The 144179-nt window shown below is 46.7% G+C and overlaps 1 protein-coding gene and 1 long non-coding RNA gene across 2 annotated transcripts; one reads left to right on the plus strand and one right to left on the minus strand.

Annotated features, from left to right (window-relative positions):
• Window positions 1-3814: 3814 nt before the first annotated feature.
• Fam78b (family with sequence similarity 78 member B) lies at window positions 3815-95486 on the minus strand. The gene is made up of 3 exons (XM_028864363.2): window positions 94467-95486; window positions 16010-16944; window positions 3815-6895 (listed from the first exon to the last, which is right to left on the minus strand). Exons 1-2 carry the CDS (start codon window positions 94727-94729, stop codon window positions 16422-16424), a joined length of 786 nt encoding a protein of 261 aa, XP_028720196.1. The 5' UTR covers window positions 94730-95486; the 3' UTR covers window positions 3815-6895; window positions 16010-16421.
• Window positions 95487-119641: 24155 nt separating this feature from the next.
• On the plus strand, window positions 119642-124302 carry LOC114689919. The gene is made up of 3 exons (XR_003733995.2): window positions 119642-119960; window positions 120131-120411; window positions 123891-124302. It is a non-coding gene; the product is annotated as an uncharacterized LOC114689919 (long non-coding RNA).
• The last annotated feature ends 19877 nt before the right edge of the window (window positions 124303-144179 follow it).

Raw genomic sequence — 144179 nt, forward strand, 5'->3', positions numbered from 1 at the left:
CTGCCCTTTCTTCCCTTCCCATACTTTCTAGTATATACTTTTCTTATTGTATCGATTTTCTTTTTCTTTCCACTAGAAAGGAGGTTCTCAGAGGGATACATTCTGTCTATTTACATGGCAGTCTTATAGAAAGGGGGTCCTTTCACTCTGCACATCACACCAGGAGTCCTTAATTATGCAAATGTAGGACCCCTTGGAGAAGGAGAGCATGTGGGGTGTGGAAGAACGGGATTAATTTGCCAAGGGAACCTGGGGTGCTCTGGGAGTCAAGGAATGCCAGCTCAATTCATCTTCCCAAGGTTTGAAGTTGGGCTGGACATTAGAGTCTCCCAGGGGCCTGGATGTGGGCTCAGAGCTTAGGAAATATGGTGAGGTCATTGTGTGGGGGAGGGGAAGGGCTCAAGCTTTTGACTTGATGAAATGAAGTCCTGGTCCTCTTTACATCCTTGTGCTGGCCTAGTGGCATGCTCAACCAGTGTCCTGGGCATCCTGACTGCCATGAACTGCTGTCCTGCTTCAGGCAGGGGGCAGGGAAGGTACAGGGTTAGAAGGAACAGTTGGCCAGGTCCTATGCTTTCTGCTTGTCACTTTTCTTTCTCGAGACAGGCTTAAGGATTTTGGGGGTTTAGGGGGGAAAGGTGCTGGGTGGGTAAAGCAGGTTCAGAAAGGGATTGATTGTTGTGTTTTCTGCTATAAGAAGGTAAAAGGGTTTCAGTAACTAATATGTAACATACTTTATGTGACCGTATTTGTAGCTCAAGATATGTAGATACAGCTCATGCTATGGCACTCCCTCGTGTAGAGTATTCTCTCTTTGAGTTTCCAAGTGTCTTCTTTCAATATACGACAGTTTAGTGCCTTGAAAATCAGAAACATCCATGTTCCTTCTCCCAAGTCATCACAGAGTTCAACACAAAGCTTTCCAGTTCTTGTAAAATAGGGGAACAGATACAACTCATCTTTTCAGTTTGCCTCAACTGTTGGTACATTCTCTGACCCTCACTCCTACAGCAGAGCTTTGTATACACATATGTAGTTCTGCAGTGGGATTCGTAATGGCTGGATCACCGTTGCTTAAAATGAATGAACGAAGAAAAAGTACAAATGCCCTTTAAAATCTGTGTGTGTGTGTGTGTGTGTGTGTGTGTGTGTGTGTGTGTTTGTGTTTGTGTTTGTGTTGGTGCCAAAAATTGAACCTAGGGCCTTATACTTACCTAGCAAGTGTCCTTTCATGGGTGGTATACTTCAGATCATGCTTTATGATAGGAATGAGTCAGAATTCCCTTTGCCAAATAGTCTGTGGAACTACTTTCTGCAGAGTTGAGCATGTGCTGCTCTGCTGACTTGGGAGGGTGGGGCTATCTTAAAAATACAAATGCTTAGTGAGGGAGTAGAGGCTTACCCTTTAATCACATGACTTGGGAGGCAGAGAGAGGCCGGCCTCGGGGCTCTGAGTTTGAGGCCAGCCTGTTGTACAGGTCTACAGAGTGAGTTCCAGGACAGTCAGGGCTGCATCGAGAAACCCTGTCTTGATGACCCCCACCACCAAGAAAGAGTACAAATGTTTAAAAACTACCCCCTCATCCATTTGAGTTCATGATTTGTGTCTGATAGGCATGATAGAGGTTAGTGGAAACTATTATCTTCCTCTCTGTATCTGCATCTCTTTGCTATTTTGATGCACATAAAGGAGGGTTGAGGGAGGGAGATAAGGAGGGAAGGAGGGAGGGAGGAAGGGAGGGAGGGAGGGAGGGAGAGAGAGAGAGAGAGAGAGAGAGAGAGAGAGAGAGAGAGAGAGAGAGAATGAATATTAGTTACTGACTCTCAGTCTTCTTAAAACTGCTGGCCCCGGAGAAAGGTCATACCTCTTGTGGAAAATAACCATGACAGATCTGACTGAATGAGAGGACAGCAATCAGCGATGACACCAGCCACTTAGCAGCCAGCAGTGCAGGGACACGGTGCAGGTGGTGGGGAGAGGCAGAAGAGAGGCCTGGTAGAGCTAGGGGCTGAAGTTCCTTCCCAACTACACTGACTTCTCAGGATCCAAGTGCACGTCAGGGCCTCACTCCCAACTCTGCCCATCCCACTCTTGCTTAGAGGATGTCTGACCTTTTAAAAATTCAACTCTCAGAGACAGCAGGCAACGGTGCAGAAAGTTAACTGCCTGGACAAACTCAATCGCTCCAAAATAACCAGGTTTGGGTTCACTCCTTGGGTGGCAGAGGTTCAGCTAAATAAAGTGTGTGTGTGTGTGTGTGTGTGTGTGTGTGTGTGTGTGTGTGTGTGTGTGAGAGAGAGAGAGAGAGAGAGAGAGAGAGAGAGAGAGAGAGAGAGAGAGAGAGACAGAGAGAGACAGAGAGAGAGACAGAGAGAGACAGAGAGACAGAGAGAGGCTGACCAAGGGTTCTCCAAGAAGGAGTGGTATTGAGGAAGAGGTGAAAGGGCGAGGTTTAGCCTCTGCATTTCTGGGCTATTCTTCCAACTTCTCCAGAGACCATGATAGTGAGTGGTATGGACTGATTGTATGCTCTCCTCCCCAAATTTATATGCTTAAATCCTAACCCCTAAGGTGATGATGTTAGAGATGGGGCTTTGAGGGGTGATTAAGTCATAATAATGGAGTACTTGTGATCTGAATTAGTGTCCTTATGAAGAGGCCTGAAGGAGCATGTTCATGCTTACGTGTGAACACAGGAGAAGGCTGTCCATGAACCAGAAACTAGGTCCTCAGCAGACCCTAAGTGTGCGGGGAACTTGATCTTGGACTTTTCAACCTCTAGGACTGTGAGAAATAAATTGTTTTGTATGTGATAAGCCACCTAGTTAGTGGCATTTTGTTGGTTATGGCAGCCTCAGCAGATGAAGATCAATCGTATATCACCAGGGAGAAGGGGGAATCTCTTTCTTTTCTTTGCTCACAATGTCTGTGTTTATTTCTCATTGTAAAACTGCTCAATGAGTGGAATCTGGTTGCAGTATGTGGCCTTCATCGGCAGAGCTTTATGAAATGTACAAAATCTGACTTTGTGCCTGTCCTCTATACATCCCAGAGCTTGTATGTGCCTGGAGCCTTCCCTTTTGTGAAAAACCAGACACTAAATAATAAACAAAAAAGATTTATTTTATTTACGGGTAAGTGTATCTGATGGGTGATGGTGCTCTGCATGCTGTGAATGTGTTGTTCCTAATTGATTGATAAATAAAATGCGGATTGGCCAGTAGCCAGGCAGGAAGTATAGGAGGGATAAATGGACAAGGAGAATTCTGGGAAGAGGAAGGCTGAGTCAGGAGTCACCAACCTGACACAGAGGAAGCAAGATGTGAAGGCAAAACTGAAAAAAGATACCAAGCCATGCGGCTAAACATAAATAAGAATTATGGATTAATTTAAGTATAAGAGCTAGTCAATAATAAGCCTGAGCTAATAGCCAAGCAATTTTAATTAATATAAGCTTCTGAGTGATTATTTTGTAAGCAGCTACAGGGCCTGTGGGGCTAGGCAGGACCAGAGAAAACTTCAGCTACATGTATCTCCCTCCCTCTCCCGGCGACCTCTCTCCCCCTCCCTTTCTGTGCATGTGTGTGCATACATGTGTGCCTGCGTGCCTGTAAAGGTCTGAAAATGGTGTCAGAGCCCCTAGAGCTCGAGCTACAGGTAGCTGTGGACCATCTAACATGGGTGCTGGTAACTGAACTCTGGTCCCCTTGAAGAGCAGCAAGTGCTCTCAACCCCTGAGCCATCTCCCCAGCCCTTGAATCCCCACCTCCTTAGTGATACATCTTTAAGGACCGAATTAAAGAGAAAGTATGCTTGTTGTCATTGTTGAATACATACTGTATTTAACTTTTTTAAATCCCAGAGAAGTGAAATGCAACATCCATTTGAGTTTATGTAACATCCAAAGACTGACAACTCAGAATTTCCTAATTAAAGTCATTTTTTAAGGCACTCTGCAGAGCCAGCTTTCATCTCTTCCTTTGTGGCATTATTCTTCAAACTGTAGCAGAATACCTGGCTTCTCTGTCTTCGGTGACACACATACATGCTCATGCTCTTAGCCTCCACTTCTGTCCTTGACAACACCAAAAACAACACGATTTTAAGGGAGGAAAAATACATTTGGGGGGAAGCAAGGAGAGAGCAAAGAGGACATGTACACATAAATTAACTGATAGGCCAGTAGCTGAAAAGAGAAGGAGCAGAAAGGAAATGGAACAGGGTGGGGTAGACCAGATGGCTGGTGGCCGGTGAAAAAATAGGCTGCATTTCCCAATGAGGTTTAAATTAATTTAGCTGGTTCCTTTTTAATTTTTTTTTAATTTTTAAAGATGGGGCAAATGCAAGGGAGGTATTTCAAAATTATGGGATGTGGATGTAGGTAAGTGTGCTTGCTCATGCTCATGTACTTATGAGCCGACTTCAGAGATACGTATGGGGGAGGGGAGGCTCTAAAATGCCCTCCTGAGAAAAAAATAATCTCTCTTACTGGCCCACTTCTGCACCTGAAATTCCCAGCATTCAAGCTATTCCTTCAGATTAAGGCATCGTCTATAGCCCCAATTAAAAGGTAAATGTCACCTAAGAAGTGTAACACTCAACACTTTAGCACCCACTGACTGAACTGTTGCCTATCAGAGAGCAGGACCCTGAGAGATGGGACGTGGTGCAGGACAGTCTGATTAAATGGGGCAAGAAGGCATGGTGCTATGAATGCAGGAGAAGTCTACTTGCTCTGGGAATCTGCTTAGATGCTGGAGGGGGGTGGGTAGGAAAATGAACTTTTACTATGCTGGGGTACTGTATTGTGCATACAACATACACACTCTCTCTAACACATCCAGCAGTTCCTAGACATTACATCATTATGCAGGGAGCACTACTCTGGAGTTCACTTGGGCCCTTAAGGAAAGGGACACAGTGAGTCCACTGAGTGCAAGACAGCACAAGTTCTTGATCGTTTTCAGGTCAAGGTCTATACTGTAAAGTTGAAGTTCAGCATCTCCATAGATGCATGTTTAGATGAAGGCAGTACACACACACACACACACACACCCCTTCACTTATATTCATTGTTTGAGAACTTGTTTGTCAGCATGAGGGGTGAGAAGTCTCCTCTAGTCATCTGTGATCTGGATGCCAGAGTGGGGGTTGCTGTCAGGTCATTGGGTAAAGGACTGTTTGGGGGACAGTCCTTTCCTGTTATGGATGACCCTTTCCTGTTACCAGTGGGCCCTCAGGTAATTCACGTTGCACTGCAGAAACAACAACCCTTGGGTTATAAAGACTGAAATGAGCTTTGCCTTAAAATTAGGATGCTGAGACGGGAATGGCCATGTAACCTCCAAACTCTTGGAGGGAGGCATGTGTGGGGGTGGTGCAGATGGAGGGTGAACGTGGGCAAGGGACAAGCTTTTGCTTCTAGAGAGGCAAGTGCAGGCATCAGCTTCAGGAGTCACTCTTAGGACCGATCACCTCTTTGGATCTGCTCAGGTTGATGGTGCCAATGGAGGAAGGTTTAGTGAGGAAAAGGGATTGGAGGAATGGGGACTCCAGAAGAAGCTTGTGAACCAAAGGAAGAAGGGATCTTGGAGGTGGATGGGGATGTAGAGGGTTTTTTTTTTTTTTCCTTTTTTATCAACTGCATTTACAAGTTAGAATCCTCCAGGTTACTAAAAAGACCTCCACTGCCAACCCTTTGGAGATTATGCTATGGATACACTGAGATGGAAACCAGGCATGTGGTTTCAAGCTCCTGACATTGATTCTAATGTGCATCTGGTGCCAAGCATTCTGCCCTAGAGCAGAATGAGAAGTCCAGTCTTAACAGTCGGGCTGGAGTCAGTTGGTCGGTCTTGCACGAGTTTGTGAAGGTGTGGAAGAGAAAATAGTGCAAAAGCATGGGTTGGAAGACCCCAGGTTTCTGCCTGGGTACTGGGCCTGTGCTGATTTGTGTGGCTGGTAGCTTCTGATCCCATTTCTGGTTGAAAATCTGGCTGGGGTGGAAGTATTAGGGACTAGGGAGAAGAATTTCCCTCTTTTTTTTTTTTTGTGGCTTCAAAGAGGAATCATTTACTGTGCTCTGTGGGGGCCAACAAGACAAATTTCGGGCTGATGTTTGAAAGATGGAAGTAGATTTTCTGATGTATAATAAATACAGATTCCATAAATAAATAAATAACAGACAAACAAACAAATAAATAATTGGTGAGAATGCCAATAAATAAAACAATCAATAAAACAACATATACACTTTTGCCCTGGTGGGGGAAGTTCTGCTCTCACTCCACTGATCCTGGTGATATAAATGCTGCTCTTGGTCATCTGAGGACACCAAGCCTGTCCATGGTAGGGCAAACCGTTGTCTTCCAAAGACCTCAGAGAAACCTCAGGGGATGGTTGCCATTGGCTATCCACATAGAGAAGAGAGAGGAGAAGGGGAGATATATATTCTCCATTTCCCACCCGAAAGTGTGGGGTGAGGCAGGCTTGGGAGTCAGGGCTGGACCATGAGGGGTCTCTTCAGTCCAGGATGACCAGCCTTGTCCTTGGGAGGCTTCATGTGGAGGGAGGGAATGAGCTGGAGGTGTGGGTGAACTCAATCTTTCCACACACGGAAGGTGCTGCAGGCACAACGTTCGCTTCAACAAAGCTCCCCCGTGAGCCAACCAGCTGGCCTGGCTGGACACACGCGCGCATGCGCGGTGGTGCTAGGAGGTACTGGTCACGATGGGAGGGTGGCGTGGAGACAGGCAAGATGGCACTCTTTTAAAATAGGAAATCAGCTGTCCAGGGCGTCAGCTCCTAGAGCCACCAGCCAGCGCTCATATCCTCCTCCTCAGTGTCTTGCCGTGCGGTTCTGCTTGCTGGGCTTGCTTTGTCCTACTAGGAGACCTGCATGTGGACACGGAAACACGCAAACAGTGTGCATTAAGACGGTGGCCACCGAAACACCGTTCCTTAAAAGCAGATGTTCACAATTCAAGCTTCGTAAGTAGATTTTCAAAGGGCTAATAGCTTAAATTTTGTGCAAAGGTTTGAGCATCTTGTACATTTCTCTACAAAGGAGGTTGGTAACTCTCATCTCTTTTTTTAAAAGATTAAAAACTAAAACAATATGAAGGGATTTCAAATCATTTGTGTTTGGTTCATTAGGAAAGCACAAAAGGATGCTACAGAAATGGGTGGAAATTCACACACTGCTCCTTAGTGTTCCTGGCACGGAGATTTGCAGGAACTGGACTTCCTGGAGGCTCTGATGTAACCAGGATTTCTGTCATTGACCCATGCCAATATTGCCAAAGCATCCTTCTTTACTGTGTCTATATCATTCAACTTGAAGCTGTCAGTCAAATTTCCTTTAGGAAGAAAATACACAGCAGGATTTTTTTTTTTTTTTTTTTTTTTTTTTTTGTGGGCACTTGTATATACTGCTTTATGTAACAGCTGAAGTCCTAAGGAAGTGGGTGAACCCAATTTTAAAAATAAAACAAAAAGCATTTTTGAATGCATGAAGGGAGTGATTCTGAGATAAAATTAAATGTTGTGAATCATTTTCTTTCCTGGATGTTTTGTTTGGTGTGTGTGTATGTGTGTGTGTGTGTGTGTGTGTGTGTACATGTACATGTGTGGGAGTGCATATGTTTATGTATGTGAGTATGTGTGTTGTATATGTGTGGATGCATGTGCATGTGTGTATGTGTATGCATGTTAAGTGTAGAGGCTGGAGGTCTATTTTGAGTGTCTTTCTCAGTAGTCCTACACCTTTTTTTTTTTCCTTTGGTTTTTCAAGACAGGGTTTATCCTTGTAACAGTCCTGGCTGTTCTGGATCTTGCTCTGTAGACCAGACTAGCCTTGAACTCACAGAGATCTGCCTGCCTCTGCCTCCTGGGTGCTGGGATTAAAGGCTTGCACCACCATCGCCTGGCTTACATCTTATTTTTTTGAGACAGAATCTCTCTCTGAGCCTGGAGCTTACTGGTCTGACTAAACTAGTCAGCAAGCTAGTCAGTGATCTTCCTGTCTGCCATGCCCCTACAACACTGGGGTAATAGATGCATGCTGTCATATCTGGGTTTTAGGTGGGTGTTTGGGACCTGATATTAAGTCCTTATGCTTGTGCGGCAAGTGCAGTACCCAGTGGGCATCTCCCCAGCCACTCGTCTAGACTGTGTATGCTGGACTTGCTTCCAGTATTGCTGTAGCAAAATGTCTTTATGATTTCATATTAAGTAACATCAGTGCCTTTTCTGATTTTATATATATATATATATATATATATATATATATATATATATATATATATATTACACACACACACACACACACACACACACACACACACACACACACACACACACACGGCTTCAGTTTTAGGAGGAAAAATCCAAAACGTTTATGTAGATGGTTAAATAAACTTGTCTTGATGCTCTGAAATTAGAAGATAAACCCATTTCACATACAAGCAGGGACTTGGCCGATGATATGTTTTAGAAAACATCCCTCTGTCAACCCTGTTCACCAGAATAGCAGACATACTCTTTGGCATCTGTAAATGCCAGGTCCCATTTCTGCAGGATTGTGATTAGTCAGAATGGGTCAGAGGTCCTGATTGTGTCAGGCTCTGCCAGCCCTTGATACCTGGCATGGCACAGAAGAACAAGTGTGGTGAGAGAGCGGAGGAAGCTGGGGACAAGGTCAGCATATGTGAACAGAGGCCTAGGCTGAACTCATAGTCTCCTTGATGTTCATTTCACAGAGCGCATCACACAGATGCTCATGAACAAAAGTCACATCACTAAGAAGACTGTCTTATATTTTTGGTTGTGAGCCTAGCCTTTAACAGCTGAGCCATATCTCCAGCCCCTAAGAAGACTGTCTTAATAATCATGTTCTATATTATTTATTGATATCAGTCCTTATATCATTAGTATATTAATTCTATTATATGTGTTATATAATAGCAATGCTTTAGACAGCATAATTTTCATATAGAAAATATTTTCACTGTGTGGCTTACTTTTGTCTATTAGTTTTCCTAAGGCAAGACACAAGCAACCCAGAACTATCTATTAAGTGTGCTCTCCTAAGCTTAAACACTTTATAGAGTGCATATGGCACTGAGAAGGGGGCCTCCTTCTTGTGTTACAGATAAATAAGTGAAGGTCAGTATGACATCAATACAAAATCAGGCCTCAGGAACTCAGTCCCCTGTATCAATGAATAACATGTTTGCTATAGAGAGAGTTGGGTAGAAATATCTACTTTACTAAAGGCAAAAAGACAAGATCATTTTTTTTTCCTGTAGAAAGCTCATAATTAAACTGACTTTAAAGCTGTTTATTCTTTTACACAAAACGTCCTGTTTCCCTTTTCATGAATGTACTCAGAGAAGGAATCCTTTGATTTTGTTAGTGGCTCTTGGGACTAGGAATTTTTTGACTGTTTTAAGAAGATCCATGGAATTCTTTTTTATTTTATTTTCTTGAGACAGGGTTTGGTTTCTCTGTGTAGCTTTGAAGCCTGTCCTGGAACTCACTCTGTAGATCAGGATGGCCTTGAGCTCAAGAGGTCTGCCTGCTTCTGGCCCCTGAGTGCTGGGATTAAAGGCGTGCACCACTACCACCTGGCAAGATCCATGGAATTCTTTAGGTGAGAAAGTCCTTAGTTTTCTGGTGTGTGTGCCTGTGTGCATGTACACTCACATATACAAGCATAAGGAGGTGGGTGTGGAAGTCTCTCTATCTCCATTCATCTGATATGCATGTGCATAGCCTTTTTTCTCTAATTAATTAGAAGTAATAGCTTTCTATAGTTTCTGGTATGTGAAGGAGTGAAGTGGGAAATAATTGAATTGGTTGTCTTGCTTCCAAAACCCAGTTTAATGAAATAGTTCTCAGCCTGAAGTGCACGTACTATCTTTCCTGCTATTTTTACAATTAACATTTCATTGGATCATGTCTGTGTGGAATGTTCTAATTGGTTTTTAGGGTGGGGGCAAAGGGGCTTTAGCAGATGGGGAGATAACTCAAGTGCTGGAGTGTGTACTGATGGGGCCACAGGGTATCTGTGCCTTTCTTTAAAACAGTGTGCTTGAGATGTCTTGTCCTGTCACTTTATCTACCCTTAGGGAATAGACAGGGGTCATACCAGTCCCTCTAAGGAGGTAGACTGGTTGATGCATCCATTGAGTAGAGAGATGACTCTTGAGACACTTTGCAAGGTCCTGGGCTACCTCACAATGTATGACCCAATGGGAAAACGAGTGCCTCCTACACCTTCCTATGAACACTGTCCCACTGAGGGCAAGGATTCTGTTTTGCCCAGTAGGTAGGAGATACTTGTAGAAAGACTTGCTAGAAGAATGAGCATTTGGAGACCTCCTATGACACCTTCCCTGCTTTGCTCTTCTGTGTGAAGAGCAGAGAATTAGAGGTAGATGTGACGTGGGACAGAGAGGAAGTGGGCCAGCCAGGCACCAAGGCAGACACCACGAAGGCTTGCTCTAACAGAGACATGCAAGTGCACAGGCCCACGAGTGAGCACCTTCTGAAATTCTAGATGTCCTAGTGCCTTGCTTAGCTCACCTTCACCCTGGGCCTGGCAACTAGCAAAACATCCTGCCCTCCTTTTTATCTCCTCCTTGCACCAGTAATGCTGGCCCTCAGCCAGCCCTCCGCTGGCCCCAGATTCAATGACACTACCATTTAAACATCTTACAGCACTGTCCGTATCCCTCACAATCCCGCGTGGCACCGGGCCCTGCTTGTGTCTTGGTCCTTTCTTCTGCACTGTGCAGTTGGTGACACATGTATCTTCCCTACCTGGGGATTTCTGAACCAGCACTCAGCTGTTTTAGAGATCAACCCACATTTTCTAGGTAAGCTGAAGACAAATGTGGGCCTGAAGGCCGAAGAGGCTCCTTGCTTGGCCACGTATCCTGCTGCCTCGAGGCCTGGGTCCATATTTGTCTTGGAAAGAAGAGTTGGGTAGGTTCTCTCAAGGGAGCTTCCTTCAGCTCAGCTGGGAGAAAGGAATGATTTGAGGCATGGGCCAGGGATTGAGGCGGGCTCAAAGAAAATTATGCAGCTGGTCCAAGAGAGACCATAGAGAAAGGGGTTACTATAGGCAGATGCAGAGAGAAGCCACAACCACTCATACTTTCACCACTGTGAGATAGCCTGGGGTTTGTTGTGTGTGTACAGGGAGAGGGGAAGTACCTCCACCATTGTGAGATAGCCTGGGGTTTGTTGTGTGTGTACAGGGAGAGGGGAAGTGCTTCCTCATTTTATCTACTTTAAGATGACAGATCTTGCAAACTATAAGGTCTTAGCCAAAACTGTAGGGATAGACAGGCCAGTAGAGACCCACACAAAGATTTGAATATATATTTAAATATATGTATTTCCCCCTCTGTGTCTCCTACGTGAGCACAAAATGAGGGAAATGCAGCTGTTCTGGGATGCCTTTTGTGGCCATTTCAACCCAGCAAGTTGTGCTGGGACTTTCCATCTGGCCCTGTCCTGACACGTAGCCACTTGTCCTCTCCTAAAGGCCTCTTGGAATTTTAGCTACCTACAGGATTGTGTGGCATTCTCCTGTTTTTCTTTTCTGCCTCTGCCTGGGTATAGGCCTCTCTCAACCAAGTGGCTAATGCTGAAGAAAAGTGGAGAGATCCCCAACCTTCTCAGAGATCAGGCCTTACTTCATGGGGACTGAAAGAGGTTTTGGATTTCCAAGTTGGTGGATCCTGAAGGTCCACTAACCAGCTCCAGCCCAGTGTGTCTACTGATCCGACTATGTTTTATGTCAGGCAATGCTTAGTTGGGATATTCTGGAGTGTGTCAGAGATCATGCCAATGTCTACTAAGCTAGCGATTGGCTCTGTTATAGGAAAGCGTATGGTTGACCTGGGGATCCATGACACCACATCTCCCCACGGGAATCTCTCTAGAAGTACTTGGGAATAGTCAGATAACCTTGGCTGTCACTGAACTAACTGGCAGCTCTCTGGGAAGCCATCCATAGGGAGATGTCCTACCAGGGAAATGGGGACCAGATGTACTCAAGATCTCAAAAGAAATTAATGGCAGTAAGACTCTGGGGTAAAAATATCTGTGTGCTTGCTCACTGAGCTTTTTCACTCAGCTCCTGTTCTATCTAAGGATCATTTGGGCTTAATTATAGAGTTCAGGCATTCATTGGGCTTTTTGATTAATTTTCTTTTCAGCCTGGAAAGTGTGTGAGTGTGGTAGGTCTTTGTCCGCGCGCGTATGTGCATGCATGTATGTGTGCACGTGCGTGCGTTTCTATCTTTCTTTGCAACTCAGTTGGGAGCTGGCTCTAGCGATGTTTAATTGTGCCCTCCGCTCTTAACAAGAACGTTCCATGTGCCAAGAAGGCCTTGGAAAGCCATTGTTTCCGCTGCCTCCGCCCCACGGGCTGCTCCTGCGCGTGCATTGAGGGACTGCGGGTGGCAGGGCAGTGCTCAGCTGGGACCTCAGCTGTAGGATGCTTGCTTCCTGCCTGTCTTTGTACTTGTGGTGTTTAAGGGATTCAGAGACCAGGGAAACAGCTTTCCTACTCCATTAATTACAAGTGACAGCCACCTCCCCCACACCACCGTCCCTGACAGGCATTTTTCTGGGCCAACCTCCCTGGGGATTACAAGGCTCTTTGAGGAAGAAAACAGCTTTCATTCCCTCATTTTTAATGACTCCACTTGGTAGGTGGGGGGGACTACATGACTGTGTAGGTGACAGTGACCTGCCTTCTCCTTTCCTTTTTCTCCTTTGTGCTAAGGGGTAAACTAAGGGATAGCACCATGCAGAGGGAGAAAATGGGAGTTTGAGCCAAAAGACCCAGTTTGAATCCCGTCTCTTGTCATTTTTCCTGTCTGTGTGCCTGTGGGTACATCATTTAACCTCTTTGGTCTCCATCTGCTATTTGTAAAATGCGGACAATAACACCACCACCACCACCACCACCATCAAATGACACTTCTTAGAAGATGCACTGTGGACAAGAAAATGCAATGTGGAAACTTTTATAAAACCTTTAGGAATCATTGCTGCTTTATTTTACTATGCAGAGTTGTTTCTTAGACCGTGCTTTTGGCCTTTGAGGTATTCGTTGTGGGGCAGGGGGGAGGGAGAGAGATCCAAAATGATTCATTAGGAGGAAGGCAGAAAGGGGACCAGCCTGCAGCCTTCCATGTGTTGTGGACTACAGCAATGACCTGAGGATGTGGTAAGCATGTGGCAGAGAACAAAGATTAAGGGTTCAATATCAAAACAGCTGTCACAGAAAGCAATCTGGAATATTCATTTTTTGACATTATAATGAAAAGGGTTCTGGACCTAATTGTTTCTAATTTCTAGGCTAATTGATTTGAGGGTGAATGATTCTGGGACAATGACAGTGTTTCTAGCTGGAGACACGGGAAGACCCCAGGTCTCAGGTAATGTGCCTGTGTTGTAAGCTGAGGTCTGGGAGACTCAGGCCTGTGCTGATTAGGTTTGTGATCCTGAATAGATGACCTAATTTAAATGGGCCTCAATTTCCTTGGAGATCACAGACTAGAAGATCTCAAAGGTGACCTCATTTAAGGACTCAAGATCTGATGAAATGTTCTTTCAGATACAAGAGTTTAAAACTGTTGTACCACTAAGAAACTATGAACCTATACAGAATCCAAATACAGTTTAGAGACCACCCAACTCACACCAAAGTCTCAGAATGAGCCCCTTTGAAACTGATGTTGTCTGGTGTCAGACCACCTACTCTCAAGGGAATGCAGGCTGATGGGGAGATGCACGTGACCCCAACAGAGAGGGTTGGTTAATTCTCTCCTGTAAGAGAGCCATTTGCTTGGCAATATCCTGACTAAGCTAAAAGGCAATGATCCACAGATAGCAAGAAAGGGGGTCATATCCTTGTAAAACAATGATAACTTTGACATCATTGGCTATTGGGCAATTGCGTGTTCTGCCAGATTGACTTCAGAACCGAGAGAGAATTTACAGAAGTAACAAATGACAATGGTAATGCATATTTGCATAGTGCTTTTACCTTTTATAAGTCCTTTGCCATATATTTTTTCTCAATTTTTATTACATCATTCCCCAGGAAACCGTCTGGGGGTAATTTATTTTAAAAATCTGAAGTGATTCTTTTTAAGGAGGAATAAGTCTAGGTAAGCATGCTGCACCCTGCTTTATAAGTCTAGACAGGTCTTTGAAAAGCTATATTTTATGTAAATATAATTGTGTGAGTCATATCTTAATGTGCTAGGGACATTTAAAGAGTGAAACCTGGCATAGGATTTTTAATATAAACTCTTTCTTATTCATCTTTTGTTATAATTTTAGATGTAAAAGAAAATCAGGTTTTCTTAAAGTGGGGCGGCAGCATGGCTTGGATTCAAGATCAGCATCCACTGCCCCAAATCTCATAAAAGTGGCACCTAATTCAATGAGGTAGAGGTTGGGGCTTCTCATGTCAGCATGGAAAATAAGCAGCTTTACTCTTCAGCCTGTAGCTCTCTGAGGTCAGCTTTGCCATAAAAAAGTAGGGAGGAATGAGAAACGGACAGAGAAATCCCAAAGTAACAGCCGAATCATTCCTAAATAGAGTCTTTGCAACTCGCCGATGGGCATTCATGTGCTGTTATAAATTACTTGTCACCAACAACTAGTCTAGGAGAGAGAAGCTGATGGTTGGGATGCGAAGCTAGCGCTATATAATTCTGAGTAGCATCCTCTGGGACCAGAGCACCAAAGAAATGAGACTACAGTGCACTTTAAACAAAAGCAATGAACAAGCCCTCCTGATTCACAGTCTCTGTCCCCAAACTCTGGTAGGTTTAGAGTCAATGACAGGATCTGTATAATGTCTCTAGACTTAGGATCTCTTACCTCTGAAATTAGGATTGCAGAATTGACTTATTCAATGTACAACACTGTGAGAATTCTGTAGTTTGTTCTCACGGGGAGTTTCTGAACTAAGAAGGCTCTATCTCACAACCTGCACTATTGAGAATAACACAGAAAGCTCTTTTTTGGGGGGTGGGGCCATGATTTGGGCTGAAAGGGTTGGAAATCTTACCATTGTAAATACTAGAAACTCTTTAGAAAGTTGTACACTGTTGGACTAAAGGAAATTTGGCTTCCCACCTTTATTGGTTGGATCTCAGCAACACAAGTTTGCTGAAGGAAAGTGCCCAGATTTTCACTAAAGAAGCACGAAACATTTCCTTCCTACAGCGGGACAAGCAGTTAAAGTTGAGTTTTTGTAAGTATAACTGAAGCTAACCTATGCGGACTTACAGTGTATGTACTATGTGTGTTTAAAGGCCATAGATAAATGTTCAGGCACTACTGGTGAGGCGTGTTGTTATTATCTCTGAATACTGGTATGTGAGAAGACATGTGCGTGTACAGACATGTGCACATCCTGTGCCCAAACAACTCAGAGACTAAAACTTGAGGGTATTGTTCTCCTTTGTTGAGATGTTCCCCAAACCCTACATAAACGTGAGGCTATCCATCTTTGTAAATTGAGGGCTGGTGAGGAATCTGTAGCCGTAAACGAAGTCACAGATCGAGTCACTAAAAACTCAGGAGGGACGCAGTGCCATAGTTACTACAGAAAACAGGAACTACATATGCACCACTGTGACTAACAACACGTAGGATGAACCATCTCTTTGGACAGAGGTGAGTGGATGGAGGCAGCGGGTCTCCACTAGGGCGGCTGACATCAGCACTTTGGACAGCTCCCAGGGAGCGCTCACTCAAACAGCGCAAGGGGCACACACTACCATTTCAGTTTCTTAAGTGTTCCTCTCATTCGAGGGAATGTGTTGACAATCTGATCAACTGATATTTGATATTAATTTGTAGCAACTTCTTCTCCCCATCACCCAATATCTTTCACCCAATTCCCCAACATCCTCCAGTCACACACGGGGAGGGGGCGCGCGGGGGGGGGGGGGCTGTCTTACGAACACCTGGTGTGGATGTTTCCACTCGTGCTTCTAATTGGTTGGGAAGCAGCATCCGCCACAGGCACTGTTTAGTCTCATTTACATCCCCTGCATCTCACAGGAAAGAAATGGTCAATAGTTCAAATAAAAGAATCATCCCGGTCAGCTGCAAAATATGGCTACTTGCATGGGAATCACAGCAAGTCTGTCAAATCAGTGATTTCTTTATTCCTAAGAGGAAGGGGCTTTTTTCCTAGGGGTTATGGTTCTCCCACCCAAGGAGCAGCTGTACTCTTCACAAGTAGCTGCAGAGGCTGGCAAACCAAGAGGTCTGCTTTGGCTCAGAAACTCAGTTTGGCTCCTGCCCCCTCCCTGGCAACCCCACTGCGTGCCTCAGTGGCAACGTGTTCCACACACAGTCGGGCAGTCTGCTTCTATTTAGGAGGTATCACAACCAGCGGCGGCCCCCGCTTGGGCCTCCACATGAGGACCTGGGCATCGTTGGCATTGGGCTTCACTAGTGCGTTAGGGGGGATGGGTTCCATCCGGCTCAGAATCCGGGGCTGCTCCTGCTGAGTCCTGCCCACTAGCCGGGCTCGCTGACCCAACAGCTGAAGGGGGTCCACTTCTATGTCCACTCTCATCCTCCACTTGATGGTCTGCAGGATGATCTTCTCCTTCGTGGTGGCGTTCATGGCCACCAGCCAGGTGGTGAAACTTTGGTCCCTCTTGATTCTTGTGAGAAGCGGCACGTTGCTGTCGCTCACTGGCACCGCCCATGTCACGCTGGGGTAGAAGTTATCATTCATGCTGACGGAGAACCTGGAGATCTTGTTGGTGGGGCCAACCAGGGTCACAGTCTCTGTGGTGTTCCCGTACCAGGGGTAGCTCACCCCATCCGAGTCACTGATGGCTTTCACTCTCCCTTCCCTCAAGTCAGGCAGTTCCCAGCTCGACCTGGCAAAGCAGAAGGGGTACACAAGAGGAGGCTGAATGAATTTTTTTTTTTTAAATTGGACAGGTGCCTACCACTTACGAACACTATTCGTAAGTGTTCCTCTCATTCGAGGGAATGTGTTGACAATCTGATCAACTGATATTTGATATTAATTTGTAGCAACTTCTTCTCCCCATCACCCAATCTTTCACCCAACTCCCCAGCATCCTCCAGTCACACACAGGGAGGGGGCGCGGGCGGGGGGCTGTCTTACGAACACCTGGTGTGGATGTTTCCACTCGCGCTTCTAATTGGTTGGGAAGCTTAGGAAGTTGGGAGGGGGAATTTAGGTCAAAAAGTTCTATGCTGGGCTGTATCAGGATTAAATGAGAAAAAAAAAATGATCAAAAGGAAGTAAAAAACACAGGGCGCCAAAGTAAGTTAAATAAAAGCCTAGCTGATCTAATGGAAAACAACCCCAAAGAAATATCCATAAGACCACAAATAGCTGTCGACTCATCGGAACGATGGCGAGGAGCCGTTTAGAGGCAACCCATGACAGGATGCACCTTCCTGGGGGAGAATGTGTTTGAATAAGGTTTGGCCTCCGGAAGAGGTGATATGAATTTAATGTATCTGAAAGGATGTAACAGGAAGAAAGGAAAGGAGGGGTAAGAGAGAGAGTTCAACATTATATTGAGTTCTTAGAAAAGTCACAGTAGTAGGATTTCTATTCAACACAGCATCTTTAAATTCTACCATTAAACCAAAGTAGCATTCAGAAAAACAAAAACAAAAAACAAACAAACAGACCAAAGAAAAGCTGTGATGGAGTACTGGTCACTTTTCCACTAAAGCTAAAAAGCTTTGTGGAAACCGTGCTGTAGGCTGGCACGCAGGCACGCACGCAGGCACGCACGCACGCACGCACGCTCCGTCACATGCTGCTCTCTCCTTGGCTTGGTGTCCTGGCTGGAATCCTCATTGCCTTGTTTGTGACCTTGCCATTCTGAGCACCTTTCTACATTTCCCGTCCATCTCTCATCCTTGCACAGAACAACAGAGGAGAACATGTGGCCATTCTCTGTCCACGTATCTCCTCCCAGGCAGAGGATGGTATGTATGATGACAATCATAATAGTCATGACTGATAGTTATGGAGCACTTACCCCACCCCAACCACGGTGTTAAGTACTCTGTTATCACAGTTTATGTTCAAAAGATTCCACATTATAACTAGATTTTATTTCTATCTTTTTTTCACACGGGAGGGTAGAGGCTTAAAAATGTTGGTATGTATCAAGTGTCCTACAGATTCTACTGGTTCTAAGAGGTTGGATGGTTTTACTCTAGATTATGTGATTTGGTCCACTGTATCATACTGCTTCCAAGTACCCATGGTAATGGAAGAAGCCAGAGGAAAGGGAATTTATGCTGTGCTGTACAGTGATCTAACTCATAGCCCTTAGCACAGCCATGGGGCATTTGACTGGACCCTAATAGGGGCATTCTACATATTTCCACCCATGGAACCAGGAATGATAGCAATGCTTGGTAATAATGCCTATAATTCAATAATCAAAGAATGGTAAATTTTCCATTTATTATCTAAGAGGTGGTAGCCTTATTTGACATAAAGTTCTTTCCCCTTAGAGATGACAGAAGATCCTGCAGGGCTTATCCAAATGGTAGGAAAGGGAGTTCCATGCTCAAGCTGATGCGGATAATATCTCAGCATTCCCTACTAGGGAACATGGAAACGACGACGAACTGCTGCTTCTGGCTACCCCCATGGTATTTTCTATGCCAGTCATCCCACCATCAGTGAAGGAAGGCCTGGACCGCCTGGGGAGGAGGGGAGCCCAACAGCTGCAAGAGGCTTTTCTCTTGTCTCCATGTCCTCGATGGCTGTTGAGAATAATTGTAGTGTATTACGGTTGGCGGAAGCTAAGGACCAGAGACTGACCTGATGCAAAGTCAGAAAGTGCTCATCTCACACACAGGCTGGTGAGCTGTGTAGGCGGGGTTCCCAGATCATTCTGTAGCTGCCATGTTTCCTTCCTTCCTTCCTTCCTTCCTTCCTTCCTTCCTTCCTTCCTTCCTTCCTTCCTTCCTTCCTCCTCCCTCCCTCCCTCCCTCCCTCCCTCCCTCCCTCCCTCCCTCCCTCCCTTCCTTCTCTCCTTTTTGAGACAAGGTCTCTCTATATAGCCCCAAGTGGCTCGGAACTTGCTATGTAGACAAGATTGGCTTTGAACTCAGAGATCTGTGTGGTTTTTTTTTGCCTCCCAAGTGCTGGGATTAAAAGTGTTCACCACTATGCCTGGCACCACCTCTCTCTCTCTCTCTCTCTCTCTCTCTCTCTCTCTCTCTCTCTCTCTCTCTCTCTCTCCCACACACACATTGCATTTTCATCTTTCCTCCCTCTAAATCCTCCCAAATCTCTCTCCTGGCTCTCTTTGATATTCATGGCCTCTTTTTAAAACCAACTGTTGCTATACACACACATATATATATATTCCTAAACACACACACACATATATACATACTGTATATATATGTGTGTATATGTATGTATACATATAGCCACTTCTTACTGTACAGAAAGGAGTGTGTGTTGTTTGAGAGTAGTATAATTATGCATGAGTTAGCATGGTAGAGAATCAGTTGGCTAATTGGCTTGCTAGGCTCATGAAATGACAACATTGGAGTCACTGTGCCCCAACTAAGGGGCCGAGACAATGTCCATCACTGGACACTGTTTCCAAACCTCAGTTTTTATTTGGTTAGTGGCTAAGCACTCTGACACTTTCTGAGTGGCCAGAGGACAGGCATTCCCAGCAGTGCGAGATCAGGCTTGCTCCCCTGCCCTTCTCATGGCCAACTGTGCTGTGTCTACAGTCTGGAGAATTCTGTTTCCTGTGTATGCACTCCTTACTCCACTACAATGCTGACCTTTTCTGGACTGGGTATCTTGATGGTCAATCCAATCCCTCAGTCTATAGCTGAGTTACCATTCACATTTTGCCTTTATTTCCAGCCCAGAGCCAAGGGCAGAGACTTGAGCCCACGCTTTAGAGGTCAGTCTGGTTGGAAGATAAAACTTAGTTTGGTTCTAGGTTTTCTCACAAATGGATAATAATGAGAGGATATAATGAGGAGCACAAGTGTACCTGTCTCAGAAAAGAAGGAAGAAATCTGTCTCATAGGATGCTGGGCAGTCTGGAATGCCCAACTGTCCTAAGCTTCTTAGGCATCACATCCCAGCAAGGACCTATCTGGCTGAGTGTAGTCTTAGGTTTGTGACCTTAGCAGGCTACACTTCTCCTTGTGGCTCTTGTTTTAGAGGTGCTTGAGTTCAAAGTGGGATCTCTCCCATGTCCCCATGGAATAGCTATCTCTATTGACATCACGGAGGGGTGGCTCAATTTAGGAAATAAGCAAATTCATTATGACTAAAGTCTAGTGAAGGGGAGTAGCTTTCTGTCAGAACATCATTGTATTTTTATTTCTTCTATGAAAATTAAGTATTTGTTCCCAGGCAGTGGCTCGAAAGAGCTTCGCCTATAAAATGCACAACTGGCAGAAGTTGAGACACTGGCTACAGTCCCTGGTGATGGTTTTCAGAGAGGTCTTTGCAAGGTTCCCAATGGCAGCCTGGAGTCCCTTGGCCATTAAGAGGACTTCTGTGACCAGGAGGCTGCAGGCACTTCAGGTTCCACAGGGATCCAAAGAGAACTGCCCACTCTACCTTAGAGCTGAACCTTCCTGTCTCTGCTGCATCCAGCCTTTCAGGTCAGAAGTGAGGGCCATATTTGACTCTTCCCACTCCTCACATAGATCACCATAGCCACCACACAGCATCTTGTGACTTTTGCCCCACAAGTCCCATGTGGATTTACTTTCTTTTCTCTATCCACCTCTCACTGCTTTCATTTAATCCAAGCCTTGAGCATCTCCTAAACGGTCTACTGTCGTGATCCACTAAAGGGTCTCTGCATCCAGCGCTGAGGTCCCTCTACTTCATCTCGTAGGTTGCACAAGTTCTCAAACCTGTTTGCTCTGTATGTAAAATGCTTCTGTGACTCTTTTACACGGAAATCACTGGGTCACTCATAGGATAAAACTTGAGTTCCTTCCCGGCGCAGACCTGGCTCACTATGACCTGTCCCCTCTGACCCCCATGTGCTCTCCTTCACTCCTTAGCTCTTGTCACACCCTCTGCCCACACTGCTCTCCCTCCTAATAAAAGTCCACTATATCTAATCACTCATCCTTTGAGAATCATCAGGAGCCACTCCCCCACAGGAAGATCAATATTTTCACCAACCCACGATTGTGTTCAGATCGACAGGTGCCAGATTGCATTTTAACTTTTAGATTTTATGGCTATTTCTTCATGAGATGTCAATTTCCTTGGAATTGTGGCTTACTTTTGAATCAGTATGTAGTTCACAGCTGTCATATAGCTGAAACTTATTATTTCTTGGATGGATCCACATCCATGATTATATGAGTACCACAAACTGGATTCAGTCTGTTTTACACACACACACACACACACACACACACACGCACACGCACACGCACACGCACACGCACACGCACTCGCACACACAGACAATATGAAGTTAGGAGGAAGGATGGGGAGTGAGGGATGGGTCTGGGAGGAATTGGGTCCGGGGGCGGGGAGCAGAAAGGATGAATATAATCAAAACACATTGTATGCATCTCAAAGAATTAATAAAATATATTTAAAAACCTTAATATTTCTCAAAGGATTAAATATTGTATTTAAATCATTTTCATGCCTTTATGCATAGGGTTTTATAGAACTTGTGCACAACAGAATCTTTCATCACAGCTCTACACTTCATATATTTGCTCGCTTTTAAAAATCCTAACATCTATTATTCATCTAGGATCTATTATTAGGATAGCTGCACACCTTGCACTGAACATTATTTGTCTTCGGGGGGAGGCAAGCCACATTTAAAATGAGTGAATTAGTAAGCATGAATGTATTTCAGAGACTATTTTTGCCAGCACATAGCAAACATATGAAAATGAGTAGCATAAACTCCCAATGCTACTGGCTCCGGATGTGTGGAGATCCACAAAGGCAAGAGCTGGGGGGAAGCGTTGCAGATGAAGTGGGCTGTGGGAGCTACAGACAAGCCTTCTCAGGGGGCGGTTTCATCACAGGCCAAAGTAACATTAAACATGAGATGGCATGTCCAGGAAATAGGAGGGACGATTTGGGGACGTGGATGTATGGAAGTGGTTAGGGTGGTCTCAGCCTGATGAGTGAGAGGCAGTGGTTAGGGTGGTCTCAGCTTGACAGGTGAGGGGCAGTGGTTAGGGTGGTCTCAGCTTGACAGGTGAGGGGCAGTGGTTAGGGTGGTCTCAGCTTGACAGGTGAGGGGCAGTGGTTAGGGTGGTCTTAGCTTGATGGGTGTCTTGAATAATGGGCTTTGACATTCAGACTTGATCCTAGAGATGGAGGGACTTGCCCTGGAGGCTGCTGTGCCAGAAGAGTCAGGTTAAAAGGAGAATTTGTGTGTTGGAGGGAGAGATTGCAAGGATGAATAGGAGCATTTGCAACGCGGTAGGTAATAACTATTGATTATTTTTTTTTAGTTGTTTTTGTTAGTTTATTTTGAGACAGGGTCTCATGCAGTCCAGGCTAGATGAGAATGTGCTGTGTATGAGCTGAGGATAGCCCTAAACTGTGGGCCCTTCTGCTTCCACTCCTGTCCCAAGTGCTTGGATCACACATGCGTACCAGCATCACTGAGCCCGGCTCACAGAACCTTTAACAGGACCTTCACCTGGGCTGGCAGCTGAAGGTAAATAAGGGTCACATCAGAAGGCTACTACTCAGGTAGGCTCTGAGCTCTGGGAGCCAATCACACAGTACAGACACAAGAAAGGATACAGGCAAAGTGTCGCTCTGAGGAGCGGAGCATGCCTATGTTTACAGTGTTCACGGAGGGAACACACTTGTGGTCTGTGTCTGACATGCTATCCTCGTCCTTGCGCTCACTCATAATGCGGTTTCAGGCTTTAAAGCTCCCGACTCCTCCGCGGAAGAGTGAGACAGGGCCATGCTTGCTGCGTCCATTGCTCAGAGTGCAGTTCCAGAGACCCGGTGTATCTGCGACACTCCTTGTTCCCTCCCTAGCTTACATCTCTTTCCCAGGGAGACAATCCTCTGCTGGTTTCACCTCATCTTCCGACAGTTTAACTCTGAATGGCTCTATCTTTTGTTCTCTTTTCCTTTCTATCTCTTTACAGTTTCTTAAGATGTAGCTGACCTCAGGCAAATCATTCCGTCAGCCTCAGTCTCCTCATGTGTAAAATGGGAAGAAAAACAGCTCTGGGCATTCCCTTCGTCTAAGAGTTATTGCAAAAATAAAACAAAGTGTTGGTGTATGAACAACCACTCCGTATGCCATTCTCTGCCAATATTAGTTATTATTTCACTCTTTGCTTTTCCTCACAACCTTTCTCTTCACTGTGATAAACAGTGTTTTCATTTTAAACCATCAGCCGTTGACCCAAAGCTCACAGCTAATGCACCCGCCAATGGGCCTAATAATGAAAACATCGATTATTGCCACCTTCATGCTTTCTGCCTCTCTTTTAGAGGAAGTAAATCTCAACCCCACAGCTCATGCTAAACATCTCACTCGAACGAATAACTTTGAGTTAAGGTGCAGGTGCACTCTGACCTGGCCAGTGTCCCCGGTATGAACAAGGGGCTGGACAGAGCAGCTTCTCTGGGAATGGCCACTCTACACTTCCTAATCCTGGGAAACCATTGAGAAGCTGGGGGCTGGGTGGCAGGCAGTGTCGGACAGGAAACTTGTTCAAAGTCATCCAGCTAGGGAGGGTCAGAACTGCCTGGTGAAACAGAATCTGAGTCTGTATCACCTGCTTCTCACAGTGCCTCCTGGGTGCAAAATGGCCCTGCACTCCTGAGAAATAAGAGCAGTAGTCATGGATGGCATTGCCTGGTACACACTGCTATGGCCGTATTAGAATTAAAATATCGAGACATTCTGGTACAAGTACTAGCCAGTCTCCTCCTTCTCCTCACAGAACCTTCACCCCAGCAGGCCAGGTTTACCTAAGCCTCCTTCAAGGGCCAATGTTGGCAGAGCACAGAACCACCACTGTCCTGTTCTCCCCGTGGAGCTGATATCAGTTCTGAGGATGTCACCCCATCCTAGCTGACTGTGACATCCTCACTACCGGTACTGTGCTGAGTCTTTGGTCTAACCGCTGCATGAGCCTGCTCTTTAAAGGGATACCAGCTGCTGAGGTAACTGTACTGAGCTTACATGGGCGAGGTGGAGGGTAGGGGGAGGAAGGCTCAGGCCTTCACTCTTCATCTTCGTTGGTAGAGCCTAAGGAATTGTCATTCTGTAGAAGAGAACGGCACCTACGCTGAGGATTCAAGCTTTTCTATGCCTAGTGCGGGAGAGAACGACTTCCTCCCGGAAGCCTCAGGCTCTCTATCACGTCAGGCTCTGTAGCACCTTTCCCTCCCAACTCCACCCCGACAGGATCTGGCCTTAGTCCTTGTCAGGTTGCTGAAGAAGAGGTGTGGAGCTGGTAAGGGCTTGGCTCAGGGCTGTGGCAGAGGGGGCTGTGGCGGTGTTGGCGGTGGTGGCAGCGGCGGCGGCGGCGGCGGCGGTGGCCCAGGCCAAGGCCCTGTGTGCTGCCTCATGAGTCACAAAGCCACTCCACTCAGCTTCTCAGCCACCAATCCCCAGCCCTGGCCCTGGCCCCTGTCCCAGTTCTCGGATGGTTTGCACCATGATTGCAGAGTTAAGTTTTAAAATTAGGATTTTCCTCATCCTGCATTGTTTATGTCAGACTTGGAGAAGCCTGTAAACACACACCAGCCACCCACCTCCTGTTCTGCCTCCTTCCTTTCTGACCACATCCGCTCCTCTTTGGCACACAGGCAGACATTTTTCCCCCTTCTACTGCAGAAAAGAAAATTTCCCATGTTTTCCAAGATTCCACAGCCCTGGCAGGGGCCTCATGTTTAAGTGGAGGCTTCTCTCATTTGCCACCCTCATGCTTGGTTATATTGAGTTTCTCTTAACACCATGACACCTCGGGATGCGCTTATCCTTCAGCATGTGGAGGTCATCTATCCCACCTGGGACTCAGCGGCCTCTGCTGGCTTCTCTATTTGACAGCCCTGCGATCTCAGGTCCGTGGCCAGTTTTCTGGGTCATGTCTGAGGATGGTTTGCCTCTCACTCCAGGTTTCAGCACCTTTTCCACCCATTGGCTGCACAAGCTGGCAGCCTTGCACACAGAAGGGTGCTTAGTCATGCCTGCAGGGCAAGTCTGCAGACCCCACCTGTGTCTCTTACAAGGATCGTGCCCACAGGCCACATAACAAGCCCCTTTGGTCCCTTAACACCACAAAGCCTAGTGGCAGGCAGGGAGCAGTTTTTCCCCAATCCTCAAGGAACTCAGAGTCCATGGGATGATGATGATCCAGATGCTCTTTCAAAGAAGTAAAGTACTGTTCATGCACAGGTGCTGTGTGGACCAAGAGGAAGCGGTGGTTGGTGGTTAAAGGTACTTTACAAGTGGGTACTAATATGTATATTGCTCTTTTCAAACCAATGTTGACTAACTGGCCTGAGAGTCCTTGAAGGGAACTTTCTTCCCCTTTTGCAGATGGGATTGGAGTGTTTCACTTTCATCCAGAGGAGGCAAAAGGACGGGAAACAGCCACACTTTATTTACTGTTCAGTGGGGATGCTGAAATAGAGAAATGACCTAGTCACCGAACACCACCAAGAAAGCACGTTTCCAAATTCTTTCCCCCAAGGTTTTGTTGAGTACTGACATTTGTTCCAACATTATGTTCGACTTTGTGAGTGACACAGAAGGCTGAGAAAACACACACACACACACACACACACACACACACACACACACACACACACAAACACTTCACAGAGGAAAGGTTACTATCCTAAAACTACCTGCTCGGAGGTTTTTGTTCATTTCCTTCTGAGAGACTCTTGAGTCCAGACTTCTTGGCAAGCTCTTTCACTCCCAATTGTCTTACATGTCCCACCAAGGGGGCAGAACAACACACCTGAACAGACAAGTCTTGGGCTGGCACCTCTGGACTTGGACTCAAGACTTTGGTCTTGGTGCTGGGAGAGTCCGGTTCTGAGGACCACAGAGGGGAGAAGCTGCATCTTCAAATAAACAGACATGCAGGGTCTGTTTCCAAGAGACAAGCCGTTCATCTCACGAAACAAGAGTCCACAGAACTGGCCCCCCTGGGCTCTAGGGCCCCTGGGGCTCAGGGGTGCCTCCCTGGGCCCAGGTGTCTAGTCACTGTCCTCTCCAGGCTTCGGGTTCCTTCTGAGTTTCCTGGACTGTCTACAGCTGAGAAAATGCTGTGGATCTGAACTCTGATGGATTTCTCCAAGTGCCAGGGGGTGGATGGAGTTCTCACTCCTGCCTGCACACTTCCTGCATCCATCCCCAAAGCCAAGGTTCTCCTAGAGTCCCTGCCGTAATCTAGGATAGCGCCTAACTGTGACACTCAACCTCTTTAAATCTCTCTCTCTACCCCCCTCTCCCCCCCCCCCCCGTCTCAGTCCCTTGCCGTCAACTGGAAGGAGATGTGGCTCATTTATTTGCTTTTACAACATCCAAGTGGGATGCCTAGTATGAAATCTTCCAGGGGATCCTTAGAAGTGGACATGGCGGGGTCTCCCCATTTACTCCACTGTAGTTCCCTTGCACAGTCTGGGCCTGCAATCTCGTTGCCAGTTTCAGCACAGAGCATCTGCTGTATAACTATTTATAAAGATATGGCTAGATTTTTGTGGTTAAATGCTATGGTGCCAGTCATCTGTTGGTGACAATGAACAGTAAGAATGGTTAGATGAGGAGCCCAGCAGCCTTTGTGTGAAGGAGAACCACTCTGTCAAGCCTTGACATCTGGACCTAAACTTGTGTTAGCTTTAAAAGCTGAGGTCAGAACAGGCTTCTTCAGATTAGTTGGACCAGCAGCCCTTGTGATTTTTCCCATCTGATTAAGGAGAACAAATCTTCAAGGCCAAGAACATATTGATGGAGACATGGTTGTCAAATCTCCAGGATGCAAAGGGAGTCATTAGATGTTTATCCACTGGATGAACACAGCACATCAGTTTCCTGGGCCAGGTGTTAGCAGGGAACAGAGGTACCACCAGGACAGTGTTTCACCCTCTCCTGCTTCAGTGGCTACTGGAGCATCAGTGGTCCAGGGAGAAGTGACCATGACCAGGACACGTTCACTGTCACCATGTTTAACCCCGCTCCTCTGATCCTAGCTATGGGAGGCTCATGGATCCCCTAGCTGCTCCACAACATGGGGAAGGGAGGTGATGACCCCCTGAACTCTTGCCAATCCCCCTGTGGAAAGGACAAGAGAGGCCAGGCTGCACCAAGAGACATTTGTTTCTGGGGCAAACAGAATGGGGAAAAGATGGTCCAAAAGGCTGGTGGACCAGAATAGAGCCTGACAAACCCTAGCTCTGGGTCCCCAAGCCAAGGGTGGCCCTGAGGAGGGATAAGATCTAAGGACCTGGGGGGTTGAGCTGTCTAGGCTGAGGCTCCTTGGCCTCAGTGGTCTAGCAGACTTCCAAAGTCTGGAAGCCAAGAAATGAAATCAAAGTCAGAGAGCTATATAGCTGGGGTGACTAAGTTGAGATGATCAGGGCAGACAGAGGGCGGGACCCTCAACAGTCAGGCGTTATGATATTGTCACTACTGATACTTTCTGAAGGCTCCTGCGTGCCAAGCATTCTACCCAACGGTCCACACAGCAACCTTACAGCAGGCACCTTGTTTTGTTGTCTTTCACAAGGGAGCTGAAGCTCAGGAAAATCGCTCAATAATGTCACAAAGCAAGGAGGTTGCAGAGCTGGGAGGGACCCGGCACTGACTCCACAGTGCACACTCTTCAGTCAGTATCAAAGGCTGCACAGGCCTGGGTCTCCTCACCTCATCCTCTCCCCACCATCCCCAAAGCACTGGTTCTCTTCAGAGGTAACAAAATTGAGAGCTGAGGCATGTTCCCCGGGGAGGCCAGGGTGCCAGAGGAGCGGGGCTCAGCCAGTGCTCCTGGGAGCATTGACTTGTTTCCCTGGTACCAAAGGTGGGAAGATGGCCAAAGGGCACCCAGGAGGGAAGGAAGGGTGTGGGGAGGGGCCAGGTTCATGGATGCGAAACAGAGGAGGGAGGGAGGCAGGCAGGGGAAACCAGGAGGATGGAGGCGGGGGTGGTCTAGCGGCAGAGATTTCAAAAGCAGGCTTTATTGTTTTCATTAACTTTCCACGGCGGGGTTCTCAGCAGGCAGCATTTCACCGCCTGCTGGGCAGGGCCCCAGATGTGAGGGGTTAGCAGCTGCAGCTCAGCCTGGGCAGGAACTACTAGGGTGCTCACAGCTGTGCGTGCCCATGACGACGGGACTGTGGAGAGATCCTCCCGGCACACAGAGCGGGTACCTGTCTACAGTGGGCAGAGGAGGGGGACGCGCCCTGGCATCCATGCAGGGACAGAGGCATTCACAAGGCAAGCTCTAAACTGTGAGGGGGCAAGGGAGGCTGCAGGCTTTCTCGGGGTGCTTAACTGGCACCACACGGTAGCATTTTAGACGGGAGGCCTGGCAGCTATCGTGGATGCGAACGGGTCACCTACTTGCTCTCCATTCATCCACAGCGACACCCTATGTGGCTACTCTAGCACCATTCCCATTTTGCAGAGGAGGAAACTGGACCTTAGAGAGCGTGCATGACGTCCGGGATGACAGCCGGAGTGGAGTTACTCGGAGCATCCTCATTCATGCAACTGCAAAGCCCCCAGGGAGGGCGAGGAACATTCCCTTCAGCCCCACCATCCTTCACCCACTGCACCGTGGTGGGTGCTTAACTTGGTGCTCCCCAGTGCTGGTGGAGGAGGAGGCACCGCTAGCCTTGTCCTGCAAAGGCTGTAGCTAGGAGGGAGGGGCGTCGAGTAACTTCGGTCCACTGGCTCAGCTGTGCCGGGGGCTGAGACTTAAGATCGGCGAGGGAGACTCCCACGTGACCGACTCAGCTTTCAGTTTGTACAAGTCGCGTTTTTGATCTGCGCCCTCCCATCCGCTGTGCTTGTGGATCGACGGGCTCACCCCCTTAACAAGCCATTATTTAAGCCCTGTGTGTCTAAGGCAGTGTGTGGGGAGGGACACAAAGGTGACTGTGACCTGAGTCCTGGCAGGCACAGGTCCTATAGCGGTGACCACGGAGGATGGATGGAGGAATGAGTGCTAGGAAGGCCGGCAGGGGTTCTGGGGTGCCAGCAGAGTAGGCTTCCTCCCTGGGCAGCCCTTCAGAAGCCGGCATCTCTTAGTAAGAGCCAGCCTGCGGGTTCTGGGAGTCCCTTCTGCTCAGGCTGTTGTTCCTCTCTTTCAAAGGCTCAGGGGCGCTGGCTTTTGTCCTTGGAGGGTTCCTCTCTGCTCTGGTGATTCTGATGCCAGCGTGAAAGCCAGCAGGGGAGCCAGCATGCAACACAGGCCTCAGGAACCTCACACTCTTTAGATGTTCAATTGAAATCAGGAGGCTCCTTCAGTGGGGGGCGTGGGGGGGGAGCTTCAAGCTGCTGAGGGAATTTGAGGAACACCATCACACCTGCAAGGTGCTTTTCTCTACTTGGGTCTTCCCTGGGGACTGCGTGCAGAGCCTGCTGGGTGGGGCAGACATAACGCTGGCCTCGGAATCAGTTTTGGGTCTGTGTTCTGGCCTGTTACTCAGCTGTACAACTTCATCGCCGAGGCCCTACCAGGCTTCAGTGTCCTAAGCTGAAACACAAGATACTGCTGTCCTCTTCCAGGGCACCTTGCGACACATCTGAGTTTTGGATTATGCTTATAATTCTCAGGCTTTATCAAGCGGTGTCCAGCTGTGGACAGACCATTCCCACCGCTTGATTCTTTTTTTATGGGCTTTCTGATTTCCCACCTTCCTGATTCTGGAGGGCTGTGCGCTTTATTCCACAGCACCTGGTTCCCCTAGGGTGGGAGACAGAGGGACTGACAAGGGGCTCATCTGAATTGGGGTCATGCTGGGCAGGTGGCCTTCCTGGTGTACACCCCCTGAAAGATTTCTTCTTGTCACTAGAACACAACACAAACCCTTGACTTGTTCCTCAGAGACCTGCACAATCTAGTTTCTGACAACATCCCTGGCTTCATCCCATCTCACACTCTTCCATGCTCTCAGCACTAGGCTGCCGTTAGCTTCTCATACAGTTCTTACACACGTCAGTCTCTGCCCCAGGGCCTTAGCGTGTGCTCTGGGAGAAAGCACCCTTTCCCCGCCACTTAACCGGTTCACTGTGCGTAATCCACGGGTAAGCGTGAATTGCAGCGTTTCAGAATCGCTTCCTGTGGGACACCTTCCTTGATCCACCCACCTCTGTCTTCCCACACTGAACTAAATTGGGTCTCTTTTAGAACTCCATGTTTTCCTGATTCATGCACCTTAATGCCGTTTTGAGCTACATAGTATGGTATAAATAGACCCATTTGCAGCTCAATGTCCACTTCTTCTGGGGGAAGTGTGGCAGAGACCAGTGGGGCAGCAGGGGTGAGAGGGAAGAAGGGCCTCGGGGGCAGCAGGGGCTGGGAGGGAATGACAGAGCAGGTACAGCAAGAAGCCGAGGGTAGGCTGTGTGCATGTGAGACTTGGGAGGTGCAGGCCTGAAGGCCGCTGGGCTGCGAGGTTCCCAGAAGACAGCAGGTGTGGCGCTCTAAGCGATGACGAAGCGCGGGGGGTCCAGCATTCCCTGGGAACTCAGAAACAGGCAGGAAGTAGGAGAGGGCTCCACGGAGGGGTCTGACACCATCTGCACGGGATGGATGGTCCCGCACTGCAGTTGTCCGAGAGGACTGGAACCTCTGCAGTGTCCCTTGGACTCAGGAGGAGGGAGCTCTCTGGGGGAGACAGGACTGTGCTCACAGAGCAGAGTATAGGGGTGCAGGGTCAACAGCCTGCTTTCCTTCGTGGTTGGTTGGCAGCCCTTGGCTAGACTCCTGGGAGCCCACTTGTACTGTCTAGGAGCCACACCAAGACCCGGCCTGGTTCTCCCGGCAGCAGTTACAAGTTTGAACAGCAGAGGCAGAGGAGGACAGAAAGCCAGACCGGAAGCCGGTCACTGCCGACCGCAGAAGCAGCTGTTTAAAAATGAAAGAGTTCATACCCAGGTTAGTTACGTAAAGCCCCTCTCATCCTTCCCAGAGTCCATGTGGATCCCACGTCCACTCTAGGATCATGAACTCTGGTGCGGGTGGAAAGATGCCAATACAAAAGGTGGAAAATAGAGAGCCCTCCAACACAGGCACCACTCTTTAGGTCTCCTGTACACACAACCAGAAGTCAGGGCTCTGTATTCTCCAGGCCAAGGCCGTCAAGGCCATCGGCTTTTCGCACTGACAGATGAGCCTGCAACTCTGAGCCTGCACCTGCTACACCTCTGGACAGGCAGAACAATGCTTCACCCCTGCAAACAGTCCCTTATTCAGCACGGGCACAGGCTGAAAGGCGCAAGCCAGCGGGGCCATAGGTGTCATGAAGCCAGCACTCCCATGCCAATACAGTTAAGAGTCATTTAAGACCAAAAGGTTGCCAAGCCCTTCTCTGGCTACACCCAACTCTACTGGAGAGAATATAGCCCCAGTCAAAATGAGTAATATAGAAAAGCGCTTCAGAGGGAGGGTTCATCTGACACTAGCTCACTGATTCTTGATTACTTATAACGGGCCTGGCATCTCATGTGTGTGAGGGACACCAAGACTCATGAGGCAGCCTCCCTGTTCTGAGGGAGAACCTCCTATATCTCGAGAGCAAAGACTTATGGAAATCACATAAGCACAATATGGTGATATTTTATTTGTACTGAAATGTGATTTTATTTGTATGTTAATAAATAAAGTTGCCTGGGGGTCAGAGCTAATAGCAAGCCATAGCAGAGCTGGGTGTTCGTGGTGCATGCCTTTAATCCCAGCACTTGGTAGGCAGAGCTAGGTGGATCTCTGTGTGGTCAAGGATACAGCCAGCATTGGAGACACACGCCTTTAATCTCAATACCAACCATAGAAGACCTGGAGGTCTGTACAGACAGGCAGTGATGAGGCGGTCATGTGGTTGGGTTTACAACCAATGAGAAGGCAGAACAGAAAGTCTATATAAAGACAAACACACAGGAAGTAGGTCTCTCTTGGCTGAAGAGGCTAGCTACAGCAGATGGGTAAGGCTCTTAGCTCTGATCTCTTGGCTTTCTTCTTTGCATTGGTTCTGTGTTTCTTATTTAATAAGATGGTTGGTTACATCTACAGCACAATGTGGGCTATTTGGGGACAGGAGGTATCAGGGTGGATCAGCAGCAAGAGGGCCCGGGCAGCTGGAAGGCAGACTGTTGGTGACAGTCAGCATTGACCAAGGGCTCACTCTGGACAGGCACTGTCCGTACATCTTCAAACAGGCTACTCAGGAGGAACTTTCACAGTGGCCCTACAACACCTGTGTTGCCATTATACTTGTTCATAGGGGAGTGAGGGATGAGGTTTGGGGAGGTAAAGGAACCAGGCTTGGACAACAGAGAATTTGAATACAGGCTGACGGGCTCCTGAGCAAACCTTGAATATAGAATGAGCAGAAGACACAAGAGCAACACAGTGTCTGAGATCTGGTGCGGGCAGAGAGAGTAAAAGAACTTTCTGTATTAACTGAATGTAAAGTTGGCCCGAGAAGGAAAGAAGAAAAGGCAGAGTGGGAAATGGTGGCCATGACAACGCCTCAGGCTGTCTGGCTGGGTGGTCCAGAAGGTGCAACCTAAGCATAAATTGTTTGGGGTCCCACTATCCTTCCTGCTATGGAGATGCTTCCCTAAGCATCTTGGTAACTGAATCAATGAGAAAGGAACTCAAACCAGACATTCACCTGTACATTTCATAAAACAGTCCCAATTTTCACAATAGGCCCACACAGTAGCCTTGATGTTCTTAATCTAATAGAAGACGGAACCAAAGCTCAGAAAGGTTCAACAGGTCATAAGTGATGGAGAAAGGCTTGCACATGTATGTGTCTCTGTCCTGGGGTGCTTTCCACTGGCCTCTCTTGATTTTCACTGAGTAAGGCCCCAGAGAACCTGGAAACTGTGGTCTGAATGTGGAGCCGTCACTGTTTTCTGCGGAACAAAAAGCGTGGGTACCTTTCATGTTTGAAGTCTGTCTTCTAAAGAATTTTCCGGAACTTGGCTCACAAGGAGATCGGTCCAAACTGTCTGTAATACACTTGGTAAATATGAGCCAGACATAATTAGCTAATGAACAGTCATCAATGTTAACTGTCTGAGCCAATGCAGGCAAGCATTGATGCGGAGAATGAAAACCTATGGAAAAGTGTCCCATGGAGAGTGAGCCACCCTGGCCTGGCCAGTGTGCAGTCCGAACCCACAGTCCCAGTTGCCTTTTTTCATCCAAGGGCTTCTTCAAAGGTGCCTGGGCCAGGGCTCTCAGTGTCCTGCTCCCACAGCTAAGTCCTTCCTTGCCTCTTCTGTCCTAGAGACACTTTACCTTAGGTCCATTTTGCCTCTCTGTCTACTCTCTAGTTATGGCTTCTTTAAATCTGCTCCTGGCATCTAGAATACAGACTCCGATCCTTGGTTACTCTGCATGCCTGAGATGCAATCCCTCTGTGCCTACCTGCAACTCCAGTCCTGACCCTTGGGGCTCAAGGGTATGGGCTCTTCCCCCTTCTCAGAGTGAATTCTGCAATGTGCCACAACTTTTAGTTCCAACCATTTCAAACATTACTCTCTTAAATTTGGTGACATCTGAGCAGCTACTATTATTCTGGATTGATATAAGAGGTTTTAAGAAATGTTACTCTAATACACATTTTAAAGTGTTATTATTTATTTATGTGTATGTATGCGTGTTTGTGAATGTGCCCATGGAGGTCAGAGAGGCACTGGCTCCCTGAAGCTGGAGTTCCAGGCAGTGTGCGCTGTCTGGTATGGGTGCTGGGAATCGAAATCAGGCCTTCTAGAAGAACAGTATGTGCTCTTAAGCACTGAGCAGTTTTGTTAGCCGATAATATATATTTCTGATGAATGAAGAACTAAGTAGCTTGTTTCACCCTTTCAACAATTTTCATCATCCTGTGTTACAGACAAGAACCTTGGATCTTGGAGATAATGTAACTTGCCACTAAGTGGCCAAGTTGGATTACACTTGCTTCTGAGTCCCAAATCTATGTTCTTTCAACCGTGCTTGTAAACGCAGTAACAGTAACGGGTTATGTGAAGGAACAATTCAATATATACAAACAAGGAACAGTGGGAAGAGCAACATTTTAATGTAATGTGTAAATAAGCACCCATTCATTTCTCCTGTTGTATATTTTTCCTAATTTATATTAATTCTTTGAGAATGTCATGCAATGTATTTTGATGATTTTCATTCCTTCCCCCAACTCCTCCCAGATCCACCCCCTTCCTTACTCACTCAACTTTGTGTCTTTTTCTTTTTTAATCCATCAAGCATAATTTGTGATGATTACAAACTCTCGAATGTGTGGCCTTTACTGGCACATGGTTGACCTACCAGGGGCCACACTGTTACAGTATTATAGTTAGAAGCTGGGATAGGGTGTGGCTCAGTGGTATAGTACTTGCCTAGCATGTCTGAGGTCCTAGGTTTGATTCTCAGCATATGCAGACACACACACACACACACACACACACACACACACACACACACACACACTTAAAAAAAGAATGAAATCTCCCTCCTCTCTCTTTCCATGAAGTGGGGCATGTCAGTTTGTGAGAACTGCCCAGAACAGGCATTAGGCAAATGGGTAGGATGACAGGGACAAGTTGCCTTAACTATGGGCATAAACTGGGGTTGGGAACGGCAGGGGGGAAATGTGATGGCCTTACATTCTCATTTCCAAACATCTGTTTCACATGCCTTCTCTTCCCGTTGCCTGAAAAAATTCACAGGGGCAGGTCGCCTCTTTGTTTCCTCTACTTCCTTCACTTCTGAGCATCTTCAGAGGCAGAAAGAGCCCTAATGCGTTGGGCCCTCTATGGCCCCTGGTTCACGGGCCCCCCTTTGAAGGCTTTCTATAACCTCTAGAATCCTTCTATCCCTTCTCACATGGAAAGGCTCTGAGAGATGAACCTGTGCTAAACTGACAGAGGACAAATCCACTAAAAAGTGTGTCAAAGCAATTCTCGGCAGGATAAAAGATCAGCAGCGGCTTCTCAGGGGCCTGTGAATGGCAGACCAGCAGTCACATGGGAAGCGCTCTTTATTATATTTTTAAAGAGGGTGACAAAATTAGCAGATGTAGACTGGGCACTGGAGGAAAGGCAAGTATGTATGTATGTATGTATGTATGTATGTATGTATGTATGTATGTATGTATTTTTTTTTAAAGGGAAGATTTGAGTTGTTTCTTAATATTCCCTGACAGGTGGGGAGGATCCAGGACAGGGCTGCCATGAAGGGAGTATGGGAAGGACCTGGAGAGGGCACCGGTGTGTGGTGTTGGGTTCCTGTTTCATGGAGCCAGCGGGGAGCAGGAAGTGGGACAGAGGGGCTTATCTCAACATTAAGAGCCCAGTGCAATCCCAGAGAGAAGCCATCTGGCTGGGCCTGTGCTTAGGATGCCCGAGCTCACAGGCCTGAAGAAAATGGTGTCCAGTGAGGGGCAGTGACAGGGTGGTAGGGATGATGACAATCATGTGGACCCTAACAGAGAGGGGAGTGGCAGTCCAGAGAAAAAAGATACCAGCAGGTGACCATCACTCTGCATGGGGACAGGCACACAGGTTGTGCCCTGTACTCCGTACGGAGATAGGCTCTAGGCTATGGTATGATTCTGTGCGCATGCCAGGCTGTGTGCATGCCATGCTGGGCCCTGCACCCTGGCAGAGTGTCACAGCAGGCAGTTTTCAGTCAAGGTGGACCCAGAACTTCCCTTGGCCATGCTACATTGTGTTGAAATCAGTGTACGAGTTCAAGCTGTCGTGTTTTGTCAGCGCAGATTTTTCTCAAGACTTAGTGCAGGAGTCTACTGTAGATGTGGGGGGTGGAGTGTGCCTGAATTTTTCCAGAGTGAATATTTTGACCTTGCATTAATGCCCCTGTGAATCAGAATGGTCACCTATTCTGGAGGGAACTCTGAGAAGAGCAGGAGTCGGGGAGAGGGAGGCAGTGAGGCTGAGCCATGCCCTCCCCGGCATTACAGCAGCAGTATCAGTTTCTGAGGTCAACAGTTCCATTTAATGCTAGAGGAGGGACCATCTTACATACACACCGCCCCTCAATTCCATCCCGAGAACAGCCCTTCTGCACAGTGTAACTGATCAGATTTACTTCACGTGCAGACTGCTCCTAACTTACAGAGTTTAAACCTAGAATGTTTTGATTTGATGATGGTACAAAGTGATCAGCATTCATTGGAGACTAAACTTGGAATTGTATTCTTCCTGGGCTAGCAATAAACAGATGGCGCTCACACAATGCAAGGCTGGGCAGTGGCAGTGAGCAACCTCAGGGGTAAACGCCTGACCATCTATGGTGTACCGTGCTGCTGAGCTGTGGTGCCCAGTAGGTTAGATGTTTAAAGTGGTTTTCAGGAAACTTATGATAAGCTTAGAATACCTTTACCAGAGGGCTGAGAAGATGGCTCATTTGGTAGCTTGCCATTGGACCTGAATTTGGACCCCCAGCGCCCAAGTAAGAGCTGGCATGGTGCATGCACTTGTAACCTTAGTGACATTCTTGCTGGATCAGCAAGCTTTGGATTTGTTGAGAGACTTTGTCTCAAAAAATAAAGTGGAGGGCGTAAGCCTCTTGAGCCACACAAGTGGCCAGGTCCTTCCCCCCAGGACCTCTGACTGCCAGGTCCCACCCACAGAACACTCTAATGCCCCTAACTGCTGGACTCTGCCCCCACCCTACAGAGTAAAAAGGCCAGTCTCTGGACATGAAATCCCACCAATCTCCACCCTGAAGAGTTCCAATATCAGCCCTCTACCCTGATCAGTTTGCTGCTGTTTCTTGCCTGAGCAGAGGCAGCCACCCTCCTGTTTTTCCCCTCTCAATAAATCTCTTGCGTGAGGTTTGTTGTGTGGTGTGACTCTGTGGTATTCCCTGGCTCCCGGCTGCCAGGATACCTTTCCATCCATGCTAAAATGCTTACAGAGGGCAGGCAATATGGCACAGTAGATAAAAGTGTGTACCATGCAAGCTGGTGACCTGAGTTTGACCCCTGGAACCCATGGTAAAATTGTCCTCTGACTTACACATGCACATCACTGCACATGTGTGTCTTCACATGTGTACAAGCACATACACACACACACACAGACAGGCTGACACATGCACATTAATAAACAAACAAACAAACAAACAAACATACAAGGTGGAGATGATTGAAGGAAGACACCTTATATCAATCTCTGGCCTCCATGAGCACCTACATGCAGGCACATACACACAGACACACACACAGACACACAGACACACACACACAGACACATACACACACACAGACACACACACACACACATTCAGAACATTAAGCAGACCCATAAGTTGAGGCGCATCAATAAAACAAACAAGTTCAGGGTGCCGAAGGGACTTGTCCAAAGTAACTAAACCAACAGGTGGCTGAGCAAGCAGGCCTCTGTGACATTCAGGACACTCCTGCTTCATGTTTAGACACTGTTAACTCTGCGTTCTTATGCTGTCCTAGACAGCCCTTTAGGAGCAAATCTCGACCCAAAGCATGCGGAGACTCAGGAGGCCCATTCGGGGACTGTGAGCTTCCTCCATTCACAAAGGGACCTCCGTTCCCGAAGTTTCCCTCCCTTCTAGTGGGGAAAGCTTTACACATCAGCCTCCCCCACTATCCCAGCGGTGACGGGCCAGAGCAGCCTGACAAGGGCAGGGAGGGGAAGCATGTCAGTTCCGGGAGGACTTGGACTGTTGAAGAGTACCCGGGTACTCAGCTAAAACAAGGGGACCAGGAGCGGTCAGGACAGGACAGACTGCAGGACACACAGACTGGTAGAGCAGGCCTGGTGCTCGCCAGAGGCTCAGGTGTATGTGGAGCAAAGGTATTCTTCAGAGCTGGTCAATTCTGGGGCTTGGGCTGTCCAAAGCTTCCAAGGGAGGGGAATGAAGGCATCAGCACCATTTTCTCCTCCTCCTCCCCCTCCTCCTCCTACCCCTCCTCTTCCTCTTTTTTTTTTTTCAAGACAGAGTTTCTCTGTGTAGTTTTGGAACCTGTCCTGTATCTTGCTCTGTAGACCAGGCTGGCCTCGAACTCACAGAGATCCATCTGGCTCTGCCTCCCGAGTGCTGGGATTAAAGGCGTGCGCCACCGCCGCCCGGCCCATCAGCAAGCACCATTTTCAATAGGCTCATGTAGCTGGCCTTTCCACCAGACTCTCGGGCACTGTCCTGGGGGAGAATGCTCACTCTTTTGCCTTGGTCCCACTTCTATGAACTCACAGGGTCCCCTGGTCCCCTCTTCTCAGTAATGCCTACATGGGGGGGGCAGTTGAAAAGGGACAGGAACCTGTCTAAGTGACAGATCCAGCCAGTGAGGCACAAGCCCTCTGGGCCTGGAGCAGATGAGCACACCATTCAGGGATGACACTCCCCTGGGAGAGAGGAGCAAGGTGCCGGCTTCTGAGGACTTGCCACGGACTAAATGCAGAGGTAATCAGACACTAAAGGCAGGAAGCTGCAGGCAGAAGTTACTCCCAGCCGGAAATGGCAACACCTAAAAATATTGAGCTGTGGTTCCCCCAGGAATGCTCAGCAGCCCACATTCAATCTAGAATGGCTTGGGGATTATGGGTTAGAGTAAATAAAGAAGATCATCTAAGCAACATAACTATAGGTTTTTAGCTTAAAATGACATCTGGTACCAACATATTGTCTGTCTCTGAGAAACTCGAACTGCCAGCCATCCCAGGAGTCTCTGCTGCTCTCAGCAAATTATCCATCCTGAGTTGCTCCAGCTGGTGGGAAGAACACACGCTGGAATTTCAGTTTTCTTTTCGGTCTTAGAGTCCCTGTTGTGACCTGGGAGACACTGCTGGGGACAGGCTGGTGGTCACTGGTCAGCAGGCAGTTTGGCCACTCTGCCGGGGTGGAGCAGTGAACTTGGTCTGTTCACATGATGGTGGCCAGCTCACACCTGGCCAGCCATGCCTCCACCAGCTTTCCAAGACAACAGCCTCAGATGCACACTCTCTCTGTGGTTGGCTGGTGGGGTTTTCTTCAAGGAGGGGAACTCGTTCCCTGACAGACGTAATGTACAGTAACCCACTGGTATGACACAGGGTGAATTGCTTAACATGTCATGCCTCTGTTTCCTCATCGGTAAAGCCGAGGATAGCTTCCACTGCCTAAAAGAGTGGAAGAGACTGCTCCACCATTCCTGTTTTCCACTCCTAAGCCTGTGACCTGTCCTCACCTCGCCCTGCATACCCTACCTGTGGCAGGCAGGTCACTCAAGCCCACTCTCTCCCTCTGACCTTTGATTCAGAAGCCCAGCTGGTTTCCAGGGGAGCCAGCCTGGAGCCCTAGGATCCAGAGGAGACAAGCAACTGTCTTCAAAGGAAAAAGAACCTGAGTTTATTACTGTCCCTGACCTCGTTATCCCCTGAGTATCATGAAATCCAGACTTCAGATCCTCGCTCTGCACAGTTGGCCATCTTTGAAGAGCCAGGCAGTAAGAGATGACAACTGATTTCTTCTGACAATTTGAAATTTATTCATTACCTGGTGCCACTGAGAGGGATGAGCAATCACTGGCTTTTCCTTTCATGCAATGCTGCCCAAGGCCCACCCAGTAGCTAACTTCACTGTCTCTTTATTGATTACCCAACACAGAAGCATCAACTACACCCCATGTGCAAAATCACTGGTGGCTAGATGGCCACACCGACTAGTGGCTGTGGAACTTGAAACAGAGCCACATGGGAAAAACTGACCATCTCTAGCTTTGGAGAGAAGAGTGTGTGGCCCCAACTATTAGACTGGGGTCCTGTCACCTCATCTGGCAGAGCTCAGAGAAGCCGAGCACATCTGGAACTCTGAGGCAGAGTGTCCAAGAAGCCAGAGTGGTCTTAGGGCAGGTTATGAATTAAGTCCTAAGTGTGAGCTAATCCTGACGCTATATCCAGCTTTGGAAGGTCCTATGTCTTAAACATCTGCATAGGAGTTAGAGAAACCTCAAAAGTTCCCATCGATAAATATGAACAAAGATGCAGGAGCTATGATAAATGAAATAACGGTATGAATTACCATCGTGTGTGTGCATGTGCACATGCATATATATGCATTTGTAAGGGGGCTAGAGGCTGATGTTGTGTATCTTTTACCATCTCTCTACACCTTATCTTTTTGATTCAGGGTCTATCATTGAACCCAGAGTGCATCTATGGGCTAGACCAGTCTGACAGTGAGCTCTGAGATCTGCTTGTCTCCACCTCCTCTGAGGGCTGGGGTCAGCTTTCACATGGGTGCTGGGGATCTGAACTCAGGTCCTTGTACTTGTGGGGCAGGCACTTGATGAAACTAAGCTGTCTCTCCAGTCCCTCAACCATCAGTTTTAAGAAACAAATTCCTAGGTAGAAAGTGTGAGACTTCTGTGGGAAGGAGACAAGTAGAGGAACCACTGTATACCAGGGTCTCTTGACCATCCTAGAAAGACTGTCCAGACCCGGGCCTGTTGTCTGTCTCTCCTGGGTGAAGCAGCTACGAGCTCCAGGTGGCTGGACTCTGGCGGGAATGATACCCTCTGTTTCCTTTATCAAAGAGTCCTTGGGAGTCTGAAAGAACTCTCTCTGAGTCAGTAGCAGGGGTAGAAAGGGTCATGCTAAGTTGGAGGTCCTACTTACTCTGTGCACCCCAACAAGTGGGTTTCTGCTTTCTGAGCTTGGGTATCTGTCTAAGAGGCTTAATACACATGATCTCACCAAGTGTGGAGTGAAACCTAGAAACCTCAGAAGTGTTCAGATCTCCTTGTGGCAGAGGTGGAATTGCTGTCCACCACGTATGTGAATAAGGTGGACTACTGTGGTTCGTGGGCAGTGTCTCAGCCTGGCTAGTGATCTGCTGTAGAAATGCAATAAGTCTCTTGATCGTTTTATAAGTAACAAGGAGTATGACTTGTTTGGCCACCTCGAGTGGAAGAAAAGTCAAACTCCCAAGGTCAAAGAACATGTCTTATAACAGAAGACGTTTGACTGGAATGTTTTCCGCAGAAGGTTTTGAGGGTGTCTGGAGAATACAGGGCATCAGAGCTCACAGCACAGTTCCTGGCACATAAAATTCACTCAGTAAATGTCCAATATTATCTAATTTCCTATAACATGTAAATTATACTGAGCCAGGGCTCCTGGCTGCTCTAAGGCTGCTTCATAACCTGTAGCTCTCCATGCTTTATTACTTCCTGGCTAAATTTCTATCCAGGTCATGGTGATTTTGCCTAAGAGAATATAAATTAAGTGCAATAAGTTGAATAAGTTGCACAATCCAGGCTCTCAAAGACTTTATTAACATCAGGAGACATTACTCAGGCTGTGGTCTCCCAGGCTATAATTCTGCAGTTTCATCTTGAGGCAGGTAGGACTCTCTGGCATGGCTGTCTCTGTCTATATTCTTAGGATGTAGCTCTCTGGTGCCCCTGAATTTCTCTTTCAGCTCATTCATCCCTATCTTTTAAATAGACTTACTAGAGATTAGCGTGTTAGCCACTTATTACATTTCTATTATAACTGTGCTCACAAGCCTGGTCTCTGGACAGATGGACCCCCAACAGCCTGTGGGTGAGTCTGCAGCAGGGTCTTGCGAGCCCAGCCTATCCCTTTTCTTCTGAACTCCATGTCACCCCATTTATGAAGCTGTCTGATGAAGGTTTTGGAGTGAACAGTCTACAGTAACCGAGGAGAGAAACCTGGGAGCCCAAGAAGGTGCCTACCCTCAGACTATGCTTTCCAGCGTGTTGAGACCCAGCTCCAGCTCTCATGGTCTTGCCATCCATGAAGCTGTGACTGCCTGGACTCTGCTGAGAGCAAAGACAGCATATGCTAACTTCCCACGCCCGCCACTCCCTTCTCCACTATTTAAGGAGTGGTGCTGTCACTGAAAGAGGCAGGCGTTGCCTAAGCTGCTGTCCTCAATCAGAGTGCATGGGGTTAGGACTGCTAGGCCCCGGACCACCCAGGATTCTGTGAGCATTTCCTACATGCCTGCCATGTGCTAAGCACTCGATAGAACAATCACCTCATTTCACCTTATCAACACTTGCTGGAGGTGTATGGCTAGGTTATCGGCATTTTATAGATGTGGAAACTGAGGCCAACAGGGATTATGTAATTTACATAGGCATATCACTAATAAGTACCACAGCTGGGATCCAAACCATCAGATTCTTACGTCTTGAATCTCGGGGAAGCCACTTTAAGTACATTGTTAAATTGACTAGGCTAGAGACATGAGCGATTTTAAACAACCACTTTCCAATGAAATAAATGAAAATACAGAAATTCCTTAGCAAGCCAGATCAGTTGTGTCTCCTCTGATGGTCATTCAACCGAATGATGGTCAGTGCTCCCTAGGCGCTAGGCATTCTCTTTTGGGAGGTGGAGGGATAGGGAAGGGGAGTGGTCAGTAGATGGGTAAGCAGACTCTCACCAAGGTCTCTAAACCACATGGGCTGCCCTTGCCCAGGGCTCGCCGTAAACAGGTCCTTCATTTGGAGCCCTTCCTGTAAGCAGGGGATTGCTTCCTCCAGACTTCCAGACTCCCGGGAGACAGTGTGGTACAGAGCAGAGACATGCTCAATGGGGAGATAAGGCTGGGTTGAAATCCTTTCTCTCTCTGACTTGCAGCTTCCAGGTTACTGCTCCAGTTTCCCTAGGTGTTAAGACAGGGCTCACAGCCACTTCACAGAGTTATAAAGATTAAATGTGTGATGAGAGATCACTGAAGCTTTATAAACCTCAGTAATTAAGTCCATAACTAAATGTATTTTCATGAGGGTGTGGATAACAATTAGGATTCCAAGCATACTTGATGGCTGAAAGAGGAATTTAATAAATGATCTTCCAATTAGGTGGATGTGTATGCAGCATCAGAAACCCAAGAGTTCTGTTGTTCATCCAGTTGGCTGGAAGGACTCGGGGAGGACTTGTCTGCCCTGGCTCTCTCGAGCTGCCAGTCTCTGCACTGAGCAGCCCGGCAGCCAATGACTTGGTGCCACTGTTCAGTGCAACCTGCCTGTGGATGGACATGGCTCTGAAAACAGAAGGCCTTCCCTTGGTCTATAAGGAGCTACAGTCAGGGCCTGGTGGCTTCTGTGCCTACTCTAGCTCTCAGTGGGGCTACTGGAGACACCACTGTTGTGATATTTATCAAAACAGTTCACTGGAATTGCTCATCCTCTTTGCTTCTGGGTGCCTCGTGATCTCCAGCCAGAACCCCAAGTATCCCTCAGGCTCCAGGTGTTTGGCTATTTGTGTTGCCGTTTGTCTGCATTTGGGAGGGAGATGCTGTTTCTATTATAAGCCAGACATGGCTCAGGCCAGAACTGTGTTTCTCTCTAGCTAGAGGCACTCAGCCAAGGAAAGAAGAGTCTGCACTCTCTGTAAAGAAGGAACATCTCAGGAGTAAATTTCCACGGGCATATTGGCCAGGTCAGAGTTTCAAATGAAACGACTCCCAACAACGAAGTTGAAAGGACTCAGGAGCCACCTGCTCTCTTTTGGAGTCCCTTCAGGAAAGAGTCTCCTTCCCCAGGCCAATGCTTATCCATGCCACCTTACACTGTACTCTCTCTCTCTCTCTCCATCAGAGCTGTCCCACAGAAAGTCTACTTCCTTGGCTGAAATGCCTTCTCTCGGCTTATAAGAAAACAGCGGCTAGGCTCAAGAGCCTGAGCACTCTCTTCAGGTTTTAATGACTCTCTGCAAAGAGGAATGCTGGAATGGAAAAGTCCAAGATGTCTCCCAGCTTCAACCTCTGGGACTTCACAGCCCTTTGCCACTGTTGGCAGTGCCCTGTTATCTACCCTCGGCCATGCCTCTTGACCATATCCCTTGTCTTCGGCCTTGACCTTTGCTCTTCTATGCTCTTTCTTTTTTCCTGTCTGGTTTGGGAACCTTGTGACTCCCTGGGTAAGGCTTGCATCTCACTTTGCATTTTGCATCTTGTGGCGCATGTAGTTTGCAGTCGGTGCTCAGTAAATACGACAGCAGATTAATAGGCTTCCAAATAGCACATTCTCCTTCCTTCATTTAGAGGATCAGCCATTACAGTCTTGGCATCCCCTTATCACAGTCCCTCATCAGCACAAGCTGCTGTTTCTCTGATAGGCTAATAACAGTAAGTATCCATTTACTCCCATCTGAGAAACGCTACTCCAAGGGCCTCCGTTTCATTCCAGTCTTAATGGTATTTATTTTTTTCTATGGATGCATTCTTGTATTAGCATAGATTTTTTAGCCGAGAAGCAGCTAGTTGTTTTATTCATGCAGAAATGGCTGAACTGTGGGCATACAGTGGGATACACCGGAGTTCTGACTGGCCTGGGAAGAGTGGATTTCAAATACCTAAGGTGTATTAAATATTTCAGTTCTCCACTCTGGACAAGTGGAGGCCCAGAAAGTAGCTTCTGGGTGTCTGGAAAGGGTACATAAGATGGGTCATTTGGGGTCTGATAGACAGAGTCTATCTGCAGCTAGAACAAGCAGACAGCGCTACAATACTGTTTCCCCTACAATCTCAGCAAAAAGTAAGCCTAGCACAAGGCAATGGGGGTCCTTGGACAGGTGTGTGTGCGCTGGACGTGTGTGTGTGGGGGGCAGAGGCTGGGTGGCATATCTGTGTCTCAAAATGAGAAGCTCACAGCAATAAATACACATAGTTGAGACTTGTTGAGGAGCTTCTAGCAGGACGAGAGCCTGGGACTTCATGACCTCTAAGGGTATTGGTGCTCTAACATTCTAGAAAATTCAACATGAAGAAAGCAGTGAATCACAGGGTCAATAAAAGAACTGACAATCCTGAGTTTAAATACCTTTTTTTTTAAATGACTTCACAAGATAAAATTCATTTACTTTAAGAAAGAATCTTAGGGTTATGTAATCCAGGGGTTGGCAAAGCATGACCTGCTGTCGATTTTTATGAATAAAGTTATATTGGTGCACAGCCCTGGCCACCCACTTAGCTACATTGGACTGTTTTTATGTTTCAGTGGCAGGAACTGGGTAGTTTTGACAGAAATCATACGGGTCCTGAAGCTTAAAACACAGTAGTATCTGGCTCTTGCGAGAAAATGCTTTCCCCCTTTTCATCTCATCTAACTCCCTGATTTTGTAGGCAAGAAAACTACCACTGACAGAGTTCAATGAATCAGTGCAGGGGAGCGAGCTGGTGACTGAGTCGGGATGAGAATCGGGGCACTGTCGATTGGGGTGCCTGTGACTCTGCATCAGCTCCCGGTAGGTATCTCCTTCCTGGATGCTTCGTTGATTAACATCTCCCCACATCGTGTTCACGGTGACTTTACAGACACGGAGGCGGAGAGGCAGAGGTGAGCTGACAGGGCCGGGGTCACCACTACACTTGTCTGCTTGTCCCAGGGCAGTCCCCAGCCTTGAGAACCGTTCTGTATGTACAGGCCAAGGAAGGGAGGCGAGGCGGGGAAGGCAGAGAGGCTTCTGAGAGCTCCACAGACAAGAACTCCTTTGGCTCCTCCAGGCCCTCTCAACATTAGCATTCACCTTCTGTTATCCAACAAAAGGACACATTTACAACTGTCTGAAGCTCAACTCGAGAACCCTTTCCACGCTTCCCAGGGAAATTACCCCAAGCAGTCCTAATGGGTTAAAATGACTTTAACACACCTCGGTGTCTTCAGCTCCGCCAGCAGCATCTGCCACAAACAGCACAACACACAAGAGCCTGATATTTACCTTCCTCTGAAATAAGACTCCAAAGGAGAGGACGTGAAGGGAGAAAATGAGCCGTCCCTGCCCACAACTCTATCTAAAGGAACACATGGCCAACCTGAGGCTTCTGCCTTCTGAGTGGGAGATTTCCCAGAGTGGCAAGAGTCAATCAGCCCTCCAGAACAATCTACATTTGTCCCGGTCAGTGTACACCGAAAGCCAACCCCCTCCCTTAACCCTTCTCCCAGCTGCCCCCAGAAGGCCATTTCACCCTCCTCTACGGTCGCACACCTTTTCATCATGGGCACTCTCCTCCCCTTCCCAAGCATCTTTCTTAGACAGAGAGGAATGAATATTCACAAGTGCATTAACAGTCTGAACATATGTGGCTGAGAGAATATTAAGGCATGTCAGACGTGGTCAACACGAGACTCCCCGGAGCCTTAACAAAGCAATACACTGTCCAGAACGTGCCTGCACTACCCCGGGCCAAAGAGCTCTTGCCCGGCTCAGACATAAGCTTTAATTTCAAGGGTGACATTTTGCAGGCACAGAGAAAAGCTGAGGCTGACGGAGAAGATGAGTTCACCAAGGTAGCCCTGTTGGGGGCTCAGCTAGCGAATCTCTTGTTGCCTACCCCTCGGGGCTCAGCCTTCCCCTCCTACAGATTAGCTCCTCTCAGCAGAAAGACGATGGGGACCAACGTGGAGTGTCAGGACCCCACTGGGTGTGGCACTGAGGACAGAAGACAAACAGGGTCCTCGTGTTTACGTTTACTGGAAGTCTGTGCCCGATGCTGTGTCTGGAGCTTTGTATATGCTGTTTCTGTACGTCCCCACAGAGCCACAACGTGAGCCCCGCCGTCCTCATTTCATGTGTGTAGCACCCACACATCCAAGTCAAGCAGCTGCCACAGAGGCACGGATGGAGCCAGTGGTGGAACGGGGCATGCCCGCCGTCCTATGGCACCACCTCCACATTCTGGAGATGTTCTTTCTCCAGGGTTGCAGGACAACTGTGCCTCTTGCCCAGTCAGCAGGGTGCCCAGCAGTCCCAGGAAGAGCAGGCATTGAGGGGTAGATGCATTCAGTGTGCGGTACAGCATGCTGAACTGGAACACACGGAAACGGAGGGGCATTTGGAGAGCCGTGGCGGAAGAGTGGAACAGGAAAACACACCTGACTTGCCTGGAGATACACTTGTTTATGTTGGGGGTGAACTGATCGTGGCTGTGATACGGCCAGCGGTAGTGAAGACTGTGTTCTTTTGGGACATGAAGAGGCTCCTTGTGTGACCAGGAGTGAGGCAGGAGGGTGAAAATGGGAGACCTAAGAGCTGTCTTGGTGAGCAGGAGTGGGCGATGCCGCCTGATCTTGAACTCAGACTCAGTGACCCAAGGAGAATGGATGGACACCCAGCCCTATCTGCAAACACTGTTTCCAACCCTTCCCTGCCCGTCTACCTGAGCAAAATGAGCAGGACGAGGAAGCGAGCACACCTATCAGTGTGGTAATAGGGCCACTTCCAGGTGCTAGACTTTCTGATCTCATTTTTCACCAACAAAAGGCTCAGACCCCTGAAGCTCACAGGATCACTGACAAGAATAAAAACAAACACACCTATCCAATGACTATATATTTAAAAATTACCAACAGCCTACAAGTTGCTAAGTTTGTGATAGTCCCCTACCTCCACATCTATCTTTGTTTCTGACCGGCATTGAAAGGCAGCCTCCCGAGTCTACAAGGAGCTACACAGCAATGAACATGTGGCTACCATCATCCTCAAGGAGCCACATACTGACCACGGGACACAAAAGTCCACAGGATCAGACACTGTCCACACTCTGACCTCCCGACACCATTGGGCCTTCGAGGGTTCACAAGGCAGTAGAGTCCATTCTCAGAAAACAACTCAGAAACTCTAAGCTGTGTAAGTGGGAGATTGCAGGGTCCTATCTGCCACCGAAAAACGGTCTAGAAGAATGGTTTGGGGGCCTTTAGAACTTCAAACCCCATGAAAGGAGTCAAATAAGAGGGCTGCAGTGGAGCTATTTGAAACATGGGACCAGGAGAAGAAGACGATTGGCAATAACCTTTGCCAACATCCATCATACATTGTGTATTAAAGATGCTTATAACTGACAGTTGCCCTAAGCAAGTTACATGTGTTAAGTCACCCAACTAGAATAGATGCCAAGGAAAATGCCACCCACCTGATATTTACACACATGTGTTAACTTCATAAAACTCTGTAAGGTATTATGTGTTTTTCAGATGAGGAGCTTAAGAAAGACTCCGTGGGTAAGTAACTTGCCCAGAATTTTTTAGTGATGGAGCTAGGTCCTCCCTCCTATTCACACACTACACTCCCTCTACATGGGGTATAACTCATCTTTAGGGCACACAGTTTCTATCGCAGCCTCTCAGAGCTCAGGCCTGAAGACATCTCCCAGCCAGGCTGCCCGCTGTATAGTTGTGGCCTACATTTGTGAAGGTCCAGAACCTCTCTTTGCCTGAGTCCCACACTGACTCCTTTGCTGAATCATGAGTGAATTTCCTGGCTCCGAGCAGCGGATCTGCTGATGCATCACTCTGGGAAGCTGTAGGTAAGTGCTCAGTCAGGACAAAGCATGGGGTCCCCAAGGGAGCACACTGGTGGCTGGACACCACAGCTGAGAGTCAGAAGGTTGTTCAGTACAGGGCACAGGACAGTCTGAAGCAAGAGAGAAACTTCAGAGGAGCAGAGATTCTAGCAGCTGGTGATGGAAGCTGCCCTTGTGTTGGGGAGAAGTATCAGCCAAAGAAACAAATGCCCCTGAGGTAGGTCCTCCTGGAAGGCTCACAAGGGTGATGCCCAAAACCAGGGTGGATGCCAAGGAAAATGCCACCCACTTGATATTTACACACATCTATAAGGCTTACCATCCAATAGTAACCAAGCCAACTCACATCTTAGACTTGAACAGACTTCAGAATGGGGACTGGCTGCGACCTATTCATTCAAAAAACGGTTGCCCTACAGATGAAAGAGGGTCTATGCTGTGAGTTGTTCTCAGTTTGGATTCAAATCCTCATCCACTCCCTTAGCAGGTATGTGGTGTTATGGTCTGCTCTCCCTGAACCCTGGCTTTCTTACATGTAAATGGGACACAAAAGTGTCTTACACAATTACTACAAGAATGGAAAGAAACACATCTCTGCTGTATAAAACATGCACCTGCCACTTTCTCCCTCTTAGGCCATTTCTAACTTCCGCATCTCCCTCCTGAGGGAGATGCCAAGGGTTATCTTTAAGAATCTGTGGAGAGGGCTGTTCACAGCTGTAGGTGACCCTGTAGAAGGCAGGCATGAAAACGCAGGGGAGGGCCCATTCTGGGCTGGGAACTCTCTCAGGAAGGTAGAACTAGACAAATAAGTCTAAGAGAAGTCTTTCAGCGGAGGAGATATCAAAGCAGTAAGGGCTGGACCCCCCCCCCCCCCGACTCCGCAAGGTGACAGTGAGGTGTGACAGGAAGGTGCGGACCACAAGGAGAGCGCAGACCTTGACTGCCTCTGCCAACTGCCTGCTTCTGGGACTTGACCTCTCACATGCCTAGCCCACCTGCAGTGGGTCTTCAGCTCCACAGACCGAAGCACAGCTGCCCGTAAACCTTGGCTTGGGTTACCTCACGGTGTCTCAAGCGCCTTCGTGACATTTCCCAGAATAACCCCTTTCTCTGTTTCTGTCTATATTCTTTTCTCTCCTGGACAATGGACAATGGCTCCTACCCAGTGTCCCCATCCCCAACCTCTCTTTCTCCTAGTCTTGCTTCACCTTGCTGTCAGAGTGACAGCTCTAAAGTGTACAGCTGACCCCAACTTAACCCCTCCATAGCTCCTCAGGACATAAAGGATAAGATCCACAGTCCTTAGTCTACTAGTTAGGCCTTTTTAATCCACAGAGGATGAGATCCACAGTCCTTAGTCTACTAGTTAGGCCTTTTCATCCATAGGGGATGAGATCCACAGTCCTTAGTCTACTAGTTAGGCCTTTTTAATCCACAGAGGATGAGATCCACAGTCCTTAGTCTACTAGTTAGGCCTTGTTAATCCACAGAGGATGAGATCCACAGTCCTTAGTCTACTAGTTAGGCCTTGTTAATCCACAGAGGATGAGATCCACAGTCCTTAGTATACTAGTTAGGCCTTGTTAATCCACAGAGGATGAGATCCACAGGCCTTAGTCTACTAGTTAGGCCTTTTTAATCCCCAGAAGATGTGATCTACAGTCCTTAGTCTACTAGCTGGGCCTTTCCATCCACAGATTGAAGAAACTTTCATTTGAAAAAAGGTTGGCAGGATACTGGGAACATTCATAGCACAGAAGGAAAAGACACAGGGACTTTCCTGGAAGGGATAATCACAGAGCTCTTGGGAGCTCAAGGGCCAGGCCTAGGACAGGGGCAAAGGCTTCCCATGGCCCCAATCCCACCACGAGGGGCAAGCTGCGTTCTGATACCATTCTGGCAGAAACCCCAGGGAACGTCATGTTGGCCAGCTCAAGTCATATGTTTTCCTCTCCATATTGTGGACAATACAGTGGAAGAATGTGGTTAGTTGGTACCTGGGTTCCAAGGCTGGTCCTAGTCCAGAGTCGGGTAGGGGAGTGGGGTCAGGGCTAAAGAGGTTAAGAGGTGCTGAGATGATAAAGATAAAGCTTGACACAATCTAACCTTGAGACTTCTCAGCCACCCACTAAGTGCTCCCTACTCTAACTGTGATACCGCAGCCCTGTCAGGGCCTGCGTAGTAATTCACCTCTTTCTGCCCATTATGGTTTCTAGCATATTTTCTGCATATTCTTTGCTTGGCTATGGTAGTCATCCTGAGATTCAGTTCATTGTCCTCTTCCAAGAGCCCTTCCTAGGCTCCTAGACTAGATCAAGTATCTTTTTGGGGAGCTCCCAGTACATGTGTGTGCCTTTATTGTAGTTGCCCCAGGATAACAATGAACAATAACAAGGAACAATGAATAATAATAACAATGGGAACGAGAATGATGGTAAAAGCAAACACATGGCCCACTTACTATAGGCCAAGCCACGCTCTGGGCACTTTGACGCACTTTCATTAAAGTTCACGTATTCCCACAACAGTAGGTGCTCTCATTAGCCCCACTTTCTGCAGCTAGTGAACTGAGGTCAGGCGGCCCACGTAACTTTCCTGAGACCACAAGGCTAACAGCAGAGCCGCCGTGGCTCTGAGTCTGTGCTCTGTAGAACTACCTCAGCAGGCCCCAGTCTATCCATGTGGCCTCTGAGGAAGGGCCTATGATGGCCAGCCTCATACTTCTTGGTGCTAACTGAGGGACTCACACCACACTGACGGAACGAAACAGAATCTTCACTGGGCAGTAGCAGGAGGAAGAGGCCACTTGAGCTCATGGGAATTAGATTTTTAAGGGGCTGTTGGAGAAATGGGTCAGAGAGGTCCAGCCCCAAACTGGCTGTCCTGGCAGACTTGGTATAAGGAGGGGACATCAGACATCAAGTAAGCCATCCAGAGCCCTCCACCCTTCCAGGTCACCTCTGTGAAGTGTCCCTTTGTAACACAGCCACACCTCTCCCCATTCTAACCTACATTCAGGTCCTTAAAGCAAAGGTCATGGAGCCTCCCGTGGCAGCATGAAAATGAAGTTTCTTCAGGGAGCTGTCACCACTGAAGCTTCTGTGTGCACGGGCTGGGATGCCGCTCACTGGAACCCTGGTTTCCCTTGACTCAGTTTCACCTTCCTTCAGTTGCTAGGCCTGTTGGTCAGCAGGTCAGCAGGTCAGCTCTGCCACGTTGCCCTTCTGCAATAAGCTTCTAAATGCTAACTTGGTTACACACGGAGACTCGCTCTAATACTCTGCCTCAATGTCACCCCTCCATGGCCTCTGCACCAGCTTCTGCCTCCAGCTTCCTGCCCAAGCTTCCTCCACTGATAGCTTATGATTTGGAAGTGTAAGCAAAGTAAGCCCTTTCCTCCCCAAGTTGCTTTTGGTCATGGTGTTTCCTCACACCAGTAGAAACCCTAACTAACACAGTGTCCACGTGTGCATATCTGGGGAACATTCTAGGCAAAATGCTAGGGGTAGGAACACTTCCTGGGGTGCTTAGCAGGAAGGACAGGGGTCAGGTGAGGCCAGGAAGGAGTGGAGATGGGGGAGACGAGGATAAGGTGTGATTTGGGGCCATATCATGTAGGGTGTGAAATGTACCATTGTTCTATTACATGGGGGCACAATGTAAGCGCCATTGTTAGCCTCATATTACAGATGAGGTTACGTGTCTCATTCAAGGGGACATGACCTACACATATCAGAACAGGAAGTGAACCTATGTGGCCTAAGTCCAGGATCCTGTTTTTATCCTAATACATGCCTCCTAAGACACGGCAAGCCAAGGAGTGATGTCTGTCTCTATCAAGCAAGTGAAGCTGCATAGGACATGAGACTCAGGAAGTTTTGAGCTGGATGGAATCTCAGAGATCTAATTCCGGTGTGATGGAAGAAAGACTTCAAGGCTGAAGCCCGGTCTTCCTTCATCTTGTTGGCATGTGGCGTAGTCTTTGGATGCCAGTACTCTTACTTTGCAAGAAAGACAATTATTCCAAGCTTGTAGGGCTGGGAAGATGAAATTAAATGATCAGTGTGCAGGGCTCTGGAAGTGCTGACAGTTGCTCTTTCACTTCCTGTCTCCTTCCCTGGCTTTTCCCAGCTGTAGAGTCTGTCCATCACCAAGTATCCAGACAGAGGCAGGATATACCCGGCTGGTCTCCGCTCCAGTCACCACCCCCAATGGGGTGCCTGGTCCTGGGGACAGGTATTTCCCTGAGGTTAGGGAGACTGCTCCCAAGACCGACTTCCTCCCCAGGCACTCAGAATTTGATACTCCATGTCACATCCCTCTAGCCTTGAGACTCCATGGTCTCCCTCTCGCCAGACGAAACTTAACTGCAGATGCTTACAACGCTGTCTGAAGAGTTAGAGATACATGTTAGATGCTCCACAAATTGTCAGTTGGTAGAATTGGAATTGGTTGCCACCAAAAAAAAAAATGTACAGTTTGATCAGATGTTGGTAAGGATAACTTTGATATGGAAGAGAAAGGCCTGTTTAGTTCACAGGACTGTGTGACGACCCTTTGAGGTTGAGGATAGAAAATAAACTCACCAAGATTAGAAAGCACACAGGACACTGCTGGGTGGACCTGAAGGCCGGGGAAGTCCCCAAACCAGACCTAATCTGTGACTTCCCTGCTCTCAGGTGGTAAATGGATCCACACAGACTTTTTTGGTTCACAACAAGGATCACTGTAGAAACTACTAGTATCAGGTAAGGAACTATGGTACTTGATAAAAGCAACCCATGAATCTGTCCTTAGGAGTCCAGACTTAATTGTAAACCCTGGGAAATTCCTAAGAAATCAAAGCTGAGAATTCAGGCACTGGAAGATGTGTGCACATTGAGAAACAGAAACAAGTTTCCACCCGAATCAGGCCTGCTAACCCTGGGAGCTGACCTCTGCTTCTTTGCCTTTCACTGCCTTAAAGGTCTATCAAATTTATTTCTTGTGTGTATGTGTCCACACATGGATGCAGGTCAGAGGACAATCTGTGGGCATTAGTTCCCTCCTTCACCACGTGGGGCCTGGGGATTGAACTCAGGTAGTCATGCTTCCTGGCAAGTAAGTGCCTTTATTGGCTGGGCCATCTGACTAACTCTGCCTCTCCTTTTCTTCTTTTATTTACCTATTATTTCATTCATTTTTTTTTCCATTCATCAATTTCATGCACTTAGTTCATTCCTCCTGGGTTTACGTCTCACTCCATGCAGTCCCTAATATCAGTGGGGCAGGGCAGAGGCAGCCTTCCAAAAGAGATGGAAAGAGACAGAAAGAGACGGAAAACACAGGAGGAGGCAGTGGTGAGCAGTGGTGAGCAGGGACAGCCTCAGTCTGGTCATATCTGTCACCTTCCCCCTTCATGAAGCAGGGAGTTACTACCTGGATCGGGTCTCACTGGTGAAGATGCCCACACAGCTGTGGAAAACTACCACAGAGAAGCCATGCTTTGGATATGAGCTGGAGTAGAGATTTCACACCTGGATCTCACTGCCACATTCACAGCCGGAGTGGGGGTGGGGCAGGGCAGGTCCTTGGGCTTCTCCTCTCTCTGTCCCATTGGGAGTGAACATGGTATGGGGTCTGTAAATGAACATGGCGAGGGAGGGTGGCTTTCCTCCCTGGGGCAGACCCAGTGGTGCAGAGTGTCCCTTGGGGAGCTGGCAGATAAATACGGGAGAGTGAATATGTCTATAAGGTGGACAAGGGAGGGGTCATCACTATGATTGTCCCTCCTTCTGTGTGTTTAAGGAGCTCAGCGCTGTAATCGCATGGAGTGTCGGGATGAAATAATAAAGACCGGGGGGGGGGAGGTAAGGCAAGGTTCCTTGGAACAATAATGGATGAAAGTCAAGTCACCTACTGAGAAGACAGAATGGAAATGTGACCAAGGAGTCCCTGGGAAGAATGGGAGCCTTTTGCCAGAACACAGTCGTGGGATCTGCCTCATGCTCTCCAGAGTCCAGGCCGTGACTTGCCATCTGGCTGTGTGAACAGAGAGGCAAGCCCAGCTGCAGGAATTCCGTGCCTGGAGCCCCTGCTGGGGACACACTCCCGTGGACACTGACTGGAGCATCCTGATGTGCTTGCTGCTAGAACATTAGGGAATGTTCTTGGGACATGCGCCATGCACAGTTCCATCCCTGCCGTCAATTCGGTGAAACCTGAACTCTTGATTCCCTATACCCAGAGAGAGAGAACAGGGGTAGGATCCAGATGAGCTGTTTCCCACTTAAAAACAAAACCAGACCCAGAACGGTACTTTTTGAGGTCCTGTAACTAGTTCCCCCAGGGAAAAAAATACAAATCTCTGAGAAAAACCCTCATGCTTTCTCACAGGAAGGACAGGCGACCTTTCAGACATGGGTGTGGAAAAGTCCAGAAACCTCCCTGTTTAATGCTCCCTGGCTCTTGTCCACTGCTTGAAGTTCCTGACTCCTGGCTCTTCTCGTCCACTGTTCTATTAATGGAAACCCCTTTCTCAGGGACTCCGATCGGCAATCTCTGCCGCCTCTCTTTTCTCGGCCCTTCTCCAACCCTGATGATTCTCTCACGCTCTCCCCTCTCTTAGCTCATCTTCACGCTCCCTGTCTAACCCGGTGCCCATTATGTTGTAACCGGCTTCTCCTCATCCCTACTCCCTCAGCTCCTCCTAGCTAGCAGACAGAGTCCTGACCACGCCACATCACCGCTCAGAAACAATCTCCCATAAGCACACCGTCCAAACCTGGCACTGGAGCATTCGTGAACTGGCCACAGGGTCTACCCTCCTGCTGCCCTCTCCTTGAATTCCCTGTGCTCTCTACCCCAGACCACGCTACTCTTCTGCCTCAAGCACCGTCAGTCTCTACTGTCCACCTCTGCCAGCTAAAACATCCACCCCAAACATCACCTTCCTCTACGGAGTCTTTCCTCTCTGCTGCCTGAGCACTTACTTTGGGTCTTACATCTGTGCTCTTTGTATTCTAGTCACTTCCGTTTAGATAGTCCTCCCATAAGAACGCATCAGCCAGGAAACCAGGCTCCATTACTTTGTGACTCTCCACACAGTGGCTTTTAAATACATGAAAAGGGAGAAGCTTCCTTGAACTGCATAACACAGAGGCTCATCAAGTTACCTTCGAGACCAGGGAAGGATGTGGTGTGAAAAATACTCTCTTCCTGCCTTTACATCAGTGCAGACAAATAGGAGACCACGAAGATGAAGGAGGAGAAGGGGGGGGTAGTAGGGGAGGAGGAGGAGGGGGGAGGAGGAGGGGAAGGGGAGGAGGAAGAGGAGAAGGAAAACTACCAGGCTGTATTTCCTCATGCTGAGAATGAATGTATCTCAATAAACCCATGAGTTAGGACAGTCCCTCGGGCAGCTTTACTACCAGGGGCACTTGGCAAAGTCTGGAGATACTTGCTCTGTTTTACCTGGAAGGTGCTACTTACATTTACAGGGAGAGGTCAGAGCTGGCATCTATGGGGGGAGGTCAGAGATGGCATTTATGGAGGGAGGTCAGAGACACTGCTGACCATCTGACAAGGCCCAGGACAGTGGACACAGAAAAAAGTAAACTTACCAAGTCAAGATGTCAATAATGGTACCGGCAGGAAACCTTGAATTACTGTAAAATAGGCATCAACTTCACTCCAGGTGGAGAAACTGAGGCACAACTGCACGTCTTTCCCAGGAGGGAGAACTAGGTCTACTCCTCAGTCTTTCATTCTCCGAGTGTCTTTCCTCCTAGATCATGCGCCCACCTGCATAATCAGCTGTCACGGCAGGAACCGAGAAGTGTCACACCTGCTAAAGGATGCTGTCACTGCTCAGCTTGGTAGATGTCAAAGGGACCACAGGTCACAGGGTGCAGGCAGAGTAACATGGCCTACTAGCTCCTCCCCTAGGTGTCTGTTATAGCTCCTTCAAACTGAACAGGACAGTGGGGGCGGCCATACTAGAAGGCCAGAGCACAGCTAAGCCTCATTCCTGTGAGCCAGATAAAGCTGCCCCGGGGTTGAAGCAACTATACAGGTCCGTGTGGAGGAGAGACCAGGGAAAGGAAAATGACCCCAAAGAATGGGTAAGTGAGCCTCCAGCTCAAGTGACTCTGCTGTGAGGGCTGGGAGGAGGATGAGGCTCAGGGTCATAGTACCTTTTAGTATCTGAGGGCAGCCATGGGGGTCTGTGGAAGGCGCCCTGAGGGGCTCTGGTGGGCAAGACTTGGATTCATGCCGCACTCAAATTGGATAAGAATGAGGAGAACTGTCTAAAATGGCACAAAGCTCCAGATCATGGGGTTCAGGGTGATCTGGATGACTTCTAAGGGTCACTAAAGAAGGTTCTAATCGGAAACTTCCAAGATCTCATTATATTTTGGAAAGCAAAAAGGAGGTTATTCTGTGTGCTAATTGCAGGGCTTGAGCAGAAACCACAACAGCGAGCCTCAGCAGGGTGTCTGATGTTACTTGGAACACCCTGTCCCCAAAATGGGTAGGGACTCTGCAAAATGCAGGGGACCTGGGTGTAGTGAAAGAAACTCCCCGGGTGGGAAGACTTCTGCTTTCATCAGAGGCAGGAAGACAGGAAAGGTGTAAAACCAAAGCAGTTTTTCCCACTTAAAAAAACTTGTCAGGCCAGGAGGATCTTTTGTGAATTTGGGAACAGCTTGGTCTACAGAGCAAGGTCCAAGCCAGGCAGGGACGTAAGGGAGACTCTGCCTCACCAAACAAACAAACAAACAAACAAACAAACAACACCTCCCCCCAACTTGTCAGGAAATGTCTCTAGAGCAAGAACAGGCTACAAAGACTGAGTGAGCATGTGTCAGCCATCATCAGGAAACATGATTATCACAAAAGGAATATGACAGGTTTGGTGGTACCCTGTCGTGGCTACCATGTAACAAGCCATTCACATAAACAGCTTAAGGAAACTTGGTTCTGTATTTGTTACTCAGAGGTCATTCTAAATGTACCCATGCCCCCGACACTCACAGTACAAAGATCAGGCTGTACTGAGCTTGGCTAACATTGATTGCCTGAATTCAAAATCCAGTGGTGCAATTGAACATGACTCCACTGGGTACATCACTTAACTTTTTCTGCAGTGTTCTACTTTACTTCCGGCATCTGCTAGGGATCAAGTGAGGTGCTTGTGGAGAACATAAAATAGAGAGCGCACACTTGCGTGCAGCAAATGGCTAGTGCAGGCCAGCCACCAGAACACAGGGCTTCCCATACATTATCTTTCTTTTTTTTTTTTGGTTTTTGGAGACAGAGTTTCTCTGTGTAGCTTTGCGCCTTTCCTGGAACTCACTTGGTAGCCCAGGCTGGCCTCGAACTCACAGAGATCCGCCTGGCTCTGCCTCCCAAGTGCTGGGATTAAAGGCGTGCGCCACCACTGCCGCCCGGCACATTATCCTTCTTGATGGAGATTTCTTCCATCCCCCGGACTGATTACTCTCTACCTAACCATTACTCTCTACCTAACCGTCACTCTCTCACACCAGATCATCCCACCAAATTAGGAGAAGACTCTCCCGTTTGGATGAAGTCCCAAGGTTCCAAAGCCACTCTCCTCTGGTTGTTTTCTATGAAGGAAGCACCATAAAAAACAAATCCCAAACACCCATTATGTGATCCAATCAGGTCCGCTTAGTTCTGCACTACTCTGGATTATTTTTAAATAATTTGCAGTTATACTACCGGTTCAACACAAAGAAGGAACTGCTTCATGGTATGAGATAACGCTCCATGATGATGAGAGGTAAAGGTAGTTCGTAAGGCTGCCACTTTCTGGGGCATGGGAGCAATCTCTCAGGTCATGGGAATCTGTTGAGAACTGGAGATCCCACTGAAAAAGGGAGGAGTGCGTTGGTTATTGAACTGGCGGTGTTTTTTTTTTGGGGGGGGGGTCACAGCTGACTTAGTGGGGACAGTGGAGTGGCTCCTTTTCTTTTTGAGAGCAAGCTTTCCACTAGAGGCTGGACCTGTTTCTTCTCTAGGCTTCTTGGGTGGGTACGAGGGCTGAGCATAGCCCAGCTGTGGGTCCCCGTCTGCAGCTGCATGGCAGTGCCCGAGACTCCTTATAAGCACCGTTTTGCACTTCTGCTAGAGCTGGTTAGCAGGGCTCGAAGCACAGAGGATGCTTTAGGTTAAGTACAGGCTTTAGTTGTTAGGTTGTTAACACTTTCTGAGATGAACCTCAGGGGGAATTCTTTAAAAGAACCTGCAATTTGCACACTCCACCAGCAGGCGGCTGCAAGACAAACCAAGTGGCAAGAATGTTTCACATAAAGATCTTCCCCAGATCCCACAAACATGTAACGATTCCCAGTGATTAATTAAAAGACAGGCAACTTTTGAAGAGCCATCTTGAAAAAAAAAATCGAACCCAGACATAACATGAAACACTGCATCTGACTTTCAGGGGTTAGGATGAATTACACCTGACTAAAGCTGACTTAATTAGAATGTGTCCCTGCATGGCTATGGGATGCGGGCTGTGACCCTCCCATGCTGTTTCCTTCAGCTATGCTGTGCCTCTTGGTGACAATCCTTTCATCTCAGGGGTCCCTGAATGAGTGCATGTAACATTTACTGACTGAGTCAGACGTTAGTCACCAATGGGACCTTGGACAGCATTGAATCTACCCCTCCCCCCCTTTTAAAAGTAAAATAAAGTGGCAGGAAGGGTGTAATGATTAGTGACGCCCAGATGGGGAATGAGTACTAATCAGGCAACTAGTTAATACAGAGACAGAAAGTGAGCTTGAGTTTCCTGTCTTATGGTTAGGCTGACATTCGAAAACATTCTTCAGAAGAAGTGGCCATTTAAAAGATCAACACACCGAGGGGAGAGAGGAACGGCAAGAGTCAGTGGGGTAAAGCGTCTGAACAGGCTTGAAAACGATGGAACATGACCATCTTGAAGTAGTTCAGTAGGTCAGACGGCAGTCACTGTCTTCCACTCTGTCCCCGAGGGCAGCATCATGCTGGTCCTGGGAGAATCCTGGTGACTTATCTACAAGGTTAACTTTAAAAATTTAGGAAATGTCCCGAGTCTCCTTTAATAACCCAGTTTATAGCTGTCACCCGTGACTTTCTCTGAAAGTTCATTCCTGGGATCTATTTATAACTCCAGCCCATACTGTTTCTTAGAGTAACGATTTTCACACATTGACTACCTGCGGCGTAAAGTACTACTTCCTTCTATTTGGCCTTAAAAGTATCGAGCTCTCTGGCTTTGCGCAGCAGGGCAGGATGAGAAGCCATTAACATCCTTCACCTGAAGAATTATTTTTAAAGAAGCTAATTAAGCCGACAATGAAAACAGGCATAATACTATGCAAACACATTAATTAGGCCAATTTTGAGGTTCCAACAAGTGTCCTGAAAAAGTTCAATCCATTTACACTGTCTAACTTTCCCCAGCTGGCTTCCAGCTGGAACCTACTTCAGTAAGAATTTTCTTTAGACACCTGTATGGGCCTGGTTTATCTCTGAACCAGAAGAAAAACACTGACACTGGGTGACATTGGTTGGGACAGGGATCCAAAGGATATATCTAAACTATACCAGCAGGGACTCCTGAAAATGTAAATATTTTGTTTTCAAAGTTCAGCACTCAGAACAACTCCACTTTGGTCCTTATTGGGTAGAGCTAACCAACTCCAGTATCTAAAAAGGGCAGCCGGAATGCTAGAAGCCACCTTCCCGAGGGAAGGCCTACTGTGTTATGAGACCCCCTTCTTATCAAGATTTGTTTCTCTCATGGAGGAATAAGTCTCGGGTGTTGGTCTGCTCAGCCCAATAGCAAGGGGCATGTTGGGTGAGGATGTTCTCTTTATCGATGCAAAGACAGAACAGTCAGAAGGCATTCCTTAAGTATTAGTTTGCAGCCAGGGGAGGAAAGGGATGGAAAAGGATCCAAGCCAGAGAGAATTCCTAATGGAACAGTTTCCACCATGGTCTGGTTTGGATTCCTTGCCTCACCCAACACAGATGCAGGAACAGGGGTGTGAAACTCTGCACTGTGACTTTGCCAAGCAAAGAAGGGAAGCCAGGCCCTAGATGAGCCTTCTCCCCACCCAACAGATATGTTCCGTGTGTGTGTGTGTGTGTGTGTGTGTGTGTGTGTGTGTGTGTGTGAAAGAGAGAGAGAGAGAGAGAGAGAGAGAGAGAGAGAGAGAGAGAGAGAGAGAATGCAAAGGTTGACATCCAAGTATTTTAGAATTGGTACAGAGAAAGCCTATTATCCAAGGTCGGTTTTTGATATATTAAGAGATCTAGTCTTCCAAGACCTATGAAATCCCAAGAGGTCCCTGCATTCTCAAGATGGAGTGGAAAGGGTGTAGGAATGCGGTGAGCCTCTTTTTAAACAGCTTTTTCAAAGGAGCCCTGTCACTCACCAGTACTCTAGGTGTGCTAAGTACAGTGTCTTAACCAGAGCTTGCCAGTAATTTGCTTGTCTACGGGACCAGCTGGGAACTAACCCAGGACACTGGAGATGTAACAGCAAAGGCTGTAAGAATTCTGATGCATGCAGGGTGTCGGAAACTTAATAAGAGTTCAATCTTTTAGCAATGCCTGAATTCACAGCATGGCTTTTCCCAAGGAGCGCCAAGTGCTTTAAAGATGACACGTTAATCTTCACAGAGCCTGGTAATGGAAAGCCTGAGCCTGCAGGGACGGGGTGAGGGCTGGGGAAGCTGACTTCTTGCTGTGTGCTGGCTTCTATGAGCAGAGCAGTGATGTGGGGGAGCGGGACAGCTGTCTCCCGATGCCCCATCTCTCTGTCCTCTCAGCTGCTCCTGTCCCTGCCAACTCACAGTCTCAAGAGTTAGTAAGAATCAGACCCTTGCTCTTCTCCCCTTTTAAGCAGCATCGCTTTGTCAATAAGCAAAGCAAAGAATAAAGAAGCCCAAGAGCAGGTGAGCAAGTGAAGGGGAGCAAGAGAATCCGCCCAAAGAAAGATAATGAACAGCGCACAGCCTGGTCTGCCCAGTGCTCCATACTTTAGGCACCTGCTCGGCCCCAGAGACAGCAAGAGATCTGTATCCAGAGGCTCGGCAAGGTTTGTAAGTTCCTGTGTGTTAGTGCAGAGCCTGGCACAGAATGGGAACACAGGCAGGTCTGCCAAGGGAATGACCATCACTGCACTTTACAGTTTAGAAAAGCATTCCTCCACTGTAACTGGATGCTTTCCCCAACTGTATCCACTTAAACAGGAGAAAACTAAGTTTATAATGGCCAGAAAAGGGGCCTGTCCTGAGGCCTTCTCATTCCCTGGCTGTTTATTATTTTTTTTTTTCTACTGATCTATAGGAAAGGAGCATTCCAGAAGGACCTGGAGGGAGTGTGAGGCTGAAAAGGAAGAAATTAGTTGTCTAAGACAAGAATGTTAGCCTGGAAAAGGATGTGGACAGCTGGCTAGATGTGGACTCCATGTGATGGAGCCGATGTCCAGCAAGGACTGCCGGATCCTGCAAGGTACTCACTTAGAACCCCGGGATGTATCGGACTCAGTGGGACAGTGTGTGGAGACTGATTATCCATGTCTGACCCAGACAAGGAAAGAACAAGTGATTCCATCGATTTGACACACTTCCCTTTTCTAGTCCAACCTATTTTAAAGATATCAGACTCAAGCATGGATTCAAAATGGCACAGGCTGTGTATTCGGGGAGCTGAGCTTTGAATCCACAACTCTGGAAAAGTCAACACTTTCCCATTATGTTATGGTATCCTGGGCCGGAAACCAGTTACTAGTTATAGTTGTGGGTAGAGGAGTTATTTGTGATTGGGTTCTGTTACCTGCATATTAGAGAGAGTAATTCCACTTTACCTATATCACATGGAATAGCTGAAAATCAAATGAAATGTCAGAGTCCCCGAATTGGCCTCCCAGCCCATGCCCATGCTGCTGTACCATGACGTTATCAGGAGATGGAAACATAATAAACACAGCAGCTGCACAAGATGCAGGGCGTTCCAGGATGTTCCGGGGCAGTCCAGGATGTCAGGCATCTAGGGCGCTAGACTAGCCTCAGTTGTATCTGCTGCAAGCCTACTGGCTTCTTCCCTACATCCCTGGGTCTAGGAGCCCCGGAGGAAACCAAGGCTAACAGCACAAACAAATCCTTCTTTCCCCAAGGCATCTGGTTCTGCGTAGCTTCAGGTCAAAGGGTGCGATAGGAGGTGAACACTTCCAGCTGGGGAGAACTATTGGGGAAGTGCTGTGGATATTGCTCTATATAAATAAAACACTGATGGCCAGTGACCAGGCAGGAAGTAGGTTGCCAGGCAGGAAGTAGGTGGGACAAGGAGAGAGGAGAATTCGGGGAAGCAGAAGGCTGAGGAGGGGAGACACTGCAACCACCGCCAGGACAAGCAGCATGTAAAGACTCTGGTAAGCCACCAGCCATGTGGCAAGGTATAGATTTATAGAAATGGGTTAATTTAAGATATAAGAACAGTTAGCAAGAAGCCTGCCACGGCCATACAGTTTATAAGTGATATAAGCGTCTGAGTGATTATTTTATACGTGGATTGTGGAACTGCGGGGCTTGGGGAACCTGGAGAGAAGCCCTCCAGCAACAGAGGACTTCTGAATTCTTGTGTCCGGCTCCTTCCTGCTTCCAGACTGAATGTCCCAGACCTGCTTAGGGAAGATGAATTCACAACTGGAACCAGGGACACTGGATCTAGATTCCCATCTCCTCAAAGAAGAGGCTGATGGAAGCAGGGCATCCTACTGCAGAGGAGGAGGGCTCCAGGATTCCTAGGTCTCTGGCTGCTGGCTCTCCCTTGTCCTGTCTCCCATTTTGTCCCCGTCCTTATTCTCTTTGTCAGAAGCCCCAGTTGCCTGCCTGTTATCATCTCCTTCTCATCCTTTCAGCTCATTTCTGTTGGTTCTTCAACCAAACTGTCCAACTCCTGCAGTCTCTTTCTTCAGCCTTAGACTCACAATGACTTAAAATAAAAGCAATCTCCACAAGCCAGGCATGGGAGTACAAAACCTTTAATCCCCAAAGAGACAGATGGATCTCTGTGAGTTCCGGGCCAGCCTTATCTACATAGAGAGTACACACACTCTCTCTACTACAGTGGATTATTTATTTACTATTTATTTTGTTTTGTGAGACAGGGTTTCTTTGTGTAGCCTTGGCTGTCCTGGCACTTGCTCTGTAGACCAGGCTGGCCGGAAACTCACAGAGATCCACCTGCCTCTGCCTCTCAAGTGCTGGGATTAAAGGTGTGCACCACCACTGCCCAATCAATTAATGATTTTTTAAAGGATTAGTTCTTGACACTTTTCACAACTACATTTACCTTGATGAGATGCTTCCCAGAATGGAGATCATGATTTGAGTAGGGAATGTTACAGCTTGAGATATCATTCATCTAACTAGTCTTACAACTCATGGGCTTATAGGACTGAAAGAAACTAACAGGGTTGTTTGATCTAACCAGCCATTAGAAATGGGTCATAAGTACTAGAAATGTCTTGGAACAGTGTTATGGTTTGTATAGGAACTATCCCCCTCCCTGCAAGATTTGTGTAGTGAAGGCTTGACTCATGATTTAATAGTTGCACAGGTGAGGTCTGGAGGGGCAGCTGGAGAAAGTAGTAAACTCATCAGTAAGAGTTGAGTTCACAGCTAAAGGAAAGGAAGTCGATCACTGGAGCTATGCCTTTGAAGGGTATATATTTTGCTTGCTCTCTCTGTCTGTTTCTTTGCCTCTGTCTCTCTATCTCTGTTTCTCTCTCCTTTCTGGATGCCATCAAGTAATCAGCCTTCTCCATTCCAAACTCCTTCCACCATGATGTTCTATCTTGCCTCAAGACCCAAGCAACGGAGCCGGCCAACTGTGGATGGAAACTTCTCAAACCATGAGCCCAAATTAGATGATCAATCTCTTAAATGATGCTCCCAGGATTTTACACACCGAGAGAAAGCTAATACAGAAAGCTGGTATCAGGAGTGGGGTGGTGGCTGTGATATTATTACTTGATGATATAGTCCGGAAACTGTTGGTACTGGCTTGTAGGAGACATTTGGAAAGGTTTGGAGAAGGTGGCTAAAAAATGTCAAAATGCCATGAAACAGAACTTAATGGTCTATTCTAATGGCACTCAGATCAACATTCTGATAAGAATATAAAGAGTAAAAGCCATGCTCATAAGGTTTCAGAAAGAAATATGGACTTGACTGGAAATTAGACGAGAGGCCATTTGTTTCACAGTCTGAAAGACATTTATCTGCATCTTGCTTGTGTCATCTGAGTTGCAGGATACAGAATTTAAAGATGATGGACTAGCCTGGCAGAGGAAATTTCAAGACACCGAAGCATTTAGGCCGTGGCATGGGTATTGTGCGCTGCTTTCAGCCAGATTTACAATGAGAACTGAAAGCAAAATCAGAGCACAGAAATTTGAAAAGCTTACAGTTCGGCCAGAGGAGAAATACCAGTAATGTTGGTGCTGAGGAAATAGTTCCATTGGGAGGAAGCTCAGTACTGGGTGCCAGGACACCCGGCAGGACTCCCTGAGAGCATCTCAGCAACTGCTGAGCCCAGTGCTGACTCCAGAGAGTACAAGTATAAACTCTTTAGAAAGATTTTGTGAGACAAGTGCTTCCGTACTTCCCTTAGACAGCATGGCTTAAAAGGATGCTACTCTAGGATTCCTCTCACCATGTCACCATTCCGGCACTTGTAGGCTCCTATAGCTGTGGTCCAAGCGGGCCCAGATTCTGCATAAACTGGAAGCAGACCCCAATGCTGTCCCACTGAAGCTTGTTTGGCAGAATGCAAGACTTACAGCATAATGGAAGTTCTCACCCAGATTTCAAACTATGGCAACATGCAGCATGATAAGAGTCCCTGATGGCAGCTCCTGAGTAGGCAATGCATAATAGACTATGAGTGAAGCTGATGCTGCAGTGAAGACCCCAGGAAGTCAAGAGAGGCCAGGAGCACAGCGTGTCTATAGAGAAAAGTCACGGGAAGCAAGTGGAGCCAGCCCAAAGGGAATGGCCATCTGGGCTGCAGCCAGCAAGGGCATATGGGTGTTCAAGACCTTTGCAGCTTATATCACAACTATATGTGGAAGATGGAACTACAGGCTTTATTGTTTGCTCCGTGTGGTCTAGTCTTGCTTTGGCCTCACTTCCCCTTACTGTTTCTCATTCTTCCCTTTTGGAATGGAACCATTTACCCTGTATCTACTGGGCCTATCTGTGGTGGTTTGAAGGAGAATGGCCCCCATTGGCTCATATATTTGAATGCTTGGTCCACAGTTGGTGGAATTGTTTGGAAAGGATGAAGAGGTGTGGTCTTGTTGGAAGAGGTGTGCCATGAGTGGCAAGCTTGGAGGTTTCAAATGCTCATGCCATTTCTAGTTAGTTCTCTTTCTGCCTTGTGGTTGCTGTCTTAACAGGTGAGCTCTCAGTTACTGCTCCAGCACCATGCTTGCCTGCCTCCTGTCATGATCCCCACCATGATGGTCATGAACTCATCCTTTGAAACTGAAAGCCCAAGAAACCATTTCTTCCCTAAGTTGTGTTGGTCATGGTGTCTTAGAACAGCAATAGAAAAGTTTCAGGTTCAAAGGTAATAGTCACCATGAATGTCTAAGAAGTCTTTGACTTTTAAGCAATGCTGGACCTGTTAGACCTTTGGAGACCCTTGGATATAGAATAAATGCATTTTTCTTTAGGAGATTTCATGAGTCTTTGGGAGCCAAGAGCAGATGGTATAGTTTGGATATAAAGTAGTCCACTGAACTAAGTAATTGAGGGCTTGGTTTTTGATGCAGCAATGTTCAGAGATGGGACTTTAAAAGGTGATTAGATCACGAAAGCACTGATCTCATCATGGTATTAATCTATTGATGAGTTCCAAGCTGGATTGGCTATTATTCTATAGGGTCTAGCTGGAGAAAGCAGGTTACTGGTGGCATGCTTTTGAGGGGTGTATTTTCCCCCAGATTCATTTTCTTTTTCCTTTTACTGCTTCCTGGCTGCCATGAGGTGAGCAGCCTCTTCCAGCTAAAGCTCTCACTGCCATGATATTCCACCTTGCCTCAGACACACAGCAATGAAACCAGCTGATCTTGGACTAAGCTTGAGAAACCACAAGTCAAAACAAAAATTGATTAATAAAAGTAGATTTTCTCAGGTTACAGTGACAGAAGATTGAGTAATGAGCTCACAGGAAGCTCACACTGAGGGTCTGAGAAGCTCCTTTCCATTGGGCTCATTCATTTTCGGATAATCTCTTTTCATTAAAATGCTAATTCCTAAAAGGTAAAGATTGCTGGTAGTTTTCCTCATAACTGCCTTGCTATTGCCCAGAATAGTGCATGACATATGGCATCCACTCAAAAAATATTTGTTGAATGAATTAATAATTGGTCTTGTATATAGTCCTTGGGGCCTTTCAAAAAATCTAATCCTTTTCATCCTCTACATGACAGTCCCTGAAATAATTTGAGACAGCTGTCATGCTCTCCAAGTCATCTCCTTCCCTGACAAAATATTTATGGTTCCCTGAAAATTATGTGAAGAAAATCCTGACCCTCTCTGTCTTATTGGAACTTCAAAATCACAGAGCATCAGGGGACACTGGGAATTTTTCTCTCTCACTAACACTCTCATTGTGAAGAGAAGAAAATGGAGGTGCATCTGATACAATAGCTATATTTGAAGGTGAAGCCTGGGCTGTCTGTTCAGGAAAAGATGGGGCAATATAACTATAAGAAAGAGCTGTGATAAGCTCCATGATGCAGAAACTTTGTAGGAAAAACAAATCTTAGATCAATGTATTTACAATCTTTTTGATGCTGTTCATGAGAGTAGCAGACTTCTTTAATATAGCTCAAACCAAACCACTAGAGATTTAGACGCAGTCAGGCATGCATGTGTGTGTGTGTGTGTGTGTGTGTGTGTAAAATAGAGACAGAGAGACAGACACAGAGACATACACACACACACACACACACACACACACACACGCACACACAAAGAGAGAGACAGAGACAGAGACAGAGAGAGAGTGCATCTAGGACCCTGTGCATGCTTAGTACCCCGCGCATGCTTAGCACATGCCCTGCCACTGAGTTACACTCCTAGCTCAACACTGGATTCATTATTCATACAACAGACACAAAGAGCATGTACTATGAACCACACTGGACTTTCAGAATGTCACGTTGAAAAACAAAATTCTCTACAATTTGGTACTTACATTCCACAATCCTACAAACTGACCATAATGGTATGATGGTGCCTGAAGGTGACAGAGGGGAAGTGCCTACATCAAACAATGCTTCCTGGCAGAGGCAGCAGCATTTGAAGATTTGACTTTTGCCTAGGTTAGTGTCCCAGCTAGGTTTATGTCAACTTGACACAAGCTAGAGTCATCTGAAAGGAGGGGCCCTCAATTGAGAAAATGCCTTCATAAGACTCAACTGTAAGGCATTTCTTAAATTAGTGATTGATGGGGTAGAGCCTGGCTCATGGCAGATGGTGTCATGCCTGGGCTGATGGTCCTGGGTGCTATAAGCAAGCAGGCTGATCGAAGCTTTCAGAAGCAAGCCCGGAAGCAGCCCTCCTCCATGCATCAGTTCCTGCCTCTAGGTTCCTGTCCTGTTTGAGTTCCTGTCCTGACTTCCTTCAGTGATGGACTACAATGTGGAAGTGTAAGCCAAATAAACTCTTTCCTCCTCAGCTTGATTTTGATCATGGTGTTTCGCTGTAGCAACAGATTCTCTAACTAGTACAGTTAGGTTTGTGAATTGCTTTTATTTGCATGTATCTGGTGTGCAGCTGGCAGAGGAGGCTGCAGGCTGGCCTTAACCAGACTGGTAGATCCAAGAGGTTCCTAGGGTCACCACCAGCCAGCTCTGTGCTGCCTCAAAAGTAGCAAAGTATGGTCTTTCTGAAGGGCTTTATGAGGGCCTTCGCTTTCTGTTACATCTTCATGAACTATCAAGTTGGGCTGCTCTGTTCTGGGGGTGGAGGAAGGAGGATGGTCTCTTTTGGATATGAGTATTTACCATTGCCAGGGGCCCCTTGGGGGTGGGATATGCTGAAGGTCATGCAGGAAGAGCAGGGAGTTAGAAAACGGGGTTCTGCAGATGTCTTTGGAAGACTGCTTTAAGTAAATAGGAAATAGTTTAGAGCGCACAGACTTCTAACACATTCTGGTGGGCCTGGACTCTTCTAAGTTATAAGAAAGCCTTTCTAGTGGCAGTGGGGACATTCCGGGAGCGGAAGCAGCACTCTCTCTCCCTGCAAGCCCTCCGATGGGCAGGTTGCATGCCGATTCTTTCCCACGGCCTGATCCACTGTCAACCTATGGCTCTTCCGTATCACCACTGCTGGAGAAAGAACGCTTACTTGCTCGGAAAGGGCCACCTCCAGCAAGACAGCCACTTGGGCGGATGTAGACTGAACAGGGAAGGTGAACATGCAAATCAAACTGCAGACATCATTAGTGGCTAGAAACGGTGATTATAAATCTCTGAAGCCAGACGACAGCTGTGAGCGCTCAGGGCTTTCAAGGAAAGCAGCATTTAGGGCCACTAATAAATCTGAAACTTGTCTTCTTAACTAAGCCAGAAGACAGACAGAGGAGCCACCATCTACACAAGGGAGGCACGATGGGACTGATCTGCTGGGGACCTTTGTCTTTGTCCCCTTAGCTGATGTCAAGGCATGCATCAGTATCTTTAGGTGCAAGTGATGGGATAAGGACTAATTAAAGTATGTGCAGGGTCTCTCAGAAAATGTTTAATGATAGAACACAACAAAAGAGCAGCATGGCGGCATGGATGTTATCTACCCCAACCACTGGGCTTCTGCTTGTCTGTACTACAGAGAGGAAAGATCTTGGAGTCTACACAATGGCTTCTTATACCACCATGGATCCATTTTGTTTTTCAAATTCAGAGACCATGGCTAAGAGGAACCAAGCAGTTTGCTCACAGCTCACAGGCAACTAATAGGTTACCTGTGACTACTATCTGCTCTTCAGAAAACAAACCCTCTGTAAGCAAAAATGAATTAGAGGAACATTACATTTCTACAAAATACGTGCCCTTTCAATAGTCAGGAATGCTCCCCTGACACAAAGGGCCGTTGAGGAGGTGAACATGCACAAAAGAGGATCCCACCAGGATGGCCCAGTAGGGGGAAGAGGCCGAGCTAGGAACTGAGGACACCCGTCTGTAAGGGACACAGGTCTGATGATCTCTCGCAGCAGACACAGTCAACGTGCAATTGTGCCACAGGGAGACACACCATGGGACAAATGGTGATGCTGAGCACTCTGGTGGTCTGGGGACAGGCACATCACAGGAGTTCTACTCCACTTCTGGAGCAGGACACTCCTCCCTGCATGTTCTAGTCACACAGGCCATCCAACCACAGAAAGAAGACGGACTCTTCTTCCCTGTGTGCATCTCCACTATTGGATATCCTTCATCTAAGGGAGACTTGGTTAATACCACTCTCAATTATTTACTTTGTGCTGGGAGCCGAGCTCAGAGCAGGTACTTAACAAGCATCTTTCTAATTTGTCAATGTAGGGTCTTTAGTCATACTTGACATGGCAGAAAAGTTCCAGCGTGTTAGCGTTATGGTGGTATATATCAAGGGGATGTGGACAGCACAGGACAGCTACCTCTGACTGTTCTGGCTACGACCCGGATGCACAATTCGTGACAGCTTCCAATGTCGTCTGTGCACATCTGATGGGCACAGCTGTCCATGCCAGGCCCACCCAGCTCTGGAGGAGGGCTAGCGCTCTGGGGATGGTGGGAGGGAGGGGGGAGGCAGGTGAGCAGGGGCTGGTTGGCTGTGAAAAGTTGCACTGTTCCCTGCATGTCCCAGCAGGGCAGGCCAACAGTGACAGGTCCTGAGTCTCCTTGCCCTTAGCGCATCTCTTTAAAAGGTCAAACTGGCTTTGAGGACGACCAGCTCTATGCTGACCTGTGTCGTGTCACATGGGAGAGTGACGCTGCCACGGGGCATATCCATGTAGGGTACCGAGGGGCACTGTGCAATGAATGGAAATGTAAGTAGGTGGAGACTAGACTTCCCTTAAGGGAAGTTCCAGTATTCTGAACAACGTGGATCTATTGGAGGGTGTGGCCCCTGTCTGGAAGAAGCGAGCTAGCCTTAAGATCTACTGAGTATGGTAATCTTGGGCAGATGGTGGAGAGAGGGCTTAATTGAGGAAATGATCGTGCTTGTGGCTCACACCAGGCTCCAGAATCCAACCTGGATAGCAGCACACGTTTTCTCAGTACAGGAGACCTTCTAGAATAGCTGTAGTTCGGTTTATGGCACAATAGTATACGAAGGTACAGAGTACAGGAACTCCAAGTGTAGGCTTTGGAGACATCATCAGATTTAAGCTGCAGCTCTTAAAAGCTAAGAAGTCTTAGGCAAATCATTTAATATGTGTGTGTGTGTGTGTGTGTGTGCGTGTGTGTGTGTGCGCGCACGTGCTGGCCCTGTGTCTAAAACAGCCCACAGAGCATTCCTGCAGTCCCTGTCCAAACCTTCCAATGGATGTGGTGGGGAGGGCTGTGAATGCTGGAGAGGGAGCAGTGTTCTGAGGAGCTGAAGCACAGATGGGCCACAGCCTGCCCCTGCCCCTTCAATAAACATGCAAAGGGTGCAGTTTCATTAAGAGGTAATGATGAGGCAGTACAAACAGCTGACAAATGGCACAGAAGAAATCCTCGGCTCAAATAGAAGGTTCCGGAAATCAGGGTTTTCAAGGAATGGAAGAAGAGATGGCGCATGCCCTCAAACTCAAGATTGCCTGACAGCCCATCAAGTTGAGAGAGAGAGAGAGAGAGAGAGAGAGAGAGAGAGAGAGAGAGAGAGAGAGAGAGATTTTTTTTTTTTTTTTTTACAGATCTGGGCTCAGCTGTTTGAATGGAAGCAAGCTGTGTGTAAGGGAGGGGTCTATGAGTGGTCTAATTCTCCTTATGAATGATCTTGATGTGGGTGTCACAGAAATGAAATCAACAGATGGCAATAAATTTGTAGGAAATGAAAGCGATTTAAATCCAGAGTCACAGGAACCCTTTAACTGCTTCCAGGCAAGGGAGGCACACAAGCATGAAATATTTCGGAGAGGATTAGCCCAAGCCTGATCTGCCTCCCTCCAAAGGTGAGAGGCAGGGATGGGGAGGAAGTGGCTGGCTGTCCTCCTGATGGAGCAGGAAAAATCAGAGAGTGATAGGGTGGGCGGGGAGCCGAGAAGAGAGAGGTCTCCATTCATCTTAAACTGCTTTGCTCCTGATAGACAGGGAGTGGGTGGCTGTTTGTCTTTGAAATCCTAGCTATTTTCTTCAGGAAAGAGGTGTAAACTAACTTCCTTCAGGGTACATCTTCAGTTGCAGACAGGCACATCAAAGGTACACAGTGCCAAGGAGAGGCCCGCCATTCCTTCCCACAAGACGCCTTTCTCTCTTGGTCCTGGTACTGACCCAGGGCCTTCTGTGAGCTCATTCATCCTCCCATAAAAAGGCAACCCGTCTTCTTGCTCTTGTTCATGAAGAAGTTTGGGGTTTCTTTGAAAGCCCAGGAGTGGAGTGGAGTGTGGGAGAACTAGACTTAACTTCATTTTGAAGGCACACCTCTGCCCCCATACCCACTTCTTTGCATCTCAAACCATTATGGTTAATTTTAACTGTCAGCTCATTGGGTATTAGAATGACTATGGAAATAAACCTCGGGGCATTCTGTGAGGGAGTATATAGGTGGGGTTAACTGAGGTGGGAAGACCTACCCTAAATGTGGGCGGTGCTATCCATGGGCTGGGGGCCTGGACTGAAGAAAAGGAGAGTGAGAGCTGATCAGCATTCAGCACTTTCTGTTTGTTGGTTGGTTTTTTTTTTTTTTTTTTTTTTTTTATCTACTTGACACATGCTAGAGACATCTGAAGAGGGAACATCAACTGAGAAAATGCCCCCAGCAAACCGGCCTGCTGGCAAGCCTGTGGAGCATTTTCTTGATTAGTGATTGATGGGGGAGGGTGCAGTTCACTGTGGGTGGTGCTATCCTTGAGCAGGAGCCAATGAGCAAGCCACGAGGAGCAAGTCAGCAAGCAGCATCCTTCCATAGTTTCTGCTTCAGTTCCTTGCTCCAGGTTCCTACTTTTCAGGTTCCTACTTTTGAGCTCCTGCCTTAGCCTCCCTCAGTGACCCGGGACACTAAACCAAATTGCCTTTGGCCGAGTTGCCTTTGGCCGTGGCCTTTATCACGGAAATGGAGAGAAAACTAAGAACCTCTGCTTCCTGACGGTAGATGCCATGTGAGCAGCTGCCTCAAGCTCCTGCTCCGTGATCTCCCAACTAGGATAGACTGTTCCTCAAATGGTGATCCCAGGAAAAACTTCCTTCCTTGGGTTGATTTTCTCGGGTATTCTGTTACCAACAACAAAGGTAACCGAAACACCCGACGATGCCAGAGAGAACAGACAGGGCTGGGGAAACGCTCTCTAACCGGAAGCGCCCACTCTCGTCACCACTGCTAAGGCTAGTCCTAGGATGCCGAAGCCGCACTGCACTCTGATACACACAGATTCAGGAAGCCAAGAGGCACGAGTCACCATTCTCTGCGTCAGACTCCTTCCACTTCCGTCAAATCTACTCCAAAATCACCTACACAGTTTGGAGGGCCCCACATACAACATAGACCCTGGGTGGGGATTTTACGTTGAGAAAGCTTTGTTATCTCATGCCACTGTCCAATCCAGCCTCCCAGAGTGTGCCTGGCATCTCCAGCCAAGTATTCTGCAAGCTGACACCTAGGCTTTCAACAGGGAAGAAGGCTTCTCAGTAGACACCAGGAACACAGGCCTGCAGGGTCGAGACGTTCACTTGCCTCTGGGTTGCAGGGAGGAGGGGAAGACATGAGTCAGATATTTCTCCAAAGTCCTTTCTAGCTGCTTTATGACCCGAAGGTAGGCCACGACGACGATGCATTTTCTTAGCCAAAGTCAGCAAAATGTCCAGTCTTGGAACTTGTACAGATTCAGAGACAAGCTCAAGTCAGACACATTCTTGGCATCCAGCAGAGTCCATTCAAGCTTTCCAAAGGAAAGGTGACTAATGCTTTTTTTCTTGTTGGCTGCCTATTAAGCTGGTATTCAAATTCAGAACCTGAAGGCTAGTGGGATGATAATGTAGACAAGCAGTGGGCAGTGAGTCAGGGACACATTTTTAGTCTTTTGTCTGCTCCCCCTGGTCTTGGACAAATGATAAAACTTCTCAGAGCCCCAGTTTCTTGAGGAGCAATAGTGATGATACCTTCTCTGCCCTCCTCATACAGCCACTGGGAGCAGCAAAGAGAAGGTGGTAGATGAAAGCACGCTATGCACATAGGATCTAGATGAAGGATGAATATCGGCACAGCTTGGCTGGTTGAATATCTTTACCGGGGATAATTCAGGGGCTTTGGGACTTCAGAGTTCACTGCGACCCCCATTTTTTTTTTTTTTTTTTTTTTTTTTTTTTTTTTTTTTTTTTTTTTTTTTTTTTTTTTTTGCAAAGGCTTTTGACTCCAAGGATTAATTTCGGCTCTTCATTCAAGGCTTTATGGTACTCGAGGACACCAAGAACTACATTTATCCACGTCTGAGTTTAAATTTCTACCATCCCTCTTCCCCCCACCATGCTTAGAATAGTGGTTAATATAAATCTTAAAGATATTTGATAAAATAATGAATAAAGACCAGCTGATGGTCTACTTAGGACTACTTAGGATGATAAGGTTGTCTGGAAATGAAGAGGGATAGAAAGTACATTGTTTTTATTTACTGGTGTTAGAAGATCCAGTAACCAGCAACCATGCTCGGAGGGCAGGGGTGCTGCAGCCTATAAAGTTTCCAAGATGGCTTAACTTCCTTTGTTAGAGAGCACACAATGGGCCAGGGTGTACATAAGCCAATGCTCAAATTCAATATCCAGAAGGCATCACAACAATAAATCCTAGGAGTCATATCAGTCAGCTTCTTGGCCAGTGGCTCTCAACCTTCCTAATGCTGTTATCTTTTCATGCAGTTCCTCATGTTATGGTGACCCCCAACTATTGTGGAATATTTGTGTACACTGTAAAGATGTGTCTTTGCCAAAGGCACCTTCTGATTAGATTAAAAAAGAGCTGAATGGCCAATACGTAGGCAGGAGAGGATAGGTGGGATTTCCGGAGAGAGAAAGGAAGAGGAGGAGGAATCTAGGTGCATGGATGTCGTCAGCAGACTCAAAGCAAGTCGGATGTGCTGTACTGAGGAAAAGTAAACAACACGTGACAGAATGTGGATAATTTGAGCTATAAGAGCTAGTTGGGGACAAACCTAAGCTAAAGGCTAAACTTTCATAATTAATAAGAAGTCTCCCTGTCATTATTTGGGGGGCTGGCGATCCAAAGATAGTCCAACCATAAAATTATTTTCCTTGCTACTTCATAACTGTACTTTTGCTACTGTTGTGAATCGTAATGTAAACATCTGATATGCAGGCTATCTGATATGTGATTCCTGTGAAAGGGTTGTTCAGCCCTCAAAGGGGTCACGACCCACAGGTTGAGAACCACTGCTCTTGGCAAAGGAAGCAGCGACTTGCTGAGCATCTGCATGGGGTTCACTCTGAGCCACAAGGAGTTATCCAAAACCATCTTCATCATTGGCTTCAGATCTCTCACCTCCCTCTCTACTCGGTACTCAGGCTCAGCTTACCACTTTTGTCTTTTTTATGGCTTATAATTTCTTGTAGGTCTTGGTCCCATGGTCCCTACACCACCCAGACCACACATAAAAGCTATCTGGGTTCCCAGAATCCTGAGCTTTTAGTTGATTCTTGCCTGGCTGGAGTTCAGGAGAGACCAGGTCTAAGAGATGATAAAAAAAAAAAAAAAAAAAAAAAAAAAAGAGCCTCATGTCTGGAAAGATGCTCAGCAGGGAAGGATGCTTAGCTCAGTACAAGCTGCTCTGGACACAGAGAAACCTGCTGGACACTGGGCTAGGAAAGGCTGTACCTGCACCACGATAGTCTTAGGGCTGTCAATGGTAAGAAATGGACTCTTATTGGCATGCTGTGGTTTGCCATGCCAGGATAATAACTTCTAGGTGGGATTAGTGAGCAGGATGGATGGTAAAGTTCTTCCAGGGCTGTGGATGATTTAGCCTTGAGCTTCCGAACCAAAGGAAAACCACAGGAATACTGCCAGGAACTGGCAAGATTCCACCTGCAGAAGGCTGGGTGCAAAGGCAATATGTGGTGTGTCAAGGTCTTCATGGGTCTCTTGGATTGTCTCACTCAGAGTGGATGTGCTCAGTACTAAGTACCTGGGTACACACATAGGTAATTTCAAACCAGCCAGAGGAATCATAGCATGGAAGTTTACCCAACACACAGTTTCTGGGATATAACATATAATCAATAAATATTTGTCTGTCTATTCCTTTTCAGGGGAGGGTGTGGGAGATGATATACTAGAGTATGGACAACTTATCAATGACTGCAGCCCTCGGTGTCCATCTTTTCCTTAAAAAGTTTAACCAAACATTGCATCTTCAATGTATCTGATACTGTTTGATGCACTTTATAAGTGTAAACTCATTTAATCTTGCCAACAAGTTCATGAAGTAGGACCATCACTGCTCATTCTTTTAGATGGGGAAGCAGAAGCAGAGATGTTAGTAAGTGGTGCTGGTTGTGGGGGGGAGGGTAGGATTCGAACCTACTTACTGAGATTCCTTGGTCCATGCTGTCTATATGAAAGTCGGGGGTAATAAATTCTTGGCTGTTGGTGTCTGGATCTCATGCTCTCTGGACTGAGCCACACCCTTTTGTTAAGTTAGACCTTTAACGTCGACAACAGTGGCTACTCAGCACTATGTTCTACCTATCAGGAAACCTCCAAGGGACACATGGGATACTATGAGGGGCCCAGATAGCTGAAAACTTAAGGAACTCAATGTCTGGGTGTATTGTGGAGCTTCTGGCTTGTAGATGAGTCCTGAATACATTTTGTACAGTTTCAATTTGGAAAGAGTATTTGTAATAGTTTTGTTTGAAATGTTCCAACTATTTGCTGTTTACAGTGTTTTCAAATCTTACTTACAATTTGATATTTACTTTTTTTTTTTTTTTTAAGATAAACACCCATATGCTTGGTGATCCGGTGTTCATTTAGAATTCTTTGCACTACGAGCTTGGATAGATTACACGCTCTTTCAAAAGCCTCCATTTCTTTGCATATGGAATAGAGGTAATATGAATCTGAATGAGCTTTGAATGAGTTCAAGTTTGTGTAAACAGCATCTCACACTCTTCCTCCTCCTCCTTCTTCTGAATTTTGCTTGTTACTAGGTATCAATGACAGATACTTGGCAGCTTGGATTTTTTTTTTTAATGGAGACTAAATGGGAGGAGACAACCCAGTCTGGATCTTTGAACCAAGAGGCATAGGTGAATTAAAAACGGAGCCTGAGATTCTTTCTCCCCCTACAATTAATTGTCTATTAGGCTGGGCCATTCCTATAGACTGTCATTCCATGATAGAGTGGATTTCTAAGAGAAATGTTAAACATTCATAAAAATGAGATTCACTGAATTAAAACATTTAGAAACACAGACTTTTAAAAGAAGCTCTGTCATTTGAAGATCTCCGAGTTACTTTGAGTGACCTTGGCAGTTCCCCTTCTTTTTAATCTGCTTCCTTACCTAGGCACTAAGATCTCTGGTCCTTTAGCTTCTGGAGTGCGTCCCCCCCCCCCCATCCCCACTAGCTATTTGAGGGAGCAATCAGTGTGGAATCGGACCGGGAGTGTCAGCACCTCCTAACTGTGCAAACCTGTCTGTTAAGTTCTGCTTGCTGAACCCTGGTTTGCCCACTTGTTGTATGGGGAAGGATAATTCCATATCCAACCTCTAACAGTGGGTAGGGGCTCCACACAACCAACACACGCTGGCATCTCTAGAGTCCCGGTTACAGCCTGGCCTAGCTTGGTTCTTTGCCTCTTTGTTCATTTGTTTATGAGAGTGTGAGTTCATATGGCTCCAACAAACCTGAGATCTTTGCCTTCCAGAATAACCCAGCACAGGAGCCCTGTGCTCTGCTCCCCCGCCCCATCTAGAGTCAGACCATCAAGGGCCAGGCTGACTTTAGGCGTGTGTGCCTCCTCAGGGGTCTCTGGTTGCGTCTTCCAATTGGCAGGCACTTTGCCTCTTGGTCCTATTTTCTATCTCCCCCCCCCCCCCGCCCTCCCCTCTTCTGCTGGTCTTTCTCAGAGCCATCTGGAAGAGAAGGAAGCAGACAAGCTCCTGCCTGCCAGAAGCCAAATGCCAGTGCAAAATGAGCCCGTGGGGCAAGGCCAGAGAACAGGTGCGGTAAAACTTGGAGCCAGCTGCTTGTGTCTCTGACGCTCCGGGGAGACACTGAGGATTGCTGGCTTCAGGAGAGCCTGGAGGCATCTTAGGAATGCAGGTTCTTCTCTAGAAGAATCTTCTGGTTTGTCATGGTGGTCTGGGCAGCTGGGTGACAAAGACCACTGTCCCTCATCGGAGTCCTTTGTAATACTTCAGCAGAACAACTAGATCTGCCGAGGCCTCAGTATGCCTCTGGTGGCTGTGTCAGGTGCACAGTGGGGTAATTTGCTGGGCTGCCTTGACCTTGGCCTCAGTCAGATGTCTCTTGGTACCTTGGCTCACATCTCAATTCCGAACACAGAATGCTGAGAAACAATACTTCTTCTCAGAGTGCCGCCAAACACAAATTTATTCGAACAATATTCACCCAATCCAGAAAGAGTCATCACTACACCTGACTTCTGTCTACAACTGAGTAATGAAAGATCTAGTAAGCAAATCATAACAAGCTAAACATCTTGGAAAATCTCCTCATTAAGAATTCCTTCTTAATGCATGGCTAAATTTGCAGAGTGAATTCCACAGAGTAAAAAATGAAGCAAAAACTGAAAACTCAAGATATAAGACCCGGCCTTAAAAAAAAAAAAGTAAAGCTAAAAGGTAAAAAAACAGAAAGAGGAGTCATGAACACTTTAGAATAGGGAGACACTTCACCAGACCTCCATAGCTGGCAGTCCAAGAAGACAGAATCATTTAGAACACAGAAAACACCTCTGCGGCATTTTCAAGATGGAATCATCTAGAACACAGAACATCTGTGTAACATTTTCAACAAGTTGTATCTTATACAGCTTCTTTTAAAACATCTACAGAAACAAATCAGCACTATGTGGAAGGTTGAGGGTGTAACCCAGAGGCAAGACTGATCTAGTTTGGAACCTGCAGGCCAGGGAGCTCCGTCTGCTCTGTGTTGGGCCATGTGGGCCAGCTTCAGAGAAACAGAACACTCAAGGCAGGGAGCCCTCAAGTTTTAAAAGCCCTAGAGTTTAAATGCTACCCTGTAAGCTGGTCTGTGCTCTTAACTCCAGATACATCTAGCTCTTGAACTGTCCCTATGGATACAAAATGAATGTTTGACCCATGACTTTTCGTCCGGTCATTCTACCTCAGTTTATTGGTAATAGTTATACGAGAATATCGCCCAGTGTCTCTGTTTATGGAAGAAGGCAGAAAAACACTCCAGGAAACTTTTTCCTTTGTGGAAACTGTGATTCCGGGATGCATGTAATTCTGGGTGCTAATGTAAGTGACCCACCCCTTCAGGAAGTAGCAGGTGCCGAAGGTAGAATCTCTCAGCAGCCACATGAGGAAGTTTTCCTCTCAAGGTATAGACCTAGACACAGTTGCATTCAGATCTGAGAACACATCTGCTCTTGTCTAGCCAGCAGTGTGTCTACTTACGGGGATACTTGACCAATGAGCACTTGAGAGTCCACATAGAAAAATGCAGACTCAGTGGAAAAGAAACCATCTTAGGCTCTGGGTGTTCAAAAAACAATCCCCAATACGGCTGTTCTCTAGTGACCTTACCTCAGGTGCTAGATTCACTCAACTATCCAACCATTTGGCTAAAGAGAATTTTCTGCCTCATGCAAAAGTAACTATGCACAGACCCCAAGGTTGAAGGTCAACAGGAAGAGTTTTCAAGAAAACTTTCCCATGGAAACAGACACTTGTTTCTCCCCCTCCATTCAAGCCTGCGGGTCTGGCAGTTACTGTGGGAGAGCATCCTGCCAGCACCGAGTCCACACCACAACCGCTTGGAGACAGCCTTCCTTCAGGTCCAACTCTCAGGCTAACTAGGCCTCAGTTCATCTCTGAAAGTTTATGGACAAGGCCACAGACAACCGAAAGGAATAGATCTCTGGACATTCAGGATTTTAAAAGAGGCTGTTACAGAGACATAAGAGAATCCCAGAAGCCTGGACACTGGCCAGCTCACTAGGTCCCCTGGCTGTAGATGGGCCACTTTAGTGTTCTGGCTTCTGTCCTCCCTTTCCTCTCAAGGAGTTTAAAAAAAGATTTATTCACTTTTATTTTATGTGTATGAGTGTTTTGCCTGCCTACGTTTATGTATGTGCACCGTGTACATGCCTTGTGTCTTTGGGGGCCAGCTGAGAGTGCTGGAGCCCCTGGAACTGGAGTTACACACGGTTGTGAGCTGTGGTTTGGGTGAAGGGAACCAAATCTGGGTCCTTGGTAAGAGTAGCAAGTGCTCTTAACTGCTGGTCCATCTCTCCAGCCCTCAGGGGCCTTTAAAAGAGTGTACATCTCAGGCACCTGGCTGGAGGCTGTTTCTTCAGGGCTCTTTGCTGTAGAGGAGGCCATGGCAGATGGCTGCTCTTAGGGTTAGGGATGGTCCCATCTACAAACCTTGCTTGTGGCTTTCCAGTTTCCCATCTAGACAGGTAGGACGAGACAAGGCAAAAGGTTAAGAGTTTGTGAAGCCGATCAGGAAGGAACAAGGCTCACTGGAGCATCCCTGGGTGCTAGCTACCTACATTTGTTTCCCTCTTTACATCTTAAGATCCTGCTTTTGACATCCAGGGCTTTCTGATGATCACCAAGAAGGGGAAGCAAGCCATGTTCTTCGCCTTCTTTCCTACCTCTCTCTTCGCCAGGGGTTTGTGTAAAGCACCTGGTTCTTGACGCCTGACTTAATCCCCTGCTCATCTCTGCACTCTCCTTGGATTCCAAACCCTTCCTACTCTGAGTCCTCAGCACCATGATCCAATCTGTGGGATTCAGAGCTGTAGTTTCACAGGTACATTTCTTTAAAGATCGTTCAGGAGTGGGTTCCTGCAAGGGAGCGTAGAGGACTCAGGAGTTCACGGGCTCCCAGAAGGGTGGGAGAGCCTGCTTTTAGGGTGTGCAGTGTTGCTCCGGTTGTGGCCCCCTCTGCATTTGTCTCGTAACCTCGGGTGGGTGAGCCCCAGGGAGGGACCCAATTAAAAGTCGGAGGATTCAGGAGACCCATCCAGTGAGGCCTCACAGTCTGACAAGGTGACAGGCCCACAGCAAACAGTAGGTAGGAACTAGACAGCCGGAAGTTGGGACAGACACAAAGACAGATCAAGCAGCTCTTGCCAATAACAAGCAGGAGCCTGGCAGCAAATACTAACAAATCACAGGCTAACCAGATGTCGGGGGCTCTTGGAGTTACAGGACTTGCTAGAACCACGTCCCACAGGTGGTGATAATAGGGGTCCAAGCTGCTCAGGAGAGCTGAGGCTGCCGCCTCCTCCAGGGAAGGCAGGAACTAGGTCTTAGTGCACGCTTTGAGAGTGGAGGTAAGGCCAGAATAGGGTCGAGTAAGGGAGGCTGATCACCTGACGTTGCCCTGGATTTCTAGAGTCCTCCCGAGATGTGGCCTGGAAAGGTGCGGATGACAGTTCTAGAGTTGTGACATGCTGCTGGGAGGTCTATAGTCCTTCCCTGAAGGGATTCCTCTGGACTCATCTTAGGTCCGTCCCCAAAGACCAAAGCACAACAGTGTGGCCTAGACCAGGTCTCCCCTGTTCCTTCTCGGTCCACTTCCATTAGAGTAAGCAGACACAGCATTAGTAGGTCCCTATGCTAAAACCCCTTAACACTAAAAGAAAACGTTAAAAAAAAATGAATGAAACCCAACTAAAATCCACAAGAGAGACAGAGTCCCCAGGCTGCTAGGATACCCCTGTCAGACCCCCCCCCCATCTGTTCTGCTCTCCAGGGCCTCCCAGCCGAGCCCTGCTGTCAGGGGAGGGCCCTTGGCCCCCTCACAATCTGTCATCTTTGACACCACTTGGATCTTGTTTCTCTCGGAGCTGCCAGGGGACATGAGGATACCGTGCCTGTCGGCGGGCACGGAGCCAGGAGGACCATGCTTGCCATCAGCACCTGGGCTGGGTGGGGTAGGTATGGGAAGGCTGGAGAACAGGGCTTCGGAGTTGCTGGGCATCTGAATAGCTGAATCCCAGTTTCTCCATACGTCCAGTCTCTCTCGGCTGCCAGGGCCTCATATTTCCTGCCATCTGTGATGGGTGTCTCTGGGGAGACCCTCTCCTTTCTAGCTTGCTAATCACTGTGTACAGACACTGGCAGTAGGCCGGTCTCTGCTCCTGGCAGTTGTGCAGACATCCCTTGGGCCGATCCGAGTTTCTTTTTGTGCTGCCAAGGGACTTGACTCGTCCTGTGCTCTGTCTGCTTCCTCTCTGATACAGGTGGTTGCTTCTGCCAGCTGACCTGGACTCTCAGCAAGCAAGGCTGTGTGTGTGTGTGTGTGTGTGTGTGTGTGTGTGTGTGTAACTAGAAGGTAAGAACCCTGTTTACTGATTTTCAAACTAAAAGACTAGGGAGGTGTCCATCCTTGACCCACAGAGTAAGGCAGTGGAGCAGGCCCAGGGATGGGAAACATTAGAAACGGCATCAGACAGTCCTGGTTCTACCGCTCACTCACGCTCACACTCTCACCCTGCTCGTCTTCCGGCTTCAGTGCGCAGGCCTGTACATTGTGCTTCTGGGCCGTATAATTTACGATGCTATCTAACCCCTGGCCAGGCAAAGAGGCTGCTGTTGAACTACCGCTGGCATGTTTTTTAGCTATTTCGCTGTCTGTCAGTTTAAACCTTGTTGTGAACAAGAGCTGGCTGGGGACAGTGACTGGTGAGGGAGCCGGAAGGGCAAAGAGTACCGACTCAGGTGTTGACATGCTTTCTGGGTCTCTTCCTAAGACCTTGGTCTCATTAGCACCCGATCCTGACCAGTTGAATGAACTCGGCAGCTGGGAGGTGAGACCACTAGCATATCCAGTTTGGTTTAAACCTTTTGTTTCCCAGGTTTCCTCCACAAGGCCAAAAGCAAGCAATCAGACAGTGTCCAAAACATCCAATGTTTATCCATTCGTCCATCCATCCATCCATCCATCCATCCATCCATCCATCCATCCGTTTATTCAACTCTTCTAAGGCAGCTTATCACAGTCATTAGAATTAATTTTATCTGTTCCTAAATCTGCCTTTTTTTGAGACAGGGTTTCTCTTTATAGCTTTGGTGCCTATTCTGGATCTCGCTCTGTAGACCAGGCTGGCCTCGAACTCACAGAGATCCACCTGCCTGGAATTAAACCTAAATCTGCCTTTTTTTCACTACTTAGTTGCCTAAAGCTAGACATGCCACCCAAACCTCTTTATTCCTATTTCATTATTTTACTCCAAGGAAAACAACGGTGGTACCTACTTCACAGGCAATGCACATAAAGCACTTGGCACTATTTAAGCCTTCAACAAACAGCTTTGTAATCATTAAGCTGGATAAGTTGGTTATGGTTGCACAGGGATACATGCTAAGTAGATACCTGTCAGTCACTCAAAGTGTACAGGTGTCCACATAAAAGACTGGCTCCCTGGTTCCAGAGGCCCAAAAGACATCTTCAGCAGGAGCTTTGGGTTTAGTTGGGTGGCACAAATCCCTGACCTTCTCTAAACGTGACGATGGTTCATGAAAATGTAGAAGCGTTGAGTCATTTAAAACGATCAGTTCTTGAGTTGATTTTCCTAGCTCAGGTGTGGAGGCTGCCATTTTGGAATGGAGGCTTATGGTATGTCTCTCATGGTAAAAAACAAAAACCACCACCACCACCAACAACAAAAATGAGTGATTCTGATCCTGTTCCTGATTCGCTTGAAGCCTCCCCCTTCTTACATATTCCAGTTCCTGACAGCCCCTCCACACCTCCCAAACCCCCAATGGCAGAGGGCAAGACCTAATTTACCAGTTTCTGGTGGCTCTCTGATGTGCCAAAGCCTGTCCCCTGCACCACTCACTCCCTGGCAGCCCTGGCTTGTCTGCCCCTTCAGGATGCTGCTGTGGCTGCTGACGGAGGAGGTCGATTTACTGTTTCCCATTAGCCAGACCTCTGACGGCCTCTGAGTGCTGGGGCCTGACACAGACTCGCCAGCCAGCTGGGAGAGGTCAGGCCCCAGGAGTTCAAGGCAGTGGAGGCTCCAGAGAGGACCGCCACAGTCACCCCACTCGTGGGCCATCAGACCATCAGACAGCCTTATTTACCGGGTGCTTGTCTGACAGCCGGGGAGTTCTCGTGGCGTTTGTTGAACACGCTTAGATGTCCCGGTTTTCCGCTCTCTGGTTTTCAGAGGCTACAAACGATGTCTCTAAACATGCTCAGAACAAGTGAGACACATGCACACAGCTCTGAGGGCAGTGTCTCCCAAGCCCAACCCCTGTGTACTTGTGGGAGGGCACTGGGGAAGGGAGTGGGGGGGTCACACACCTGGCTGATTCCACCGGCACTTGCCAAGATGACACCAAACACATTATGGAATCTCTTTGAGCCTCTACCTGCTTATCTAAAACAGGGAATAACTATTGTCCTATAATCTGTGTCATGATTATAGTAAGATTAATTATGAGACATTCCCTTACAGGGAGACGGAATTGTGCAAAGGGGCTTGGGAAGAATGAAGAATATTAAAAATAGTTTGGGATAAAAATGATTTCAAATGCTGGTTTCTGTCTTCTCTAAAATGGAAAACCTGTGATCTTCTAGGCTATGAAAGGCAGGGCTCTGTCCCTAACTCCTTACAGGAGGTACACTGCAGCGTCTTAAATACACGTGATACTGTGACCAAGGGCGGGTTCCAGGTAGGGCAGGTGGCCCCCTTGAGGATGTGACTAAGCTTCGGTGATAAGGTTCAGGAATTCAAAGCAGAGTCCTGCGTGCTGCCTGGAGCACAGCTGTGAAGGTGACTTTTTGGCGGAACGGAGATGTCTTCCTCACGTCCCTCTCAGTGTGAGTGGAAAACATGGCCTTTGAGGTACACAATGAGCCTTTCGCCTCTCCTCTAGGTCTGGGGGGTACCGTTCGGCTGTGCTCATGTCAGGAATCCCCTCAAAGGTCTAAGTGATTTTCTGTCAAGGGAGGACACAGGGCCACAGTTCCTTAAGGCATATCTGGAGTCACTGACTAGTAACACTAACCAATAAGCTCTATAAAAAGCAACCTGTACACAGCACACCACAGTTTGGAATGCCTTTTCACAGTTTTCATTTCAGTCAATTCCTAACTCTAGACATGACTGCTCATTTATGTACAAGCAGACTAGACACTGAATTTTGAGGACCCTGCCAAAGGTCTCAGGGCTGGTACTGGAACCCAGAATCTGACTCGAACTCTGTGCTGGAGAGGCAGCAGCTAGATCTTAAACTGGCATGGTGAATTGTTCCAATTGGTGTGTCTCCCAGAACGTAATTAGAAGCAGGGTCCACCCACTAGCACTGGTCTGCTGGGCCTTATTGAAAGGAATAGCCCAAGGATTGCCGGAGCCAGAAACACGTCTGAATGTCTCAGGGTAGAGTCACCAGAAAACAATCCAGCCCTGCCCTCGAGTCATCCACAGGCAGGACCACGGGGAGATGCAGAGGTGTCGGCCGGGAGCTAAACCCTGCAGCCAGGCCACTCCGAGGAGACTGGGAGCTGGAGATGGTGCCTCTGTTCCCAGAAAATGAGCTCTGGCGTGGATGGCGCTCAGTCCCTACATTCTTGGCTCCCACCCTCCTACGAAGATGCGGTTCTTACTGCTAATCATAACTTTCTCTCTGGGAGGGGGTGAGTGTGAGATGGAGACTGAAAGAGATTTGCTTCCATGCTCTCTGAACTCAATTCCACAGCATCGAGGAAATGCACAAACCATCCAGGAAATGCACAAATCAGTAAAACAAAAACAAAACTAAACAATAAGACTAAGTTCATTATTTTTATTTAGCAGAGCAAGTCTGGAGAACCTCCTTCTCCAGATTTGGAAGGCAAAGTGGTCCATTAGAAATAGACTGGCCAGGGAACACAGGCTTGCTTTCTGGCTGGGCCTGCAGCTGGCTCTGAGGCCTCCGGCAGGTTGCTGAACCTCCCTTGTACTAGGAGACCCTCCTTTTCAGGGTGAGGTTTCCATGAGGCTACGTATGAAGGACACTCAGCAGTGTGGCACATACACAGGCCTCCAACACGTAGAACATGTGTTACTCTGTGATCCTTCCCTTCTCGAGCAAAACTACCCAGATTCTCCAGGCATTCCTCCATGTGGACAATTCTCCCCACCCGTCATCGCTTGCTTTGTACTGAAATCCATCACAACTATGGAACCAGTCAGTCCTTAAACATCACATTGATTTAAACCTGCAAGAACGAGAGGCAATGTACCCCACGTCACCTCTGTGGGTACTTACTTCACATTGTGGGTATCTCTGCTGCAGCCAGGCTCCAGCCCTCCCTCCCGGAGACTCTCGGCTCTTTGTGAGCTCTTCCCCTCTCTAAGTATCTGCCTGGATAATCTTCTGCTTGTTTGCTCTTGTTTGTTCTCAAAGGGATGTATAATAACCAGCTTCTAAACTGTAGCCACTTCCTGCTTAGTATGAACCTTAACAGAAACAGTGGCCTCTGTCATGCCTGGCAACTTTTCCTAATGCAACATTGTAGACAAGAAAAGGAGGCCGAAAGATGGAACCTGATGCCTCCTCGGACCTGCCCCAAAAGACATCATGTACTCCTGCTGCCCAGTGGAAGGTCACTTATATCCTGCAGTCCGGTGCCCTCAAATTACCCTCTCCCTGCTTCCTCCTTTCCCACCGTGCCCATGCGGCCACAGTCTGGCACCCAGGCACAAAGCACATCTTGTCTCCTTCCTTCTACCTTTCCCCTGATCATGTGTATACTCTCTATCCCTTTGGGAGTTGCGCTTTATCGCCAGTGAGCTTAATGCTTTGCTGATAAAACCAGTTAATCCTCTGCTGCTCCTCTTTTGCAGAGATGGAGGAGATTAGAGGAAAAGGCCCAGGCCATCTCCCCTTCAAGGGCACTCAGGACATGCAGCAGGGAATTGGATCTTGGTTTCCACCTGATGCTCTAGACTAGGGTCCCCAGGGTTTCAGGAGCCTCCCGATGAGACTGTAACGGGAGGGGATCATGGGTAATGGTCCGGCAGCATGGCGACTCACTAGATAGGTTCCTCTGACAAATGGTTGATCTTGTTTGAAGAGCAACATGCTGAAAGAAGGTCCGCCTATCTAAACCACCCTGTGCACACAGCAGCAGCGTATATCCTGTAACAAAAGAGCAAGCACTCCTGAGGCGGACAGGACTCAACCGGGCATGACCGTTATGTCAACATTCCACAAATCCTGGGATTTACAGAATCACAGGTTCAGGTGGGACAATGGACCCAGGGTTTCCACACCATGCTTCCTTGGGTGGGCACGGAGTGAGTGCCACTGTTTAGCAGGTAGGTGACATGAGAGGGAGACCTTCAGAATTTGATGAACAGGGCACAGGAGGGAGATGGGAGGAGGGGAAAGAGACACGCCACACACTGAGAAGCAAACCTTCCAGTGAGGTAGTGTGGCAGAACAAAAATGGACACCAAAGCCCCGGGCAGTCAGGCTGTGTGTTAGTGCCAAGCACTCTCTGGGGTGTTAGGAGTTTTGTGGGTTAGGCTGAGGGTTCACATGAAAAGCGAATTTTGAAGGGACACTGGTGGTTTTAAGTGATAAAAAAAAAAATGGCTCATGTATTTAACGATATCCCATCTTTTCTATGGTCCAGGCAGTTCTCATAGAGGACACAGCAGATACACTATCTACTTTCACAATACATGTAGCAAGCTGAGGGAACCACGGCACACCCCCTAGCTGTGAGTTTAGGAAAATGAAAGAGCAGAACTGGAGAACCTCTTTGAAATGGTGAAGCCAACGACGGCTTCGCAGGTGAGATTTGAATGAGAAACAGAAATTAGGCAGACCAGGGTAGGCAGGAGAAGCATTTGTGTTGATATTGTGTTCCCCAAAATATTGTGCACCCTAATAAACTTATCTGGGGTCAGATAACAGAACAGCCACTAGATATAGAGGCCAGAAAATGGTGGCACACACGCCTTTAATCCTAGCATTCCAGAGGCAGAGATCCGCCTGGATCTCTGTGAGTTCAAAGCCACACTGGAAACAGCCAGGCATGGCGACATGAGCCTTTAATCTCAGGAAGTAATGGCAGGAGGCAGAAAGGTATTTAAGGCATGAGGACGAGGAACTATAGGCTGGTTAAGCTTTTAGGCTTTTGAGCAACAAACAGTTCAGCTGAGATCCACTGGGATGAGGACACAGAAGCTTGCCAGCCTGGGGCGAAGCTCTGAGCTGGGTAGAGCCAGTTCTGCTGAAGACATGGAGATGGCTGACATGGCTTAAGGACAGAAATCCAGAGAGGGAAGTGGTTTACACACTGCATACCCACTGTCCCAAGAAGTCACTAAAAAGTTGAGGCAGGAGAGTGAAAACACCCGTGATTATAATGTATCACTCTGCCCGCCATGTGGGAAGAGACTAGGTGGGGGGTGGGGGGGGGGCAATGACAGCACAAGATGGCAGCCACCCATACACATAGAGAAATGACTGCCTGCATCACAGATCTGGAGAGCGGAGCCAGTATGTCTGATGGTAGACTGGACGTGTGGAGGAATACCTGAAGTGACGTGGAGATGATTTAGCTTGTGTAACTCAGGGAGTGGAGCTATTCTTAAGACAGTTAAGAACTGTGGACGCAGAAATTTGGTGAACGCTTCAGTGGAGATTAAACATTTATAAGCGAAGCTGGGTGTGGTACAGCCCTGTAATCTCAGTGTGCAGGAGGTCAAAGCAGAAGGATGGCCATGAATTCCAGGCCAGCTTGGACCTCTCAGTGAGCGCCAGACCATGTAGGGCTACATGGTACAGTAGTTCTCAAAAGACTAAACAACAGCAACATCAAAAGAGATAAACAGAAAACAATTTTCAGTGTGGAAACCTTAAGCCTGAGATGCCTTTCCAACAGTCAAGCAGAACTGCACACAGACACACGTACCTGGCTGCATACCAGAGAGAGCGCATCTGCTGTTATTGGGATGGATGGAATTACCCAGAGAAAGCACAGAAGGAGGAGAGAAAATATGTACTTTCCATAACATAGAGTAAGATCTATAAGGTAATACAGAGACCAGAACAGCTGCAAAGAGTATGGAAGCTAAAATATGGGAGTAGTTAACTATGACAGAAAGCTGTCAGTCACGTGGAAAGGTGAGTGTCTTTCAAAAGCAAGTCTACTGGAGTTGGCAATATGGAAATTACAAACCCCAGATGAGGATGTTTCTCAATGGGCAGAGGGCATCTGGGATGGGGGTAAACAGGTCTCAGAGGTGGGAGGCTAGTCAAAAGCTCACCAAAGCCAGGAGCGAGATATGACCGCCTCCATTTCACCCAAGCCAGAGCTCTCCAGATTGGCAGGTCTGAGCTGATCATGGAAGATTCCCTTTACAGCCCTAGAGGACAATGTAGGCAAAAGGCTCTCCAGCCACAGCCTTTCCCCTGATCTCAGCTCCACCTCATCCACTTCTGGCAAAAGAGCGCCATTCTTGTTCATACCTCACCCAGGAAGCCTCCTGGGTGTTGTGCTGAGCATTTGGGGCTGTTCTTCTGCCTCTGTTGGACAGCTTCTGCACACCCAAGAGACTCCTAACACCCTCTGGTGATAAAGAGTTGACCTTGTTAGAGGCCAGCCTGGTCTCCAAAGCAAGTTCCAGGAAAGGCGCAAAGCTACACAGAGAAACCCTGTCTCGAAAAAAAAAAACCAAAAAAAAAAAAAAAAAAAAAAAAAAAAAAAGTTGACCTTCACTTTTCTGCTGTGGATATTGTTCTGTATAAATAAAACACTGATTGGCCAGTGGCCAGGCAGGAAGTAGGCGGGACAAGGAGAAAGGAGAATTCTGGGAAGTGGAAGGCTGAGTCAGGGAGACACTGCCAGTCGCCACCATGACCAGCAGCATGTGAAGATGCCAGTAAGCCACGAGCCACGTGGCAAGGTATAGATTTATGGAAATGGATTAATATAAGATATAAGAACAGTTAGCAAGAAGCCTGCCATGGGCATACAGTCTCTAAGCAATATAAGTCTCTGTGTATTTACTTGGTTGGGTCTGAGCGGCTGTGGGACTGGTGGGTTAGAGAGATTTGTCCTGACTGTAGGCCAGGCAGGACCAGAAAAACTCTAGCTACACTTTTCCTTTTCTAGATGTTGTGTGAGGCCTCCCAATAGACCCCCACCTACCCATCAGACTTCAGCTACTGTTCTCTGTGCACACTCTGCCTATTCCTTGCACTTTAGAATACGTCCTTTTCCCCTCCCCCTACACCTCCTGTTTTTCTCTTTTGGATTGGTCCCCTCCCCTTGCCTTGGTGGATGTTCCGCAGTTGTAGAGACCAACCAGAAACACTGTACCTTCAGAAAACCCTTCCTGGTTCTTCTTCCCAAGGCCTTTCTCTTACTTGCTGCCCAGTACTGGTTTTGCTGATGTGAGGAAGCGAGGAGATGACTACAAACCCCATTGTTTTCTTTGTGGCACTTGCATATCAGGACACTTGCTAAGTGTGTGTTCACTGCAGCCTGACTGGGAAACCAGTGGCTCTTCCTGATGGAGAAGGAAGACCTTGAACATTCTGCTGAAGACCGAATTGAGCAGATTCACCACACTCAAGTTGGAAATAAGGAAGTGGGGCTGGAGAGATGGCTCAGTGGTTAAGAGCACTGGCTGCCCTTCCAGAGGACCTGGGTTCAGTTCCCAGCACCCACATGGCCGCTCACAACCGTCTGTAACTCAAGTTCTAGTAGATCCCACTCCCTCACAAAGACATGCAGGTCAAACGCCAATGTATATCAAAATAAAAAAGAAAGACAGACAGAAAGAAAGAAGGAAGGAAGGAAGGAAGGAAGGAAGGAAGGAAGGAAGGAAGGAAGGAAGGAAGGAAGGAAGGGATGCAGGTAGTTCCCAACCTGGCTCCTCCTAGTCACTTGAGGAAATACTAAGTCACTTGAGTTCAAGTTTCAGTTACAACATTATGGCCATCAAATGATTTAAAATGTTCCTTAAGAAGCCTCCCCTTTAAAATGGAAATGAAATCCACTTTGGGATGCCATCTCACTCCAGTCAGAATGGCTATGGTCAAGGAAAAAAGGACAATAAACGCTGGCAAGGATGCGGGAGTAAAAGGAACCCTTATTCAGTATTGGTGGGGTGTACACCTAGGATATCCATTATGGGAATCAGTGGGCACTGTTTAAAAAGAATTAAAATAGAACTACCATACGAACTACCATACCACACGATACCATGCCACACTACAGAACTACCACACCAATCGTAGGCATATACCCAAAGGATTCTATAGCCAACTACAGAGATATCTGCCTATCCACATTTGCTGCTGTATTATTCACAACAAGAAGGAAATGGAACTAGCCCAGAAGTCCATCAATAGAAGAATGGAGAATGAGAACATGGCACATATACCCAGTGGAATTTTACTTAACCATTAAGAGAAATAAAATTATGAAATCTGCAAGAAAATAGATGGATCCACAAAGTATCATATTAAAGTAAGGTGACCTGGACTCAGAAATACAACAAAACAAAAAAATAAACAATCCCCTTTCCAACAACAACCAACAACCCCCCCTCCCCATTCTCATGTTCTCGAGGTAGGAGGCCACAAGAGAGGAACAAGAACTATTGAGAAAGAGGGGAAAGGTCAAAAGGTCAGATGTAACAGGGAAGTAGAAAGGAGGCTACAGGGGTCAAAGGGCACAGGAAGGGAAGGGGACTAAGGGTGGCGGGTGTGTGTGTGTGTGTGTGTGTGTGTGTGTGTGTGAAGAGAAACAACAGCAAAAACTTTGAAAAATGCCATAATGAAACCTAACCTAATTTTTTGTATGCTAATAAAAAAAGCCTATGCCCTCCCTCCCTTGAGGAAGTACAACATTTAAACCACAAAGGCACGCTCTCTTTTAGTCCTGGTTTCTTGCTGTTTTAGTTGTGGATCTAGTATTGCACCGTTCTTTCCAAAATATCGAAAAGGCACCCTTCTAGCCCAAACCTCACTGCACCTTGCTTCTGTGACAGAACACTGTACGGGAGTGAAAATCCAGCCTGCAGCGTCTGCCATTCACGGTACCGGCTAAAGCAGACATGACGACAACCAACCCACAGACGACAGTGACTCCCGTGCCATATGAATTCCCATTAAAAAGTTTACATTGGCAAAGTTCGCAGGGCACGAATACTCTGTAGAAACTGGCTCAGTAAAATCTAGGCTCCAAAGTGGCCCTCAACACACAGCAATTATTACAACCACAACTTTGGATACAGATCTATCATAATGCAATTTATGATTTCTTGGAGGCTGTTTTTGCTTCCCTGCACCAACAACACTGAAACCAGCAATCTTAAAATATTGAAAGTATAAGTTAAATGAAAACAAACAAAATCTTTTCCAAACCTCAAAGGCAAGAATTCAGTAGGGTATGTCAAGGGACTATATTGTAAGGAATTCATGGCTGTGCAAATTGGTTCCAAGGTAGACACACCCTCCCCTACACACAAGGAAGTTTCGCTATCATATCTGTTTATAGCTCAAGTTGACTTCTTTGGCAGAATATATTTTATGGAAGGAATTGGCACACACACACACACACACACATACACACACACACACACACTTTGTATTTACTGATTTACAGGGGACTTGAGGCCACAGAGGGCTCTCCTGTGTAGTCGTGGGAAATATGGGGCTGCTCCTGTCCAGTGCCTCCAGGCCTCCTTTACTAGGGGATTCAGGCTTTGTGACTGCCCCAGCAAGGTTACTCCCCTCCCCGGTCCCCAATCAGGGTGAGGGCAGGGGCATGAGAAGGATGCCCTTCCCTAGCCAGGCTTTCTCTTCCTTGACTGAAAAAAAAAAATGAATTTCAAAAAGCCCTAAACAAAACAAACAGTTCTAACACACATGTGTAAAGATATAGTCACTCTTTTCAGGTTGCGTCCTTTTAGATGGCATGATTCACCCAAAATAATATGTCCCCCATTTCTCTCATTTCCAGAAAGGCAAGAACACAGTGTGCTCAGGCACAGTGAAAAGCAGGGTTCACATTTCTTCACCACCAACCAGTCTTCTCTACTGAGCTTTTATGCTTAAAGAGCAAAGTGCAAACTCTGGGAGGAAAAAAGAAACAAAACGATCTGTCAAAATTCCTTTTAGCACCTATGACTAGTGTTAACTTACATGCTCCGAGAGTGCAAGAAAAAGCCCCAAAACTGCTGCTAAAAAGATGATTTGACCTTTTAAAATGAGAACTCCTCCATCCCATATCCATTTTAAATAGGTAAATCTTGGGAGCGCCACAATTTTAGACTAAGAAATGAAATGAGGTTGAATTTCCAGAAGAGGGGTTTCCCTAAAGGCTACGAGCTAGTTAGGGTGTTCTAGACCAACACTGTACTAGTAGGTAGAATGTAGGCCCCAAATCTCCTAGCCATATATAGTCGCCACGCGCACGGAATCTAGTTCTGAAAAGGGACAGGAGGGCAGATGAAAATTTAGTAAGTAACAAAGTCCAGAACGCCACCTCCCAAAGCCTGCGGTTCCAGGGCAGGATGTCCGCCCCTGGTGGCGGCGGAGCCCTGGTGTGATCGAGGTGTACCGCGGCTGCCAAACCCTTAGCGCGCACCAACGGGGCGCTGCTGAAGGAAGTTGGAGAGCTCCCAGCCAGCTGACTGGCTTCGGCGGTGGGCGCCTGGGAATCCCTTCCAGCGCCGCAATTAGGAAAGTTTTGAAAAGTAAAGACCCCAGACAGTTGAAGGGACTCATCCTTTCCTTAAGCTTAAGAAACATCACGAGCCGCACCAGCCGGCTGCTAAGCACAAGGCCACCAGTTCCGCCCGGCCCAGGAGCATCCTGTGCCTTTCAGCTTCCCACCACCCCAGAACTGGTCCTGGGGGCGCATCGCCAGAGAGGCGCTCTGCCCGGCTGGAGGTTCCAGACGGAGATGCTGCTATGCTCGCTGGCCTGGGAACCTCTGGCTCCCGCTCGGACGCCCTGTACCTCCTCTTCCAAGCCGGCTTGGTTTTCTCCAAAGGACGCACGACACAGACCATGCGCCCCCAGTACTCCACTCCTCTCCCCAAACTCTTCCCGGGGAGACCCACAAACACAGTCTGCGCCCCAAAACTCCCATGACACTCGCCAACCACCCCATCTTTGCCTCTCGAGCCCTCCCAGTCGCGTTCTTCCTGCCCCTCACTATTCTCCTAGCCTTTCTGAGGAAGTCAGAAGCAAAGCACGAGAAAATGCCTTCGCCAGGAGCCTCCCGTCACCCGCCCTGTCACTGAAACAAAAGCGCAGGGAGGAGGGAGGTGGGTGGGGAGGCGGGAGGAAGGTTCGGAGAGAGATGGGGACAACGGTAAGAGGGGCTGGGGAGGGGGGCCGGAATGGAGAGCGGAGAGAGGGGCCAGGACCCCGTTCCCGCGCCGCGTGGCGTGGCCGGTCGCTTACATGCCCAGGTCGCTGTAGGTGTTGAAGAACTCCATCTGGTTGCACGCCTGGATCCAGCCCACCACCCAGGTCTCGTGGCGGGGGATGGGGGGCATGACCACGCGGGCCGAGGCTTTGAAGTAAGGGGTCTTGTAGCGCAGGACGATGGGCGAGGTCTCCTCGATGCGCGTGGGGCACTGGTCGATGGTGGCGCACACATCGTACACCACGATGTTCTCGCGCCGGATCCGCGCCTTGCAGGTGATGCTTTGGATACAGCCCATCCTGCCGCCCGGCGCCGGCGCGGCGCGGCGTGGGGCAGCGCGGGGGCCCGGCGCGGGCAGCCGCGGGCGCCCGTCACGCCGGCATGGCGACGCGCCGCTCGCTCCCGGTCCAGCTCAGCTAGCGCCTAAGAGCGAGGAGCCGCCGCCGCGGGGCATCCTCCGGGGAAGCCCCCTCCCCTTTCCGCGCGCTGGGTCGCGGCTGCCCCGACGCCCGCCCACGCCCGCCTCCTCGCTCTAGCAAGGGCGCGCGGAGCGTGCGCTCCTAGGAGGCGGCGGGCGCTCTCACCGGCTCCCGCGCCCCGGCGGAGGGCAGGGAGGGGAGCGGCGCTGCGAGGAGTGCTGCCCACCCCGGGCCGGAGCCCCCCGCCCTTCGCCGGAGAGGAGGCGGCGGTGGCGGCGGCGGCATGGAGCTGCGGGAGGGTGGCGGCGGCGGCGGCAGCGCCCGGGCTGTCTGTTTCCGCGGCGGCAGCAGCAGCAGCCGCCGCCGCCGCCGCCGCTGCATGAACCTCTGCACCGCGGCTGCCCCCCGCGTGCAGCGCACCCAGCGGCGGGCGAGCGGGCGGCCCGAGCGGCAGGCGGAGGCAGGCGGCGGCGGCGGAGACCGCGCTCCCTCCCGCCCCTCCCCGGAGTCGGACAGCGCCCACACTCCTGCACCCGGCCTCGGGGCGTGGGGGCGCCAGGGGGTCGTAGCCCTGGCTGGAGAGCCCAGCAGGCTAGGGCTGCGGGGGACGTGCTCCGCGGAAGAGACTGGCTGTACGCCATGAGTTTGTCCCTCTTCGGCTGCCGTCCGGGTGGGGGGGGGGTTGGTTGTGGAGTGTGCAAGGGTGGGGGTGTTTAAAGGGCCGCTAGCTCCCGGGCGGGGCCCAGCACGTGGGGTTGGGCGGGGCCGGGACCCCGATAGGTGGCGCCCCGCAAGTGGTAGTGGGGTGCAGACACGGGACCCTGTGTGTTGGGTGTGGCCGAGGGGGCCCGGCGCTGTTCGGAGACCGGTGGGAACCACAGCCGGGTTAGGGATTCCTGGAGGAGAGAACGTTTGAGGCAGCCGAGGGGCTGGGGAACCAGGTTTCTATTGAGATTTCTCGTTCTGTGTGATATAGTTTGTTAGAGTTGGGCGTGACCTCCTCTGGTATCCTATCCGGAGGAAGGCTGAAGTGTGGACTCCAGCAGTGACACTAAATGGATTTCCCTCTTTCCCCGGCCCGCCTTTCCCTCTAGTTACTGGAGTCTTTCTTTGCACCACTGTATTGAGAGTGGGTACCTGAGAAATCCCGCTGGAGGCTGACACCAAATCACCAAAATGCCGGTGTTAGTCGAGCACGGGCTCAGCTTACTCAGTGACCTGCTTTCATCCAACCCCTCCACAAACCCCGCAACGTACTCTTTCATAAGAACAACACACACCAGGGGACTGAAGCTCCTTGGGAAACACTGCCTTTTCAATGTCTCGCATCCTGAGACAGGTTTTGCTTAGCAGAACCATTTAGCTAGATCAGAAGGCTTAGCTGCTTTCCCAGGGTTACCTAAGGCCTGTTGTGTACAAGGGGGTGTTCAGGACCTTACGGAACCGGGGAGGATTAAAGAGTAACTACTCGATCATACAAAGTCAAAACGCCAATTTGTAGTAAACTATTCGGGCCACGGACAGCTGGGGATCTCTGGGGTCCTCTCTTGTCTTTGCTTCTCTGGAAGTTGCACAGTGGCCAGCACATAGTAACTTCCTAACAGTTGTGTCAGAGTGAATGATGGATGAGCATGCCGCTGGTCTACAGTTCTGATGGGAACTGCCACCGCAGATGCGCTGCACATTTCATTCCGTGTATACCTGCCATGTGTGTGTTATTGTGATCTCAGGTGTCAAAGAGGAAGAATGTTAGCAGATACATTTATTATTTTAAACTGTGCATCTTCTCACATCTTTCAGAGCCAGGAGCTTCTTTTAGCTTCCCCCACCCCCCACCCCCCTCATGATCACTGAGCATTTCCTGGATCTGGTACTCAAGTGCACTCCTCTAACAGGCCACAGGAGCCTGCTGGGGTTAGTATTTAGTTAGGACAGATGTGATGAGTAATTTAAAAATTGCTGGAGATCTAAAGGCAGCCCTCGCCCTTGCCTTAGCTTTCCTGACACTTGGGTTCGCTTTATAGTGAACAAAAAAGCAATTTTTCTTCTTTTGATGACATGGCTCATTTTATGATGTAGCTGCAGACCTCAATCCCTGGTCCTTTTATGCAGCAAACACTTCCTGGTGGCTTGGCAGGAGCCAAGTATTGTGCTAGGAACTAGAGATTCAGAGTTGAACAAAAAAAAGCACATGGTTCCCTTGAGAAGGTAAATCTGGTACCAAGTTGTTACAGTCAATTGTGACGCTGCTCTAATATACCCAGTGCCATGGGAGGCCAGACAGGAGAGCCACTGGGATTTATAGATGACTCTACCGAAACAATGACAATAGAATTAGATCCCGAAGGACTGATGGGGGCTAGCCCAGAAGAGAATAGTGTAAGGGTGAGAAAGAGACGAGTGTGTCAAAAGGCATAGAGATGTGACGGAACTTGGGCACACGCGGGAAAAACAGCCGGTAGTCCACGTGTTTCTCAGTGTTTATGTGTGGACAATGGGTTTCCAATCTCTGTCCCCAAACCAGTTGTGGATACAGAAGTTGAACTTCAGAGAAGGCTGATGAAAGCAAGTTTCACAATTTGAGGGGGAGAAATGACTCTGTGTCAATGTGGAGATTAGAAATAGGCAAGATTTCAAGGTCTGTGGTGACAGATGATTTGGTCTTGAGTCAGGGTAGAGCGATGGGGCTCTGGAGGCCTGGCTGCATCTGAGAGTCCTTAGGAGGTAAATTTGATTTACTCAGTGATTGATTGGTGTCAGAAGAAGGTCTGGGACGCCCGTTGGGTTTTCCAGCTTTGACAATCAAACACGTGACCAGAAGACAAAAGAAGGAGTGTGTTGGAGTTGTGAGTCAAATCATGTTGAGTTGGAGGTGCTGGAGAAGAGCCTCTTTGGGGGAGGGGCCCAGAGTTTGAGTTCCGGTGGTTATTATCTTCTAGGAAATAGACGGAAAAGAAAACGTACAGCTGGAGAATCCGGTTATCTTTCTCATTTGAATAATTTGTCAGTCTGCGGTTGTGTGGACAAATATCTCCATTGTCTTCTGGTAGTACGAGCCAAGCTATCATAAATGGGGAGGACGTGTTAGCTGTCTTCAACTTGTAGAAAAATTGTGTAAGGGAGAATATTATTTTGTTTTCAAAACTTAAAATAAGACTTTGTTGTATCTAGTAGAGTGCCAATAAAATATATTATCTACAGACTTTGATCCATGACTCTCTTGAAGCATTCACCCATGACCTTGGTGAGTCTCCAGAATCATGAATGTCATCATGACATACAATTTCAACCATAAAATACAGTAAGCTGTAGCCATAAAATGTAAGGAGTCCTTTCAGACTCTTAATGGTTCCATAAATATGGGATTATGATATTTTCTAAAGGTATTTAAATAAAATCTGCCATTTCAAATAAACTTATATCATTACATTGTATCGTTACCTTATCAATTGCACCATTACTTGAGTCTGCAAGAAAAAAAAGACGAATCAGTGTGAGACTTACCGTGTAAATGTCAATAGGAGAGTAGAGCTAATCTGTATGGGGACACAAATGCCAGGTGTTGAATGTGGTCCACACACTGGATATGTGGCTGGCAGGGACTCTCCAGCCTCCTGGAAGCTCATTCAAATTTACATCTCAGCAAATTACTTCATGATGTGGACCTTTCAGGTCATTTGTTGGGGACTGTTAGCCTTCCCAGCTGCTGGTTGTCAAATGCCAGCGCACCTGTGCGTGTGGTGCAGATGACGTGCTTACAAGTTCACCAGCGTCTCTGTGAGGCTCTTCCGTTTCTCTTTCCCCCTTTTTCTGGTGTTGGGGATCTACCCTAGACTGCCGAATTCTAGGCAAGTGCCCTCCCTGCTCCTGCGCTACATCTCGGCCCTCTTGGGTTTCTCCTTCCATCTGTTCACATGAGTCCCCCTTACCTCTTGCAGCACCACACACCTGCCTTTGCTAGCTGCCTTCATGCTGTTCACAGTGTTTGCTCACACTAATCTCCTGAAGTAGGCAGTTTCCTCTTCAGGAGAACGTGCCATCATACTCTGCCACTCGTTCAGTGTCTAGAATTCAATAAGCATTTACAAACTAAATCTGTTCCTGGAAATATGATGAAACCTCACTCCCCATCCCTCCCCTACAAGCCCTGCAAGCTGTCCTATTACCTACACTAAGGATGCATTTGGATCCTGATTCTTTCTCGTCCCACTGGGGTTTCAGCATGCTTGCCTGATGTTAATCGATGTCCTTTATCTTTGAGCACTGTACATTGTCTGAAGGATTATCAGCTCTGGGTACCAAAAACTGGAAAAACTCCAATGACAAGACCTTGACAACAATCCTTCCTTATGCACAACTTCATTGTTGCGTATTTTCGGGGTGCGGCACACAAATGCTCCTTTGTAGTCCAAGCTTTTGATGTTCCTGGGTGGGACAGAGGTCCTCAGTTCCCTAGCTGGGGCCCTCCAGCGTGCTCTGAGGGATTCCAGCTTGGGTTCCTCAGCTGCGGTGACCCTGTGCTCTGACTTCCCAAGAGGGAGATCTCTGACTTGACTTTTCCTGTTGATTGAGTCATTACTCATGGTCAAGCATGCCTTTTAGAAATTATGGGTCACAGAGGCCTATCTTCTCGTTGACCTTAGCAAGGATTTCCAGAAACTGAAGAACAGACTACCAAACGTTGAGCCTCCGAAACTATTAAAAATGGAGATGGATTCCAATCTGGCTGAGTTGGCCTGAAGACAGGCAAGAGGCTAGATGAAGCATACAGAAGGAGAGTCACGGTTCCATTTTGGTTTATTACTTTGTGGGATGTGACTTTAGGGCCAGAGTGACCAGATTTTCTTCTAGGCGGGGTAAGCTCAGCATGGATTGTCCCACAACCATAGACTCGGGCTTTTGCTAAGTCTCTTAGCCTGAGATACAGGGCTGCTCAAATATTCTGACAGCTCTGTGTTCTGCTAGGCTCTGGAAAGCCCATGGGATCTCCCTGTGCTGTCAAAGGTCCTGTTTCTGACACACTTAAAACCCTTTTCTTGGTTCTTATCAGTACAGCAACATTATTTTCTTCCTCCAAGCCCAGGATCTCACTTCCTGTTACAGCGATATTATTTCCTTCCTCCAAGCCCAGGATCCCACCCCCTGGTGATTTCCCTCAGCTTCTGGCTGTTTCCTAAGGGATTCATTCTCCTGGAGTCCCTCGGGACTTTCACCCACAATATTGGATTTGACTGTTATTGTCGCAGGTGTCTTCTGTACTTGTCCTTCCTGCCAGACATTTCTTCTCAATTCAAGGCAAGTGTTCCAATCTACCCGTTAGATGTTTCTTTGAGCGTCCTGACATCCCTGCTGTATCAGTGAATTGATTCTCTCTTCCAGCCAGCCAGTGTCTCCTTTGACAGCCGTTTCTGGCTAGAGTTCCCAGTGTTTCATCAATATCAAGGCGTGCACGCCTTTAATCCCAGCGCTCGGGAGGCAGAGCCAGGCAGATCTCTGTGAGTTCGAGGCCAGCCTGGACTACCAAGTGAGTTCCAGGAAAGGCGCAAAGCTACACAGAGAAACCCTGTCTCGAAAAACTAAAAAAAAAAAAAACTCTAAACCAACCTAGATTCTTCCTTCTCCTTACCCCCACTAGTTTTTAGCACACCAGACTTCTGTCAGGGACAAACAAGACACAGGTTGATTGGGATCCCATCACAGGGCTTTGAGGACTCACTCTGCCTTTCTAGCCTTCTGTCTCTTTGCTTTCCACCCACCCTAGTCGTCAACTCAAGTAGACGACCCACCTTTCCTGCAAGAGCCCTTTGGTCCATTTTGGCTAGGTCCTGTCCTTTGACTGTATGTTCCAATCCTATCCCGTGAAGATTGCTGGACTGAATATGTTGGGCAATGTGAGGTGCGGACAGGTGGAAAACCCCCAGTCCCTGCCTGTAGGAATGTCAAGAGTGATCAGGTCACCACAGAGAGGAGGCCTCCCCATAAGAGCTCCTCCGTTTTTTTGTTTCATTTCCAAACTTGAAGGGGTAACCTCTAAACTGGTTATACAGATGTGACCCCGGTGGGATTACCACTTGTAAGCAGACTCAGGTTTGTAGACCACCTCAGTAGGAGGCAGACACCTTCTTGAACGTCCCTCTGGCTCTTCACGTTCCCCACGCTCACCACTCCACTCTTCTTCCTGCACCGTGAGGTTTTTCGGCCAAACACTGGCTAACTGTGGACAAATATGCATCGCCATGATTGCTCTTTATAGATCAGGTGGTGAGATTTAGCTTTAGGATTTTTCAGCTCAGTGCTCAGTGAGGACACCTCTGTATCTGAGGAGATAGAAGGCCACCCACTCCTCTGAGACTTAGCCATGGCCAGGGCAACCTCAGTTTCAGGCTGAACCTGACCTAGAACATCACGGACCCAGTGTTCATTTGAGTCTCTGGTCCTGGCCACAGTCTCCATCCCTACCTCTCACCCTTACATCTAGGAGCGTGCTTCTTTCTGACTCTTCTGATCCACTTAGTTGGTTTTCCCATATTTCTCTTGCTCCAATGGCCACAAGCCATTATGTGTGTGTGAAAGTGTACATTGGTTCATACATACACATGAGCGTGCAGGTGCGTGTATGTGTGTACATGTGGATGCCAGAGGTCTATTTGAGATGTCTTCCTCATTTTGTGTCTGCCTTATTTTTGAGACAGGATCTCTCACTGAACGTGGAACTCACTGGTGTGCCTAGACCAGCTGGATAGCGAGCTTCAGAGATCTGCCTCTGTCTCTATAGTGCTGAGATTAGTGATATGTGCAGATATGCCCAGCTTTTCCCATGGGTGCCAGAGATCTGAAGGAAAGGGCTTCATGATTGTACACTTTACATGCTAAGGCACTTTACCAGCTGGGCCATCTCCAGCCCCCCTAAACTGTTGTTTATACTGTAACTTACAAGGATCTTTAACAAAATTCAATAAGATTACACCACTTATTTTGAAAAAAAAAATCTACAAATACATTTCAATGATTTTGTACTGCTTTGGGGACCTCAGAGAGCCATGACTATGATGAGATCCTTCATGATGTGGCTCCTGGCTGCCTTTCTGCCTCACCAGTCACCATCTTCTGTCTTATTTATTCCATCTGGACATTTTCCTTCTTTCATGTCATTGACTGAGTCAAGCTGCTTCCTTCCTCGAGGCCTTTATGAAGGTTCCTTTTCCTGATGGGTCCTTCTTCTTTCTTGTTCTTTCCAATCTCTGACCTCCAGCCTCTGCCCTTCACTTAAAGCTCAATACACAAGTGCCACGCCCATTTCAATTTCCCAGACTCAGCTGGGAATCACTATTGTGAGCTCCTGAAGTTCCCACGCCTCTTCCTCATCTCAGCATCCTATGAGTAGTTAACTTGTTTGATTATTTAATTATTGTCTTTCTTGCAATGTTATAAGCTCTGTGATGATAGGAACTACTCTTGCTTCTCTGGCCTTCAAAGCAACGATGGGCACATGGTAACCATTCATGACTATTCCTTAAGTAACCGAATGAGTTGAGACCTTGCTTTGGCAATCCACTTGGCATCCCACACCTTCTAGAGATGTGACCCCCCCATCTCACTTTTGACATTCTTCCCACCATCAGGATGGATAAAAGATCTCTGCGTTTCCCCTTGATCGTAGGACCCTTCTCCCTACCCTCAGACTTGGCAAACACTGCCCCTTTGTTTTCATCTGTGGGTCCCAGGTCCCACACTCCTGGGCCGCCCTACCCAAACTGTGCTGAGGACCAGTGTCTGACACGGTAAGGTGGTCTGTAGGAACTCTCGGCCTTGTTTAGGTAGACAATGCAGCACTGGCCGAGGTGGCTCACACCTGTAATCCCAGCTCTTGGGACTACAGCACAAGAGGATTGCCGCCAGTGTGAGGCCAGCCTAGGCTATATCATCAGACTCTGTCAGAAAGTAAAATCCAACCTGGACCTCACAGTCTAAGCTAAGTAAATACAACATAAAGTCAGCAATCTTTGTGAACCTTTACCATTGATGTATGCAATTACATTTTATTATTGCTTCAAACTATTGTTTTAAGAACAGAAAGAAAATCCAAATCACATTATAATAAAGAAAATGAGCAGTACAGAAAAAAAAATAATACAGAAGGGAAAGAGAAAGCCCGAGACTCTCTTTAAATTAAGTATTGTATTTACTGGAATAGAAACTAATTTTGTCGGAATCAGTTCAATAAGTATCATCCACAGTGGAGGCAAAATAACATTAGTGTTCACACTTCCTGGGGAAAGTGAGGACAGCGCTCAGGATCCTGTCCTCTCACGAGGCACATTGGGAGCGGGTCACACTTTGCAATTCTGTTTCACAGACCTCCCATGGAGCCGGATGGAGAAATCCATGCTGTTTCCCTAAAATGTTCGAAACACAATTGATTGTATCTTAAAATAGGACCACAGCCCAGCACTGGAAACAGTCATGGAAAAATGGTGTCTCAGAGGCTTTGTGTCTCTCAGTTAACAAAGAATCAACAGTGACAGGGACTCTTTGGAAGCCTCAGTTTCTCTGTTTGCATTCATAATTAAAAATAGCTATCTTCGTGGCTGGATTTCCCCTACTCTTGTCATGGGAAATGCCTTGAAAGCTGCTTGGTAACCCGCGGAGGGTCCCAGCTCCCCCAGAGGTGTTGTCCTTTCTCACCCACAACACATCCTCATGATGGTTATTGCAAAGAATTTCAGACCTAGTTCTGTTTTAGTTTCTTTAAGCTGCTACTAAGTGTTCCCAGGGAATTGACCCATACTCTCTGCTAGTCAGCTCTCTGGCACCATAGTGGATACAATGGACTGGTACTCTTTCTGTTAGTCAGTTCTCTGGTACTGTAGCAAATACCCAGGGTCATCAGTTTACAAAAAAAGAGGTTTGCTTTGAATCAGAATTGGTTAGTTTGTTGTGCTTTTGATTTGTGGGAAAGCAGCATGTCATAGCAGGAATGTATCTTGGAGCAAAATCAGGGACTCAAGATTTTGCCCTTTGGAGGGATAGTTAAGATCCAAATATAGCTTCTCTCAAAATGAGTAGGGAAGCCCAGGAAGTCCTTGCAAGGAAGTCCTGAGGCTCAGTTTGAAGAGGTTTGTTTACACACACACACACACACACACACACACACACACACACAGAGAGAGAGAGAGAGAGAGAGAGAGAGAGAGACTCTGTTTCTCCAAATTTGAAGCCATCTTTCTTACACTAAGAAGTGTTTCCCCCATCTTTATCTTCCTCCTGCCCTCTAGCTTAAAGAATAAGATTGAGTTCATGTCTGAATCGATTTCAATTCTAGGATAAAGATGTAGGAACAATTATGACTGACAGTGGAGTTCAAGTGTTGAGAAGTGACATGAAGACAGAATCAGGGAAGAATGGAGAATTGAAGTTCCCTAACAGCGGCAGGAATCCTGAAAAGGGGAATGGGTTTTCTGAGGGGTGCTTGAACCAACCCAATTCATTCTCAAGGAGAAGGGAGACACACAGAATTGGGGGAGTACAATGCACAGCACAAAATCAGAATTCTTCCTGAGCACTTCCTCCTGGAGTAAGGACCTTCATCACCACTGGCAACTGCCTGGGGAGAGTTTCTTTATGTGGTGTCTTTATATGGGACACATGCGGAAGGCTTTAGAAGTGCCACATATCACTGTTTTAAGGGGCTTAATGCACTGTCTGCTGTGCCCCCGGACTTTGGTGCAAGTGCTTGTCAACCTGATCCATCTGAAATCACCCAAAACACAAGCTGCTGGGAACCCCTGAGAGAGATTTTTTTTAAACTAGGTTATCTGAAGCAGGAAGACCACCCTGAAGGTGGGAGGTACCTTCTATTACCTTTCTAGATAGAAAGGCATGCATGAATGAAGGAAGCTTTGCTCTTGGTCTTCTGTTTTCTGTCTACTGGCCCTCACCCTCACTGGCATATCACCTGTCCCATTGCTGTGGAACTTGTTCACCAATACTTGAACCCTTTTTTTTTGGCGGTGGTGGGGCGAGGGAGCTGCTAAAATAAACTGAAGCCCAGCAACTCTCCAGGAACCTTCCAGGCCTTTCGTGCCAGATTAGGACTGAAGCACCCAGCTTCACGGACTGAGCAGATGATTACTGGTCTTTCTAGCCTGAGACAGCCATTGTTGAACTACGCAGACCATATCTTGTAAGTCAATCTAATCAATTTCTCATATATATTTTATATTACATCACTTCTTTCTCCTTAGGAAACCCTGACTAATACAGGACTCGATTTCTGATTTGCACTGTAATATACAAAAGTGTTCCTTTGTTCTTCATGGTTGTCGGGGACCAGGGACCACCCACCAGGAAAGCATCTTTCTGAAGATGCTGTAGTACTAGTCTGAAAAAAAGTAAATCTGAGGAATTTGGCAGAAGTCTAAAGAAATTCAGCAACTTGATGGCTGTAGGGAAGAAATTAAAATATGACATCAAACAAATGAATAAAAAAGAATAATCAATGAAAGGAAATTCACATCAATTTCTAGACGACAAAGAGTTATAGAGCCTGAATAACAAAGCCTGAAGACAGTTCTCAAGGTGAGAAATAGAATCAAAAAAAGGAAGAAGACTTCTCTTCACAGGGACATGGGAACAGTGGGGCCGGTGGGTAAAGGTATAAAGAAAGAAGCAGAAATGTTAGAGACTAAAGGATGGATGAGGGAAAGTGGTACAATAAGATACACATCGAACAAGAACAGAGGAACCACTCAAGAGCATTTAGACAGGATCCATGATTCCCTACCATCACTGAGGTGGAACACGTGATAGACCTAGGGGGCTGTGTCTTGAGATGGATTGTGGCTGGAATGTGAAGCATGAGAGGCTCTGTGGGCTGTTGGCCCGTTCAGTTCATTCAAATACTCATTTTCATTTTTTTAAATTAGCATTTAAGGCAGAGATTAAAGGAGGTAGCCTGCTTGCCTGGAAGTAAGAGCCAAGCCCAGAAAGTCTAGGGACCAAAGGGTTAACGGGTTGTTACGGGCTGAGTAGACTTGCAGCAATTCAATTGTTGCGAAAGTCATGCAGAGGCCAGAGAACAGAAGTAGAGACGGAATGCACAGAGCCCAAGGCAAGCGCAAAAGCCTTTTTCATTTCTGCTCTCTATAGGTAGGGGTGGGCTGCAGCACGTGCCAGAAGGAGCAGACAGGGTGGGGGACCAGCGAATGAGCCGGCTGGAGATGGGTCCAGCTGCTCTGCTTTATCCCACACCAGACTTTTAGGCATCTATTTCTTCCTTCCAGGACCTCCGTTTTCTCATCAGAGAAATAGGCTTAACCACATCCTCCCTAGTGTCTCAGATAGGCTGACCTATTATAAATACTTTGACATGGTGAGCCTGTGAACCCATGCACATTATGGGGTGTATTTTGAGTGGAAAGGTAATACGTTTGTTTTTGGAACCCTTCTAGTCCCCACAGAGGACTGTTTATTTCTTTGGAATTAGTCCTCTCTGTGCCCCAGAACACTGGATTTTATCTCTAGTAAGTAGCAACTATTGAATAGATAAAAATCAATAGATATGTATGACAAGTCTACCATATGCCAGGCACTGTGCTAGGCATTTACTCTCAAAGATGCCTTGAATAACACTTTCATCTTGTTGGAGTTCATAGTCTAGAAAAGAAGAAATAATTAGTAGAGAGTGATGTCTTGGTATAGAAGTCCTAATAGAGTGTGGTAGAAAGATGGGGGGGGGCGGGGAACGAACAGAACCCCAGGGCACATCTGCTCCAGGATCAGTAAAAGATGGTCCCTAAGAGAAGGTGAGAGAAGACTGCTGTGACAGAGCCTTAGCTTGTCAAGGCATGTGGGGGCGCTTTGCAAGTTAGGAAACAGAGAGAGAGCTACTGTGGGTGAAGCCTGAGTTAAGGACAGAATGGGCAAAGATAAGGGTGACACATAATGTGTTGTTAGATGTCAAAACCATTAGAGGAATTTGGGACATGGGAAAGCACTGGGGGTTGAACACATTATAGCTTTCCTGGGATAAACTGCACTTAGTCACGATGCCTTGTCCCCTTTCTATATGGTCAGAGTGGGCTTGCTAATTTGGTAATGGTTTTGTGGGTTTCTTTACTGTAATGTTATGGTCTGTTTGGGGTATTCAGATAGTGCCCGCCCTGTGGAATAAGTTGGAAATGTCCTTCCCAGGTATTAGTTTTTATGCTATTGCTTGGAACAGATTAACACAAATTTAGTGGCTTCAAGCAATAAAAACACGGTAGATGTGCTGGTATATGTCTATAATCTAGCACTGGGGAGGCTAAGCAAGGAGGACAGCTAGTTCTGGGCCAGCCTGGGCTATTCTCTGAGCCCCAGAACCACCAGCACCACCAGTACCAGTACCAGTACCAGCATACACACCACCAACACCAGTACCAGAACCACCAGTGCCACCACCAGAACCACCAGCAGCACCTCCAGCACCACCACTTTCTGAAACAGTAAAAACTAAAAATGTGTTATCTCGAAGTTCTTGGGGTCCAGAGTTCAAAGTGATTTCTACTGAGTGAAATGTTGTTAGTGGGGCAGAGGTCCTTCTAGAGGCTCTAGGAAGAATTCATCTCCTCATTTCCTCCAGCTTCTAAAGGCAGCCTCAGTTCTTCCACTTCTGGTCCAGCCCTCCATCTTCCTAGTCATGAGAGGCAGTGGCATGGTTCTCTCAGTATCTCACGCCTTCTCCTCTCCACTTCCCTCCTTCAGTTAGGTAGATCCCGTCATCCGGTCCAGCTGGCTAACACAGGACACGAGCAAACTTCCTGTTCCCACGCAAGGAAACACATCCATAACTTCCAGGGATCACACCATGGGCATCCAGAAGAGACCATAGTATATTTATAGCTATAGCTGTAGTAATTTTCAATTTTTGAAAGGGTTTGTATTGTATAGAACTGGCAGCATTAGCCAGTGAAGTTACTGGGCCTGGAGTTTTCTTTCTGGGAAGTTTTGTTTCAACTGTGATTTCTTCAGTAGCTATAAGATTGAAAAAATAAACTTTAATTTGAGACAGGGTCTTGTTAAATTGTCCAAGCCATCCTCGAATTTGCTATCCTTCTTCCTCAGCCTCCTGATTAGCTAGAATTATATGTATGCACTGTCATACCCAGCTGTATTTTAAAAACGCATCCATGCCTTTCTTTCCCAGGCTCATGATTGCTCTTACCTATTTTTACCAGGTGGGGCATAATGATCATAGGAGTATCATTGTGCTAGTTTAATAATTTTACCATCCACACCATTTCCAGCTCTGTCTGTTGATGGATGTTCCCTTGTGGACCATCTTTTTCAGTTCGAATGTCTGATAACTTTTCACTGGATGCTGAACACGCTGCACTTCAGGCTCTTGGGTGGGTGCTGAAGCTTTGTGCTTCTTTAAATGTTTCTGTGCTATGTTCTAAGTAACAGTTACGGATCAAATAGTGTGATTCTTTTTTTTTTTTTTTTTTTTTTTTTTGAGACAAGGTTTCTCTGTGTAGCTTTGGAGCCTGTCCTGGGACTCACTCTGTAGCCCAGGCTGGCCTCGAACTCACAGATATCCACCTGGCTCTGGCTCTGCCTCTGCCTCCCGAGTGCTGGTATTAAAGGCGTGCGCCACCGCCACCACCCGGCTAGTGTGATTTTTTTTTTTTTTTTGAGGCTTACTTTTGAATTTGGTTGAGACCAGTCAACATTTTACATAGAGCCAATTTGGCAATGTTCTCTTAAATAGCGTTCCTTACACCCCATGCTTAGTAGGGTTCTCTGCTCTAACTGTTTGGAATATAGATGAGTCCCAGCCCTGGGGGAGCTTCAGGAATTTTTTACCCTGCTTGGGCCTTTCTCCCGCCTCAGGTAGTTTTCTCACACACAAGTGCTAATAGTACAGGTAGTCTTCTGTATCCTTCGGTTCCATGTCCGTAGATTGATTCATCCTCGTATGGAGCATATTCTTAAAAAGCTGTGTTTATGTTAAATTTTGTTATGACCTTTATGCTCCCCTCTTATTACTCCCTGAACAATTCAACATAACAGGATTCACACAGCATTTGCCCTGTAGTATGTATAAGTAGCCTAATAATGAGTTAAGTGTATCAGAGCATGTATGAACTATGCTGTTTTACACAGTGGACTTCAGCATCCTTAGATGTTGGTGTTTGTGGGATTTCCTGGAACCAATTTACTGTGGAGATCATGGAGCAACTGTATTCAGTCACCTGTACAAGAGAAGTCCTTTGTTGATCTCCACAGATCTCTCACTGAGCAGGTAAGTTCTGCTAGTCAACTATCCCTTATAACACAAAAACTTGAGATAAACAACTTATGACGAGGGAGGGTTCACTTTCACTCAGTGGTTCAGAGGTTCAGTCCACGGTCTTTGGTTCCATTGCTTTTGGGCCTGGAGCAAGGCAGACCGTCATGGGGTCGGGGGAGTGTTATTGAGTAAAGCCACTCCGCTCACGGTGGCCAGGAAGTGGAGAGAAAAGGAGCAAGAGTTTGAGTGAGACCTCAGCGTCTCCTTGGTAAATACAGGTCTTTGAGGAACATTCTAGACACAAACTCCACCGTCTGTTCTCTCTGATAGTTGGCTCAGTGAAATCTAGCTGCTTTGGGCTTCCTAAACACACAGTTCCGTATCTTCAGTTCAGGTAAATCCCTTAACCTGGGAAATCTCATTTTCTGTTGTAAGTCCAGCAAACTTTCCAGCCCTGGATCTGAGACATATTTAGTGACCACTTATTTTTTTCTTCTTGTTCTTTTTTAATTGTATGATGCCTGGAACATTTTTTCAACAAACTGTATTTAGTTTTGTTGTTTCATGAGGGTGGGGTTTTGGGTCATCCTTAGTCCACTTTGTTGGAAGTAGAAGCTGATATAAAGCATCTTAAGGTGAGATTACTAAAATGCCTCATTTAAAAATACCTCAAATTCAAAAGAACAATGCCGTGGCTGTAAGGAATGAACCTATGGAGGCCTGGAGTAGGTAGGGGACATTGAAATACCTTTAACGTGCCTAAACTCTGCAAGGTCTGCTCCGCCTGCCGCATGTCAGAAGTGCACACCGGGCCTGCTGAAAGCTGCCGGAGAGCTGGACAGGCGAGTCTTAGCGACACCAGAAGCTGCAACATTGATCTCACCCAGAGTTGTAGGGAAGCAAGTGCTCGTGGGCCCTGATCATGGTGCGTCTGCCTGGTGTCTGTGAGGACCGCTTCTGCCCAGGTTTCCAGGGAAACAGGCCTGAGTCCAGGAGGCCCCTTTGCACCTAAACATTAACTCATGACTGAGACTAGAAGCCATTTTGCCAGGGCTCATGTATGCCTCTTAGGATGATGCTTAATTCTGTAGCGAGATGGCTTCTTTCCTCGGGATAACTCGGATCTTTCTGGCATGGAGAGACTCTGGAGATGGGGGATAGGGGCCAGGAAGCTCCCTGTGCTGCACAGGGACTGAAAGTCCAGTGGGCTCAGTGTCCCTGGTGACTGCCCTCGGGGGGAAAGGATGGAAATGGTTATCAGGAAGTGAAGCTCTCCCAGGCCTGGGATCCTTATTTTAAGAGTCTGGCCAAATGGCCCGAAAGATCTTCACCTGTTTCTCCTTGGACCTCCTGTCATCTCCTTTGTGGTCTCATTTTACCGAGGCAGCCTGTAGTAGCTAACTGGAAGATGTAGCAAGGCTGGCCCTGCTGCACCTGCCAGGCAAGCTCTCACATCCCTGAGTGACCATGAAGGTCTTTGTGTCATGGCAAACTGTAATTGCTTCTATAACAATGACAGATTGTCACGGCGATGACAGACTCCAGGTGCCATCTCTGTGAACATGACATGGAATGATATGGGCACAGATGTATCCAATACTTCTGCTCAATTGACTTTGATGCCAAATATAGGTCAGAACACACAATAGGCATGCAGTCAGTACTCACTGAATGCATAAGCGGAGAGTTTCATAATTGCCATGGCCTGGGAGAGGACTGCATTCACAGAGGCTGATGTTCGTGTACCAACAACATACCATACAAAATTAAAAATGCTTCACGTGCCACAGTGAGTTTTCCAATCTGGGGAGAATTACCCTACAAAGAACAAAGTTGTGAAGTTGTCAATTGTCCCAGCTCCCAAGTTATAGGAACAAGGGGTTTCTTAGTCCTAGCTTTGTCTTTCACAGTGGCCCTCTGAAGCAATGTTTGTTTTTCTGTTTATGGGGTGTTTTCTGCACTCATGAATCTCACCTCCCCAAGGAAAAAGTCAGATACTTGCATTTTACCTTCTGGACATATCCATAGATTCAAGTTCTACCAATTACATGCATTGATGGGAGAGTTTGGTGGGAACAAAAATGAGGAGGAAATAAGGACCAGAGATCATTTTCTGGTCAATCAGCATGACTTCTGAGCAACGGAGGCAGAATTTTAGGCTTCCAGAACTCAACATCAGTGGTCTGGTGTGGTCCAAGAGTCATCCCCTGGCCTTCTGGGTGATTTTATGAGCCAATTATATATTTCAATAATTTGTTTTTCTTCCCTGACTACAGTAGCCAGAACATTCTGCCCTGCAGAACTGAGAACCTGACAGATACAGCTTTGAACAATTAGTTAAGGGCTAATGCTTCCTGTGGCTGTTGGCTGCAAATCGAACTCATTTCTACTCTGACGGAAAGTGAGATTTCTGAGGAATAGCTAGGTCAGAATGAGCAAGCAGGTCCCAAACCGGCTGGTGGGAGTGAGTGGGACTCTGACTCCTAAGAATCTCCTTTGCAGTGTCTGAACTCTGGTCTCTGGAAATCTGTCCCGTTAGCTTGTTCCTTGGTCCATGTCACCTCTCTCTCCTCCCCACCTAAGGACACATGTTGCTGAGGCCAGAGATGTGTGATCTCCCAAGCCCTTTTTTGGTCTTATCTCACAGTCAGCAACTTGCAGAATTGTACTCACCACTATTGTGTGAATCGTTTGCCTCTTCTCCTCCCCACAGTTGCTGTCCTGGCGTTATAGTTCTCTCTCTGGTTCAGTTCCCTGCCCTCAGCCCCAACAGAGTTTGGGGCATTTCCCAGGTTCCAAATTTCATCATGTCCTTTCCTTATTTGAATAAGAATGGTCCTGCCGGGCGGTGGTGGTGCACGCCTTTAATCCCAGCACTCGGGAGGCAGAGCCAGGCGGGTCTCTGTGAGTTCGAGGCCAGCCTGGGCTACCAAGTGAGTCCCAGGAAAGGCGCAAAGCTACACAGAGAAACCCTGTCTCAAAAACCAAAAAAAAAAAAAAAAAAAAAAGAATGGTCCATGTGTTTGAATACTTGGCCCCAGTATACTTGAATATTTGGTCCCCTGTTGTTGAAACTGTTTGGGAAGGATTAGGAGGTGTGGTCTTGTTGGAGGAGGTGTATCCCTGAGGGTGGGCTGTGGGGTTTCAAAAGGCCATGCCATTACCAGTTAGCGCTCTCTCTCTCTCTCTCTCTCTCTCTCTCTCTCTCTCTCTCTCTCTCTCCCTCCTCCCTCCCTCTCTCCCTCCCTCCCTCTCTCTCTCCTCCCTCTTCCTCTCCCTCTCCCTCTCCCTCTCCCTCTCCCTCTCCCTCTCCCTCCCTCCCTTTTGCTTGTGGATGATCAGGGTGTGCCATGTCTGCCTGCCTACTGCTGTGTTCCCCACCATGATGGTCATGGATTCACTCTCTGAAACTGTAAGCCTCAGTAAACTCTTTCTTCTACAAGTTGCGTTGGTTGTGGTGTCTTAGAACAGCAACAGAAAAGTAACTAAGACACCCCTCTAGGATGAAATCCTTCCACAGCAAGTGAATGCCCAAGTTGCATTGTGGTCTTGACACCATGAATGTTTCCAACCAAATTCCCACTTGCTCCTCATTTCCTGTGTCCTGCCTGCCACCCACCAGCCTCCAAACACCGGGATCGCATCACTGCCTCATGGAATGTACAACCGTCTCATCTTGAAAGGTCCTGTGTGACATCATGCATTTGACACACACCTACTCATTCTTCAAGATTTTGTGAGAATGCCACCAGCTCTAGGGAAATGCGTTTCCATTTCCAGCCAAGTGTGGCACTTCTCATTGTGTTCCCAACGTGCCTTTCTATACTACTGCACCCCCACGTTGTCGTGGTTGTCATTTACACATGTGTCTTCTTAGTGGAGGTAGAGCATGTGTGAGAGAGAGCCAGCGTCCCCTTCCCCTTTGTGTCCCTAGGACTAAGAGCAATGCCTGACACTTGGGCTCTCTACAGGTGTTTATGAAATTAAGTAATCTGCAACAGAAACAACAGCAAGAGACAACCATGAAAACATTGGTAACTTTCATTCCCCTAATGGTAGCTGTTATTAAAGATTTATTATGTACAGAGATGTCTGTCTGCATGTATCTGTGTGTACCACATACATGCCTGGCGCCCAAGGAAGCCCGAAGAGGGCATCGGATCCCTTAGAAGTGGCATTACAGACATTTTTATGAGCTGTCATGTATGTGTTGAGAACTGAACCCAGGCAAGTGTTCTTAACCCTGGATCCACTTCTGTTGCCCCTAGAAACAGTTATTAAAGTCACAGTATTAGCCATAGCCATCCCTTCTCTCATGGGCCACCAGAAGGAAATCTTCCTACACAGGCAGCTAGAGGCAGACCCAGAGAGGGAAAGGAAGCACCTGCTGCTTTACACACTCCTAACTTCCTGGACTAGCAATTTACACAGAGCTCACTAATAGTTAGGGAGTCGCTAATAGCTCAGTGTTGGCATCTAAGAAAACGATGCTTTGCCTCTTTTCCCACACAAGCAATGATTTTTAAGTTGAGGATGTTCAAAATGGCTGGAAACGGAGAGAGGCATTTCAGACAGCACATGTATTTAAAAGGTACCGCTCCTTGTGGGCGGCCTTCATTTCTATCACTAACTAGGATGGCAACCCCTGCCAGCCAAAGCAGAGACACAGAGCTGAAGGCAGGCCTACTTTCATGCACGCACACCAATTTCTTATAGGAAAGGAAATTATGCTTGGAAAGCAAACAAATTTAGAAAGAAGCAGGTAATCATTCACATTGTCAAAAAAAAAAAATACCCTTTGCTGTACAAAAGGAGCTCCCACAGGGCACTTTTAAATGGGAAATGCCTTGGGAGCGCTTAAAATACCATTGAGTTTATAAGGAATCGATTAAGAACTAATTCTTGGAGAAACCAATCTATTGCACAATGGGGGCACCTTCCTGTCTTTGCTTTGTTCTCAACTTTTTTGTTGTTGTTAGAAACATCTACAGAGTAATAACATGCAAAAAAAAAGAAGTGCGTAGTTAGGGTCAGGAGATTGGGGTTTGAACTGGTTTTTGGCCTGCCGGCTGAGCCCAGGCAAACATCATCCTGTGTTCATAGATGGAACTGGGGCCAGCAATCTTAAGAGTAAGAAGCAGAAATTGGAATGAGTGTGTAGTGGCCCATGACACAGGTGATTATTCACACACATACTCATTTTCTAGGACTGCTATAACAAATGGCCACAGGTTGGATGGCTTAAGCTTCAGAAATGCTTCATCTTACACATCCTCTGTTGTGTGACCCTATTCCTGTAGAGAGGTAAACAAACATCTGCTCACTCCAGACAGGGAATCAAGGACAGACCAAAGTAAGGATGCCACCGAAGTACAACTTGGTGTTGTAGCAATCCGATGGGTTTTATTGGGATTATCGAAAAATAGGGGTAGGATTTACTTATAAGAGCAAAAATTCCTCAGACAGCTACATCACCAAAAGTCCACTTCAGCATATGTGCACAGTTAATAAATACTGGAAACCTAGAATGCATGCATAATCTGCAGGCTGCTCAACAGGTAGGAGACAGTCTCTTTCAGGAGCCTCAGGTTATCCGAGCTCCTCCAGGAAGCCTGGCTGGTCTCTCTCTTTCCAGGTGGCCTGGCTGATCTCTCTCCTTCAGGTAGCCTGGCTGGTCTGACCCTCTTTTAGGCAGGTCAGCTTTTCTGAGAGCCTTGTAGGCAGTTGAGTTTGTTTGGGATGGTCTCTCAGAAGTTCTTACTGCTTATATATGCCTGGTGAGGTAGGGGCCTAACAATCTGGTCAGTTCCAGAGGTTTCCTGAAGCCTGTGATCTGTTTACTTCCTCAGCTTAATGAGCTTCCCTCCAAGATGGAGGGCTCTGTCTCAGGAAATTGCTACACACCCTCTTTGCCATGCAGAGGAGTACAAGGAGGCCGGGTGCTCTGTAGACAAAATTCTAAATAGTCTTAGAAAATAAGAAACACAGAGCCAAATACAGAGGAAATAGCCAAAGAGATCAGAGCAATAGCCATGACTAGCTTTAGCTTACTACCAACAGTACCTTCCCCAGCGAGAGCTTCTTCCAGTCTAACCTGTGCTTTTATTGATTTCCTGTTCTGCCTTCTTATTGGCTCTGAGCCCAGCCACATGACTTCCTTGTCACTGCCTGTCTATACAGACCTCCAGGTCTCTATGGTTGGTACTGGGCTTAAAGGCCCCTGTTACCATGTTTGGCTGTGTCCTTGACCACACAGAGACTCTGCCTGCCATGGGATCGGATTAAGGGCGTGGGCTACCACCGCCTGACTCTGCTTATGGCTCGCTTTGACCTCTGATCTCCAGGCAACTTTATTTATTAACATACGAATAAAATCACATTTCAGCACAAATAAAATATCACCATAGTGCTCTGTAGAGCACAGTTCATTTTTTTGCAGGAAGATTTCTCACATCCTGTGGAAACACGCTTCGGTCCGATGGAGTCAGTGCTCTGCCTCGGAGCGCCCTGCCAAAGCAGTCAGGAGAGCAATGAGCTGGTCACTTTTTTCCAAGTGTGGTTTCTAATACACGCAAAAAAAAAAAAAAAAGCTTACTGGTGTTCTGAAGATTTGGTACTGGAGGTCTAGCTGGACTAGGTTTAAAGATTACAGGCTAGAAGAAACTACTTGGGGGACATAACTGTTTGCACATTGGTCCCTACACAGTGATCCTGGGATACTGCAGCAGATTGGTTGCAGTAATGGCCCCGTTTGTTCTCACCTCCCCATACCCATGCATTTGATAATGGCCTCCCACACTTTTTTTTCTTGGTATAGCCATTGAACCTGCTTTAACCAAGTAACTTGAAAACGTGTGCTTTTGTCCTCTTACTGCACTCGCAGCCTCTGCCAATGGCTACCACGCTGTCAAGCTCAGCCAGTCAGCTGGAGGAAGAGACACCATGCTGACTTCATCACCCGACGCAATCATGGCTGACCCTGAGCTGCTCACAGACATCTGGGTGAGCCCAGCTGATGTTAGCAGAGCATGGCTTAGGGAGGCAGAACGGCCCAGCTAAGCCCAGCAGACACTGTAGTCTCAAACTTGTTCACTAAAATATGGATTTTTCGAGGGTGGTGGTGGTATCTATGTGGGGTTGCTTCGTTGTAAGCTACTTGATTTGGGTGGGGGGCAGCTTGTTGTGTAACAAAAGCTTTCCAAGGCAGGGATTTCCCCAGATTATTTTCTAGTACTGGAAATACTGGTGAAAACATGTGTGTAAGGTGTCTTTGGGTCAGTTTTCTAAACAGCCAGGCTACATTGGGAGAACTTTACTAGGACATGGCATTCATCACCAGTCTTGGCTTTCTGCCTCTTGAAATAATAGGATTTGGAGTTAATTAAAAGTACCAGTGACAATATAGAATACAAAATCCACAGTGTCTTCTCACAATAAAGATGTATTTCTCTCCCATGTTCTAGTCTGTGTATTTTTTTTTTTTTAACCTCACACATCTGTGGTCAGCTGCAAAGAGGGCCGAGGGCTGGCTAAACTTAGCTGGCTCAGCTGAGATGGCTCATTTCAATTCCGCGTGGTGATTCATCTTTCAGAAAATAAGTTTGAACTTGATCATGCTTACATATAACCATGAAGAGCTCCAGGGATTGTGATGATTAACTTTAGGTTGTCAACTTGATTGGATCACAGGATGTCCAGGTATCTCACTAAATATTATTTCTGTGAGAGTGTGTCTTGAAGAGACCAGCAAAAAAAAATTTGGGTGTGCTAAGGAAGAAGTTCACTCTCCCCACTATGGGAGGGTCTCATTTAACCCACTGATGGCTTGAGTAGAGGAAAAATATGGGAAAATGGAAGATTCTCTGGCTTTTCATCTGAAGGCTTGGGCATGAGCATCAGTCTTTTGGCCCTGGTTCACTGGCTCTCAGGCCTTTATACCTCCAGCTTTGCTGGATCCCAGTTTACAGACAGAAGCAGATCTTAGGACTCAGTTTTTGTAACTCAATGAGCCAAGATCGCATAACCAATCTGCTCATATGTGTATAAATGTTTCCAGTTTATGGATGTGTGCATTTACCTATACGTAAAGTTAAGTGTGTGTATATCCATCCTATTCCATGTCTCTGTGGAACCCTAGTACAGGGGCCGAGGCTCCTTCCTCTAAGTCTTCCAGTGCATCCTCTGTGTTCATCCTGCAAACAGAAAGAAAACAAGCAGGGATAATCTGGTGGGACTGTTCCGGGCACCAGTTGAGGGTGGCATTAATCACTTTCTCTTCACTCCATCGGTGACAGGTAGTCTAGATGCAGCCAAGTTAAGATCATGATCTAGCAGTATGTCAAAGGCAAAGAGAGAGGAACGGATGGATACTGGGGGGAACCGGCAGTCCGGGAGACCGTGCATTCACTCAACACTTCACTTGGGAGACTTGCTCGGCTTCTCCAAGCTTGTTTAGCTTGCTGACAAAGCAGGAGAGATGGAAGCACTGTGGATGAATTGCTGTGAGAACTGAGTGAGATTCCTTCTGCAGCGTGCCTCCTGTGAGACCGGAGGAAGTGGTAAAGATGCCAATTCTTCTTTTGATGGTTGTATGAAAAAGTGAGGCTGCCCGGGGGAGGTGATGGTAAGGAAGGTTGGTCATCTGTGACTAAGAGAACTCCCGGGGGAGGTGATGGTAAGGAAGGTTGGTCATCTGTGACTAAGAGAACTCCCGGGGGAGGTGATGGTAAGGAAGGTTGGTCATCTGTGACTAAGAGAACTCCCTCTGGTCTGTCTCTTCGTTCTGACATGTAGCCATTTCCTCTGGGGAAACTGAGGCATCTCAGTGCCATCTCCAGTCTGTCTCTTCATTCTGACATGTAGCCATTTCCTCTGGGGAAACTGAGGCATCTCAGTGCCATCTCCAGTCTGTCTCTTCATTCCGACATGCAGCCATTTCCTCTGGGGAAACTGAGGCATCTCAGTGCCATCTCCAGTCTGTCTCTTCATTCTGACATGTAGCCATTTCCTCTGGGGAAACTGAGGCATCTCAGTGCCATCTCCAGTCTGTCTCTTCATTCCGACATGCAGCCATTTCCTCTGGGGAAACTGAGGCATCTCGGTGCCATGTCACTATGCCCCTGCATTTGAGTTTGTATCTGGCACAGCAAGGTTGGTGGGATGGTTCACCATGGGCATAGATAATAATTGGATATATTTCTGAAGAGAACTTTAAAGAAGATTTTCAATTTTTTATTTATTTGCAGCTTTTCATAGTAAAATTTATTGAAGAAGAAAAAAAATTAAAAAGAAAGTGAAACCAGCTGAAATTTGGTATATTTAACAATTATTGTTATGTGCCACAATAGTTATAAAATGGTACTTCCTAAAAGAAAATATTTTGTTACTTGAAGACCAAACAATTACTAAGGGGATATAATGGTATAATATAAACTATAGTTGGCCCCTAAAAGAAGAGGTATCGGCTATATATTTTGGTTTTGAAAGTACAATAAAATAGTTAAACTGTGAAGCCAGCCAGGTGTCCAGCAATAGAAAGATGGACAAGGAAAATGTATTATACATACACAATGGGATTTTTCTCATAATTCATAAAGAACTAAGTTATGCTGCTGGCGGGAAAATGGATACAACTGTAGATAATCACATTAAGTAATTTAAGCCAGTCTTAGAAAGGAATATACTAAGCGGGGAACATCAAGGAAGAAGGGTGGAAAGAGTGTAAGAGCTAGTGGGCCAGAGCATCTGCTGTGAAGACAGTGTCTTCTGTCTAGGACAGGGAAGCTGGGCTTGTAGGACCTCAAATAGATGCTCATCTAACTAAGGCTGGCTCCACTGGGCCAGTTGCCATGCCAACATCGATGTGGGAAATCTCACAAGGCCCTATGCCTAGATGAAGAGCTACAGTCTCAGTGGCTGTGGAGAGAGGGAGAATCAGTCTTGTCCAGGGATGAGGCCCGATAGGTTATTTAGTCCCAAGTGGTCAGCCCTAATCACATATACCTACGAGCACACACACACACACACACACACACACACACACACACACATTTGTAACAATAGTTAAAGAGGAAGAGCCCATGAATTTGAGACGGAGTGAGGGGGACACAGGTGGAGTTGGAGGGAGGAGAAAGATGGATGGGCAGAAATGATGTAACAACACTCATGTATGAAATTCTCAAAAAATTAAAAACGTGAAATGTTAGAAGTATTTTAAAAACAAAAAAGTAAATATTGTATGTCTCATTTGTGGTTCCCAGATTTTATATAAATACACAAATCCCCCCCTATACACATACACACACACACACACACACACACACACACACACACACGCACGCACACACACACACGCACGCGCACACACACACACACACACACACACACACACACATGATCACGTGTGCACGCGCACACACACATGATATGGTAGTAGAAGTAAAATTGTCTGGGGAGACAAAGGAAACCAACGGGAGGTGGGGGGCTGAGAGAAGGGAGGGTGGAGGGCACAAGAGACAATATACAGAGCACAATATGCACAAGCAAGCAATCTGGAGCGAACAAAAGAAATGATAAAAATACATTAAAGAGGCATCTGGTTTTCAGATTCATTTGAGCCTGATTTACAAATTCTGTTTTATTGTTTTAAACTTTTAGGCATAAAACAATGGGTCACTCGGCATGACAGGACTGAAACCACCCAAGCACGGCTTCATCGTCACAGTATTGTTCATTTTCAATTTCTGGCTTAAATACAGGCATGTCTGGACCCACGAGTGATGAAAGACAGCAGCTTCTTCAAAGGGCTTGAAGGATGCTGAGATGTTACCAAGTTATTGGTAAGGCACCCAGTTAATTTCCATATACAGTGTCTGTTTGAAGCATAAGTAATGGAATTCTATTACTTTGCTTGGTGGGTAGGTGATAATGAATCTCCTTTGGGTGTCAAATCAGGCTTGGTGTTTTGTGCTCTGTTCTGGTAGCACTTCCTTTCTCCTGTGATTCTTAGGTTGTCTAGAAGTAGGATGACATCCTCAGGAAGAAGTCTGATGAGGCGGCTCTCTGGAATCCCAAGCCTCGGGTCCAGACCTTTATCATATCTTGGAACATGAAGTCAGTTGGAAGGCGGGGGGAAAAGCAATGTCCAATTCAAAGGGGACACACACATGGCTGCACATGGAGGCATCCTGGATTCCTGCCTTCCTGGATTACCTATCTGCTTCCCAGATGCTTTTATGCTGCCAACAGCCCATACAAAAGCCATGTTAAATTATCCTCTGATCCAAACGAGTAAGTGTAATTTTGGGTGGATCTTTCATCCATTACTGCATTTCTAGCTGCTTCACAGTCTTACGTTTTTATGTTAATGGCACCATTTTTCTCCCAATCTCATTATTTTTCACATTTTACATTTCACCCAGCTCTTTCCTTTTATGTCCACCTTGGGCTAGACTCAGATTGGGTTACATTCCACTCTCCACAGCCCATATCTATGCTCTTGTCCAATGGACACCTGAGACATCACTTTAGCATGTCACTGGTCACTGGTGCAGAGGCTTCCTAGGGCTGTGGCATCAAGGCCACCGTGAGGATGCTAGAATCAATAGTGTGGAGATGCCTAGTTTTCAACTAAAACGTTTTTGTTTTGTTTTGTTTTGTTTTGTTTTTCGTCTAAGGTTAAGCCTGACTCCCCAGGATGAAACATATAAGTGGATGTAAAGGAGCTCCATTTTTCTTTCATGCCAATGCAGGGGCTCAATAAATATTCCTTGATTTGAGAATGGACCTTTGGATAGTATTGACAGTTGCACTGAGAGATGCACATCAATGAGGATTGTTGGAGCAGCTGGAGGTATTGTTTCCAGAGACCTCTTGGGAAGCGAAGTTGGAATACTTGCTTTAACAGCACAGTAAAGGATTTCAAAATGACTCAATTGCTGCAATTAATTAAGAGGCATTTTTAATGTAGATTTAAGCTCAGTATTGGGAGGGCTTAGGAAGAAAATAATAATATGAGTCCTAGAGTGCGCACAAGCTTTTCAGTAGTTGCATTTAAACAACACACACAAACACACACACAGCACAGGTTTACAAGATGATGAGATTAAAAAAGACCAAATAGGAAAAAGGTCAAATGAATTTTTACTATCCATAGTCCATAAGGAGGTTGAGACATGTTTTGACTACAAACGTGGTTTATAATTTGTTTGTGAGATTCTCCTGATTCTTACCCAGCACAGATGAGAGGTTTCTTTTTCATATCGTGTTTTCACAAGTTTCCTTGTGTTTCTAAACTGGCTCAGTGTATGAAAACATAACAACCTCCTTTAAGCATCATATTTTGCCCATAATCACCCACTGATTCATCTCTTTTGGTTACCAGTAGCCGTGTTAGTAAATTGTCCTAACATTCAAAGGCTAAAACCAAATGTTGTATTTATTGCTCTTGTACGGTTATGGTCGACCCCTTTGACAGTGATATGCCAGTCTCTCTGGAGCTCTCTTGGGTAGGGGTACCGAGTGGAGTCTTACCTGGGATCTTAGATCTGCTGGGCCTCTTTTGCTCCTCATATCAGTCTCAAGACCTTTCCCTTTCTGCATGGACTCCCTGTGTCATCCCGAAGAGTGGTCTCTCAACTGTGACAGCCGGACGTCTTACACTGAGGCTCAACATCTGAAAAAGTGAATAATATGGAAGCTTTCAACTGTATACTCCTCCCGATAGCCAGTGGAGTGTCAGTTCCTCCAGATTCTGCCATGTCATGGCGTCAGGCCCCAGGGGACGTGGGAGAGGAATCTGCAAAAAGTGATGGATGTGGGGGACGTATCCTGTTGAAGCCACCTTCATGATTCATGCCTTCTCTGATGAAAAATTCCCTCGCTTACGCAAACCTCATTCTATGTGAAATGAGCCGAAAGTCCAGGGTCACAACACTATATGGTTGAGGGTCAAGAAAGAGAACAATCCATTTGTCCTCCATTCCCCACTACAGAGTAGGAAAAGGTCAGAAAACTACAATGTTCCCTGTTCTAAAGGAGAAGGAAGGGAATATTACAGCAGTTCTGAAATCTAGGCTGCCATAGTCCCTGATTTCTTCCACTTAAGTCAAGGGACATTCCGTGTTCAAACCTCTCTTTTTTCTGGCATTATTCCTCTCAGCTCTTGGTTTCAACCTCTGGCCTTTGGGTCTTGTCTCTGAGTCATTCTTCCTGTGTCTAAAGAATGGTACGTGCTAGCAAGTACATGACTCTAAGCCTCCTTCTTGCTCCACAGGAAGAGGGAGGGCAAACCTCAATTAACCATCTCTCCTCAGAGTCATATTCTTTTGTAGTTGCCTCAGGCATTGAGTCACAGGTTGCCTCTGTGATCTGCTTTAGCCATTGGAATATTCCAGAAGTCTCAGCGCTAGTTCAAAAGCGTGAGAAGATCCAATAGCTTCTGATTTTGTGCTTTGGAATACCTAACCCCAGGTGAGATATCTCTCCATCTCGCTGGACTGACTCCATGGAGAGTCCACACAGGGGATTGTGGTGGTGGCTGAAAAACTGTGAGGAGAGAAAGTCACCATAGCCCCCCTGGTATCTAGATAACTTACCACCAACTGATATATGCTGGTCATCACATGAGAGAAGGAAGAATCCCCAAAGAACTTCTTTTTTTTTTTTTTGTTTTTTTGTTTTTCGAGACAGGGTTTCTCTGTGTAGCTTTGCGCCTTTCCTGGAGCTCACTTGGTAGCCCAGGCTGGCCTCGAACTCACAGAGATCCGCCTGGCTCTGCCTCCCGAGTGCTGGGATTAAAGGCGTGCGCCACCAACGCCCGGCCCCAAAGAACTTCTTATAGGACAAAGTCAACACATAGAATTATGAGAGAAGAAAGTAGCTGTTGTTTGAGACTATTAATCTGAGATGCTTTGTTCTATACCAATGAATGATCAAGATCTGTGCATGCATTCATTCAAAGTTACTGTACCTGGTGCTGTTAGGCCCAGGTGGATGCAAAATTCAATATAGATCCTCAACTTCATCCTGTTGATATACGCTAGAGAGAAATCTGGGCAAATAGAATTGTTTTAATTTTATATTTTAAAGACAAAGGTTTCTGCACAGAATGCCTTTTTGGTGACTCTTTTTGTGAAAGGAATAATCACTCTGAGATTTGTTGTATTTTTCATTTCTTTCAAGTTAGGGGTTTAGAGTAGTGAAGCACACCTGAGCCTTTGCAAATACAATTCAATTTAACAAATATTTTCTGAGTGCTTACTATGTGCTGCTTCTATGTATTTTTTCAAATCTGTCTCCTCAAGTGAGATTGGATTGAAAATCAGGTGCTGCTTTCCATCTGACATCTATTAGCTTGCCTGGGCATTATTGTCTGAGTTACTCAGGGATCCTGTTTTTTGCCTATTAGCATATATTCTTGTACTCTTATGCCTCCCCTGGCTGTTTTCTTAATGCTTCAGGAGGAATTACATTCAGTTGTTCAGTTTCTAAATGACCTAATTAGCAGTACTTTTCCTACTCTTTCTTTATAAAAATCCCCTGTCACCAATTGGACTCCCTCCTCATCAGCCTTCTCTTCTCTCTGAGTCTTACTCAACATTCTGCTAATGAGTTCCTGCTCCATTGTTGGTCCTCCATGGATTGCTGCCGGGACGTTTGGAAGTCTCTTCACCTTAATTATAAGGGAAGGGTGTCTCTTCTTGTCCTTCCCTGCTAGACTCTGCTAGTCCTGAAGCTCCAGTCACTTACCTTTTGCCTTGTTTGCTCAGGGACAGAGGCTGTAAAGCAGGAAGTCACCCTGGAGACCACACGGTTTCACAGAAGGACAAACTTTGGACTAGAAAACCAAGAGACTTGTTCAAAGAGTGACAACCAGGACCAGACCCACATCTCCAAAGTAAGAAGTCTTGACTTCATGACTTCGATGGGTGCACTCCAAAACTGCAGCATACAAATACGACTGGTCAACTGGAGATTAACAGATTGATTAATTAATTGATTAAGCTCTGTTCTTAATCTTGAGATTAAAAAGTGGAGGAAAATATGAGAAAAAAGGAAAAAATCTAGTGGATTCAGAAACTGTACTGTGCATAGCAATAAGTCATATATTTAGGTTTAGAATTGTGGTCAATGCCCTCATGCTTCTTATTAATTTATTCAATAAACATTTGTTTAACACCAGCTGTATATGTATACAAGTATGCACCTTCACACTATGTTGTGTCCTTACAAATGTCTTTATTATGCATTCAGTTACAAGTTTCATGCTTGTGGCAACATATCATAGATTGTTTTGGAGGGGAAATGGTGGTGTCATTTTTAAATAGAAACTTATCCTCCCCATTGGCCTCATAGCCCCAATTCTTAGACTCATCAGAACATACTCCACAGTAGAAGTTCTCAGACTCAAATGCATTTGGGAGCCATGCAGTTAGTACAGGAAAATAAATGAGGCTGAGTGTTACACAGATGAAATGCCAGGTCTATGACTGCCTGGAGACCACACATCTCCTTTAAAGAAGTAGTTGCTAACTCATGTTAGGTGACTGTTGCTATGTAGGAATTCCAAGGCCATTATTTCCAGAACTTCTGAATTGTTAAGAAATTGTATATATCTCTATTTAACTTTTCAAAAATGTTGGTAATGACTTAGAAGACTTAAAACCACTGCATGGCCCACATAAAGGTATTTACTAGATTCACCGCTGGGTAAGTAGTTTATCCACTACTTGGCAAATATCCCTTCCCCATCATTATTTGGCATTTTCCCTTCCTTCCCCATCACTGCTTGGTATATATCCATCCCTTCCCCGTGTTCAGAGATGCTCTCATCTCTCAGTAATTCTGCAAGTGAATGACATCAGGGCCATGGTTCAAACAACACTCAATTATTCACCTCATCAGTCTCTACCTTAATGTCTGAGAAAAATCAAAGTTCTTCCTTATGGTCCAAAGCTGCCTTTGAAGAGAGTTAGTTTGTGTTATTTAAAATAATGTATGAATTGGGGCTGGAGATATGGATTAATGGTCAAGAACACTGTCTGCATTTTGAGGACCCAGGTTCGATTCTCAGCACCTACATGGCAGCTAACAACTGTTTGTATCTCCAGTTCCAGGGGATCTGATGCCCTGTTCTAGCCTATGCAGGCACTGCACATATGTGGCATACAGACATATATTCAGGCAAAACACCCAAACACACAATATTTTAAAAATAATCTCAAAAAAATGTATTGATTATCCTACATTCTGTCACATGCATGCAATTTCAGCCTCCAGGAGGCTTAGGAAGGTTAGGAAGGAGGATCTAGACTTTGAATTCAGCCTGGGCTGCATAGACACTGTATCAAAACCAAAACAGGTAATAATAAAACAAAGGATCTTTCACCACCAACAAAATTATCTGTTCTAGAAATGAATTATTCTAGAAATTGAAATTTCGTATTGGCTTTGCCGTCTGATGAGTGTGCTACATACTTGTTCTTGCCTGGGTCATGCTAATGAACAGAAACATTTTATCTTGAATCATAATCATATTTTAGAAACCTAATAAGAAGAGTCTGATGTCTGCTCAAACTGTGAAGTTCAAGGTTGTCAGTTGTCTCCTACACTTCGAGTCTAATTTCATGGTCCTATTGCTTGTCTTACTTCATTTCTTTAATTGTCAAATATTTACAGAGTGCATTCTAGGTGTCAGACAGGCTTGAAACACTAATCGCCCAACAGTGAATTAACACAGAGCTGGTCTTTTCTTCCACAGGACCCGCTTTCTGTTTGGGGCTAGAGAGGCAATAGCTTAGTAAGGAAATGAATGAACTACTTGGTTTTGAATGCTGATAACATGATGAACAGAGTAAAATACAGAAATAACCATTGAGGGAAGGCTTTTCTGCAAAGTCATGGGGTGGAGACATGCATGGTGAGAAGTGGACAGCAATTCAAAAAGATCTGGGCAGAGGGCTGTAATCAGAGGAAAGGCCTGGGGCCAAAGCCTTGAGACAGGAATGGATGTGACGTGTTCCTGGGCCAGAGAGCAAACCCGTTTGAGTGGAATGTCTCACCTGCCTTCTTTCCAGCATTCCGCAGTGTTTGCAACTCTAGTACTGACTTGCTTTGCCCATCTTTGCGCCTCTAAACCTGAGGGGGGGGGGGGGTGCTGCTTGCTCTCTCCAAGGTGCTGAAAACGACAGTCCCTTCTCGGATAGCTTCCAGAGCTTCATGGGTTACTTCAGTGCTGTGTTCACGTGGGCACAGCAGCTTACAATGTCTTGGAAAGTGTGATAGGCATAGAGGGAGAAAATTCACTGCATTTGTAGTTTTCTCTTTCCTGGAACTCAGGGATGTTTGGGAGCAGTAATCAGAAAGAAAATTAGCTGAACCTAAGCGGCCAGGGTTATCATTGGTACCTGATAGCCTATTCAGTGGCCATTCAACATACATGAGAGTGAATATAAGTGTTCAGGGTGATGATTCCAAAACATCAGGCTAGAATAACTGGGCAGGTGGTACCAGTCACCGAGATTCAGGAAACCAGAGAAGTGGGTGGCATTTGGGTGCAGAGAAGGGTAAGTGGGGACCCAGTGGAAAAAGGATTAAGAAGTTCTTGTATCCAAAAATGAGTTCTACCAGGAAAATTCCTCTTGGTGCTGTCTGAGATTGGAATTCCAAATAAGAGCTCCTGATTAGACACGATTACTGTGAGAAGATGGGCCTAAATTGTGTTAGGCTTTTCTAGAGGAACAGAACTGATAGAATGAATATATGTGGGATTTATAGAGTGGCTTCCAGGCTGTGGTCCAGCTTGTCCAACCATCACTGTATACCAACAGAAAGTTCAAGAATATAGTAGTTGTTCGGAACTCAAGGCTGGATGTCTCAGCTGGCCTACGGTATATGCCAGAATCCTGAAGAAGTAGGCTCTGATACCTATAAAGGAATGGAGTTGCCAGTGAGAGCAAGGACAAGCAGGCAAGAGAGCTAGCCTCCTTCTTCAGTGTCCTTTAAATGCTGCCAGCTAAAGGTGTGGTCCAGATTACAGGGAATCTTCCCACTTCAAATGATTTAATTAAGAAAAATTCCTCACAGGTGCCCCTAGCCACTTGGGTTCCAGTTAATTCCAGATGTAGTCAAGTTGACAACCAAGAATAACCATCATATAAATGGTATTGGCTACTATCATTCTTCAAGACAAGATAAAAGGATTTTAATGCTTGGTTTAGAAACTTATCTGTGCTAACAGGATTACTTCTTAAAGTCAGAATGCTCCAAAATGTATTAAAGTTAAATGTTTGAAAAGGTAAAAACTGAAGAAATTCCCTGAGGCATGCAGATCAGTATTATCCAATTAAGTGGATTTTGTGAGCATATCTGGGTGTTTTGAAGATTGGAGCACAGGTGTTGGACACAACCATCATTATATACCAGATAATGTTTATCAATCACTAAACAAAACTTACTGGGCACTTACCACGTGCCAGATATTGTTCTGGGAAACAGTGATGCCAAGATAAAGGAGACTTAGCTCTTTCTATAGTTTTGCTTTAAACTAGTGTGTGTTTTCCTAACCGACAGACATTTAAAAAACTGTCTGTTAATGTTTTATGAGAGTGTGTGTGTGTGTGTGTGTGTGTGTGTGTGTGTGTGTGTGCTCTATCAGCAAATCACCGACTCATCAGAAAGTCCTAGGATTTGTCAAAGGATAAAGATACAAGTATCTTACTTACTTTTCTGTTGCTGTGACAACACACCCTAATGAAAGCAACTCAAGGAAATAAGGGTTTTACTGTGGCACACAGTTCACAGTGAGGCCCATCCTGAAGGGGAAATCAAGGCAGCAACTGCTTGAAGCAGCTGGTCACATTACACCCCGAGCCATGAAGTAGAGAATGACAAATGTTTGTGCTCCTCTCCCATTCTCCTTCTTGTAGAGACCAAGATTACATCCAAGGGAATGGTATTGCCTACTTTTAGGGTGGGTCTTCCACACCCATTTACCCAATTAAGATAACCTTTCCCAAGCAAGCCACAGACTATGAAGTTGACAAGCACTACTAACTCTCACAAGTTAAAGGTGAAAATTGCAAACACTTTTATTCTGGAACCAGGAAACCATGTAACATGTAAAATGAAATGAGTGTTCAGATGGGACAGACACATAGTTTAAAGAAAGTAAAACAGAACGAAATGCAGCTTGGTTATTTCAAAGTCATTTTCCATGTAATGAGAGGACAGAGAGACATGAAAAATAGGGAAGTAATGGTAGTTTATATTGGATTATTTAAAGCCACCTTTTTGGGGGGCATAAAGATTAAGAAACAAGGGACTTCATTCTCATACCAACTAAAATTGCCCTGCATGGGAAATTTGACTGTTATATCTCTAATCTCAATTTCAGCCTGGTGCCTCAAAACTTTAGCATTAGCGACTCCATTTTTATTTCCAGTCTGGCCTAAAACAATGGCCTGAAATTTCTATTTAACAGATTTGAAGAGGCTCACTGTAGGTCACTTTGAAGAGGAAAGTTTAGCAGCGGCCACAAGCTGCTTTATATTGTTAAGAATTTGTTCCAGTTGAAACAGTTTTCTCGGATATTACTTATGAATCCTGTCACTGGGATCTCTGATAAAGCAGCTCCAGGGCCCATGTTCTGGCATTTTGATGGAATGGCTTTATTTTCTCCTCTCTGGGCACCAGGTGCCACTTGCTAAAAACAGCAGAGGATTGAATCTCTCTTGAAGGCTCCTAGAAACCCTGCAGAAAATGTTACCAAAGCTGGCCTTGGCTCTCCCTTCCATAATTTGTGTGTGTGTGTGTGTGTGTGTGTGTGTGTGTGTGTGTGTGTGTGTGTGAGAGAGAGAGAGAGAGAGAGAGAGAGAGAGAGAGAGAGAGAGAACCCAGGAGTCAGTTCTTTCCTCCCACCATGAAATCCAAGTATCAAACTCAAGTTGTCAGGCTTATGCAATGCACGTTCTGTCCATGGAGCCATCTCGCCCACCTGAGTTGTGATGCTTTCATACATTACTAAGTAGTGATATTAAATCAGGCTTACTCTGCATTCCTATGAGATAGTAGAATCTAGTGGTTAAGGCTCGGATCTGTTCCTTGTTAATTCTATGGTTTTGGACAAGTTAATCTCTTTGAGTCTGTTTCTTTACTTATGAAAAAGATACAACAACACTACCTATTGCACACAATTTCTGGAGGGGCAAATAGCTTAACTCTCAGTAAAGTGCTTCTCCGGCGTTTCTCATATGGAAAGCATGTTCCTGATCAAGTGTTGGCTTCCTTGGTCCTGCAATGTCCATGTTCGCTTTGCAGCTCTTTTCAACCTTGTTTGTTATGGCACCTGACCCCACTGAAAACTATATTTAGCAAATAGAGAGAGAGAGCATGGACTCAAGTATAGAAGCAATTGAAGGGCCTGGATTTTTACAAAAAAGGTTTTGTGGTGGGAGTTTATGGGGTGTGTGTGTGGGGGGGGAGGGTGCATATACACATGCATGTGCCAGCACATGGCCGCATGTGAGCATGCATACATAACACACATGTGGAGGTCAGAGGATAGCTTGTAAGAGTTGGTTCTCTCCTGGATTTATGACTGATACTCTGAGCCCTTGACTAATGAATGGCTTTGGATGGATTCTTTGTTGACGGTTGTAGTAGTGATGCCGCTAAAAAGATGAACAAGTGGAAGTCCCCATTCATGCTCACAAGCCAACAGAAACTCTCAAGTCTCCTCCACCTTTAAAACCAACAATGAGATAGCCAACCAATCATTTCAATAAACTTTTTCTGTTTGGTGCCATAGTCAAATTTCTTAAGAGTTGTTCACACAGCCAGATGTGATGATACATGTCTTTAACTCCAGTACTTCACACAGCCGGATGTGATGGCATATGCCTTTAACCCCAGTACTTGGCAGACAGAGGCAGTCAGATCTCTGTGAATTTGAGGACAACCTGGTCCGCATAGAGCATTCCAGTATAGCCAGGGCTACACAGTAAGACCATCTCTCAAAAAAGTTAAGTTTTTTTTTTTTGAGACAGGGTTTCTCTGTGTAGTTTTGTTGCCTGTCCTGGATCTCATTCTGTAGACCAGGCTGGCCTTGAACTTACAGAGATTCGCTTGGCTCTGCCTTCTGAGTGCTGGGATTAAAGGCATGTGCTACTGCCACCTGGTTGTTTAGTTAATTTTTAATACATTCCCATGTATGTTTACTTAATAAAACGGAAATAGCTCTCTGGTCTCTATTCTCTATTACACTATCTGTTTAAAATTAAAGTTACCCATTTGCTAAAAAAAAATGGAAACCTTTTGGACATCTTCCTTATTGGCCATAGAGAAAAGAAGACAAATGACCTTCATGGATAATGAATAATTCTTTGAAGTTTGAGTCCAGACAGAGTGATGCTTGATTCTAAAATCAAAATCGCCATTCAAAGAAGTTTTGCTCTGCTGAAAACATCCCATATTCATATACAAAACGTGAATTATTCAAGTAATCAAGAAAACTAGGTCTACTAAAATATCTTGCTGTGACACCAGGAACCAAAAAGTGAAGTCTGATGACAGGAAAATGATGCGTGCATAAAGCAATCTGTTGCTTTGTTCTCTTGTGAAGTGATGGCGACGTGTACACCTGTGGCCACCTCTACCCAAAGGGTCCTGATACAATTCAGACCATTGTCTAACCCTTGCACCCTCGCCCAATCAACACGCATTTGTCCTGTGTTATGTATTCCCCAAACTGCCTTTGTTTAGGAGCTTCTACAAAGACCCAAGAAAAATGCTGAAGGCAGTCCTTTATATTCCAACAGACGTGTTCGTGGTACAGTCCCAGGGACACAGGCAATGTTTTTGGTAAGGGGAACATTTTTCTTTAGATGCGTCCCCTCTCCCACTGGAGTTGTACTACCTTGTGGTGGGATTTGGGGTGAAGTTGCTCCCCTGAACTGAGATGGAGCATGGAGGTTTATCACCGCAGAGGATGCCAAGATCACTAAATGGGGCTGCTGTACAATAGGTCCCACAGCAGCAGCAGTAGAGCAGATGAAGACTTGTTGGAGAATCAGGGAGTTTAGTTTCCCTGGGGTTTTTTGACTCAGGGCAAGCCTCTTCCTTGTTACTGTCAGTAGTAAACTGATTAGATTAGATTTCTCCCTCCCTCTCATCCTTCTCTCCTTCCTTCCTTCTTCCTTCCTTCCTTCATTTGTTTCTTTGTTTGTTTGCTCCTTCCTTCCTTCCTTCCTTCCTTCCTTCCTTCCTTCTTTCTTTCCTTTCTCTCTCTCTCTCTCTCTCTCTCTCTCTCTCTCTCTCTCTCTCTCTCTCTCTCTCTCTTCACACTTCCCTTCCATGCTACGGATCAGACCTAAAGTCTATTACATGTTGGGCAGGTACTCTTCTACACTGAGCTGCACCCTCCCCAGCCTAGACTAGATGATGTCTAAGGTCATGTTTAGTGCAGTGATTCTAAAACCATTCTTTAAAAATCTCTCCCGACTATAGTTCTTTCAACTTCTGTGATTTATTTTCCCCTTGCCCAGTCTTCCTGCTGCTTTGCTTCTTATCTACATGTCTCTTCGCTTACTTTCTGGCTGCTTCACTCTGAGGTAACTTCAAGAAATATGGATCTTAAGAGCAAATCATTTTTCCCTTTGGAGATAGTCCATCTCCCTGCTAGGTCATGCCAGAGTAATTGCGTGGCAAGTTCAAGATGTGTCTAGAATATTCACTAGTACAAAGCCAAGCTTTCTTCAGTTTGAACCCTTGGCCCCCTTCAGAGGTTGTTTACTGATGCGTGTGTGAAATGTCAGTTGGGTAGCCGGGTTTGAAATCAGATAATTTAACTAGGCTACAGGGCCCTATGCTGGGCAGGCTAGTCTTCCCAGGCCTCTGCTCTAATAATGAATTTCTCTAGAGGTGTTCTGACACTCTATGGTTAATGTATTATGATACTATTTTTTTTCTTGCTGTATTCCTCAAACCCAAGCTGACAGGAGGCTGGCGGTCTCTGCCAGGCCAAGGTGATCTGCCAGGTGAACATGTCAACCAGAATCATACTCTTTCTTTTGGTGTTCAATTCGCACTAACACCGTGAGTTTTTTACCGAGAGAGAGAGAGAGAGAGAGAGAGAGAGAGAGAGAGAGAGAGAGAGAGAAGCAGACAGTAAGAAAGAAAGAAAGAAAGAAAGAAAGAAAGAAAGAAAGAAAGAAAGAAAGAAAGAAAGAAAGAGAGAAAGAAAGAGAGAAAGAAGAAAGAAAGAAAAGGCAGGACTAGTAATACTAAAAATACATCAAGTAAATAAAGAATATAGCAGCAGTGGTCTCCATAGGTTCGATAAGACACCAGTTACATTTAACAGCAGACAGACATTGGGTGAGTTGTTGAGTATGCTCCAGATAGTTCACAGGGCGTCTGAAATGCAAACTTAATCAGGTAGCCCGTATTCTCATTTGCTAAATGTAGCTATCCTATTTCTCAAAATAGAGTTCGATTCCCCCAACATCACATCAGCAAAGGGGATGGCAAAAGGCAATTTGAAGGTGACTTCAAAATCCCGAGATGCTGTGATTTCCAATCTCAAGTCCCATATCTGCCCAGTTCATCAGAGAAGTTCAAGGGGATAGATCAAAACTTTTAAAGACGTTCGAGGACTCAGAAAATATTTTCTTTATCGATTTCACAGACAGTTTCCCAGGATGTGTTCCAGTTAATGCATGGAGCGACTCAAAAGGAGACGCAGGGTTCGTGAAAGGGCCATTTGGGTCCAGAAAGCAGAGAAGCGGTTCTGTAAAACAACTGGTATAAACTGGGTGTGGCTGTGCACGCTTTTAACCCCAGCATCGGAGAAGCCGAGACAGGAGGACTGTTACAAGTTTGAGGCTAGCCTGGGCTACATGGCAAGAACATATCTTGAAAAACCAAACCAAACCAAACCAAACAACAATAATCAAAACAAACATAAACAAACAAACAAAACTCAACAGAAAATGGCTTATGGTAAGCAGAGCCGATATAGCATGTAACACTCTTTAATTGCAAATAAAATAATTAATTCAAATCAGCCGACATACAAACCAAAGTGCTCCCCGACTAAATTGGTTCGAAGATTAACAAGGGCCCAAACTCCTGATGTCTTCCTGGTCTGACACCCCTGACACTGAGTTTGTCCCAAGGCTATCCCTACATTTTTGCTCATGAGGTGAATGACAGAAGCAACCCGGGTAACCACTTCTTTTCTCACATTTCTGGAGATACCGGCTGACTGGATTTCCTTTTGCATAGACTCTCCTCCCATCTGGTTGGTCCCGTAGGTCCTCGGGTTACCCGCTCCTGGAAGAGCCTCTAGCAAAGGAGATGCAGTAGCCTCAATCCTTTCCCTTGGTGCCCACATGGTGCCAGGCACCATCCTAGGCACTGAGGACAGAGCAGAAGATAAAGAAGACAAAACTGTCCGTTTTAACAGGTGTGTGGCATGTGTCCATAATCACAGTGCACCTGGGAGGCCGGGGGGGGGGGGGCAGGGAGCACAAGTTTGTGGTCGGTTTTGTCTGTTTAGAGAATTCAAAGCCACCAGGGCTATATGAGATCCAGTGTCAAATCAACAGATGAATGAATGAATGAACAAGTTTAAGTGGACTGGGAGGAGTACACACACACACACACACACACACACACACACACGCACGCACGCAAGCACGCACGCACATGCAGGCACACATGCACCTCCCCCCGCCAAACCTCCTTTCTTTCCTTTATAGAGTTTACATTCAGATTAGATAATAAGCCAGGTATGTAGGTGAAATGCCTGTATGAGGAGGGGTGATGTGTGCTAGTTAGCTGAATCAACAGAGGGAATAGGCAGTGCTGGGAGAGATTCTTCAGTGAGAATTTAAATCTGTGTCACCCTGTTCATCTCTTACAGAAGGGACCTGGGAGCCAGCCACACTCTCGACCAAGCCTACAGGACAGCCAGTTCAGAAGCAGGAAGACAGGGCTCTGGGAGGCAGGCCTGGGGGAAAAGGAGGACTTGGGAGGGTACCAGATAAGACAGAGAATTTAGAAACTGGGTTATGATCAGGAGAGACAAAGGCAGGTGTGATGAGTCATGTGTTCATAAACATTTAAATAATGATGGAAACACTGTTATTCCAGAATAAACTGATGGAGAAAACCTGTTCCACAGTAAGATTCCAGTTAGGACCAGTCTAGAAGTACATATGTGCTCTTTGTGACCAATGGACATGTTAGGAGAGATTATGAATAGTAAGTGAAATAAATGTGCGCTCTTTACAAAATCTCAATGGTAAATAAACCGCAGAGCTCTATCCTTTGCCAAAGGCTTGCCTCTAAATACTGAAAACAAATTCCGGACATGGAGGAGCTAAGCAGAGGTTCATGAATATATCGGGATGGAGTGGAGGGCAGAGGGAGGTAAGGAACGGGAGCTGAATTATCTACTATACACTCATGTAGACTGTCAGACTACAGAAGAGCTGCCACGTGTCTGTGTAATTATGGAAGGAACACACTGAAACGCTAGTGGGTTGACTTCAGAAGAGAAGACTGAAACGGAAGTGAAAGGCAAGCTTTTATTTCTTAATTAGTCCCTCGGCAAAGGTTTTGAACTGTGTACACGCATCACTTGGACTTGACGAGGTATCTGCTCTCCAATTCAGAACTTCTTAATTCTAAAAAGCAAAGGTTCATTATGGAAAATTTGGGCTTAGCAGTAGAGGTAGAGCTCCTGCCTAGCACACAAAAGGCCCTGGGTTTGGCCCCTAGCACAGTCAATAAGTAAACAAACAAACAAACAAAATACATGTAATTCTCAAAATCCTGATGTGTTTTCGCCCAGTCTTTAAAACTGATTGTATTCATACCCAGCTGTGATGATGTGGAGTAGCGGCACGTTTTGATGAATCCGGATTCACCAGTCTAAACTAATTAGCTTAGGTTCTGGAGATAATTTGTATCATTTTAAATCTCCCTCAGGATTGAAAATTAGGACGCAAACAAACCTGGTGTTGAAGGCTTTCTGTCAGAGACTTGACAAACACAAGGAGCAGCAAGGGGAGCCCATCCATCAGGGAAACTAGTCCCCAGCAAGCAAGTCAAGTTCAGGCTGGAGTGACGCAGGCATTGAAAGCTATTAACTGTGAGACAATAAGACAGATTTAAGTTACAGATGTTTCACATCTGGAGGTAACCGCACTGATACCCTGTATAATTAAGGCACGTGTTTGTGAACCGTTTCCACCTCTGGCCTTGTCTCCTATTTATTCCCTTACCATCCTTTCCTCATGCCCAAGGCTACCCTGATCTGGTGAATTCCAGAGGCTGCCCTGAGCTTCTTCCCATCTTTGTGCATCAGCCATGCTGATCCCCTTGCTTGGAAAAAAATGCTTCAAATCCAACAGGTTGTAACTAAAATAAAATGTTCTGGTTCCTGTGATGTGCAACTAATTCCTTTGCAGACATTTGATGTGTTTTCCCTTATGCTGCTATTGAACTTGACCCCATTATGACTCATGGTATGAATGAACTCTGGCTTGGTCCCCACATTCACCTCTAATGACCACATGAACTTAGGCAAGTCATTTCTCCACTTTGTCGGTTTATTCATCTAAAAAAAGACATTAATAACACCTATTTGGTTGTTATAAGAAGAATGAAAAGAAATTAATCTCTGTTACTTTCTTATTGCTGTGATAGAATTACCTTGAAAACCACAATGTAAGAAAGGAAGGGTTGATTTTGGCTTACAGTTCTAGATGGACACAGTCCTTGATGGTGGAGACAAGGGAACCGGCAGAGAGTGGCAGGCACAGGAGTCTGACTGATCATACTGCATCCACACTCAGGAAGCAGAGGGTGAGCAGGAATGGGTCCAGGCTATCAGGCCCCAAGGCTTGCTGTATTAGTTTGCTTCCTATTGCTGTGATGAAGACCATCAACAAAAGCAACCTGGTGAGGAATGGGCTTCTTTGTCTTATAGCGTATGGTCTATCACTAAAGGAAGTCAGAGCAAGAACTCGAACCCAAGAATTTGGAGGCACGCACTGAAGCAGAAGCCATGGACAAGAGCTGCTTACTGGCTTGCTCCTCATGGCTTGCATAACCTGCTGTCTTATACATCCCAGGACTACCTACCCAGGAGCGGTACGTCCACAATGGGCTGGGCCCTCCCACATCAATCATTAATAAAAAAATGTCCCACAGATTTGCCTACAGGCCAACATGGTGTAAGCATTTTCTCAAGAACAGAGCCCTCTTCCCAGATGACCCTCACTTGGGTCAAGTTGACAAACAGAAACCCAGCATACTTGCCTCCAGTGATCCACTTCCTCCAGGAAGGAGGCTCTGCCTCCCAAAGTTACACAACCTTCCCAAAGGGTGCCACCAGCAGGGGACCAAATGTTAAGTACATTAGCCTATAGGGGGCATTTTATAGTCAAAAGCACAACAAATAATATAAGAAAAGCCCTTGGTGCAGTACCTGGCCTATGTAAGACCTCAAAAAGGTCTGGTATCGTCACTGTGTGTTATTGTGACTGCTGCTTTAATGGTTGGCTCGCAAATCCAGCCGCTGAGGTTAGGAGCTGCAACTTTCCATCTTCCCATCGTTTGTCTTGCTGCAGAACTTGGCGTGCTATGCGAGAAAACGTTTGAAGACTGAACGAGTGAGGGAGTGAAAAGTGATTGAGAGTGATTTCAGTCGCCTTTGTTTTGAGAACAATCATCTTCAAGGATTCTAGTTCTGAGAGTAGACCTTAGAGCCATGCAAAAAGCTGGCCAGCATCAATTCAGTGAGCCAGTATTTTTCTAATTAAAAGAGAGAGAGAGAGAGAGAAAACATTTCCTGAGTACATGTACTGAATTTACGCTCCTCGTAAGAGCCCAAGCCGTGGGTACAATGCAAACTTGCTTCTTTTCCATAGCGTTCCTCAAAGTTCCAGAATGTCAGTGCTTCTAGTCTTCAAAGACTCGGGACTAAGTGGGAAAATGCACTTGAAAGAGAGAAGACAAGAATCGTAAACTACAATTTGAACGGGTATGCTATCAAAGTATTTTTACTTATTTATTTGTCTCTATATACCTATGATTAATTTTATTTTACTTTTAATACATTTTTAATACAAAAATCACATCACTTTCCCCTTCTGTTTCTTCCCCCCAACCCCTCCCAAGTCTCCTTCCAACTCCTTACATGTCTCTGCCCCTCACTCTCAAATTGATAGTTTGTATTTTATTATTGTTAAATGTGTATGTATATCTACATATGCACAGTTATATAAGTACAACCTACTGAGTCCATCTTTGTTGTTTGTGTGTATATGGTTTCAGGGCAGACCACTGTCTTGGATAGCTAGTTAGGGGCCTCATCTTTGGAAGAGGCTAATTCTCCTTCTCTCAGCAGTCACCAATTGTCTATAGTTCCATGTTCCAGGACGTAACCTCATGAGATTTCCTCTCCTTTCCCATTAGCATGTCAAGTGATAACTGTCACTGTTCAGGTCTTGTTTACACAGCCATTTCTATGACAGACTGTTTCATAGCAGACATCTTGGTGTTCTGGCTCCTTTAATCTTTCTGTCTCCTCTTCTGTGATGTTCTCTGAGCCATTATTGCAGGAACCGTGATGCAGATGTATCCCCAGGGACTGGGCTCCCCACCACTGGTTGATCTCTGCATTGTGCCTGCTTTTGTGTGTGTGTGTGTGTGTGTGTGAGAGAGAGAGAGAGAGAGAGAGAGAGAGAGAGAGAGAGAGAGAGAGAGAGAGAGAGAGAGAGAGAGAGGGAGGGAGAAAGAGAGAGAGAGAGAGAGAGAGAGAGGGAGGCGAGGGAGAGACTGTCTCCATTTGCTGCAAAGAGACACTTCCTTGATGAGAGGTGAGAGCTACATCTATCTATGTGTGTAAGGACAGGATTTAATGGAGTCAGGAATTCTGCTGGTTCTCAAAGCGGCAGTGGCAGATCTCTTCTAAGACCCATGACCTCACTAGCCTGGCTGTTGGCTAGGTGTCTAGTACCATGCCCGATTCCCCTTCCATTGAGTGGGCCTCCGGTCCAAGCAGATAGCTGTTGGTTGCCACCAATATGTGAGTGCCACTTCTTGCCTCTTTACAGATGTCTTGCCATGCTGGTCACTGTTGTAGTTCACGGGCATCACACCTGGGTAGGACTATTAATTACTTCCCTCTCTTTGTAGCTTGCATGGTATTATCAGGTACCATGGGAGCTAGACTATGGGAAGGAGAGTTTCAGGTTAGTCATGTGTCCTAAGTGGGTGGCATCTTCATAGGGATTTACCTTTAACCTCTGAGTGGTGACCAAGGGCTACCTCAGTAGTCTATATTGTCATGGGAGTCACTGGGACTACAGTGACCATTCATTCAAGGGGAAGTTTCTTGTGACGGGTACAGGGGATTTTGTTAGTCTGTGGTTCTTGTGGGGGACATAGTCAGCCCAAGTGGCATGATGCCCTTTAACGTTTAAGACACATACTTTATATACATATATAAAAATTGTATTCATATATATCACATCACTTTCCTATTTATATCTTTTCCTATCTGTATTTCCTATCTATATCTTAACATAGATCAATATTATAAATTTATATCTTAAATATATATAGTATAATTTTAGGCGAATGTAAAGTAATAAGGTTCCTTGATGCTTTATCAAATAACCTTGGTGTTATTTGTTTTACAGAGTACCTCTGTTTGGGCTGTCCGTGTTATCGGTTTTTTTCTCCCCTCTCCATGGGTTTACCATTGGTAGGCCTGGGTGACTTGTAAAGCCCGGGCTATTGTTGTGCTTTTGTAGTTACATAGAACAGACTTACAACCCCAGGGGTCGAAAGCCGTGAGGGTGCTTCTGCTCTGACCTGACAGCTCACCTGTCTCTGAGAACTCTGCAGCTCCAGCACTCCATCCACCATTACAGTGTGAAGATGCTTTACTCCGGGTGCAAGAATATATCAGACCTACTGTCCATGCTGTGCCATGCTGTGCCGTGCCATGCTGTATGCCATGTGGATGCTCCAGTAGTTACTTAGAAGAAGGATATTCATCCTGCTTGCCTCCAAGGTTGCTGGGCAACTCCAGCGAGCGATTTTATAAAGCACAAAGGGATATGCAATACAAGGGTTTGCGATTATTGAAAGTACACCTCACTTCCGTGGAATGCCTAAAGAAACGTTGGGAAAGACAACAGCTGAAGCTAGAAGGGGAGAAGCATTAAGGAAACCTAATTACTAAGTATCCCACCAACACCACAAAGAGAGCGGGAACTTGACTAATTAACGACAGGCGCCCCCCATTTAAGTATTTTAGTTTTGCTGGCTTCAATCCTCTTTGCCTATCGGGATCGGTTTATTTCTGCCATCGAATACCTATGAAACCACTGAGGCCTAACTGATGTGTGATTGATGTGGGCTCTGTTAATTATATGGCTGGGTTTTATGCACGAAACCATATCCTTGGTTTCTCTCCCTTAATTTACCTTGGCTTTACTGTTGGCCATAAAGCAGTTTCAGATATATCTGCTGAATCCCAGAGCAGAGTTTTGCAGCTTGAAAGGTACCTGAGTCAGTTTGGGCATCTTGAGTAGTAAAGTCGACTTGGGGGAACTCTCGGGCTGTAAGATGGATTGCCTGGCTTTCCTTCCGGCCCTGCTGGCTCCCTCTCTGCAGCTGCTCACTGGTGTTACAGCACATCTGTTGTCATTAAATGCATGCGTGGCATCAGCAGTGACAAAAGGCTTAATTACTTCCTGACAGTCCATCAGATGGGGCTTTACTCGCTCTCAATTTAGATAGCTGGCGATGACAACATCTGCCTAGAGTCTCCTTAGCAGCTGTTACCCCTCCGGGTAGTAGCACCTGATTTTCTTCTGGGACTGCACTCACCTCTCAGGCTCTCTCTCTTTTTACTCCCTGCAGTTCAATCCCATCTCTCTTGCTCCAGGGATGGACCTGGACAAATGGAACCCCGGGGTCAGTTTCCAGATGAGCATGTGACCCAAGCTTGGTCAATGGACAGGCACCTGGGACTTGGGCAAGAACTGTTTGAAAAAGACAACCCCTCTTCTCTAGGATTTTAAGCCTTTGGGTCTTGGACCTCTTGTGTCTTTGCTGCCACGCAAAGTAAGTCCAGCTGAGGTTGAAGTCACCTCCCCTCCACCCCCGAGGACAGGAGAGGCTAGAAGTGGAGAAACAGGCTCTTGTCACCAGGGTTTGCATGTGTGGATTTAGTAGTGATTAAAGACAATTCCATAAATGGGCTCCTGTATTCCATGAGGTAGTCTGAATGGAAGGCTGTCACTTAGAGTCAAGAGTCCTGACCCAGATGGTGAAACTTTAACCCATCTCCTTCCAGTGCATCCAAAGTATGAAAAGAGCCTTAGGAAAACAGAAAGAAGTTGGAGTATAAAACATGAAGTTCAGAATTTTACACACACACACACACACACACACACACACACACACACACACACTACACACCATACATCACACACACACAGAGGAGATTTGCCTGGGTCCATTTGACATCTTTTCTTACTTTGTTACAGAGATATGACTGAAAAAAAACATCCCGTCGCATCTGGGTGGCAGAAACACATTGTGTGCTCCCCGGGAGACCCCGAGAGTCACCTACCCAGTCACCAACCCTGGACTCAGTCACAGCCTCACTGTGTACTTACTGGGAGACCCTGAGAGTCACCCACCTCCTCAGTCACAGCCTGCTTGTGTTAGGTGCCGAGGATAGGTTCGATGAGAAAGTCTATTTGATTCTTTCATGGTGATGATGATTTCATAGTGATTCAAGAAGAGCACCTGGACGGACAGGAAATGAGCGGTTTTGTCACTCTTCTGTATGGATGTTCGATTCCACACAGGGACAGACCCTGTGGTTGACTGGCCTGCCTTGCTTTTCTCTTCTTCTCTTCTCTTCTTTTCTCTTTTCTTTCTTTCTTTCTTTCTTTCTTTCTTTCTTTCTTTCTTTCTTTCTTTCTTTCTTTCTTTCTTTCTTTCTTTCTTTCTTTCTTCCTTCCTTCCTTCCTTCCTTTCTTTCTGTCTTTCTTTCTGTCTGTCTTTCCTTCCTTCCTTCCTTCCTTCCTTCCTTCCTTCCTTCCTTCCTTCCTTCCTTTCTTTCTTCTTCCTTTCTCTCTCCCTGTAACGCCCACCCTCACTTCTCTTGAGACAGGGTCTCGTGCAGCTCAGGCGGGCCTTGAACTTAGTTCCCAAGCCTCCCATCTTCACATCCAGAATGCTGCGATTACAGGCATGTCCCCTGGCACTCGGCCTTATTAAGTTCTGAGGAGCAAAACCAGGGCAGCATCTTTGTCCACTCAATGCCAAGTACTTTACCAACTGAACTACACTCACAGCCACCCCCACCCAGGCATGCACCACCACACCCAGCTAGATCCTCGGATTTCTGAGCTATCTATCGCCAGTTACAGAAGTATTCTGCTCAGAGGTTCACTCCAGTCTGTTTTCTCACTCAGCTCTTTCAACCTTCTAAAGCAGTGGTTCTCAACCCGTGGGTCGCGATCGCATTGGGGTCCCATGTCAGATGTCCTGCATCTCAGAGATTTACATTACGATTCATAATAGTGAAATTATAGTTACAAAGTAGCAACGAAATAATGTTACGGTTGGGGGTCACCACAGCATGAGGAACTCTATTAAAGGGTGGCAGCGTTAAGAAGGTTGAAAACCACCACTTTAGGAAATTGAGGAAAGTTAACAGTAAGTTTTAGGACTAAAACCCACCAATCGTTAATCTCTATGCTCTAAAATAATTGGCGTTTTTTTGTGGTAGAGGCTGCTAAGATGGGCTTTGGAGCACTTGGCCCCATGGAGTGGTGAGCATCCACCTGTGCGGATGAACATACAGTGTTTTCCCCAGTCTCTGCAGTGTCCACTGCTGTGGATATTGCTCTATATAAATAAAACACTGATGGCCAGTGACCAGGCAGGAAGTAGGTTGCCGGGCAGGAAGTAGGTGGGACAAGGAGAGAGGAGAATTCTGGGAAGCGGAAGGCTGAGGAGGGAGACACTGCAGTCACCGCCAGGATAAGCAGCATGTAAAGACTCTGGTAAGCCACCAGCCACGTGGCAAGGTATAGATTTATAAAAATGGGTTAATTTAAGATAAAAGAACAGTTAGCAAGAAGCCTGCCATGACCATACAGTTTATAAGTGGTATAAGCGTCTGAGTGATTATTTTATAAGTGGATTGTGGGACTGCGGGACTTGGGGGACCTGGAGAGAAGCACTCCAGCAACAGTCCATGGTTTATCAAAGAAAACACCAAGGTGGAGAAGGCTACAGGACCTGTGCAGATTGTCAGGTCGGAGGGAAGCTTCCTTGTGGGAGGCGGCTGTCCTCACACGTGTCCTCCTCTCTTTGGCATTCCCACCAGCCTGTGAGGTCTGAGACCCACGGCTCAGAGGATCCTGCCTCCTCCTTTTGGTTGCTCTCCGGTCACTTTGGCCAACCGTTCCTGTCTCTGTTGCCAACTAACACACAGCCATGTGCACATCTCCTCCCTGCTAATGAGTTTTCCCGGGTACTTTTGCCTGTAAAGAAAATGTAGGGTATTTTTGTTTGTTTTAATTTTTTTTTTTATCCAGGAAGGCAATGCCTTGCTTGATCTGGCCACCATCTGCCACCCCAACACCCCAAGTCCTATTTCCTATGACACCTCTGATCTTTTCAGGCCAACTCACCACTCTCCAAACACACCCTCTACTTTCCCATGCCTTGACTCCAACTCTAGCTCCTCATGTAGAATGTTTGGAGCCCTGTCCTGTGCTTCTCACTCCCAGAATTCACATGTGCTGACTTCCTTCACCTCTTCTAGGCTCAAGGAAAGTCCCTTTCTTTCACAGGGTTCTCTGAGATGTCCTCTGATGGAAGCAATTTCCTCACACCTTGTAATCCCATTTGGTTTATTATTGCATTTGTTTTTCAAACCTACTCTATTTTGTTACATAATGGTCGTTTTCTCCTAATGACATGTGTTTATGAATACAGGAGGCCATTCATGGATCTTTGTGGTCTCTTTGTTTCTTTGGTCAGAGAACTAAAAATGTACTTATTGAATGGATACTGAGTCTGTCTGTCTGTCTGTCTGTCTGTCTCTCTGTGTCTGTTTCTCTGTCTCTCTCTTTCTCCTTTCTCTCTCTCAAGTATGAGAGTAAACACCCTAGGCTCCCTACATTCCTTCCCACACCACTGAGCCTTAGAAGGAGCTATTCCGTTTATGGGATGTGCTTGTTTCTCCCAAGCCTCCCCACTACTTCTTCCACGGCACAGAGTGAGGAAAACACGTCATACTGCCAACACTCTACAGACACTGCCCGAGGTAGTACCAGTTCCCACTAACCTGCCAGGCACCCTTTTCTCCTCCCCTCCCGTCTCCTCCTCTCCTAACTCTCCTCTTCTCCTCTGTTAGAGTTCAGTTTATCATTCGCTTTCAAAAAAGGTTCTTTTTTTTTTTTTTTTTTAATTTTCCCGAGCTGAGGACCGAACCCAGGGCCTTGTGCTTGCTAGGCAAGCACTGAGCTAAATCCCCAACCCCCAGTTCTTTTAAAAATATAAATATTTAATATTTATACATGCATATAATGTATTTGGATCCAATTCATCTTCCATCCTCTTCCCTCCAACTCTTCCCTGATACTCCTTCACTTTTCCCTCCAAATTTCCTGTGATTTCTCTTTCTTTTTAAAAAGAAACAACAGCAACTGAGTCTATTTAATGCTGGAAGGTGGGCAGCCGCTCAGGTCCTGCATCTCTGAAGAACTGATTCTCCTCCCCCAGCAGCCTCAACTGTCAATAGTTCTTAGGATAGGGGTGGAACATCACCAGCCCCTCCCCTCTCAGTGCTGGGGTGGACTTTGTTGGGCTTGATCTTGGGCATGTAGTCCCAACCTTTGTGAATTCCTGTGTACAACTGCAGTCACAGGTGGCAGAAACCGTTTTGCTATAGACACCCACACCCTCTGCTTCCAGAATCTTCCCATCTCTTCCACTATGATCTC

The sequence above is a fragment of the Peromyscus leucopus genome, chromosome 15, assembly GCF_004664715.2.
Source record: "Peromyscus leucopus breed LL Stock chromosome 15, UCI_PerLeu_2.1, whole genome shotgun sequence".
Lineage (NCBI taxonomy): Eukaryota > Metazoa > Chordata > Mammalia > Rodentia > Cricetidae > Peromyscus > Peromyscus leucopus.

Coding starts and splice junctions, on each gene's coding strand:
- Fam78b (XM_028864363.2), bottom strand. CDS start 94,729: ATGGGCTGTATCCAAAGCATCACCTGCAAGGCGCGGATCCGGCGCGAG. Junction 16,945..94,466: donor ACCTACAGCGACCTGGGCAT/GTAAGCGACCGG, acceptor CTGCTTTGCCAG/GTCGAGCTGGGAACTGCCTG.